The sequence below is a fragment of the Rattus norvegicus genome, chromosome 10, assembly GCF_021556685.1.
Source record: "Rattus norvegicus strain SHRSP/BbbUtx chromosome 10, alternate assembly SHRSP_T2T, whole genome shotgun sequence".
NCBI lineage: Eukaryota > Metazoa > Chordata > Mammalia > Rodentia > Muridae > Rattus > Rattus norvegicus.
In genome coordinates this window covers 30311380-30455558 of record NC_141543.1, presented here as the reverse complement: position 1 = coordinate 30455558, position 144179 = coordinate 30311380, and the positions used below count along the sequence as shown (strand labels likewise).

At 37.7% G+C, this 144179-nt stretch overlaps 1 long non-coding RNA gene and 1 pseudogene across 1 annotated transcript; one reads left to right on the top strand and one right to left on the bottom strand.

The window, feature by feature from the left end:
- The first annotated feature begins 50313 nt into the window (after positions 1–50313).
- Snu13-ps1 (small nuclear ribonucleoprotein 13, pseudogene 1) lies at positions 50314–50690 on the top strand (annotated as a pseudogene).
- Positions 50691–52330: 1640 nt separating this feature from the next.
- LOC102547722 (uncharacterized) lies at positions 52331–75787 on the bottom strand. The gene is made up of 4 exons (XR_015632380.1): positions 75566–75787; positions 74684–74718; positions 70867–70927; positions 52331–52561 (listed from the first exon to the last, which is right to left on the bottom strand). It is a non-coding gene; the product is annotated as an uncharacterized LOC102547722 (long non-coding RNA).
- Between the last annotated feature and the right edge of the window lie 68392 nt (positions 75788–144179).

The window sequence follows — 144179 nt, the reverse complement described above, 5'->3', positions numbered from 1 at the left end:
TTGTAAAGAAAAAAAATAAAAACTATATTGTTAGAGTATCAAAATGTCATCCCTAACAAAAGAAACTGACCAAATTAATGCAAAGAAATGACTGGCTCTGGTGGAAAATGTGAATGATTTCATGGCTTTTGATGCCCTGTAGCCAATTTTAGTTGTTAGCATGCCTTGAATTAGTCCACCATACTTTACCATGGTAAGATTCTTTTTAGTTTGTATTATTTTACTCCATCACCAGTGGCTTTAACGAAGCTCTTTCCCACCCAATGGGTGTTAAACTTCTTCCCTATACTACACTTTGTGATGTGTTCCAGTGACAGAATCCTTGTTTTGCAAGCAAGGTGTCCTGAAGAAAGAGAAATAGACTTGTAACTAACTGCACCTATTTCTATTTTAATAGCTTTAGTAGACTGGAAACAATTGAATAAATATTTACAAGAGCTATAGGCAGAAATGGCAACTAAAGAGGATGGGGAATTACCAGGGCCCACCACTCCCAGTGTGTTGATAGGAAGTTAATGATCTCTAAGAGAGTTATTTTTTTTTTCATTGCTGTAGACACTGTGTAATGAGTAGCGTTAGATGTACTGGGCAGTTTGTTTGCTATTTCATATTTTTTTGTTGTTGTTGAAAATAGATTCTTTTCTCTCTCTCTACTCCTCCCAACTGCCCTCAGCTCTCTTCTAGATTCACTCCTCCTTGTTTACTCTTCAGAAGAGAGAAGACCTCCAAAAGAGGACAGCCGAGCAGGATAAGACAAGAATCAATAAGACAAGGCAAAAAGCTCTCCTATTGAGATTGCACAAGGCAACCCAGTCAGAGGAAAGTAGTCTTAACAAAGGCAAAAGAGTCAGAGACTAAGTTTTATGTCACCTTGTCATAAGGTAGGGTCATATGGGAAGAAGGTATCAAATACCTCCATAGGACTGGTTTGTAGGCAAATCCATAGGGCATCTCCTAGCCGGGTGATTGTAATGGAGGAACCTGGGCTATGGTAAGTGGTGACACCACTAGGCAAGTGCTCCAAGGGTACATTGAAAAAAAGGAAAATAAAATGACCTGGACAAGCTAGGAGGATATAAACAGCAGGCAGCACTCCTCCATGGCCTCTGGGTTAGCAACTGATCCCAGGTTCTTGACCTACAGAATTTTCTGCCCTGACTTTCCTCAGTGGCGGACTGAACTGTGAGAGTGTAAGCTAAAAGAAACTCTTTTCTCCCTAAGTTGATTTTAGTCATGTTGTTTGTCTCAGCAACTGAAACTAACTAAAACCAGTGCCAACTTCACCGGATCAAGAATCTCTTGCAAGAAACACCTTCAGGGACACCTGAAAGAGATCATTCAGCCTGTATCCGTACCTGTAAGGGATTGTCTTGACAAGGTTAATTGATAAGAGATGATGACTTATTTTAGCTATGCGGAAAACTATTTCCTTGGTGGAGACCCTGCACTATACAAAATGGAGAGAGTGAGTTGAGTGTAGGCTTAGATTTTTCAAAACCTTTTTTTAGTAAGTGTACTTAAATGCTTTAACATCCCATCTAGCTCATCACATACCAGAAGTAATGGAAAGAAAAAGTTAATGGGGCAAAGGAAGATGTGGACCTATTTAGAAATAATTCTTTGTAGATTATCCAATCTGCATTGTCAGGATATATGCAGTTCAGTACATGGGAATCAGTAGCAGTAGCTTGATCCACCCACAAACACCAATCATGAGTCAGCAAAGGCAATTTTATCCAGAAGAAACCTCAAGGCTCTGCCAATCTCCCTGAGTCCATGGAAGTGACAAGAAGCCACTGGACTATCACCAGAAGTTCTTCCATTCATTTCTCTCAGTGAAGTCTTGACAAACAATGACCAGCAAAAAGTAACAAGGGGAATCAATACCACACAGCTTTGTCCACGGTCTGAATGGTTATATACATACCCTTTCCAAACATCATGTGTTCTCTCAAACATCTGGTCTAGCAAAACTCACATGCATTTTTCCAGTATGCTTCCAGAAAAACACCAGGTGTCTGTCCTCAGCAAAACAACCTCCCATGTGTCTGCTTCAGCAGAAAAATCCTTTCATAAGGCAGTTCCCAGAAAAAAAATCACATTGTACAACCAAGTCTCCAAAGAAACCAGAAATTGCCACTAATTTCAGCTAAGCACTATCATTCATTGCTTTCTGCCTCCTGACTCTTGGAGCAGTGTGAGCAAATGCTTTATGCTTTGACTACATTGACTTCCTTACTATGCTGGACCGTAGTTTGAAGTACAAGACAAAGTAAAGCCATCTTCCCTTGAGTTGGTACAGAAAAATATCTGAGACACTTGGGTAAAGAGAGTATACTATTATAAATGATCCCTCACTTATGATCTTGTAGGAAACTCTGAAAAAAGACAATGGGTCAGCAAACACAATAAGGCAAGAAAACAAGTACAGAAAACAGGAATGGGAAATAACTGGCAAGTGAAAAAGAACCAATGGAAAAGGAAGGGAAATAAGTAAGAGGCTAATAGGGTGAAAACACATTATATGCATGCTTGAAAATGTTATAGAGAAGCTCATTTTATGTGTAATTAATACATGTGGATAAAAAATGAATAAAGATAAATAATCCTGGAGGAAATGAGTTTAACAAACTGTAAGAAGAAAACCTCAAGAACTAACAGTCTAACATGCAGAGAGACAGGGTAATAAAAATGTGCAAGCACGAAGTATAGAAGAATGAGAATGAGCCTGTGTTTAATTAGAATTTAGTGAGCGTGCAAAAGAGGGAATGAGGAAGGGGAAATATTTCATGAGATAATAGTTGATTATTTTCCAGATTTGTTCAAATGCAAGGGTCTTCAATTTCCACTAGCAGTAAATTCCAGATAGGCAAATATAAATAATTCACACAGTGAACTAATTTGCTTCTCTGCCAGTTTGAAAGAGTTTTTATCATCCACCTTTACCATGCCTCTCCAGCTGCGTTTCCTATTAGCAATAAAACACACATGGAGTTCTTATTGTACAAATCTCCTTACTGTTTCACCTGTGTCACGCTTAGTCACTGCTGCAAGTTGACTTCATAATGTGACATGCTTTTCATTGAGCTTGTCAAAATTGTACTCATCAAGTCTTACCTTGTTCCCAAACGCCCCTTTGATTAGTCTACCTTATTTTATTCTGTTTTCTCCCTTGCAGTTGGATGATCATAATATGACACAAGTCATTCATTCAAGATATCATTAAGTCTTCTGTTGAATAACTAAGTACTAGGCCTAGAAATGAATAAAGACCAACTTTTGTCTTTAGTAATATTAATATACACAAAATGGCAACAAAAGTAATTATAGTACAGATATGTGTGAACTGAACACATACCAGGGTAGGGTAGAAGTAAACAGATATGAGGGCCAGTGCATATTTCCTAGCAATAAGTTCCATATACATGTACCTGAGCAACAAGTAGAAATCAGTTCATCATAACTATAGCAATATGGAGAAGACCACAGCAGAGAGATTCAGACACTGAGAGGCTTTAGCATAGATGGGATTTTTGGGCCTCAAGGGTGGATACAGTTGTACTGTACAGTGAAAGGCAAGGAAAGAAGGAGAAATCTAAAACAAACAGTAACAACAATATAAAGGGTAGGAGGGATATGGATCTAAATGACAGCAAGAGGCATGTCAATAAATTAGAAATAGAACTGTGTCCTAAATGTACTGAAGAGATTTTGAGGGATTTGATAGACAGAGGCTAAACTGCCAGGCATTAAAAAACACACCTGTTTCTCACCAGGAAGGGAAATTAACTTTGAGGTCTATAATTGTCTAGAGATGAAGTCTTTAGACTAAAGGTAGTAGTGACAGATGCTACACGGTATCCAGGGCAAATTTGCTACCTGCCTGTAACTGTTAATTATGCTTTTGTGATGGTTAAATATCAATTTTTCCAGCTATAGCATAATATACGTAAAAGAAAAGGCCATGCCTCATTTTTGCTGCCATTGTTTCCCCTTCTAACAAATGTTTCTTGTATAAGTAGGCAGTAATCATATAGGATACAAGAAACCAAACCAAGTTTAGTCCTTATACTCACTGCTCTCTCAGAAAAATCTTGTATCCTAGGAATCATAATATTGTCAATTGGGACAAAAATAGAAATATAAGACCAAGGTAGCTTTTAGACATGTCATGGATTATAGGTTGGCAAGAACAGCTTTCTGGGGAATGGATTTTGTTCTTTCATTTTGGTTTGTTTTTTCTTTCTTCCTTCCTTTCTTTCCTTTCTTCCTTCCTTCCTCCCTCCCTCCCTTCCTTCCTTCCTTCCTTCCTGTCTGACTGCCTGCCTTTCTTTATTTCTGTCTTTCTTTTATCTGTCTTTTTGTCTTTCTATCTTGCTTTTTATTTATTTAATTATTTGAGAACCACAGGCATTATACATTGATCACATCCATTCCTGACTCCTCCCTCTCTTTCCAACTCTATTCCCCACCTTCTCATCTCCAAACTTTTGTCCTCTTTTAATTTTTTAAATAACCCATTGAATTAAATTTGTGATGCCCGTATACTCACGAATGTGGCACCATACATTGGGGAATGTTTGACCTGCCTGGAGCCATAGTACTGAATAAAACTGACTTCTCTAACCCAGATGCCATTGGCTCTTCATGGTTTTTCAGTTAGGGGTGGGGTTGGTGAAGATCTCTACCTACTGTTAAAATGGGAACTGGCCTGCTCTTGTGTGAATCTTTTATAGACCACAGGTGCTGCACGTTCATGGATGCAGTGGTCCTGCCATGTTGAGAAGATAATGTTTCATCTCATCCTCTCCAACTCCCTGGATTTTATATTCTTTCATCCCGTCTTCTGTCATAATCCTTGAGGCATCAGGGGCAGGTGGCAATAAACATGTATTCCCATTTGTGACTGAGCACTTCATAGTCACTTATTTTCTGGATTTACTTTCTTATCAGTCGTGAGTTTCTGCACTGACAAGTTTCTACTGTAGAAAGAAATTTTTCTGATGAATCCTCATAGCTGAAATAATCTTCTGATAGAGATCTGTATTTGGAGGGCATTTGAAATGCTATCCACTCAGCAAAATCAAAATAATAGAATGATCCCTCAGGCCAGTGTGCTCCCCATCAATGGATTCTTGGACATGTCTTTCCTAAGATAAAGTAGACATTAAATGAACCAGAAATCTATAGTTAAGGAGATAACATTAAGTTATCAACTATTGCATCTCCTTGCAAGTATCTTGTCACAGTTGACATTATTTTAGCCAGCTATTAATAACTTCTTCCCCCAAAGCTCGCATACACCTTCTGCTACTGTGAGAGTTAACTTGCAGAGAGGAAGCTTTCTGGTTGGTAACATCATGATTTCTCCAGGTCTCATGATTAAAGTCTGTGGTGTATTAAAAAACAGCCTTGCCATACAATTTTCTTGGGCAACCAAGAAAAACGACTATAGCCTATATAGGTTTGGTAGTCTCAAAGACACTCTTGATCAACAACTCAAAGTGATCTATGTATATCTGGTCAATTTAATTTGGCAACGTGTGGCTTCTGCAAACTTTCAAGTTATCACTAAAAAGGACTTAGAAATTTTCTATTTCTATCTTTGGAAGGAAATATTTGATTATTGAAAGTTTTTTTTTTTACTTACTCACTTTACATCCTATTCACTGCTGCCTCCCAGTCACCCCTCCCACAATCCTTTACCCTCCCCATCCCCTTCTCCTCTGAGCAAATTCCCTCTCCCTTGATATCTCCCCACCCTGGTATATCAAGTTTCTATGTGACTAGGCACATCTTCTCCCACTGAGGCCAGACAAGGCAGCCCAGCTAGAACAACATATCTTGTACATAGGCAGTAGGTTTTGGGATAGCCCCCAACTCCAGTTGTTTAGGACCTACGTGAAGATCAAGGTGCTCATTTGCTATATATGTGGGAGGAGCCCTAGGTCCAGCCTGTTTATTCTATTTTATTGGTGGTTCACTCTCTGTGAGCCCTAAGGGTCCAGGTGAGTTGACAGTTGGTCTTCTTGTATGTGGAATTCCTATCTTCTTTGAGGCCCAAAATCCTATTCTTCCATAATTATCCCCCGACTCTGTCCACTCTTTGGCTGTGGGTATCTGCATCTGTCTGAGTCAGCTGCTCTCAGAGGTGGAGCCTCTCAGAGGACGACCATGCTAGGCTCCTGTCTGCAAGCATAATAGAGTGTCATTAATAGTGCCAGAGATTAGTGCTTACCCATGGGATAGGTCTCAAGTTGGACTCGTTATTGGTTAAAATTTGCCAAAGTCTCTACTCCATCTCTTATCACTGTGTTTCTTGTAGACAGGATGAATTTCGAGTCTAACGTTTTGTAGGTGGGTTGGTGTCCTAGTGCTCCCCTGAGGTTCCTGCCTGGCTACAGGAGGTGGCCTCTTAAGGTTCCATATCCACCAATGCTATAAATCACACTTATGGTCATCCCCATTGATTCTTGGGTGCCTTCCTTATCTCAGGTCTCTGTCTTGTCCTGCAAATGCCCCTGCCCTATCTCTCCAATCCAGTCAATGGAGGCCTATGTCCAGCCTGTGTATGCTCTTTGGTTAGTGGTTGAGCCTCTGAGAGACACAAGGATGCAAGTTATTTGACTCTGTTGATCTTCCTGTGAAATTCCTATCACCTTCGGGGTCCAAAATCCTTCTATCCATCCATAAAATCCCCAAGCTCCATCCACTGTTTGCCTGTGGATATCTGCCCCAAAGAACATACACAGGCTGGACCTAGGCCACTCCCATTGATTTTTGGGTGACTTCGTTATCCTAGGTCTCTGTCTCATCCTGCAGATGACCCCCACCTCCCCAACCCAGTCAGTGAAAGCTTTAAGTGTGATTATGTGGGTGTCTGAGACTTCCATACTTGAAGTGTCAGGGTAGGAATAAGAACGGGGATGTGACATAGACTTCTCAAATAGCCTTCAAGTGGTCAGTAAGTGTCTTCAAAATGGAGACAAAGAATAAATCATGAGTCATGGCAATAATCTGCTCATTAGGGGATGGAATCAATGTTGGTGAGAAATTGATAGTTCATGACCATTTAGAATAGAGTAATTGAAGTTAACAAAGTTGTCTGTAGTCCAGCAAACTCCTAGATGATGTTGGAAGTCTTTTTTATCCTATGAGAAATTTTGGGAACAATGTAAATAACCAGTTACCACAAGCATGTCTCTTTCCCAAATAAATAATATGAGTTTCAGAGAATATTTAGTATATTCCGTTATGTTAAAAGGACGAGCATTTTAAATGGGAAAACCTGAGCATATCTTTGAAGGAACATCCTGCGGACATTTAATGAAGTTATTTTTTATTGTTACAGATAAAAAGACATCACTATATTAAAATAATTTCTCACATTTTATAAAGTGGTTAACATAGTCCCCGCGAAGCAAAAAATATACACTGAATTTTTAGTTTTTAATTGGATATTTTTTTTTTGGGTTCTTTTATTCGGAGCTGGGGACCGAACCCAGGGCCTTGCGCTTCCTAGGTAAGCGCTCTAACCACTGAGCTAAATCCCCAGCCCCTTAATTGGATATTTTTAAAAATAAAATTAAATGCAGTCTACACTTTATTGTATATAAAATTTTATGAGAATTTAAAAATGTGATAATTGTTTTATTATTATAAACCGGGTATTAAGGTTTGATATACCAGAAGGTATTTTATTTAGTATTATATATGTTCAGTATTAAAGTGACTATTTTCTGGGACAAAATACTTATGAAATAAGTTGGGGCTGAATAATATTATTTGTAATAGTGAAAACTTAAAGTGGAGTATTGTTGCCTGGATGTCTCCCCATGGGTTGGTTACTCATCCTGCTTTCTTATACCAACCACTCATTAGTGTAGGGGCTTGCACTAACCCCCAGTGAACTTGGCCTTTCTATATCAATCATTTATTTTAAAAAATGTCATACAGATTTGTCTACAGGAAATTTGGTAGAAGGATTTTATCAGTTGACCTACCTCTTCTCATTCAACTCCAACTTGTGTCCAGTTAAAAAACTCATCAACACTATGACAATACTTTATATATTGTATACTTGAAAATAGCATAGAACAGACTCTAAGCATTCTTGCTTGAAAGAGTCAAGTGAAGTTATGCACAAGTTAGTTAGATAAATGTGTTGTATGGAAAATTAATAGGGGAATACTGGAAATTTAAAGACTGGAGTGAGGAAGGGGTGTTAGCTATGGAGATAGGAGGATCTAGGAAGTAGTTAACCAGCCTTGGTTAGGAGGCTCCAGTGGTTGCCAAAACTGTGCCGACTGTTGCTATTATTGTTAGTTGATCACCATAATTATTGGTCCATTGATGAAGGCCTGACTACGTGGTCATGGGATAAAGAGCAATTAGTCTTGAACTGAATGAAACTTGAAACTTCATTCAGGCTACATAGCTACATAGTGCTACATGTTTCTATGCATTCTGCTTGTGGAGGGAAGACATCCATCACATTACACAACACTTAGTGTGTAAACTATAATAATGACCTGCTAGGTCAGATATGGCATAAGCTTCACTAGAAAGATAACTTTTATGAGGATAACCAACCATTTTATGATTGGATTTGAGGCCTGTACCAGAGTGAAGACTTTATAACTTGTACTGTAAACATAGTCAAATGCCCATGGTTATGAAGGTCCTTCTTACTGGGGAGGAATCTCCTGTTACTTGGTAAAATATCCCATGTTGTGAGACTGTCTTCTAAATATTTGTGTTTATATCTATGGATCTTCGTTGTCTTAACATTAGTAAGCAAAGCTTCTTTTACCAATTGACAACAGTTAACGTAAAACCCATCACTGTTCAAAGAGCTAAGAACACTTGTCCTTTGAGTTTCAAACAGAAGTAGGACATCTGTAGTACTCTCTTCTTCACAAGCTTTGGGGAACATCATGGAAAAGAGTCCAGATAGAATGTTAAGAACAAAAATTAATAGAAAAGGTGAAGGAATTCTTTTTTCTCCCTGGACATGAGATAGTTGTTGTGTTTATAGAATCACAGGTCACCTCATGACCTGTATCAGATCAAGTCAACAAAACTTAAGAATAAACAGTGGAAGAGTTCATGATGCTCTAATTCTAACTGGGGAGTTATTGCAAGCTCACGGCTGCTGGGAGCAGGTTACTTAGGACACTGTGGCAAAGAGAAAGATGAGATTCATATGAATCGTATGAAGGGGAGTAAGGAAAATCTTGGTACAGTCTCCTTGTCAGTAAACTAGACAGAAGCTAAATAACTACATCATCTCCAAAACATTTCACTTCATCAGCAACTGTGAATACAGCTGTTTTTTTCCTTCCGTGCTTGTATTGAGGAAAATAAAAATCATGCTACGATATTTCTGTAAGTCTCATCTTATACCAGTACCTAAGAGTATATATTTCTCTTCAATACCTTATTAATGCTTCATTTTTTATGTCATGGAACAATGTACATGGGGAATATTTTTGTTTTGCTCATTGTGGCTTTAAGAAGGCCAAAGTGTTGAAAGTAAAGAAGCTGGTAAAGTTATAAGGGAGGCAAATGGATTTATGGTGACACCGAACTCGATAGTCTTTTGTGAGTAAAAATATGCAAACATACATCGGCAAAACTATTAACTAAACTATTTAACTTTTAAAGTAAAATTTTCTTTTATCCAATGAATTTGTGTGACTATTATAATAATAACAATAAAAGGTTTTTTTTAGATTTTTAATTAATTTATTATTCACATATATGGAATGGAATTACTTTACTCCTCAAAAATTTTACAAGTGTTTTTTGACTCCTAAAAACTTTTCTGAGTATTTTTTTTTGATCTGTTTCTCTAATAATGGATATCTAGACATTTTTGGAGATTTGCTGTTGTTGACATGGGGATCAGCCTTTCTCTAAGTCTCTTTGGTTGTTTAGTGTCTATCTTTACCTTTTGTTTATTTAGATATTGTAATTGTCTTTATTTGTTAATTGTCTATGTTTGTTTTATTCATGAATCTCCATGAAGCTTGATGTTAGTGTTTTCAGCATTCTGAGCTACTGAGCTGCATGCACATTGATAACGTATGTAAGTGTGGTTCCACAATAATCGTCCTAATAATTTCTCAGTTCCTAAATAGAGAGTGCATTTTTTATCACTATATTTATTACATTGAATATTCCAGTCATTACAGAAAAGTTATGTGATTGGGAGAAAAGACTATATGTTACTTAAAAGAAGTAAATCTATTTTTTTAATTATTACATGTTTCTGTCCCCGCAAGTGCATAATGTGTGTACCCAAGTGTATCTAGAGGTCAGAGGACAACTTTAGGGAATTGTTTCTTTTCTTTTACCTTTAATTCTAGAGATTGAAGTCAGGTCTTCTGCTTTGCTTGGCAAGGGTTTTTAATTGTTAAGTCATCTGGACAATCCAAAAGGTTAGCACTTAGGAATACTTTACTAATTTGCATTTAGTGGTAAGTAATCATTTTAGAAGTCGATCTCTTGGATCTTTGTATTTATTTATATATTCATCTGTATCTCCATATATGTCAGTCACATTTATCCTAGTTCTATTTAACTTCGCTTTCGGTAGTTTCATAAAATACTATTAGCTCATTGTTATAATTAAAATCCATTGTTTGTTCTCTTGTTAGTTCTGAGTTTGATAACTTTTTCTCCAATGCGTGGCAATACGCTTCGTTAGTCAATGCTTGCATATTTGTGGTTTAAGATTAAAGTGGGATTCACCTGTTCTCTAAAGAGTTCTCAAGTCATTTGTTTAATAAATCACTCTTGTCATCACTTTGTTCTTTGCTGGTGTAACTGGTGTGAACACAAGTCCACTTGGCATGTCTATGAAGACTTTTTTTTTGTTTTATTGGTTTTTTTGTTTGTTTGTTTGCTTATTTTTTTCAGAGAGATTTTACTGAAAATTGAAGGTTTACCTGGTATGTAGGTAGCCCTATCCCATGGCTGAAGTCAGGCCTGACTAAAAATAAGGGGGCAGGCTGGGCTTTAAGGCTGTAGGTGAATTAATCTGCCACTTCCCACTCCTGATACTCCTCCTTTCCCCACCAGATGGATCACATTTACCAATGGTGGGCAAGGGAATCCTTCTTTCTTTAAATTGTGGTTGCCAGGATTTGTCCCAGCCATGAGACTGTAAATCCTGTTCTCATCCTACACGTAATGTATTACCTTTGTTCTGTTTGACATTTACTTTATGATTCCCATGCCATTTACACAGTTTTAAGCAATTAATACCTTTTTTTAAACAGAGTTTTAATGTTCATTCAAGTTTCCTCCCTGCCTTATATTCTTTTATGTCTGCGCAAATTTATTTACTGACTTTGTACAGTGGATCCTCTGAGGAGCATCCAAAGCTACAGATCTCTTCTTAAGAGGAATTATGTTCAAATGTTTTTCCAAGTCCTTTCCCCTCTTGTCTGCTTTTGTGTGCTTCCAGCTTCAAGTCTTGGTGGCACGACAAATGCAAAGTATTCAGAACCAAATTCAATACTCTCAACTGTCCTCAGTTCCAATAACCCATGAATGATAATACTCCTTTATAACAATACATATGTAAAACACCTAGAACCTGACTTTTTCCTGCAAGTATAAGCATTTTTATGCTGATGGTAATACTGTTTTGAGATTTATGGCTAAAGAGTCCATATTCAGTCTGCCCGGATTCTTTAGCTCCTTCCTTTAGATTCTATGGAGTCATTCTCATTTTGTAAACTGCTCAATGACAGAAGAGAAGAATAGCGACTCCTTCTCAAAATAGTGGTAGTGTAGTAAGCTGATCACCCAGACTTTTGTGGTTGATTTCTGTACCTCACTATTATTTAGTCTTTTAAGCCATTGCCTCACTTTGGAAATGTGTTGTAGACTCACTGGACCTTGGGTTATGATAGTATGTGGTTTGTTAAGAGTGTGATTTCCAGTGTAATATACTGGCCTTCAAAGATATGTCCAGGGCCTTCATTTTGTATGATTCAATAAATAAAATGTAATGATATCTTCTAAAGAGTCTCCTGTACTTAACAAGCTTTGAAAAATAGAAAGCGTGATCCTTCATAATTGAATACCAAGGGGAATGCTTGGATGAAATAGTCTTCTCTTATTTAATAAGCAATAACTACAGACAACTTCAGTCAGTGTATTTTTTTGTTATATGTTCATGCTCACTTTACGTTTTTAATATGTAAGATATATATCAAGGACATAATATATTAGACAACTACACACTCTTCAATTTCTTAACTTTTAAGATACATAATTGCTCCACTATGAAGACTTAAATGGGGATTGTCACTTTTGTAATTAATTCTTTTTGTTTCATCCTTCCTACTAATTGAAAATAGGCTTTCAATATAGAATGCTTTGAAATTGGATGAAGAGACAGAATTGGAAATGAACTTAATTAACTACAAACTGTCCAAATCAATCAGAGTTTGACAGTGCCTCGGTAACACACAGAGTTCATAATTTACTTGAAATCTGCTGTAATGCATATGCCCATAAATTGCTCAGAAGCCATGCTCACTGTGCACAAAATTTAGTGCCAGGCCACGTGATGCTGCTCTGGGAGAAAATTGTTCTTTCAGCACATAAGACTATTTGGAAAGATGCAGTTTACATTTTCATTTAAGCAACTAATGAACTTCTGAAAATAAATGTGTTGCTTTTGGCCCCAATTGAATTTGTCATAGAAATTTAGAAAAAGAAAAACGTTTATATTTCTAAGTGCTCCAGTATTATGAGGGACATGTGTGTTGAGAGTTGTCTGATTAGTTACAAAGTGGCAGAAGGTCAGTCTTGGGATAAGTAAAAAAAAAAAACTTTAAGTTTCATAGATAAAACGATTTGGGTCATGAAACCTTATGACCCCTCCATCTATTATGAACACATATTTTAAATATTAACTTAATCTGAGTTATTGGTACGTTATAAGTTATTTTATCATTTGATTTTTAAGAAATGTATGTCTTAGTTACAAGGGAACATTTAATCTATATTTTAAAAAATCTTTCTCTTTAATGATGAGATTAATTGGTACAGGTGTTCCAGTAGAACAGCCCGAGTGTACTGGACCCAATTTGTCAAGAGACTGAAGAAAGTCAGGCAGACAGACCCAGACTTGCACACAGTGCAGTTCATCTGAACTCTTGCTGACAGAGGTGTTGTCCTTAGTGTTAGCGATTCTACTTTAATCCCTGTGATCTAGCTCAGAAGAGGTAGCATTAAGGAGAAACTTGATGGATTTCTAGCTAGAATGCACATGATTTATCTAATGCATATATTAGAGTCACACACGTGCCTCCAGTAAAAATCCTCTTGTAAAACTCCATATACTCCTTTAATAATTTTGTCTACAGATCGCATGAAAAGAATGCAAGGAAATCTGACTTTTCCTCTGAAGCAATATTTGTGTGATTTCCAATGAACACAACAGTCATGACAACTTTACATGTATTTGTTTTGATTCTGTAATTCACAATCTAAAGTCAATAGTCTGTAATTTGTAAGTACTTAAGAAATGTGAAAAGTTACCTACCAACTTACTTTACTTACATAACTTAAAATTTACTTAGAAGAGAAGGTAATGTATATTATATACATTTAATATTCAAACCATAGAATCTTACTGTTATGTAGTAGTTTCTTCAGAAGTTAAAACCTTACATCTTAAAAGAAAGACTGTAAAGACATAAGTGTTAAAGGGGTGAATGAAACACGGATATATTATAAAGGGGAAGCTTATTTTTGATGCAGGATGCTAAAAGTGAAGTAAATTTTATAAGATGTTCCATGTGGAGTTGAAACATGTCCTTTTCAGAGAAGCTCATAAAGCTCAGAACTAAACAACTCAAAACCTTAGGAAGTTACAGAAATTGAGCAGATTCTCTATGCTCCCCTTCCCAAATGTATAAAATTTATAGCAAGTACTGCTAATAGATACCTTTAGAAAAGCTGAGCTGCCTGGAAGAAACTCAGACAAGCTGAGGCACATAGAAGACACAAAGACCACCAAAGCTTGGTGGAAATGGCTTGGATCATTGGACTCAACTTAAAGAACATCTTACAGTCTTTTGAGTTACCTCCAAGTTGAACAGTAAACTCAAATTTCTGGCTTTCAGGAGATCTTACCTGTTCTGGACTGAGCTCTTGTGATACAGTTGATTTCAATTCCTTACTGCTTCTGTAAGTAGCCCCTCATGAATATTCCTATAAGTAACCAGAATAAGGCTCATAGATTGACCAAGTTGGACTTTGATGTGTTAGCTGTGTTCTCTATCGTCTGTTGTTTCCTTAGTTGAGATGAGTAGAAGTTCATTCATTTTTCTTAAGGAAGAGTGTTATACAATGCCTACCAAATTATTGTTTTCTTTTTCATTCTCATGCAAGAGATGCTGCAGCTTTTCAATGAACTATGCCAAACTTTCAAACACAAACAATTGGTCAATATATATAGTGCCTGATAATTTCAACTTTTGGGAACAGTAATTTCCAGGTTTTGGGGAGGTTCACCAAAAACTTATAAAGATTTATAATGACTTAGATGAATGATTTCTCAACTAGGGCCATCAATACAGTATGCCTAGCCATGTGAAAACAATGGACTTTTAGGGAAGGAAACTATGATAAAGGGTAGGTGATGTATAAAAGATAGAAGTCAGTGTACAAAAGCTAAGTGAGAGAATGGCAGCACAGCAGAGAATTTTATCAACATACCGATACAGATGAGCATGGTTCCAGATAATAATTGGACTGAACAAGGGGACCCCAGGAGGAGTTAGAGAAAAGACTGAAGGAGCAGAAGGGGTTTGCAACATAAGAACAACAATATGAACAAATCAGACCTTCCCCCCCAGAGCTCCCAGGAACTAAACCACCTACCAACGAGTACATATGGAGAGACCCATGACTCAAGCCATGTACATAGCAGAAGATGGCCTTGCTGGACATCAATGGGAGGAAAAGTCCTTGGTCCTGTGAAGGCTTGTTTCCCCAGTGGAGATAATGCTGGGCGGTCATTGAGGTTGGAGTGGGTGGAGTGGGAGCATCCTCACAGAAGCAAGGGGAAGGCGGAGGGCTATGGGAGAGGGAGGAAAGGAGATAACATTTAAAATGTAAATACAGCCTGCAACAGGAGCTGTACCCAAATCCCTTTGAAGAGAGAGCTGGACTATCAGAACTTCAGACAATCCTGAGAGCTCAGAGGAAACAATTACTTCTGTTCACATTCCTGGCCCAAGAGGAACCTGCCTAGTGCCCTCTGGCCACAGAAACCTAGGAACAGTCAGAGGCAGGACTTCTAATTTTTGCCTGTGCCCAGAGCTGTCACTAGGCCAAAGCCAGTCACTAGGAGTGCTGATACACCTGAGAGCAGATGCAAGACAAACACTTCTGCTCCAAGTGACCTGAATTCAGGCCTCAGGACACACAAACCAAGGAGCAGTCTGGGACAGGACCCTTCCAGTTTCTTCCTGATCCCAGAGATGGCCCGGTTCCACAGCTCTCTGTACCCAGATTCAGCGGAAAGAAAACAGGTCTACAGGAGTGCTGACACACAGGAGGCTCAAACCACTGTCAGAGACAGCAAGATAAGCTAACACCAGAGACAACTTAATGGTGAGAGGTAAGCAGAGGAACCTAAGCAACAGAAACCAAGACTACTTGGCATCATCAGATCCAAGTTCTCCCACCAAAGCAAATACTAGATATCCAAACACACCAGAAAAGCAAGATTTGGATTTAAAATCACATCTCATGTTGATGATAGAGGACTTTGAGAAAGACATAAATAACTCCCTTAAAGAAATACAGGACAACACAGTTAAACAAGTAGAAGACCTTAAAGAGGAAACATAAAAATCCCTTAAAGAATTACAGGAAAACACAACCAAACAGGTGAAGGAATTGAAAAAAAAATCCAGGATCTAAAAATGGAGATAAAAACAATAAAGAAATCACAAAGAAAGACTACCCTGGAGATAAAAAACCCAGGGAAGAGATCAGGAGTCATAGACACAAGCATCAACAACAGAATACAAGAATAGAAGACATAAATAATCTAGGGGCAGAAGATACCATAGAAAATATTGACACAGTCATAAAAAATTGTAAAACACAAAAAGCTTCTAACCCAAAACATTGAGGAAATCCAGGACACAATGAGATGATCAAACCTAAGGATAATAGGTATAGAAGAGAGTGAAGACTCCCAACTTAAAGGGCCAGTAAATATCTTCAACAAAATTATAGAAGGAAATTTCCTTTAACCTAAAGAAAGAGATGCCCATAAACATACAAGAAGCCTATAGAACTCCAAATAGATTGGACCAGAAAAGAAATTCCTCCCATAACATAATAGAAAAACAGCAAATGCATAAAACAAAGAAAGAATATTAAAAGCAGTAAAAGAAAAATGTCAAGTAACATATAAAGGCAGACCTGTCAGAATTATACCAGATTGCTTACCAGAGACTATGAAAGCCAGAGGATCCTGGGCAGATGTCATAGATGCCCTAAGAGAACACAAATGTCAGCCCATAGTACTACATCCAGCAAAATTCTCAATTACCGCAGATAGAGAAACCAAGATATTCCATGACAAAACCAAGTTTGAATAACAGGTTTCCACAAATCCAACCCCACAAAGGATAATAGATGGAAAACTCCAACACAAGGAGGGAAACTACACCCTCAAAAAAGCAAGAAAGTAATCTCCTTTCAAGGAAACTAAAAGAGAGATACACAAATAATTGCACCTTTAACAAAAAAAAAAAAAACAGGAAACAATAATCACAGTTCCTTATTATTTCTTAACATCAATAGACTCAATTCCCCAATAAAAAGACATAGACTAACAGACTGGACACCTAAAGACCCAGTATTTTACTGCATACAGGAAACACACCTCAATGACAAAGACAGACACTACTTCAGAATAAAAGTCTAGAAAAAAATTCCCAAGCAAATGGTCGAAGAAATAAGCTGGAGTAGCAATTCTAATATCAAATAAAATTGATTTTCAACTAAAAGCCCTCAAGAAAGATAAGGAAGTTCACTTCATATTCATCAAAGGAAAAATCCACCTAGATGAACTCTCAATCCTAAATATCTATGCTCCAAATGCAAGGGTACTTACATTCATAAAAGAAACCTTACTAAAGCTCAAAGCACACATTGCATCTCATACAATAATATGAGGAGACTTCAACATTCCACACTCATCAATGGAAAGATCATGGGAACAGAAACTAAACAGAGACACAGAGAAACTAACAGAAGTCATAAACCAAATGGACTTTACAGATATGTATAAAACATTTCATCCTAAAACAAAATAATATAACTTCTTCTCAGCATCTCATGATACCTTCTCAAAAATTGACCATGTAGTCAGTCACAAAACAAGCTTCAACAGATACAAGAATTGAAATAATCCCATGCATGCTATCAGATCACCACAGACTAAGCCTGTGGGTCTTCAATAACAATAACAACAGAAAACCCACATATACATGGAAGTTGAACAACGCTCCACTCAATGATAACTTGATCAGGGAAGAAATAAAGAAAGAAATTAAAGACTTTAGAATTTAATGAAAATGAAGGCCCAACATATACAAATTTATGGGACACAACGAAAGCAGTGCTAAGAGGAAAACTCATAGCTCTGAGTGCCTCCAAAAAGAAACAGGAGAGAGCATAAATTGACAGCTTAACAGCGCACCTAAAAGCTCTAGAACAAAAAGAAGCAAATACACCCAAGAGGAGTAGAAGGCAGGAAATAATCAAACTCAGAGTTGAAATTAACCAAGTAGAAACAAAAAGGACCATAGAAAGAATCAAATAAACCAGAAGCTGGTTCCTTGAGAAAGTCAACAAAATAGATAAACCCTTAGCCAGAGTAACCAGAGGGCACAGAGGGTATCCAAATTAACAAAATCATAAATGAAAAGGGAGACATAATAACAGAATCAAAAGATCATCAGATCCTATTACAGATTCCTATACTCAATAAAACTGGAAAATCTGGATGAAATGAACACTTTTCTAGACAAATACCAGGTACCAAAGTTAAATCAGAATCAGGTAAACCATCTAAACAGTCCCATAACTCCTAAAGAAATAGAAGCCGTTATTAAACCTCCCAAACAAAAAGAACCCAGGACCAGATGGGAATTACTGGACAATTCTATTAGATCTTCATAGAAGACCTAATGCCAATACTATCTTAACTATTCAATAAAAAAGAAACGGAAGGAACACTACCCACCCATTTCCAACTATGAAGTCACAATTATGCTTATACCTAAACAACACAAAGACCCAAGAAAGACAGAGAACTTCAGCCCAATTTCTCTTGTGAATATCAATACAAAAAACTCAATTTAATTCTTGCAAACCAAATCTAAGAACACATCAAAACCATCATTCATCATATTCCTGACTTCATCCCAGAATTCAGGGACAGTACAATATATGGAAATCCAATAACATATTACACTATGTAAATAAGCTCAAAGAAAAGACCACATGATCATCTCATTAAATGCTGAGAAAATATTGGACAATATTCAACACCCTTTATGTTAAAAGTCTTGGAAAGATCAGGACATCAGGGTGCATTACCTAAACATTGTAAAAGCAATATATAGCAACCGGTAGCCAACATCAAACTAAATGGAGAGAAAATTGATGTAATCCCACTAAAACCAGGAACTAGACAAGGCTGCCCCCCTCTCTCCCTACCTATTCAGTATGCTACAGGAAATCCTAGCCAGAACAATCAGACAACAAAAGGATATCAAAGGAATACAAGTTTGAAAGGAAGAAGTCAAAATATCACTATTTGCAGATGATATGATAGTATACTTACATGACAACAAAATAGTTCCACCAGAGAACTAGTAAGCCTGAAAACAATTTGAGCAAAGTTGCTGGATATAAAATTAACCCAAACAAATCAGCAGCCTTCCTCTACTCAAAGGATAAACAGGGTAAGAAAGAAATTAGGGAATGACACTCTTCAAAATAGTCACAAATAAAATAAAATACCTTGGTGTGAGTCTACAAGCAAGTGAAAGATACGTATGACATATCTTTCAAGAACTTCAAGTCTCTGAAGAAAGAAATTGAAGATATCAGAAGAGGGAAAGAACTCCCATGCTCATAGATTGGCAGGATTAATATAGTCAAAATGGCCATTTACCAAAAGTAATCTACAGATTCAATGCAATCCCCATCAAAATCCCAATTCAATTCTTCATAGAGTTAGAAAGAGCAATTTGAAAATTCATTTGGAATAACAAAAACCAAGATAGCAACAATTATACTCAACAATAAAAGAACTTCTGGAGAATCACCATCCCTGACCTCAAGTTGTACTAGAGCAATAGTGATAAAAACTGTTTGGTATTGGGACATAGACAGGCAGGTAGAGCAATGAAATAGAATTAAGACCCAGAAAAGAACCTACACACCTATGGTCACTTGATCTTTGCCAAAAGCTAAAACTATCTAGTGGGAAAAAGACAGCATTTTCAACATATAGTGCTGGTTGAACTGGAGTTCAGCATGTAGAGGAATGCAAATCAATCCATTCTAATCACCCCGTACAAAACTCAAGTCCAAGTGGATCAAGGACCTCTCCATAAAACCAGATACATTTAACCTAATAGAACACAATATCGGAAAGAGCCTTGAACACATGGGCACTGGGGAAAATTTCCTGAACAGAACATCAATGGCCTACGCTCTAAGATCAAGAATCAACAAATGGGACCTCATAAAATTGCAAAGCTACAATAAGGCAAAGGACACTGTCACTAGGACAAAACAGCAAACAACAGATTGAGAAAAGATGTTTACCAATCCTACATCCGACAGAGGGCTAATATCTAATATATACAAAGAACTTAAGAAGTTAGACTCCATAGAGTCAAATAGCCCTATTAAATTATGGGGTACAAAGCTAGACAAAGAATTCTCAGCAGAGGAAAATTGAATGGCTGAGAAGTACCTAAAGAAATGTTCAATATCCTTAGTTATCAGGGATATATAATTCAAAAACAATGCTGATGTTCCCACTCACACCAGTCAGAAAGATTAAGATAAAAAACTCAGGTGACAACAGATGTTGGTGAGGATGTGGAGAAAGAGGGACACTCCTCCATTGTTGGTTCCATTGCAAGCTGGTACAACCACTCTGGAAATCAGTCTGGAGTTTTCTCAGAAAATTGGACATAGTGCTACCTGAGGACCCATCTATACCACTCCTGGGGATATACCTAAATGATGCTCAATACATAACAAGGACTCATGCACCACTGTGTTCATAGCAGCCTTATTTATAATAGCCAGAAGCTGGAAAGAACCCAGATGCCCTTCAACAGAGGAATGGATTCAGGAAATGTGATGGAGTACTACTCAGATATCAAAAACAATGACTTCATGAAATTCATAGGCAAATGGATGGAGCTAAAAAATACCCTGAGGGACGTAACCCAATCACAAAAACAAAACAAAACAAAACAAAACAAAACAAAACAAAACAAAAACAAAGAAAAAACCACACGCAGAGTATGCACTCACTGATAAGTGGATATTAGCCCCAAAGCTCAAATTACCCAAGATACAATCCACAGACCACATGAAGCTGAAGAAGGACGACCAAAGTGCAGATGCTTCAATTTTTCTTAAAAGGGAGAACAAAAGTATTCATAGGAGGAGATATTGAGATAAAGAGAGCAGAGACTGAAGGGATGACCATTCAGTTTCTGCCCCACCTGGGGATCCAGCCAATATATGTATGTATGTATGTATGTATGTATGTATGTATGTATGTATGTATGTGTATATATGTATGTGTGTGTGTGAATATATATATATTCACACACACACACACACACACACACACACACACACACACACACACAGTCACCAAAACTAGAAAATTTGATGAAGCCAAGAAATGCATGCTGACAGGAGCCTGATATAGTTGTCTCCTGTCTGTGTCAGCCAGAGCATGACAAATACAGAGGCGAATGCTAGCAGCAAACAATTGAACTGAGAATGGGGGTCCCCATTGGAGGAGTTAGAGAAAGAATTGAAGGAACTGAAGGGGCTTGCAACTCCATCAGAACAATAACAACCAACCAGAGCTCCCAGGGATTAAACCACTACCTAAAGAGTACACATGGAGAGACCCATGGCTCTAGCTGCATATGTAGCAAAGGATGGCCTTTTTGGGAACCAATGGGAGGAGAAGCCCTTGATCCTGCCAAGGCTGGAAAGCCCCAGTGTAAGGGAATGTCAAGGTGTGGAGGCAGGAGGGTGTGGGTGGTTGGGTAGGGGGAACATCCTCATAGAAGAAGTTTAAAGAGAGATGGGATAGGGGGCTTGTGGACGGGGAACTGGGAAAAGCAATAACATTTGAAATATTAATAAAGAATATTGAATAAAAAGTCATAATAAAAATTCAATAAAATGTAAGTACATAAAATATCCAAGAAAAGTAAAATTAAAAAATAATAAATAGACTTTCTAGTTAACATGCCATTCCCTCAAAATTTTAGCATATATTTCTGAACATTTCCTTTCTGAACTTATAATCTATTAATATTTAGGAACAAAGATAAAGCACACACATTTATTTCATTCTTTTCAAATGGGATATTCATTATTAGCTCTATTTTCAACATCTAATTGTAATAAAAGCATTCGAATGTGTGCCTAGAAAGTCATTATAATTCCCTGTTGAATTATAATATTGAATGCTGCTTGAACTGAACTGAAACTTAGGAATGGAATTTTGCCTTAAAAAAAAAGAAAATGAATGTAAATTAATGTAACTGTCCAGATCCAGCCATAAAATGTATTTGAATTTAGACTTTTGTTCACAACACAACTATACAAAATTCTTTTTTCACAGAGTTCTGTTTATGAAGAGTTGAAATATAAGCATGAATCAAATAAAAATATTATCAGCAAATTAATTGAGTAATCACCCTCATATAGAATTTATATCTGAGTGACAAAAGCATGTCTAGCTGTATGTAACTAAATAAGTTTGGAGTCGTATGTATTAGTAAAAAAAACTATAGCACAGAAATCATGAACAATGGGATTGACTACAATTAGAATACCAAACTTGAAAATATAAATTGATATTTTATAAATATATAGGCTGCCAACGCAAATTGATAACTAAATACATTTAGATATCTGCACACTTTCTAAAATGCTGTGAATGCGACATCCTGGGTGTCTTGGCCATGTCTAACAGTCTGATTTCATGTCATGGACAGGTGTGTGGGGTAGGGGGAGAGGAAAAATGAAGGCAGCAGCAGCTTCAGCCCTCAAGCTTTCAAACTGTTTACTTTGTGTCCCTTTTATTCCTTACCAGTTACTATGGTCAGAGAAGTCATATTCTGATGGTTAAAAATATTAAAGTTCATTTTGGAGATGGATTTGATGTCGGTCCCAGCCATTATACAAGTTCAGAGTGAAGTAAGTATGCTTCTCAAAATAAAAATCAAACAATGACCCCCTCAAAAAAAACCCACCAAAATTTCCAACAGTCTTCTCTGTGTATTAAAACACAGACTATCAAAAATAACTTATCTCCACTTTGAGATGACTCAAAAAGTGAATGGCCCATAATTAAAATATATACATTGTATCAAACTATATACTGTTTTTATATGAATAGGAAATAGGATTTGAATGGCAATTAAAAACAGAAGGGAATAAGTCCTAACAGAGAATGATAACACCATATTATAATAACTTTAAGTTCCCTTTACCTCTCTAAGCAAGTGTTCTAGGGGAAAAAAGTTTTATATATAATTTTATAGAGATCATTCAAAAATATTTTATTGGTTGTTGTTACAACTACCTAAAATATGTTTTAGAAAAAAATACCTGTGGTGACAGAAAATATTGCCATGGTGATAATCTTGGTTGTGATCACTTGGGTTCTAGCAAACATTTTATTTACTTCTGATATACAACTTAAAATTTCCCCAAATCTTCTAGCTTAGATTACAGTGAGAAGAACACATCCTCTTTAAAGAAGAGAAAAAAATGCCTTGACTAATATTTTATCTGCCAAGAAGTGCTTGGAGTTTATAAGCTGAAACTACTTTTCAAGTGCAACCTCAAAGACATGTTTAAGAGACAGTTCTGAGTTCCCGAACATGATAAATTGCCTGGGCTGGGAGAGATTTTAATGAGACAAGGATTTTACACTGGGAGGAAAAGCTTGCAATGTGTCTTCAGAATTTTCATGTGTAGGTAATCCTTCCCTAAATATGACCACAACACAACCATAACTTGAAGACTATCTGACCAACAACAGGTATATCATCAAGAATCATGTCATGGTATAATTTTTGTCTGTATTTTGTTTATATTTACTCACTTTTGCAACTCTCAGCTGCTCGTTCAGCTCAGTACAAAGTAAAATAAGGAGGCAAACTAATTTCATCCTTTGCTGAGGTGATTAAGTGAAGCAGTGCAAGTCATAAGTTATCCATCCCACTTTGATGAGAATTGGGAATCTATGAACATTATTAGATTAAGTAAGTAGGGCTTATTTCAATAGTCTAATAGAAGCAACTCAATTCTACATATTTTTTAGATATTACACCATTAACAATTAAATAGCCAAATTATGGTGTTTCACCCCTGTGCTAGCAGATCTCAAAGTTCGAAAAAGTGTGAGATCCTTCATCTTTTTTTTTTCCACCAAAAGCACCATCAAGTGTAGCCTTTATGGGTCATTATTTAGTAACCGTTGGAAATAGAACCTTACATATAAAAATCAGATAATAGAGAGCCCATAGAAAATGAAAAGCCATCACCAAATTATACTCCTGAAATAACATGCTGTCTTCCAAAGCTGACACCTTCCACACTGAATCTCATTTCCAGAAAGAGAACACCTCCTTCATTACCAAGCCTTTGAGTTAGTGAGGCTATGTCTTCTCATTTCTTTGTACACATTTTATATCCCCCAACAGTTAGAACACCGTGCAAAAGTTCTTTTGTTGGGTTCTTAATCATTCTGTTTTAAAATGGCGAATTTGCTGGCCAAGCAGGTTTTGTAGAGTTCTCTCCTGACACGATAAACTAATTGGATGTTTTAAATTTTAAATGAGAAATTATTAGCATGGTAATCAGGTGAAATTGTGAGTAGCTCATACCTATACAAGCACCTAATGTGTCATGCTTCTGGGAAAGATGTGAACAATTAAGGTTTAAACCTTGACACTAAAGAGGTTTAGATTGCAAGGCTGTGCTTAAGAAATCTCAAAGCATTATAAAAAGATAGGTTTCTGGAAAGACTATCCATGAAATGAGAGACTTTTCACATATCTTGGCCAGAGGTCAAACAGCAGTGTTCCAAGATAGTAAATTTACCATGTTTGGTGAGGTGTGGGAAATGAGTTATAAATCTCTATTGCATTCAATTGAGTAATTTCAGTAGAAAACACATGAATTTCACAGAGGTGAAAGCTAAATTACCTTTCAACTAAATCATTGTAGACAGCCTATTGAAAAGGAGGTTTATTCTCTCTCTCTCTCTCTCTCTCTCTCTCTCTCTCTCTCTCTGTCTGTCTTTCTTTCATTCACTCTCTATCTCCCTGACCCTTTTCCCTCTCCCCAGTGTGGTGTGTGTGTGTGTGAGTGTGTGTGTGTGCGTGTGTGTGTGTGTGTGCGCGTGTGTGTGTGTATGTATGTATGTATGTATATTTGATTTTTTCATTTTAGAACTTGTGGGGTTGTGGAGAGACACGTAGTAAGTTAAGAGCACTTGGTGGTCTTGCAGAGGACCTGAGTTTCAGTCCCAGCACCCGCACGGAGGCATACGACTGTCTAAAACTCCATTTCCAGGGCTTCTGATTTCTTTCTGGCCTCCCAGGCCTTGCATGCAAGCTGAAGATGCCTAATCTAAGCAGAACACTCACATGCATTGGAAGAAAATAAATAAATCTTAATTTGAATATTCATGTATCCTTTGTGTTTTTCTTAGAATTGGGTCATGAAACTGTTAAGCTAATCAATTAATAAATTTGTGACAGTGCACTCAATAAATAATGTTATTTATGCCATATGTGTTTGTACAAGCCAAAATAATTTTGAACATAAAAGTAAAACAAACATGAGAAAATAAAGACAATGCATGAAAATGTAGTCTGAATTTTCTATTAGAATATTCTCCTTGAGACCACAGGGAAATCAAAAGCCTTGCACCAGCTTTTATGCATATCAGACTTCAAAGAGCGGTATTTTTTTTTATTTGAAAGAAAATAAGATTGGATGAGGAAGGTGTGTTTTAAGCAAGGAATCAATAAAAGGAAGTTGCCTAAGAAGATGGGGAAGAGAGAGAGAAAAAAACTCTCTCTTGCTGGGACTCAAACTCAGGTCCTCTGCAACCTTGGTAACCTGGAGTGGAGGCTGCTCGTTACTATTTGTTGGGGTGCTGGTATCATAAACGGTGATCTTCCACTGCAGAGAGATAGTTTCAAAAATTATTATGAATTCACATGAATTTTTGTGAATTAGAACCCCAGTTTTAAAACAATAGCTCAATTCTTGTTATGTGTTTTCTGAATATGTGTTGCTTAAGATTGGCATCCATGAAATAAAAATGGCATCAATATTGTGGAGAATCCCAATCGAATCAATACATTAAAAGCAAAATGAGACTATATGACAGTTGGGAGTTATTGAAGTTAAAATTACTGACATAAGGAGAAAATAATTTATATGCTAGCGGCATGGTGGGTGAGGTAAAATTTTAAAAATTGTGTTTCCACATGAAGCCCAAGAAGAGGGATGACCAAAGTGTGGATGCTTCAGACCTTCTGGGCAGTACCATCTATGGGCAGGTGGTAGCTGCTGGGCAGTAACCTGAAAGGAATCCAGTAAGGAGTCTTCCTCTAGGGTTCTACCTACCAGGTTCCTGCCTTGTGTTTCTGCACTGACTTCCCTCAATCAAAGCCTGTGACTGAAATGGGTAAGAAGAAATACACTGTTTCATTCTCAAATTGTTCTTGGTCAGAATGCTTTACCGTGGGAACATAGAAAATCAAACTGGAATGTGTGTGTGTGTGTGTGTGTGTGTGTGTGTGTGTGTGTGTGTGTATGTGTGTGTGTGTGTGTGTGTGTGTGTGTGTGTATGTGTGTGTGTGTGTGCCTGTGTGTGTGTCTGTATGAATGTGTCTGGAAGCCCAGACTCACTGTGACTACTCAACAAGACAAAAGAATATTGCATTAGCCTGTTGCTAGCCTGTCAGAAGATTGGAATTGACATTGTACATAGAGATTCTACTGAAGGGCTTTTGTGCCATTACAAGATAGCATAGTAAGTCAGTACTGCCCAAAACACTATGTACATATATAGACTTACGCACAATTATGCATGATGGGACACATGCAGACACAGATTTGCATATGAACATTGATAAGATCTATAAGGTTTCTAAGGCCTATAGCATGACAGTAAGACACCCAGTGCAACAGTTACATGTTAATAAAACTATGCAATCAGTTATGAGAATTGGGAATATCTTAGAAGTGTTAATCCCTGACTTTGTCCAGTAATAATACAGAGATTGACATTTAGTCCTGACCTTACAAGACTTAATTAAATTTCCTAGGCACATTTCTTGTTTACAAAGTGAGTTGAAGAGTATACGGAGTTGCTGGGAAGATTTCCCTTCCCACCATGAATCCTGTCTCTATGGCTTAAGTCCCTTGAAGATTTCGGATCTTGACGTGCTCCCCCATGGAATTCAAGCATATTTTGCTATGTGAAGTTGAACCCTAGGCTAACAGCTTGGCTATCAGTCCCTTCGTATTAACTGTCAGCCTGCAGGGGAAGAAAAGATTGGTTGGTGCTCGGCAGTGGATCTGATATTGAATGCTACACTGTAAACACAGAAGCACAACTCTGCTAGTAGCTCTCACGTTGAAGAGTATTTTCCCCCAAAGGTTATTATACCTAATTAAAAATGCATGCTACAGATAAGAAAATATTAAAAAAAAGTTATTGACCTAAGTTGCACAACACGAGCAGATCATATATCTTAAGTCTTTACCACCTTCCAAGTTGGAAATCTGTCATTTAAGATAGCTTTACTTTTAAAGTGGGCTCATAATGTGGAATAATATTTGCAAAGTGAGTTTCAATCTTTTCTGAGTCTTCATGCCTCTTTAGAATTGACTTTCTTCTTTCTCCCACCAAGAACTGTTTAGAAGCATGTAAGAACAATGACATAGATGGAATTCCTCAATGTTTGTATCTGATCTAAGGAGACAGATAGATAGATAGATAGATAGATAGATAGATAGATAGATAGATAGATAGATAGATAGATGATAGATAGATAGATAGATACATAGATACAAAGATACATAGATACATAGATACATAGATACATAGATACATAGATACATAGATACATAGATACATCCAGACAGGCAGAGTGTGTGCTTGGTTTTTTGGGGGTTGTAATTGTAACTGACATTATTTTAGCTGCATACTTTATGTACCACGGAAGACTATGTAAAATTTATACTTACAAATGGCATTATGGGAGAAGAGTGCTCCAAGAGCTAAAGCTTAAAGAACATCTTTGTGGGATTCATTTAATGTGTTGATCTGCGAAACCATTTTATAAGCGCTTTCTTTAAGGCTTATAGCTAGGCATTTCATTATATGACACCATTATGTAACAAGGTCTTTCTGAAATGCTTATGATTAAATCTCTTTGTACAGAGAACCAAAAAGAAAAAAAATCTTATAGAAAACTTTATTTCTAAGCCCCTGGGTTACTCCAGGGTTCTAAAGCGTTGTTTAGAGTTGATTGTGTTGAGAGAGGCAAGTAGAGCTATTCTAAATGGATTTGCTGGATTTAACCTGCTTCACCAAATACAGGGTGGCTTTTGATAATAACCAAGCCTTCAAAAGTGAGTCTTTTTGAAAAGATTTGAGATTTTGAAAATGTACATGCTTGGTGAAACTCTCAAAGCATATCAGGAGATGAGGTTAACAAAGTCTATTCAAGTGGGCTGCTGTGATGCCTCTGCCTTTCTAAGAGGATTGTCCTCATAAGACCCACAAAGGACATGGTCTTGGTTGTTATTAGTTTTGTATTTACAGGCAATGTCTGTACACCACATACATATACTTAAGATGCTTTAACATATATATATGCTTTATATATATATATGCTTTATATATATAAGATGCTTTAACATATATATAAGATGCTTTAACATTTATATATATAATATATATTATATATATATGCAACTCTTGGGGCACTAAAGAATCAGTACACACTATTTTACAAGGTACAGATTTCCTGACCATGGTGAGCACTGGACAAATTAATGTTTGATGAATGGAGCCTCTAATTTACTTGGCAACATTTGATGGTAGCAGGTTCTAAGCACCATGTGTCACATGAAGTGGGTGGCAGGAGGGTGGTATTTAGTTGCAGAGGCACAAATATGAATAATGGAACTGAAGAATCTATAATAAGTTACTGCAGGTGGCCACCTCCGAGGAAGACAGTTCTGTGTAAAAACATTCCCAATTAATGACAGATTAGGGGAAAAAAAGGTAGAGAAAAAATTTCTTTGGCACATCTAACATCCCAAGTCACCAAGGCTATAAAAATCTTGAGTATTTTAATATGCATTATGAATGTTAATTTTGTCTAATACCCTTAAAGTAATTTAACGTGGTTTTTTTTCTGAATAAGGAATTTACATGCTATGTAAGGTGTTCTTCCATACTTTGAAGGTTAATTCGTTTTGGGCCAGGTTCTTATCCAGAGGCAGCATTCACTTCCATGGAATGTGAGGCAAAGATAAGTCCAAATTGCTAGCGAGTTAAGCATAGGAGAATGCTTGAGGAGTGATCACATTTATGCCTTTGATAAAATAGAGTTATAATGTGTTTTCCATGGTTAGCAGTTGAAGTTGTGGAAAGTGTATAAGGTTATATATAGTATCCAATATATACGTTGGTTAACACCCAAATAAATAGTGTCTCCCTGGGTAAAACCCACGGGTGCCATTCATCTTTTGGAATGGAAGAAACACAGGTAAAACGAGGCTGATAAATTACTTATATATGGCCATGGGAACTGCGGATCCTCTGTGTAAGCAAGAGGAACCCGGGTTTCTGATCAACTATCTGCATTATTGCCCATGTTCGGATGAGTAAATCAACATGCAAGTCACTTTTTAGTCTATAGCTAGCTTCTTAAGCTTGAATCTGGCGAATGGATACCACCGTTATAGATCCTTATGAAGCAGGGGCATTTCATTAGTAAGGGGAGGCATTTGAACAATAGTTCTCAAACCTCTGAAAAGTCAATCTGGTCTTTCTTTTCTTTTCTTTTCTTTTCTTTTCTTTTCTTTTCTTTTCTTTTCTCTTCTTTTCTTTTCTTTTCTCTTCTTTTCCTTTCTTCTCTTTTAAAAAATACTTTTTATTGGTAATTTGTGAGTTTCACATCATACACCCCTGTCTGGCTCATCTCCCTACCCCTTTGTCCTTGTAACATTTTCCCCAGATAAAACACACACTCACAAACAATAACAACAACAAAAACAAACCCTAGAAAACATCTCATCATGGAAACTATGTCACAGTGTGTCCCACAGTTTATCCCTCTCTCCACAAATCTCTTTCTAATGTTCGTTGCAACAAATCTGGTTCGAGATCTTTGGCTTCTGTCATACCACCAATATTCGATCCTCATAGGGACTCCTTGAGGTGATGGTGTCCCTGCCTCATGTTATGGAGGTCCTGCAGCTTTGGAAGAGCTGGAATGCCCTTTCATGCATCCTAATCATTGAAAGACGATACCGATTTTGTAGTGGGTCAGTTCAGAACTGTGGATCTGGGCTGGGGTAGTAGTTGAGCTGATCAGCCCTTATCCGGACGAACAGGGAGAGCTCTTCAATACTGCTCCACCTAGGCTACCCATTGCTGCCATAGGCATGTGACAGGGTCAGCTCTCCTATGTTCATTCCCCTGAAGGCAGCTCACCCACGCCCACACCTCCACAGAACCGGCTGTACTGTGCTGGTGCTCCCCAGTCAAGGTGCAGGGCCCATGCTGCACCTCTGAGGGGCTGGGCCAGCTCTCTCCCTATCATATCCTTTGAGATGGCTCACCCATGCCTTCTTTATTAGCAGCAGCCCTACAGTGTTGCCTAGGCAAGGTGCAGGACCCTCTGTCTTGAGTGCTACAGTAAGGGGATGGCAACTCTCCCATTCTCACAACACCAGATTCAGCTCTCCCTGCTACATCTACCTCACACCAGATAAGTGGTGGAGCAACGTCACATGCTCTTGCTCTCTGAGAAAGCTTGCTTGTACCTTCTCCACAAGGGCCAGCTCTAATCTGTTGCCCATATGAGGTCAAAGGCCTGATTCCCCAAGTGCTGTAGCCTATGAGGAGCATGGCCAGCTAACTTGCTCTCATGAAACCAGGGCAAGGTTCCCAACTGTTGCAGGTGACACATCATTCTCACACTCCCACCACCTCATAGCAAACAAGTGGCAGGGCCAGCTCTTCTGTGGTCTTGCCTCCAGGCTGGCTCACCCACTCCCCTTTGACTACTCCCCTTTGTACTTCCCCACGTGAAGTACAGATTTCCTCTCCTGAAAGTTGCAGCCAGCTTACCTCAGGATTCTGGTGTTACTTCTCCTGATCGCCTCAGTAACAATAACAAAGGGCAAGTGTATAGACAGGGATCCCCCTCCCTTCTACTCCCTACCCAGACTGTGGGCAGGGGTGCTGTGGGTCCAGGTCTTCCTCTGTCCTTGGGGTTGGCTCACCTGCTACTCCATGACTAGTGCCAACACTACTATGTTGATCAAGTGAGGTCAAGAGTAGGGCACCAGAGGGGAATGGGGGTCGCTCTCCCCGAGTGCTGCAGCTGGTGAGCAGCAGAGCTAACTTTCCTGAGATCACGACCCTGTGACAGCTTTCCAAATTGCTGGAGGTGGCAAGGAGTGGTGCTAGGGGCAGAGGTGGTGGCATTACCTCTGCTCCTGTGGCACCCGCTGCACATGAGTGGTGGAGTCAGCTTTCCTAGACTCATGCCTCAGGGTTACTCACTCCCATTTCTGCCAACAGGGCCAGCTCCATTGTGCTGTCCAGACAAGGCACAGGGCCTACTCTCCCTACTGCTGCTGCCCCTGAGAGATACGGCCTCCTGTTTTGCTTGTTACTCAGTCATTTTCTAGGTTTTAAAAAAGTCTTATGACAAAAGAAAGAAAAAGAAAACAATGTTCACCAATGCTTTTTCACTTCTCATGATGACTTTGGCACAGATAGAACAAACACAGCACACAGGGTTGTGGAAATCCCATAGTCTCAGGGGCTTTGTCTTGTTTAGAAGAAGGGCGTCTGGGAACCAGAGCTTGTCACTACATCTCCAGCCAGATTCTGTGCCAACCCAACACTTCCGCCACTGTGTTACCCTGACACTTTCAGAGACAAACTTGCATTATGGACAGTTCAGAAATAGTCACTGAAACTCATTAGATCGACAAGTAATTTCCCCAGCAAGATTTACATTGGTTCATTGTCCTCACACTCCTTAAATGGGAAGGAAGATCAACTCCCAAACCAAGACTCATCGGACCCTCCTTTCCACATGTGCTCTGACATCAGTCTTCCATCAGTCCACACTGCTATGGAAAACTTCTCTTAGAATTATTATAAGGTCTGTTATAAAAGGGTCCTTTGAAGTGGGTCAAAGTTCAACCCTCCAACTATCCTATTAAAAGCACAAGAAAAATAGTTCTAAGCCAGCGTGACTCCATCCTTTTCTGTATCAAATACTCAGGGATGCTGGGATCCTCAGTGAATTCACATTCTCCCTTGAGGGCCGATGTTGAAGCTTCACACTTTGTTGCACATGGAAATCTTCCCCAAACTGGATTTTGGTCACCTCTAAATATCACGGTTTTTAGGTGTGTGTGTGTGTGTGTGTGTGTGTGAGTGTGTGTGTGTGTGTGTGTTTGGTCCCTTTATCTTGGCTGACTCCATTTTTATTTCCCCTCTCTCTGCCCCTTTCCCAACAATACTCTGGTTCCATTCTTCTGACAGGTGAACCACCCACACCTTTTTTTCTTTATCATTAAACAACATTTAATTGACTAATTTTACAGTGATTTGACAAGCTATTACAGAAAAAAAGTTGTATCTTCACTGAAGTAAATTGCTTTTGCAAGTGAAATTTCACTGAGCAAGGTGTTAAATGCATTATGCACACCACATTCTAAGTGTAAAATTTGTTTCTTCTCTTTTCTTACGACACCATCTTGCAGAGGATGCTGGCAAGTGTGTTTTTGGCTTTTTTGGGGGGGTTCTTCCTTTTTTTTTAAAGGACTCCAACATCCCTGAGGACATTCTTATTTTCGTCAGTTCCACTTCTTTATGCAGTTGACCTTTCAATAACACCTATTATAGAGCATTTCCTCAAAATGAATTTCATTAAGAAAATATGTGTTTAAAGATGTGCTGCTTGTGTTTATGTTGGGCCCTTCACTAAAGATTTCTAAGAACAGCTGAATTTTGTCTTTTATTTTCAGCCTCAGACTGCTACTTCTATGTCATGACTTAAACAATAGTGTGCTTTTTTCATATTTAAATGATTTTCTTTCACTAAATATTTATACATGAAGATTTTTTCTTAAAAAGATACTCGTATTTCTATTTTTGATGTGATTTTATCAGGTTTTCATCTGAAGTAATGGATGGTGGCATTCTGACTCTCATTTAATAATGATGATCGAAATATATAGTTTATTACATTACTCATGAGCTTGTGGAGTCCCTTTCATGTACTCAACAGTGTACACAGAGTAAGGATGTTTTATTAGCACCACCCTTACTCTGAATAGAAATGAATGAAATTAAAGGCCTAAGAATAAACAACAAAGGCTAAATTTCCTCTTCCTATAATAGGACTGAATTGAACTTTTGGAACGGAGGCTGCTATTAAAAGTTCCGTGAACTGACCAAACAGAAATATTTGGCCACACTATGACATGTCTACACTTGTGAGTTAAAGAAAAACTGATGACATTAATCATGTCCGTCCTATGCACCTTATCTAGAACTGGATTAAAAAAATGGTGCACGTGGAGGTGGATCTTATTAACTTGAGTGGGTATGAAATGTATTCTTTCCTCTATGATCTTCTTTGGCAAGAAAGCCAAGTTGAAGGAGGGGATGGAGAGAACCTCAGCTTTAGAAACAAGTACTTCTCTTTTAGACATCATAATGTCAATACCCACTTGGTGTTGCACACCACCTCCTGGAACTCCAGCTTCTAGGTATCAGACACTGACTTCTAAGAGCATAGTGAAACACACATGGCACAGACAGAAACACACGCACACAAATAAATATGAAATTAATCTTTTTTAAGAAGTCATGTTCAAACGAGAACTTTAGAATGCATACCTGCAAAATATTTTAAATAACTATCCCAAATAGAAGTTATGAATATTAATACTCAAGGTGCTAAGTGTTTGGAAATGTTATGTGCTTTCCCTGGGTAGTAGCTAGTGTTGCTTTGCTTTTCCTCACAGGGCTTTATTTCAGGACACTGCTTTCCATTTCTTGAGTGTCTGTTATCAGGAGACACAATCGAGATCTCTACTGCAATTGAGAGAGGGTAAAACGAAACAAAACAAAACAAAACACAAGAGTCTTTTATGTCCTTCTAATTCACTAGCCCTAAACCCAACACCTTGAAAATATCTTTTTCACAGCGAGGGATTAATGCTAGCAATCAAAACCCACCAGTGGATGTGTCAAACACAATCAAGGCTGGCATTTGCGTTACCCTAGCATCAATATGATACTTCTGTTGTCCTAGAAAACTTAAACCGTCGTTGCAATCATCAATACTGGTGTTTTTGCTTTATTTAAGAAATTGATTCCTTTAATATCACAGAATGGAAAAATAAACTTCTTGGGGATCAATAGAGCACTACTCTCTCCTGGGCGTCCCCTCCCCTACCACCCGATAAATGCTCTTGATAAGTGCTAGCTTTGACTGCTTGCCTAGCTGACAGATTCTGCATGTAACATTCGAGCAGCTGCCGCTGTAGTGCTTGTCCCTCTGAAATGTCCTGTTTCCTTTCTCATCAGCACGGAAATAGCCTGGGTTTGCAATTACGGATCATAACATAAAATTATTTTAATAGGAATTAATAGAGAACATAAGCCAGTGGGTGATAGGAAGCTCTCCGGATAACATTCATACTTTGAAAGAAGCCAGGATTCTTGGTAGAAGTGGTTACCAAAGCCAAAAAAGATGAACACTGTCTCCAATAACTCAGAACCACTAAAGACGACACAATAAGAAGAAAAGCTACACATTTAAACTGAACTATTGCTTCTTACCTGTTGTATGATGTGACCTTGTACTCTTATGAGTTCTAGCTTCTGCAAGTTAATATAAAGCACATATTTGGAATAGGAGCAACTAGTATATAAATGATATCAACACGTGCTGGGTTTATTTTCAATTATCGACCTATTTTTTATCATTTTTCATCTGTCTTTTCCCACATAGCTCAATTTCACGGGATCCAAAATTGTGAAAAATAAATGCTCCTAATCAAATGAGTTAGAAAATTTGTATTCACTGACTGAGAGGGCGAAGCAATAAACAATTTAAAAGGTCACCATGGAGGAAAATCACAGCATAAGGGTCCAGGTACAATTCTTTCTCTCGTCTAACAGTGGGTAGCCATTTTGAACTGCAAAGTTTAAAAATGAAATACAATAATAATTATTTCAAGACAGTGAAAATGCTGTAAGAAAGGAAAGATTTTGGGTCGAGCGAGGAGCCATGATTCATTTCTGCATATTGTTCTTCTAGAGCTGAGATTTTTATGTGAAAAGATTTATACTGACTATAGAGCTTGGCTCATACATTCCGGATGTGTCATATGAATGCCTACTCCTTGCATGCACAGAGCCCTACATTTGACATATATCATTTTATTTGATTTCCATATGTCCAAGAACTGAGCATTGGGACTGTACACTTGAATTATATGGAGACAAAAGTTTGAAGAAAGTGATAATGTCTACAGAACCAGACAGGATTCAAGTCAGGGAGACGGCCAAGTCCTTTGTGCATTTTTCCTATTGTCAATGCTCTACCTGATATAGCAAAATAAATGATTAAGTAAATAAATCAATTAGTAAGTAACTAAGTAAATGAAATGTATAGGTGAACAGGGAGATGACATAATTAAAAGTGTGGACGTGGCAAGTCACATGACTTCAAATGAGTTAGGAAACAAGATGAAAGACATTTAGGATCATAGGAAGGTGTTTGCTTTTAACCGTAAAGGAAAACATTACGGTTTTGAAGTGGTGGGATGTTACAATAAAATTAGTCACTATTAGTCAATGCCAATAGTTTAATATATCTTTTTTAATGAATATTGTTATTGATGAGAAATCTCTCTCTCTCTCTCTGTGTGTGTGTGTGTGTGTGTGTGTGTGTGTGTGTGTGTGTGTTGGTGAGAGAGGGCACAGTACATTAGAAGTTAAACATGAGTGCCACTATGGAGAAGAGAGCCATATCACAAGCATTTTTGAATAATGTTCTGACTAACGTTGGCAACATTGGGAGTACAGAAGGGGTAGATTGCGTATGTGAAAGGAAATGTTAGGAAGAAGGAAACACTGAATATACCTTGAGCATGGCAACATCATTTCCACTCCATCTCAAATAGCAAGCAGAGCTCCAGAGGTCAGTGGGAGGTTTGCCATTTACCTTTCCCAGTTGCCCCATATATCAAAGCCCCTGGTGCTACTCTTATTTTGAATTTGGGAGCATCCTAACACTTCCTTCCAGGAGTCTCCTGTGCACTAATCCCGTGCAGGATCTCTACAACTTGGCCCTCAGAAAGGTCTCTGTTTGTTTGTAAAACGTATCTCACCTCAGCAAATCAGGGAAAAGAAGGTGAAGAGGGCTGGGTTTTCCCAGTGGCTCTCTGGAAGCATTGTAATATGCAGACCAGCTGGCTGGGGGAGAGGAACCGCATTATTCTAATATGGAGAACTTATTCTAATGAGCTGCATTCTCTAAAATCAGAATTGCTGATGTTGGCAGGAAATAAATTTAACTCCCCCGCACAAATAGATACAAAGCGGAATTCTCTGATCCATTTCATTTTCCACAAGGTAATCAAGATTCATAAAACTCCGCTTTAGGATCAGGGCACCAGGGAGTCAATGTCCTTGAGGGAAACACAATCTTCTAATGAGAATTGCATTTCAATGGGGTTAATCGCACAGGATCTGATAAATGGACACAGTGGAATTGAATCTTATTTTATTTGGCTTCGTTGTCCTTTCTGCCACACATTCCATTCAATACCAAGGTAATGGAATATTTAAAATGTGCATTGTGTTGCTTCTGGGACAGAAGCAAGAGTGGAGCCCTCAGTCGAAGAAACAGGAGAACAGGTTGATGGCACATTATCTTCTATGGTTATCGGTGTCTTCAAAATCTTGCTAACTTCTTCAGTCTTTCCCTGTATTGTTCCAAATCATGTCAAGCCTCTTTTGCAGTCTTCTATCTGAGTTCTTTTTACTGTTCCCAACCTGCTTCTGTCTCCACTGCGTTATCCCTAATAAACACCCACACAGCAACCTATTAAGGAGGGCTTTCAGGCTAGGAGGTAGGGGACTGGGAATGATGATAACATGTGCTTTAAAATTGCTTATTTTAAAACATATCATCCTACCTGTCCTGATGTAATTCATACCAAATCCAGAGTGCATGTCTGAAACAAAGAGCACTCAGGACCCCTGGGCCCAGATTCACGCTGAATTGAAAGTCAAGATTGATGGCCTCATATAATAAGTCTGAAACTTGGCATCAACTAAAGACAAAAATTGCATCACTGAAATAAAAATAATTAATGAGCCATGAGAAAGTTTACCCTTCCATCTAGGAAAGAAATTCTGTTCAAGGTTTCAACTCTTATCTCCCGAGTGTCATAGGCGTCTGACTCTGACTCTGAGGACACCAGTGCTTACCTCTATGGTCAGACAAACACAAGAAAATGATAGAGGGAAACTTCTTGTGAGGTAAAAGAATAATGGTAGTTTGGCAGGCCCAAAAGGAAATATGGAGGTGAATTATGAAAGACAGAATACATTAATTAAATATTGGGTGTTGGAAATGTAATTTACGTTAGTTTGATATTTAAAGAATCGATCTGGTGAGGCGGTTGTGTTTGTCAATGTGTTTGGAATGGTTCCCTCATTTACTCTCAAATGTAAATAGCAGAAGCCACTCAAGGGGAGGTGCCATTTTATTGAGAGGAAACTGCAAAATCCATTCTGTGGTCTGCAACTTCCTTCAAGAGTGAGTCTCAGTTAGTGTACATAAAACCCCCAGCAGTGATGACTGACTTGGTGTGAGATTCACCTTAGACATTAGTAGTTTTATTGTAGAAAGTAAATATTATTAATTCTTTGAGAGTTCCATACACTGTATTTTTTTTTAGGTAGCATCTAACTATGTAGCCTATGGTAGCCTCAAATTTAGTACTGGGATTAAAAGCCTACGCCACTGTGATGGTTGGTTTTCTGTCGTCATAGGACAGACTAGAGACACTTGGAAAGGAGGACTCTCAACTGAGAAATTTCTTTGATCCTATTGGCCCATTTACATGATGATTATTGTGCAAGGGCCTAGCTCATAAGGGCTGTGCCCCTACTGGGCAGATGGGCTTTGGTTGTTTAAGAAAGGTAGCTGAGCAATCCAGGGCAAGCAAGCCAGTAAGCAGCGTGGTCTCCCATTTAGTTTCTGCTTCCAGATGTCTTGATTGAGTTAATGTCCTGACTTCTCTTGGTCGATAGATGTGATGTAGAATTATAAGACAGATAAACCCTTTCTTTCCCAGAGTGGTTTTGGGTTATGGTCTTTTTCTCTGCAATTTAAAACAAGCTAAAACATTGACCATACCTGGCTAACAGCATTTTCTTTAAACACTCCCATACATTGTATTCAAGACATTTCAGTTGTTACAATAGGTCTCCTCGATTTCTGGCTCGTTTCCTTCTTTATATTGAGAATATGATGTGTTTACATAACATATATTATTCCCTTTCTTCTCTAAACCCCATTGTTGTCTTTCAAACCTAATGCCTCTTTATGTTTAATTAATTATTACTACATGCATTTTCCTATATACAACCTCCTCAGTCTGTTTCATGTTACTTGTACACTACCAGGACTGACCATTTCGGTATTGGATTAGTAGCTTATGAGTTCCCAGGTTATTCAGCTGGGCGATACTGGTGTCTCTACTAAAAATCTTGTCTTTCTCTTTACTTTCCTGCTATCTACCCATGCTATGTCCTCACATCCAGATTCCTCTATTCGATTATGTTTCATTTCTACATAATAATTTTATTTAGTTGGCTTGTTTGGAATGTTTTGTCATTGACGACTCCATCCTTACAATCTTTAATTTTGTGCAGAGGGTTGTGACAGGCCCACTTAAATATGACCTCTTCTAACAGGATATTGCATGCCTATCTAATCTAAGAACACAAATCATTTGCATTAATTTTCATCCCTTCAAAATGTATTTGTTTGTTTGTTTGGCATGGATTAGAAATCCTCATACATTCCTTTTTTATTATTCTTTTCTGGTTTCCAACAATACAATAACAGCCACTCAGAAAGGCCACTTTATGTATTTCCTGATTCATTTGTGTGTCTAGAACTATGCCCGGTACATGACAATATTTTCTAAGTATTCAGTACATGAACGAGGCAGTGACTGAATGGGATGTCAACTGAAGAAAAACCAAGCATGGGAAAAATCTATCTTGACCATGAATTATTGGTCATTAATTCATAATGTTTGCCTTACATTATAGAATAAATTTGATCTCCTTCCTTCTTAACAGTATTTTTCTCCCCTCGAGCTTTCTTTCAAGTTTCTCAAGACAGTAACTGAAAAAGGCTTTGGATCAAAGAATATGCAGCCCATGTGCCAATGACCAAAACAATTTTCTATCAGAAAATCCAATCACAGCTTCTTTAATCAGGACATAAATCTTTCAGACACACATCACAGACTATACCACATCAGACCAGGGCTGCCATTTCATTTTTACTTTTTGCTATCCCCCCATCCATTTTGCAATTACAACCTATCAGTGGAAGAGGAACAGCCCTGACTAGCAGAGAGAAAGCAATACCCTGAAAAAGCAGTTTTAAACATGATGAACTTGGTACTTTTAGTTTATCTCAGTCTGCAATTTCAACTCTCATGGGACACGATGAAATGGAATCAGGCAGTGCCGGTCAATACTCTGAATTTCTGGTGTAAAGGGGACGGTAGAAAATAAACATTAGCACCCAGAGGTTGTCTTTGCTCTTCTTTTTCCAGCAAGACCCTCATTTCTCCCAAGATCATGGGCTTTAAGAATGATGATGACTGTATATTATATTGTAGGTATTTTTTTGAATAACCCAGAAAGAGCATTAAACAAGAGGCTGAGTTTCCTCTGATCAAACATTTCATCAATTTCATAACCTGTCAGAGAATGCCTGTACGGGAGATGGCTGTTATTGTCCAGAGACATAGTCAAGACAACAAAACAAAGCACGAAGGGAAGCATGATTTGATAGCATCTCTTAGAACAAATTAGCGCACGTTTGTTTGTTATGAGGATTTTTACAGGAAATGTCTAGTTTTCATTTTGTACTACCTTTTGAAAATTTAATACTTGAGGATAGACAGAAGACATGAAAGCTGAAGTAGAAAATAAAGTGAAATATATCAAAATAGATCATTTATATCAAACTTCAGGCATATAATATACATATATGCATATAATATATACTAGAATATGCATAGATGGATATATATATACATATATATATTTATACAGAAAGAGAAAGAGCTAAATAGATATATAGATATAGATATTGATGTAGATATGACTGTAGAAAGTGTTTTATTTGGGTATTTGTTGAAGTAATAACATGTTTTAGGTCTCACGCTTTTTTCACATTCCTGGAATAACCCCACTTGTCTATGCTACATAAACCATTTTCTATGCTGCTGGATTTGGTTTGCTAGTATTTTGTTTAGCATCTTTGCACCTATATTCATAAAAGTTTCTGGCCTGTACAAAAAATAAATAAAATAAAATGGGTTAACAAATTTACAAAATATTGCACTTGGTACCATTAAGGCAGTAAACGTGAGTGTTCTGCTGTCAATGCTCAATCAAAGTCACCTAGCCAAACTTCATTATATAAAGCATTTCTGATGAACAAAGGAGGCTCATATAAAAATAAACAACAATGCTAATTCAAGTCTTATAGAATATAATTGCATTTATAAGTAGCTTAATATACTTATTGGACACATGAAAATCAGTATCATCAGGTTGAAATTCCTAAATTCAATGACAACTTGAAGAGATCTAATAGGCCATGTCCTGGTGAGATGGTTTAGAGGACAATGGTACCAACTGTCACACCTTTACCCAATTCCCAAGCATAAAAGTGTATTAAAAATGCTTATCTAGAGTTATGCTATGCCAAGCCATTTCTGAGGTTCTATATATTTGTGTTACCTAATCATCGCAAAAATTCTTTAAAGTTGCATGGTATGTATTTAGCACATTAAGATCACTAAATTCATAACAGCAGTTGATAAGTGTGGCCTTATTCTAGTCCTTATGCCAAATTTCCTACATATCAATTCTCTATGAGGCCCATACACTTGATAGAGTATGGACAGACTTTATTGTTCATTAATTTAATGAAACAAAATTAAGTGAGAAGTTTAATATTCTAGGTTGAAATGCTCCTAACGCAGATTGTCTCTGATCTCTACAGTAGTCTCAGCTACCTAGGCAGTCTCTAGTTTTCAGGAAAATGTCAGCTATGCTTATATCTTGATTTTTATACCAGCAACATGTTTTTTAAGAGTTATGAGGTTTCACTTTATATGTATGAGTACTTTGCATGTATGTCTATGTACCATTTGCATGCCTGGTGCCTGTATTGTGCAGAGAAGATAATTGAGTCTCCTGGTTCTGGATTACAGAAGGTTGTGAATGTTCAGGCTGGCACTGGGAGCTGTCACCTCTCCAGCTCCTGACAGATTGTTTTACCTTTCCCTTCCTCCCTCTCCTTTCTTTTGTCCTCCATTTCCCCTTTTGACCAGGTATCACTCTGTAATCCAGGCTAGCCTCACACTCACCTCACCATCTTCCTATTGTAAGTCCTCAGATTGTAAATGTGAGGAACCATGCCCGGCTTCATGAAAACAAGAGCTAGGGATCCTGGAGGATTACCTGGCTAGAAGGCAGACACTTTACATGTATTGCTTATACTGCATTAAAAATTCCCAAGAAAAAATGTAGACAGTAAAGCATGTAGTAAATTGTGATCAAATGTGAGGTACGTTTCTGAGATAGAGTAAAAATCTCAAGACTACAGAGAGGTAGCCACAATATTCAAAAGATAGATAGTAATTAGCTCATAGCAAAATAGTTATTTTATGGTAAAAATCTACAGACCACAAAAGACTGAAACAAGCTTTGGGCAAGTGCATGAGTTAGAGATGGATATTGGTATAATCTATGAATTAACATTAAGGTCTTGCCATCGTGATTACTGAAAAGATACTGTCTGAAGCAGACAGTCCTGTAATACTGAAAACTTATATTTAGTATCCTGGAAGAAAGCCATATGTTGCACAGGTTTACACCCACACATGAACTTATCTGTGCTGTCGTTAGAATGATCAATACATCTGACAGAGATACATGTGCCAATTTTTCCCAATCAATGAAAAGAGGAACAATTGTGCTCGTAAATCAACAATCAAAATTTCCTTCTCTCCTTAAGCCCATAATCATTATTTTTAAAAACAATTCTTAATCCTTTCTGGCCAATTAATGTTGTCTTCAGTTTTGTCAATAGGTGGGTAAACATTGATAAATGCTACTAGCATGAAATGGAAAACCTTACAAGCTATCTTTGGATTCTATATTCTAGACAAAAATCTGCAGGAAGATATCAAAGCCAATTCAGGTTTTGATTCATCAAAACCCATACATTCAGTTCATTGCTAGTTCCCTGTCAGTATTTAACCAGCTTCTTATGTTAAGTGCTGATATTGGACTAATTCCTTTACCTTTTCTGTGTGTACCTCTAAGTCTCTCTATGTGTGTCTCTGTGTCTCTTTTCCGGTCTGCCCCAACTCTATGTGTGTGTGGGGGGATGGGTGGGTGTGTGTGATACCCAATGGACAGAAGCAAATATGATTTAATCAATTGTTTTTCCTCAAGTTTTTGTATACTTATAAATCTATAGCAATTTTTATTGGATGTCTGTTGGACTAAACTCGTATTTAAATCATACGGACAGCGTGTAAGGAAGAGTTAATGAAGTAATGGGTTACATTTACATTTAAAACTGCATTTGACTGCAAAGCTTCTGTAAGGCAAAGGACACTGTGCTTAGGACAAAACGGCAACCAACAGATTGGGAAAAGATCTTTACCAATCCTACAACAGATAGAGGCCTTATATCCAAAATATACAAAGAACTCAAGAAGTTAGACCGCAGGGAGACAAATAACCCTATTAAAAATGGGGTTCAGAGACCCGGTGAGAGAGAGACCCAACCGCCTGGTCAGGTGGGCACTCCTGAGGCTGCAGAGCGGAAGAGACCACCAACACTGCTCACCCCTGCCCACATCCCTGGCCCAGGAGGAAAATGTATAAGGCCTCTGGGCTCCCGTGGGGGAGGGCCCAGGAGCGGCAGGACACCTGCCTGAGACACCACCAGAACCTGAAAGAAACAGACCGGATAAACAGTTCTATGCACCCAAATCCCGTGGGAGGGAGAGCTAAACCTTCAGAGAGGCAGACAAGCCTGGGAAACCAGAAGAGACTGCTCCCTGCACACACATCTCGGACGCCAGAGGAAAAAGCCAAAGACCATCTGGAACCCTGGTGCACTGAAGCTCCCGGAAGGGGTGGCACAGGTCTTCCTGGTTGCTGCCGCTGCAGAGAGCCCCTGGGCAGCACCCCACAAGCAAACTTGAGCCACGGGACCACAGGTAAGACCAAATTTTCTGCTGCAAGAAAGCTGCCTGGTGAACTCAAGACACAGGCCCACAGGAACAGCTGAAGACCTGTAGAGAGGAAAAACTACACGCCCGAAAGCAGAACACTCTGTCCCCATAACTGACTGAAAGAGAGGAAAACAGGTCTACAGCACTCCTGACACACAGGCTTATAGGACAGTCTAGCCACTGTCAGAAATAGCAGAACAAAGTAACACTAGAGATAATCTGATGGCAAGAGGCAAGCGCAGGAACCCAAGCAACAGAAACCAAGACTACATGGCACCATCGGAGCCCAATTCTCCCACCAAAACAAACATGGAATATCCAAACACACCAGAAAGGCAAGATCTAGTTTCAAAATCATATTTGATCATGATGCTGGAGGACTTCAAGAAAGACATGAACACACTTAGGGAAACACAGGAAAACATTAATAAACAAGTAGAAGCCTACAGAGAGGAATCGCAAAAATCCCTGAAAGAATTCCAGGAAAACACAATCAAACAGTTGAAGGAATTAAAAATGGAAATAGAAGCAATCAAGAAAGAACACATGGAAACAACCCTGGATATAGAAAACCAAAAGAAGAGACAAGGAGCTGTAGATACAAGCTTCACAAACAGAATACAAGAGATGGAAGAGAGAATCTCAGGAGCAGAAGATTCCATAGAAATCATTGACTCAACTGTCAAAGATAATGTAAAGCGGAAAAAGCTACTGGTCCAAAACATACAGGAAATCCAGGACTCAATGAGAAGATCAAACCTAAGGATAATAGGTATAGAAGAGAGTGAAGACTCCCAGCTCAAAGGACCAGTAAATATCTTCAACAAAATCATAGAAGAAAACTTCCCTAACCTAAAAAAAGAGATACCCATAGACATACAAGAAGCCTACAGAACTCCAAATAGATTGGACCAGAAAAGAAACACCTCCCGTCACATAATTGTCAAAACACCAAACGCACAAAATAAAGAAAGAATATTAAAAGCAGTAAGGGAAAAAGGTCAAGTAACATATAAAGGGAGACCTATCAGAATCACACCAGACTTCTCGCCAGAAACTATGAAGGCCAGAAGATCCTGGACTGATGTCATACAGACCCTAAGAGAACACAAATGCCAGCCCAGGTTACTGTATCCAGCAAAACTCTCAATTAACATAGATGGAAAAACCAAGATATTCCATGACAAAACCAAATTTACACAATATCATTCTACAAATCCAGCACTACAAAGGATAATAAATGGTAAAGCCCAACATAAGGAGGCAAGCTATACCCTAGAAGAAGCAAGAAACTAATCGTCTTGGCAACAAAACAAAGAGAATGAAAGCACACAAACATAACCTCCCATCCAAATATGAATATAAAGGGAAACAATAATCACTATTCCTTAATATCTCTCAATATCAATGGCCTCAACTCCCCAATAAAAAGACATAGATTAACAAACTGGATACGCAACGAGGACCCTGCATTCTGCTGCCTACAGGAAACACACCTCAGAGACAAAGACAGACACTACCTCAGAGTGAAAGGCTGGAAAACCACTTTCCAAGAAAATGGTCAGAAGAAGCAAGCTGGAGTAGCCATTCTAATATCAAATAAAATCAATTTCCAACTAAAAGTCAACAAAAAAGATAAGGAAGGACACTTCATATTCATCAAAGGAAAAATCCACCAAGATGAACTCTCAATCCTAAATATCTATGCCCCAAATACAAGGGCACCTACATACGTAAAAGAAACCTTACTAAAGCTCAAAACACACATTGCACCTCACACAATAATAGTGGGAGATTTCAACACCCCACTCTCATCAATGGACAGATCATGGAAACAGAAATTAAACAGTGATGTCGACAGACTAAGAGAAGTCATGAGCCAAATGGACTTAACGGATATTTATAGAACATTCTATCCTAAAGCAAAAGGATATACCTTCTTCTCAGCTCCTCATGGTACTTTCTCCAAAATTGACCATATAATTGGTCAAAAAACGGGCCTCAACAGGTACAGAAAGATAGAAATAATCCCATGCGTGCTATCGGACCACCACGGCCTAAAACTGATCTTCAATAACAATAAGGGAAGAATGCCCACATATACGTGGAAATTGAACAATGCTCTACTCAATGATAACCTGGTCAAGGAAGAAATAAAGAAAGAAATTAAAAACTTTTAAGAATTTAATGAAAATGAAGATGCAACATACTCAAACTTATGGGACACAATGAAAGCTGTGCTAAGAGGAAAACTCATAGCGCTGAGTGCCTGCAGAAAGAAACAGGAAAGAGCATATGTCAGCAGCTTGACAGCACACCTAAAAGCTCTAGAACAAAAAGAAGCAAATACACCCAGGAGGAGTAGAAGGCAGGAAATAATCAAACTCAGAGCTGAAATCAACCAAGTAGAAACAAAAAGGACCATAGAAAGAATCAACAGAACCAAAAGTTGGTTCTTTGAGAAAATCAACAAGATAGATAGATAAACCCTTAGCCAGACTAACGAGAGGAGACAGAGAGTGCGTCCAAATTAACAAAATCAGAAATGAAAAGGGAGACATAACTACAGATTCAGAGGAAATTCAAAAAATCATCAGATCTTACTATAAAAACCTATATTCAACAAAACTTGAAAATCTTCAGGAAATGGACAATTTCCTAGACAGATACCAGGTATCGAAGTTAAATCAGGAACAGATAAACCAGTTAAACAACCCCATAACTCCTAAGGAAATAGAAGCAGTCATTAAAGGTCTCCCAACCAAAAAGAGCCCAGGTCCAGACGGGTTTAGTGCAGAATTCTATCAAACCTTCATAGAAGACCTCATACCAATATTATCCAAATTATTCCACAAAATTGAAACAGATGGAGCCCTACCGAATTCCTTCTACGAAGCCACAATTACTCTTATACCTAAACCACACAAAGACACAACAAAGAAAGAGAACTTCAGACCAATTTCCCTTATGAATATCGACGCAAAAATACTCAATAAAATTCTGGCAAACCGAATTCAAGAGCACATCAAAACAATCATCCACCATGATCAAGTAGGCTTCATCCCAGGCATGCAGGGATGGTTTAATATACGGAAAACCATCAACGTGATCCATTATATAAACAAACTGAAAGAACAGAACCACATGATCATTTCATTAGATGCTGAGAAAGCATTTGACAAAATTCAACACCCCTTCATTATAAAAGTCCTGGAAAGAATAGAAATTCAAGGCCCATACCTAAACATAGTAAAAGCCATATACAGCAAACCAGCTGCTAACATTAAACTAAATGGAGAGAAACTTGAAGCAATCCCACTAAAATCAGGCACTAGACAAGGCTGCCCACTCTCTCCTTACTTATTCAATATAGTTCTTGAAGTTCTAGCCAGAGCAATCAGACAACAAAAGGAGATCAAAGGGATACAGATCGGAAAAGAAGAGGTCAAAATATCACTATTTGCAGATGACATGATAGTATATTTATGTGATCCCAAAAGTTCCACCAGAGAACTACTAAAGCTGATAAACAACTTCAGCAAAGTGGCTGGGTATAAAATTAACTCAAATAAATCAGTTGCCTTCCTCTATACAAAAGAGAAACAAGCCGAGAAAGAAATTAGGGAAACGACACCCTTCATAATAGACCCAAATAATATAAAGTACCTCGGTGTGACTTTAACCAAGCAAGTAAAAGATCTGTACAATAAGAACTTCAAGACACTGAGGAAAGAAATTGAAGAAGACCTCAGAAGATGGAAAGATCTCCCATGCTCATGGATTGGCTGGATTAATATAGTAAAAATGGCCATTTTACCAAAAGCAATCTACAGATTCAATGCAATCCCCATTAAATACCAATCCAATTCTTCAAAGAGTTAGACAGAACAATTTGCAAATTCATCTGGAATAACAAAAAACCCAGGATAGCTAAAGCTATCCTCAACAATAAAAGGACTTCAGGGGGAATCACTATCCCTGAACTCAAGCAGTATTACAGAGCAATAGTGATAAAAACTGCATGGTATTGGTACAGAGACACACAGATAGACCAATGGAATAGAATTGAAGACCCAGAAATGAACCCACACACCTATGGTCACTTGATTTTTGACAAAGGAGCCAAAACCATCCAATGGAAAAAAGATAGCATTTTCAGCAAATGGTGCTGGTTCAACTGGAGGTCAACATGTAGAAGAATGCATATCGATCCATGCTTATATCACCCTGTACAAAGCTTAAGTCCAAGTGGATCAAGGACCTCCACATCAAACCAGACACACTCAAACTAATAGAAGAAAAACTAGGGAAGCATCTGGAACACATGGGCACTGGAAAAAATTTCCTGAACAAAACACCAATGGCTTATGCTCTAAGATCAAGAATCGACAAATGGGATCTCATAAAACTGCAAAGCTTCTGTAAGGCAAAGGACACTGTGGTTAGGACAAAACGGCAACCAACAGATTGGGAAAAGATCTTTACCAATCCTACAACAGATAGAGGCCTTATATCCAAAATATACAAAGAACTCAAGAAGTTAGACCGCAGGGAAACAAATAACCCTATTAAAAAATGGGGTTCAGAGCTAAACAAAGAATTCACAGCTGAGGAATGCCGAATGGCTGAGAAACACCTAAAGAAATGTTCAACATCTTTAGTCATAAGGGAAATGCAAATCAAAACAACCCTGAGATTTCACCTCACACCAGTGCGATTGGCTAAGATCAAAAACTCAGGTGACAGCAGATGCTGGCGAGGATGTGGAGAAAGAGGAACACTCCTCCATTGTTGGTGGGATTGCAGACTGGTAAAACCATTCTGGAAATCAGTCTGGAGGTTCCTCAGAAAATTGGACATTGAATTGCCTGAGGATCCAGCTATACCTCTCTTGGGCATATACCCAAAAGATGCCTCAACATATAAAAGAGATACGTGCTCCACTATGTTCATCGCAGCCTTATTTATAATAGCCAGAAAATGGAAAGAACCCAGATGCCCTTCAACAGAGGAATGGATACAGAAAATGTGGTACATCTACACAATGGAATATTACTCAGCTATCAAAAACTACGAGTTTATGAAATTCGTAGGCAAATGGTTGGAACTGGAAAATATCATCCTGAGTGAGCTAACCCAATCACAGAAAGACATACATGGTATGCACTCATTGATAAGTGGCTATTAGCCCAAATGCTTGAATTACCCTAGATCCCTAGAACAAACGAAACTCAAGACGGATGATCAAAATGTGAATGCTTCACTCCTTCTTTAAATGAGGAAAAAGAATACCCTTGGCAGGGAAGGGAGAGGCAAAGATTAAAACAGAGACTTAAGGAACACCCATTCAGAGCCTGCCCCACATGTGGCCCATACATATACAGCCACCCAATTAGACAAGATGGATGAAGCAAAGAAGTGCAGACCGACAGGAACCGGATGTAGATCTCTTCTGAGAGACACAGCCAGAATACAGCAAATACGGAGGCGAATGCCAGCAGCAAACCACTGAACTGAGAATAGGACCCCTGTGTAAGGAATCAGAGAAAGAACTGGAAGAGCTTGAAGGGGCTCGAGACCCCAAAAGTACAACAATGTCAAGCAACCAGAGCTTCCAGGGACTAAGCCACTACCTAAATACTATACATGGACTGACCCTGGACTCTGACCCCATAGGTAGCAATGAATATTCTAGTAAGATCACCAGTGGAAGGGGAAGCCCTGGGTCCTGCTAAGACTGAACCCCCAGTGAACTAGACTGTTGGGGGGAGGGCGGCAATGGGGGGAGGGTGGGGAGTGGAACACCCATAAGGAAGGGGAGGGGGGATAGGGATGTTTGCCTGGAAACCGGGAAAGGGAATAACACTTGAAATGTATATAAGAAATTCTCAAGTTAATAAAAAGAAATGTTGTCCGTCATAAGCATTGCCTTGGTCATGGTGTGCCTATACTACAATGGAAACCCTAACTAAGACAGAATTTTTTTGTTTCAACATTTTCCATTCTTCTCAGTGTTCCATTGCCTCCTGGCTCCTTTTCCAGCTGCTCCTGCCACTAGACAGCTGGCGAGACTGAGCTCATGAGCTTAAGTCTTCGTCTTCTGTCCAAACATCACTGTCATTTCATGTGCACTTATACTTTCCATATGAATCAAAAAACAAACACAATTTTCTTTATCTCCTCTCTCGTTTCATTCTGACATACAAGCCCCAGAACCTCAAGCTTAAACACACTGACAGTGACTTAATCTGCCAAACCCAAACATCTTTTTGTGCCTGACCTTTCTTCTCTGGTTCAGGTTTGCATCACGGCCTAACTCTAGGATCATTTTGCTACCATTATTGTACTTCTTTGAATTCAAGGTGTTTCCTTGAACTGGGCTTCTCTTTGGGGTTCCACACATTCACATTTCCTGGATATTTGCCTCGTTCCTGTCTTCCTCATGGTGTGCTGTCTTCCCAGTTGTATGTGGAAATAAATAATGAACACATCTTTCCCCTCAAACCTTTTGACTCCATCTTCTACTGAACTTGTGTCTTCCCTGCTTTCTCAGTATTCTCCCAGTAACAACATATGCGCCATCTTTTAACTTTTCATAAATTAGGCCCCAATAGCCAATAGATTTTCTTATGCCTAAATCATCCTCTTAAATCTGTAATCCTTAGTCACTGTAGCCCAAGATCATATCCTTCACAGACCTTTGAGCATTTCTTTCATTATTTCCAAATGAAGAACGAATCACTAATTGTGTGATATTATAGTGAGTGGATAATTTTTATTTAGTGTTAAAGTTACAGTTCTACTATGTGATAGCCAGGCAGGGCTTGGTTTCTTTAAGGGTTTTGAACATCTAGATTTACTGGGAGTATAATTATCTGATAAATATCTTGTACTTACTGTCGGAAGTTCCTATACGTTAAGGAAAGTAAAATGTTGCTGGACATAATGAGATTTCAGAGCATTGCAACTCAAGAATCGCCCTTTTCTAAGAAAAAAAAAGTGTGCTTATAGTACAATTTTTGCGGTACGGCGTTTGAGTTTGTGTGAGGCGGGCTGTTGTTGAGGTGCAGTGGTGTCAGTCCAGCCATGATGGAGACTGATGTGAATCCAAGGCCTATCCCCTCGGAAATGTCCACTTCACCAAGAAGCTGCTGGACCTGGCTCAGCAGTCCTGTAACAGCTTCAGAAAGGAGCCAGTGAAACCACCAAAACCCTCAACAGAGGCAACTCTGAGTTCAATGTGACGTCAGCGGATGCTGCGCCCTTGGAGAGCATCTTGCACTTCCCTCTGCTGTGTGAAGACAAGAGTTCCCTACGTATTTGTGCGCTCCAAGCAGGCTTTAGCATGGGCTTGTGGAGTGTCCAGGGCTGTCATCAACTATTCGGTAACCATCAAAGAAGGGTCTCAACTAAAGCAGCAGATCCGGTCCATTCAGCGGTCTATTGAAAGGCTCTTGGTGTAGGCTATGGCCTCTGCCCTTTCCTGACTACTCCTGCCCTGTTTGTGTGCTGTATTGTCTGATGGGATATACTATTTTCAGCCAGTTTCTATTACATTTATACTACATCTGGTTTTTGTATCTTTTGTCTTATTTTTGTCTTAACAGGGTTGTGTTTCACCGTCTCCTCATTCTCTTCTACCATTTTTTTCGTCTTCCCTTAAAAAGATAAGTGAATGATAGCTAAGACAGGTGAAAGGCAGAATATCACAATAACCTTAACAAGAGGAAGAACCAGGAGAAATTTAAGCCAGGGATAGTGTATACTCCCATCTGCAAATTCCCTCCACTGTTCAGGGCAGGATGACAGTAACACTGGTCCCTTGTGCCTTTGATATAAGATCTCCATGTTACCATGACTGAGGAACATTTTTTGGATAACAGTCCCTCCTACTCCTTATCATTTGAAGAAATTTGATAACGTTAGGCCTATGTCCTGGTGTCATTTATTAATGTCCTGGTGTCATTTATTAATGTCCTGTGTGTTTTTGATGAATGTAGCCTTAAATTCTCCCGTATCTGAGGCAGTAACAGCTCAAAGGGTTTCTGGGGAAATCGTGGCTATTTGGAACTTAGAACAGAGGTAGCGCTAGGAGGAACCATCCTCTCCTTGGTAAACGGGGATTTCTTGTGGAGCCCTTGAACAGCCTGTTCCTCCCACAGCACGGGTCAGGTGTGTTCTCTGTCACATGAAGAAAGTGATAACATGTTCAATAGTGAGCATCCTAATAAATATGCTCACATTTCATTTAAAAAGACAATTTTTTCAATGACTATTTATGTGTGAGTGTGGGGTGAAGACACATTATTTTAAATTTCTTAATTTACTTTTATAATTTTCACATTATAGGTGTGATATAATGTAAGGCATGTGCTTAGTGTTGCATTGATACTACTGTTTGTCAAGGTAGTGGTTTTTTTTTGAGAAATAATGTTTCGAAATATAAGGTATGTAGATAAATGGTTAGATAGAAAAGTCTATAAAGTAAGAAAATTGGAATGATGCTTAATATAGTTACAGATATTAACTCTGATCTTCTATGAACTCATTAGATTTCTTTGTATAATACTGACTACGTGCTTTCGGTTAGATAATGCACAGGTCAGGTTCTGATCCTAATGTTAATCACCCTGGCAGTCTTCTTTAGTTTAGTAATCTACAATAAATGCCTTTTCATTCATTGCTTTAATTGCCAGAATTTTTTTTTGAAAAAAAAAAGCATTAGTTCTAGAGTTTGTGGAACTTCAACTCATAGCATCTTAGCGAGGAAATTATCATCATGTGAGGAAAGAAGTAGGAGGCTGCCCCCTCCCCAGATCCACACTGTCAGTGGTAGATCAAAGGCCAACCAACATTCTTGACCACACTATTCCAAGTAAGTTCGCATATATTTTTATTTTACAAAGAATCCATATCTTTGTTCCTGTGTAAAATATATCTATTAATTATGTTGGCACCATGATGCAGAAGTCTTTTTAATGGAAAGCTGTTTTGATGATGGAAGATTTTAACACTTAGGTCTCACTCTATAAGTAACGGATAATTTTTTTTATCAGCTACTGCCTTATCTTATCCTAAGCTTGTCAGTAGGGTTGAATATGGAATACTTTTAAAAGTTTAATCTTTATTTCAGGTCATTATATCTTGAATAATATTTAAATGGAATTTAGGATTTAAAAAGATGCAAACGGAGATTTCACCTCAGTGGGCCAACTCCCCTCATCAACTACTTTCGTCAGTTTTTTTTTTTCATTTTCTCTCTCCGGAAACTAGAACCGAATCTCCATTATTTGCAAATCTATTGCAGTTCACAATGTGCATCTCAAGTCAGAAGCTAAAAAAGAAAAAAAGAGATACTCTTACCATTAATAATACTTTTTATAGCATGTCACATATCATAGTATTTCTATAAGAATGGGTGTGCTATTCATTTCCCATACAATAAGTATGATTGCATAAGACATCAACAATAGTAAATATGAATTTGTGAACAACCAAACACTTGTATTCCACTGCTATTAACTGGGATGCAAGTTTTTACTGTCTGGATCACAGTGTTCTGACTTCTTTTAAAAGCAGAGATCTGGATCCTGTAATGTAACAAGTTTGTGAACAAATGATTTCGTTTCCATGTTGAGTTTCGGAATTCAAAAGAAGACAAATACATCCTATCTGAGGAGAGTGATAAACATAAATATCCTTCTTGCTTTGAGCAGATGCAAATATTCTTGTCTTCATAGGGGTCAAGACCTTGGCATTGCCCCATTGTCTGTCTCTGTACCTGGGCAGACCCATGAGCATACTGATCTTGCAGAGATCATTCAGGTCAGTGTGGGAGGGGAGGTGGGAGCACATCTGCTGTGTGGAAGCAAACCAGAAAAGGACCAGATGGCCGGAGTAATGAGGGTGAAGAGCAGAAAGGAAAATTCCCCAAAGATGTACCAATGGCATTACTGCATCTGCCCGAAGACAGGAAGAGAGAAAAGGGAGCAGCATGGGTTCCGGACATCTGATTGAGCTGCACAGTCAGGCACTAGTCTGTGGGACTGCATTAGTGCTGCTTAGGAAGCAGGGAGTGAATGAACAGGAAGCTCAGCCTGGGCATTTTGTCGGATTTCTTTTTGAAACCAGATCTTCATCTTTGGGAACCACAAATGTTTGCCAGCCACTAATAGGCTTCTGTTTTTAACCACCATACACTCTGGAATGAGCAATTAAAATCAATATCTAAATGTTTTGTTACCAACGACAAGAACAAATATATGCCTTCCCCAAAACCTTTTACCTTAAAGAAGAAATGAGTGGCTTTATCACTAGAAACATAAGATAAAACATTTATGTTCTAAGGATAATAATTAAATAATTGATTTTTTTGCATCATTTACTTTATGGAATTGACAGGTTGTTTTACATACAAAAATTCACTGTACAAATGCCAGTGAGATTTTTCTACAAAACCTTTTAATACAAGATTTTGTGCTGCTTTAATTTCATGCAAGTCCATGAGAAGAACAACAATATCAGCCAACTAGACTCCCCAGAGCTTCCAGGGACTAAACCATCATTCCAAGAGTCCACATGGATGGACCCATGGCTTGTTCCACATATGTAGCAGAATGGCCTTGTCGGGCAACAATGGGAGGAGAGGCTCTTGATCAAGGCTTGATGCCCCAATGTAGGAGAATATCAGGGTGGGGAGATGGGAGTGAGAGTGTGGGGAGGTGAGGGAGCACACTCATAGAAGCAGGGGGGATGGGATAGCAGGTTTCTCCAGGAGAAACAGGGAAAGTGAAAAACATTTAAAAAGTAAAAAATACCCAATAAAAGAAAAAAATGTCTTTTCTTGATTTTCCATTGTCTAAGAAAGTGGCTAATATTGAAAGGACATTTTTTTGGTGAATGATATAAAATGTTTGAACTTTTATTTTAGAGGTGAATTCATGAAAGAAGGGAGGAATTTTGTGAGAAGTGAAGGTAGGGAAGGCATAAGCTAAAGCTATGGGGATATAAAGATGATGGTATTTACTTTTTACTTTTACTGAGTTTGATAGAGATGCATATAAAGTACTATTTTACCTTGGAGGAATATGCTTATAAAGAAGATTTACACCAGAATGCATTATTTCAGGATCTACTTAAATCAGAAATGATCAAATTGATTGAGAGCTGGAGTAAGAGTGACAAATCTCAGCCTGTTCCTTGATCTATGCAAGGAAATGACGTCATCGCTGGCATGATCATAGAGACATGTACACCCACTCACAAATACGAGCATCAGTTGCTATGAGGTTTTCATGCCAAATTAGCTTTCAATTATTTAAAGACATTTGAATCTTAATATGTCAGCCCTGAGATATTATTCTCTTGTGTTCATCTGTAATGCTGCATTAGGATCTCCTTAACTTTAATATTAAAATGCTTACAACTCGCCTTTGACAGAGAGTACAACATGAAATATTTTTTTTTGGTACCAAATTTTTCTGATTCCATGGTGAAGAAGTATGCAATTGATGAACTTTATTGCTGCCTTCCAGTTTTTTCAGTTACTTCATCGCTATATAGGATACCATGGTTCAAGTTCTGAGTGATAACTAAGTAAAAACTTATATTGAACCAAATTGTATAATTGATCCAGAACAAGAGATATTAATACTTGTTAAATATACAAGTTCTTCCTAATCAGAGAGCCAGTTTTTAATAAGTCACTCATGATGAGCTATTAGTGTAAAAGATTGTTCCTGGCATAGTTTTAATACCACAATGATCCTGATAGGAGAATCCTATAATCACATGCATTCTATGCATATCCAGAGCAATTAAGTAACTTTCTTGGGCTCATGTAGCTAGGAAGTCACACAGCTGGCCTGAAGCAAGGCAATCTGTCTTGGGAGCCATAATTTAACCTCTCAGTGATTTGCCTTCAATTGCGTACAGTCTGGGTCCTTAGAAAATACTATGTTAGTGCTCTGCATAGTTTTCTTCTCCTGGATCATATTTACCAACAATAATCTTGAAAGTTATACCAGAATGAATACATGTGCCCAGTCAACATTATAATCATAGTCATACAAATGGCTCATACAATGAAGGAGTAAGCATGGCTTCAAGTACACATAAAGGCTGATTCTTAAACAGAAACACTGTAATTGACAATGTAAGACACTTTAATAGCCTGCCATAGAAACAGAAACATAGGCATGAAGTTGGCTGTCTCTATGGGAAAAATAATTTCAGAAAAAACATAATGTACCGTCTTAGCTATGGCAGATTGAGCAGAGATAGTCAACTAACATTCAATTTCAAATGCTTTGTGCAATAAATTAAGTTTTGAGTTACTTACTTTGATCCTTAAGGGAAGGTATAACGAGGCAAAAAGAGTAAGAAAAGTACAAAGAGTTGGAGGGAGGAGGATGATGGTGGTGGTGGCGGCAGCAGCAGCGGCAATGATGATGATGATGATATAAAAGAAAAAAAAAGACTGAAGAGCTTGTAAAAAATACGAAGTCTATATCTCAATATTGAGCTATTTGCATGGTAGCACGACCCTCCCCTGAACATGCGTGATTGCTCTATAAAAGTGACTCTCACAGGAGAATTCTCTGAACAGAGACCCACCACTTTGTAGGTTGTTGTTAGAGATTCAAACTTTTCAGAATCTTCTCCAACGGCACTGAATCAGGAACTCTGCAGCTATAATCTGATTGTAAAATCCCTTCACAGAATCATAATATATGGGGTTGGAGAGATGGCTCAGTGGTTAAGAGCACAGACCGCTCTTCCAGAGGCCCTGAGTTCAATTCCCAGCAACCACATGGTGGCTCACAACCATCTGTAATGGAATCTGATGCCCTCTTCTGGTGCGTCTGAAGACAGTGACTATGTACTCATACACATAAAAAAAAATAAAAGTAATTATAAAAAAAGTCATAATATATGCTCAGGGTAGAGAACCTCTCATGTGAACCTTAGCAAAAGTCTACTGACCTCTTAACCTTGAGTAAGTGGAAATTAAGACCTGTTTTCATGTTCAGCAGTTGTCATAATGTAATATGTAAAATGAAAATTGAGGACTTCAGCTAGAATTATAAAAAGAGTAATTATATTGATTAAACATTAGCCAAGAAACTATTTCTTCAGTCTAGGAACAAGTTCAAGAACAGATGGGATTCACATTTGAGAAGGTGCTTCTCATGCTTGGCTTAGTCCTCATGCAACTTAATAGCTGTAGAGTCATCAGACTTGTTAAACGGATTGGCAAGCGTATTTTGAAGTGACCTCACAAAGACCATTTACTGCGGACTTTAGGATCCCAGCTATAGTCGAAGGAATCTGTTGGGAGGATTTCTGGTGAACATCATTTATACATAGTGTATGGTTTTGGGAACATAGGCTATTCTTTGATAGGCTTCAGGGATGGAAAGCATCGTCACTGAACCTACAGATAACTGTTGACTTGGGATTTTTAGAAATTTTACAACAGGGCAAGAGCAATGAAAATTTAGTAGAAGCCATAGTTTGGATTCTAAGTTCTGATCTTATCCCGGGAGAGTAATATCTAGTGCTATCTTATGGTCCTGGGGAGCTTATATTAGATGTTCTTATGTCCTCATGTGTTTATCACGACATGATTTTATTATAAACTGGTGGCCAGATTTATCTGTGCTGATAAAGGTCTGGAAGAAAATCAGGAATATATGAGAACCAGCAAGCAATAGGATGGTGATTTAGGCGGGAAAGCATGTCATGTTCAGACATAGACTCTAGATAAACTACTCATAAACTATGCTATCGTCTTTCTGTAACAGTTTCTGATTTTCATCTAAAAGACCAATAAGAAATTCCACTTCTATTGACCTCTGTTTCCTCTTATTCTGTGAGTCCCTGGAAGAACTATATATCTCAGCCACATCTTTCACTCTGGAGTCTAGACAGCCCACTCTTGTCTAGACGAGAAGATCAGCCTGTTTCCCAGTGACAGTTTTTGTTTGGAGACTCAAAGGGATTTAAGTGCAATCCAATTATCCTTATGGACTTAAGAGACAAGGCCCAGAATTTTATTTTAGCAATCAGTGTGATCAGTGCTTTTCTTTTTCCTGATGAATAGGAGCCGTGAGTATAATGTCTGGAGTTCCCTTTCAATCCTGGCATTTTAAAGAGATAGTGTATTTTAGGGCAGAGATGGCAAATGAAGTCACACATATTGATAAAACACACTTCAGTGGCTATTAAATACTTAACCCAAACTATGACTGAAGTTACAGACTCTACCAACATATATTAGCATAGCAAATAAAGACATTAACTGTTATTTTTTAGATTTATTTTATGTGTAGGAATATTTTTGTCTGCATGTATGTATGAATTGAACATGCGTATTTGGCCTAAAAAGGTCAGAAGGGGATGGATGATGGTTTCCCCCAAAATAGAGTCCCAGATTTCTGTGAGCCAACATGATAATTCTGGAAATTGAAACATGATTATCTGCAAGAGAACCAGTGATGTTAACCACTAAACCAGCCCTATGGGTCCAAAGTTCTTGATTTTTAAAGCCAGTTCAATTCTTATTCTCCTATATCTGAGAACAAAAGATTCTTAACTAACAGAGGGGTAATTCCGTACATCAAGAAATAAGCCATAAATAAAATCATTGGTAGGTTGATTGAGAAAACATTCAATGTTGGGTGCCAAAAATTATGAGGAAAAAGCTGTCCTGCTCAAGTAGGCATGGGAATGTCTGGCTTTAGGATTTTGAGCACAACAATCCATATGTGCCCATTAAAGATTCTTGTATAATAGAGTGTGGTTACATGCCCTACTGTTGAACTCAGTGGGAAATACACTGTCCCAGCTCTGCAGTATTCGAAATTAAAAGCAGTACTCTCCAAAGAATCAGTAAGAAGTATCGATCCTGAGGGAGATCAATACTTGGTACTTTATTCCCCAAACTAAGAGGCATAACTGTGAAAAATGAATCTTAGTGTTCATAATTGTAAAGAAACAGCTACACTCCTTCTCATGGCCCTTGGCTTTCACTTTTTTTAGGGTTCTGCAATGGCTTCTTTCACCCTACAGTTCTTTACCCATCAGCCATCTTCGGCCCTCAGGTCAACCACTGACAGGCATAACTCCCTTGGGAGCTCGTGCCCACCCCCAGGGAAGTGAAAAGACATCGAAGATAATTTTTAAAGAGGATATCTTGAGGGTCTGTTCTGTTCACCTCCCAGAGAACCCCACCATATGAAAACAATAACTTGCAGGGCGGTCCATACCAATCAGGCTATTTTCTTTTCTGTATTTCATTCACCTCTTGAGATTACCTCCCAAACTAAATCCTCGCACTTAAATTATTTCTTAGTTTTTCATCTGACTTAGTGCCAATGACAGAAATCAAAAGGAATTATGTATAAAAACTAGAAGAATGCATAAACACAATATGAAAAAAACAGCAAAGTGTCTGTGAAAGAAAATCCTATGAACAATATAACATACATTGAGGAGTTATGAAACTGGTCCAAACATAGGCAAACTCTGAAATTGAAAACTTCTCCTTTCAGGAACTGCGGGGAGAGATCACATAATATCCAACCAAACATTATAGTAAGCATGGCTCTGCTCTTTCCAACAAAGCACTCAAAAGGTATCAAGCCTTACACGGTTCTAAAGCTTACCCTCTGGAGTTAATGAGTAGATTCTCATGTAGTGTTACTGACCAAAGAAATATGCCCATTCAGAAAGTCAAGTAGCAGGGTTTTTTTTTTCCCATAGACAAATGATGCTCACTGTTTTCAGTAGACAATAGTGGAAGAGTTATAATAAACTTAGGAGAACTTCCTTCAGAAATAACGAAGAACTGTCAAGACGCTCAGCCTTAAGCTTAATAACATATGAGCCATAACGTGTTTCTGTGTTTCCAGTAACGAGTACTGGCGGCAATTATCTGCAGAAAGAGCTAAAAACAACAGGGGCTGTTGAATTCCTACATTCTAGGAAGTAGGAAAGAAAATCCCAGAGGATCCCTGCCCCAGAGATACTTATACTTAGAGCAAACAGAGATTTGAATGCCCCTTTCCAGGAAAAAAAGGTTCACCCTGCATGTAACAACGGGGTGGTAATAGAGCAGAAAATGGGCAGAAGAAAGGGCATCAGGCAGAAACATGTTGCCCATAGGATATAATAATCTTTATCCAGCAACAGGACATTAATCAGTCCAGTGTTCCCTGCCCTTCAACACTTTGTTAATATTTTACTTTAATTTCAAAATAAGGACAAATATCATATCCTATGTCTGCTGAACTAAAGAACCAAGCATAATAAAATCTATTTTAGCGGCCAATGACCATCATACTTTCCACTTCATAATCCTATTATGTTCATTTTCTTTGTTCCCTGCTCTCTCTTTAGGTTGGCACATTGATTTGAAATTCAATGAAAATCTCATTAAAAATATTTTTGGAGGCGGTCCAGAGCACAGGAAGGAAAGAATGACCTGCGGGTAGTCTAGAGTGCACTGGATTTGAGGCAGCTCCATGGCTACATTTTCTCAACCCAGCTGCCCCGATCCATTGTTTGTGTGCAGCATTATTCCTTGGATCTGGAGGACACATCGGTTTCCTAAAAGACAATAGAGAATCTAAAGCTCCTAGGTTGCTACAGGACAATTTTCTTTAGTGATCAGCAATAAATGCCCAAAACTTTCCTCGTGGTTGACTCTGACCCCAGAGTGGTTATAGGCAAAGTGCCAAGTTGAAATCCTGTTTCCTCTCAGTGCCAGCATGGGAAACACAGTGTGTGTCTAATAGGTTGATTGAATTAGCTTCGTTCCATAGCAAGCAATGTGTGTACATATGATAAAAATGATGAAAGAACTTCTGTCTAAGTTGGAAGTAAATATTCAGAATCATATTTTACTGAATTCATATAGACTCCACTGGGGAAAGAATAACTTTATTTTTTCCACTTTCATAAACTGCATTGTTGCAGTGTTACTAGCTCCTTCCAACAACCACAACACACACAGATTTCCACACTAAACTCTTCAGGCTTAAGATGGGATTGCATTGAATCGTAGGAGGAAAAATAGATGTTTACTGAAAAGAAGTTACAAAAAAGTCAACTATTGTATTTTTTTTCTTTTCACTTAAGTACTTGAGGCATGGGGCATTGTAAGAAACCAAAGTCAATTCATCATGATTAAATTTATACTCTCCAAACCGGATCAATTAATACTTATGGAGTAAGTATTGTCATTTGTTCAAACATTTGGGTTATTTTTATTTTATAAATGGAGACGAGAAGTCAGAAAATGCAGTGTTGCTTAACTACTACCCTCTGTGAGAACTTAAAGTCTGTGCCCTCAGAGAGGTAACATGACCCCTGGCCCCACGAAGAGTGCATTTGCAGACCAACACATTGACATTCACATGACGTTTCAACTGTATTTGAAAACTGTGATGAAGGAATAAATATGCAGATTTTGAGAAACAATACTTTGAGTGGGCAGAAGTTAACATTCTTATGTTAATTCTGAGCCTAAGACAGAAGAGATCAGAATTCTATCTGGAGATAACTTTTTAAAAAAAATGATTATTTTATTCATTTACATTTCAAATGTTGCCCTTCCTGGTCTCCCCTCCACAAATCCCCATCCCAGCTGCCCTCCTAATTGCCTAGAACAGGGTGCTCTGTCATTCCCCTACCCACCCACCCCACCACTCCCATCTCATCCCTCTAGCATCCCCCTATGTCAGAGCATCAAGCTTCCACAAAAGCAAGGGCCTATTCTCCCATTGATGCCAGATAAGGCCATCTTCTGCTACATATCCAGCTGGAGCCATGGGTCACTCCATGGGCTCTTTGATTGGTTGTTTAGTCCCTGAGAGTTCTACATGGTCTGTTTAGTTGATATTGTTCTTCCCATGGGGTAGTAATCCCCTTCAGCTCCTTTAGTCTTTCCCATAACTTTTCCATTGGGGTCCCTGTGCTCAATGCAATGGTTGGCTGTGAGTATCTGCATCTGTATTAGGCAGAGCCTCTCAGAGGACATCTATACCAGGCTCCTGTCAGCAAGCACTTATTGGCATCAGCAATAGTTTCTGAGTTTGTTGTCTTCATATGGGATGGTTCCCTTGATAGGGAAGTCTCTGGATGGTCTTTCCTTCAGTCTCTGCTCCATTTTTTTCCCTATGTTTCCTTTAGACAGGGACAGTTCTGGGTTAGAAAGGCTTAGTGTTTAGTGTTCCTTGTCTAACCAACATTTAGGGTTTTCAAAGATTAAAGATTGGAATCTTAGTTATCCCATCAATGGTACAGGTATATTTTCAAAGAATTCTACATTCTGCACAATGTATTGAGTAGAATGGAGGAAACATCTTTAGAAGTTATGGTCTTGTAGGTTGATGTCATTATGCAGGTGAAGGCATACAGTAAAATAGGTGAAGGCAGACAAGTTAAGTCAAGGCTATGAATGGACAGCAAAAAAATAAGGCAGGGACAAAGCTTTTGTAAGACAGGAGAGAAGGGGAAGAAGAGAAGAATCTAGATGGAGAAGGGGAAGGGTGACCCAGATCTGGTGGTCTTGGATTGCCAAAATAGCTGTGATGGATTTCTGTAGGCAAATTTATCTTACCTCGGTAGGCGGTTTATATCTTTATTGTAAATTTATTGTGTAAGTTTATTGTGTGGATGTTTTGTGGATTGAGAATTTAACACATAAATCAGTTTATTGAGCCTTGATTTTACCAAGTAATTGGGAATTTATACATTAACTACCAGGGGGCGGTTGCTGGGAGTGTAGGCAGAATCTGTGTCAGGAAGCCTCAATAGGCTAGCCGCTACTGGACTTATAGAACCCTGATTTTACTGGGTAGCTGGAACCAGAGAGTTCGTGGCTAGCAGAAAGATAATCTGAGATAAATTGGCACTAGATCCAATGGCCCGTTGAAGTTGGCAGGGTACACATGGGAAACAGTTCTGCCCCTTTTTTATTTTTACTGCAGCATGGTCCCCCTTGTTAATTTCAATATTCTTTTTTCTCCTTTTGGTAGAAATCTAGGTGAAAATAACTTCACACAATGTATCCTGCTGAATGTTGGTGTTTAATTAAGCAGAATGACATAGATCCTCAGAGACATTCATGATAGGTTTAGCCTTAGCCTTCCTCTACCCTTTGCATATCTGATTTACTTCCTCACCACAAATCAGATTAGTCTATTTTCACAGCTTTAATACTTCTTTTAGTCCATAATATTTTAATACAAAATACACCATCCCATGTTCTGCGTAAACAAATATTAAGTATTCTATGTATAATAGATGACATTTGTTTTCTCCTATCCTCTAAGAGAGGATGGCAGATCACGATCTTCAAGATGTCTACATGATCCTTTCCTTAAGTGAACAAAATAAATTTCCTGAGCAGGCTCTCACCATGATTGGTTCTTTTTTTGCCATTTAATGGACACATAGTGACTTACCTTACTTACTATAATTGCTCTTGCGTTTCTTCCTATTCCATAGCTCTCATTTCTCACAAGCTTATTCTTATCTCGCTGACTTCCAATCAGATAAAGCATTATTACATTCAGTCTTGTTTACTGCTATTTTCAAGTTATTTCAGACTTTGTTTTTTCCCTGTAGGCCTTAGGAAATGCTATAACTTTATATTTATTCGATTCACATGTGTGTTTTTATTTTATGAATGAGGAAATTGATATAGTGAGAAATTAGTAAAATACCCCTAGGTCATGTTTTAGTAAGAATTAAAGCTTAAGTACTTATTTTACTTCTGAAGACCTCATATACCTCTGTTGGGCAGAATCAGATGAGTTATCTAAAGTTACATGATTTCTACGGCAGACACAATGCTCCCTGGTTGGCTTGGCCATGTGACTCCTCTCAGTGAAAGTCTTTACTTTCCATTGCCACATTCTGATACCCCAGTTGATTGAAGCTTCTATTTTAAAGAGAGTTGCAGCTTTTATTTTAAAGGAAAGGAGATCTAGAGCTTTGAGAGTAGTGACTAAAATCTAAATAAAAACTTAAAACATAATAAAATCATTTTTGCTTATACATAACTGGCCAAATCAATTTATACTTTACAATATGAAAAGACAAAGATATCCCATTTGGATTCTTGAGTTAGTTGTCAGCACAGCAGATAAGAGCAGCCTTATCTCTGGGGACACTCTGGTGTTTTTTATTGTAGTTTTAATAGGCCTGGCTCCCATAGATTCCTGTGCTTTAATGCTTGGCCATAGGAAGTGGCACTATTAGGAGGTGTAGCCTTGTTGGAGGAGGTGTGGTCTTGTTAGAAGAAGTGTGTCACAATGGACTCAGCTTTAAGATTTAAAATGCTCAAGCTACAGCCAGTGTAAAACACATCCAATCTTCTCATTGCTGCCTTCCGATTAAGATGTTGAATTCTTGGCTTCTTCAGCATCATGTAGGACTGCACACTGCCATGCTTCCTGCCATGATGTTAATGAACTAAACTTCTGAAACTGTAAACCCACCCCAATTAAGTGATTTCCCTTATAAAAGTTGATTTGGCCATGGTGTCTTTTCACAGGAATGAAACCCTAAGACAGTTATCTGACATTTATCATCATCATACTTATTCTTGATGTGATAAAATTCGTTATGAAGACATTGCAAAGACAAGAGGGTTCCCATGTATAGTTTAACTTCCTTAGTGGCTAGGCAAGCTTCTTTTATTTTTTAAATCTATCCAGCCAAAGGTATTTTGTTTTATGTATGACAGGCAAATAAATATTTTTCTTATGAAAACATTTAACCATTGTTTCTTTCCTGTTTCCCAAGTGGGTTTCCTACTAGACATATTTCTCTATGCTTCTTTGCATAAGAGTGTAGTTAGATTCTGTTACAAGTAAAAAAAAAATCAATTTTAGACATAGCACCTACTAATATTCTGAATAATATGCTTGGGATAGTTAAGTATCTTACTATTAAATATAAGGGTATGTGTGCTATCCCACAAAATATGTAGAGTATTAATTTAAATACATGTGTTAATCACACAGTAAAAGGTGTGAAGAAACCATAAGAAATTATGCATAGCATACTAAGGAAATACAATGACCTCTTCCCTAGAAGATGCTTCAACTCAGATTTCTTAGCACCTAGGTTAAAATCTGCTTAGTGATAATAGGATAAGTACTTCACTAATGTGATTCTGAATGAGCAATTTTCATATTAATGGCTTTCTCACTGTATTAATGAAAACACAATTTGCCACCATAATGGGGACATCACTTAAATTAGATCAAAATTGCTAACATGAACATGGCTGTTAATAAGGCAAAACTATTGTATATGCTAATGGGTCTTCTATTGTACTAACAATGTTCTTATATTCGAAAATTTGTATGGCATTAGAAAGGACAGACCTGTGTTATTGATGGCTTAATAACGCCACTTCTTGTATTTGCAAACCCTTGCTATTACAGTAACATTGTATAGGTCTGCCAGCACCTATGAAGAAATGAAATGGGAAAATGTGCTATAAACTAGGAGTAAGCATGATTGTTAAATGTCAAATAAGATATTTCTTATTCTGGTAATTTTATCATCAAGGATTTGGATAGCTCATGATAATTGAAGAAAAATAAAATAGTAAACAAAGAAGACAACCTAAAGGTTAGATTGCTAAGCATGTGATGTCACACAACTCTAGATACCTATTAAATCGCAGAGGGTTTCATAACAAAATACTGCATACTGTATGGGTTAAAAGCAGGTGTTTGTTCCCTTGAAGGTCAGAGGTTCGTTTATTGAATGCCTGGTGCCCAGCTAGTGGTGTTCTTGAGAGGTAATTGGATCATAAAAGCTCTGACATAATTGATGGATTAATCTGTTGATGGATTTCGGATTGGGTAAGTTATTGGAAGTTGATGGAGACCATGAAGGTTGAGTTTGATTTCAAGATGTGGGCCACACCTGTCATGTTCCTGGCTTTTTCTTTTTTTTTTATTGATTTTTTATTTACATTTCAAATGTTATCCTCTTTCCCGGCTTCCCATCCATAACCCCCCTATCCTATCCCGCCTCCTTCCGTCTCTGTATACTAGAAATCCTATGACAAACACCATTGCTCTTATGTCCATTTCTCTCTCTGCCATAATGTTTTTTTGCCCTATCTTGTCCAAAAGCAACAGACATATGGATCACGGTCAGAACCCTTAAAGTTCGAGTCAAAACAAGTATTTCTTTTACACTATTTTGACCAAAGATTTGTCCCAGTGACATGAATTAACACAAAATATGTTTATGAAACATTTCTGTGTGAAGTTTAAAACACATATAATTAGTAAATTCATAGTAGCCTAAAGATTGTAGTTTCTATTATATATAAAAATAAGGTTGCTAGTATTAAATATTTTATTGACTGGTGTGTGTGTGTGTGTGCGACAAAGTATTACTGAAAATTACTCTAGATTGTATGTATGTATGTATGTATGTATGTATGTATGTATGTATGTATGTATGTAGATAGCAAAGAAACTAAAAAGGATATTTAGTGAGAGGTTGTTTTTGCCCTAGAAAATAATTTTGTATGTACTAAATAATTTTTAAAAGCTCCAGAATATTATCATTAGAGAAAGAATACATGGCTCACCACTACCAGCTGTAATGGGTTGTACATTTTGCCAATAGGTAATGCCTGGTATCTCTGTGCAGACAGCCTGATGGAGTTGCCAAAGAAACATCTTTTCCATTCCAGAGAGGCTGCTATACATAGACGTAGTTGAAGTTCATTCACACTGTCAGTAGAACAAATACGTATGTATATATGTATGTATGTATGCATGCATGTATGTATGTATGTATTCATTTATGTATAGATACATTTTTATTGGACTTTTTAATTTGCATTGCAAATGTTATCCCCTTTCCCGGTTCCTGTCCATAAACCCCCTCCCCCTCCCCAACCATCCACCTACCCCTTCCCACCTCCCTGCCCTGACATTCTCCTCACTGAGGCATCAAACCTTATCAAGACCAATGGCTTCTCCTCCCTTTGATGCCCAACAAGGCCCTCCTCTGCTACATATGCAGCTGGAGCCATGGATCTGTCCACGCTGTACTCTTTGGATGGAGGTTTAGTCCCTGGGAGCTCTGGTTGGTTGGTATTGTTGTTCTTACAGGGTTGCAAACCCCTTCATCTCATTCAATCTTTTCTCTAACTCCTCCAATGGGGCCCTCATTCTCAGTTCAATGGTTTGCTGCTAGCATTCACCTCTGTATTTGTCATACTCTGGCAGAGCCTCACAGGAGACAGATGTATCAGGCTCCTGTCAGAATGTACTTCTTGGCATCAGCAATATTGTGCGGGTTTACTGACTGTATATATGTGGGTTGGATCCCCAGGTCGGGCAATCTCTGGATGGCCTTTCCTTCAGTCTCTGCTCCAAACTTTGTCTCTGTATTTCCTCCTATGAATATTCTTAACTTCCCTTCTAAGAAGGTCTGAAGCACCTGCACTTTGGTCAACCTTCTTCTTGGTCTGTAGATTGTATCTTGGGTAATCCGAGTTTTTGGATCAATATTCACCTATCAGTGAGTGCATACCATGTGTGTGGATTTTTGTTTTCGTTTTTGTTTTTGTTTTGTTTTGTGTTGGTGATTGGGTTACCTCACTCAGGATGATATTTTCTAGTCCATCCATTTACCTATGAAGTTCACCAAATCAATGTTTTTAACTGCTAAGTAGTACTCCATTGTGTACATGTACCACATTTTCATGAAATCACTATGTTCTGTTATAGTTATAGGACCATGGGAGTCAGTGACATACATGTAATATGTTTGACCCACACACTCATGTCTTTGAATGTTTGTCATTCAGAGAGTGATACTATTAGGAGGTGTGTCCTTGTTCACATAAAAGTGGCCTTGCTGGAGGAAGTGTATTACTGTGGGCTTGGAGACACTTCTCCTTGCTGTCTGGAAACAGTCTGCTCATAGCCATTTCTTTGGATGAAGATGTAGAACTCTCAGCTCCTCCAGCTCCATGCCTGGCTGGATGCTGATGTACATCTCACATGACGACAATGGACTGAACCTCAGAACTTGTAAGCCAGTCCCAATTAAACGTTATCCTTTATATGAGTTGGCTTGGTCATGCTGTCTCTTCAGAGCAATGGAAACGCTAACTAAGACATCCCTCATTTATTCATTATTTTATTTACCACAGTGTTACAAAAATATTAAATGGAAAATTCTAAAAGTAAATAGCCCCTAACTGTCACACTGTTCTAAGTTGCATGATAAAATATCTTTGACATCTTGGTCTATCTATCTTGGAACATGAATCTTCCCATTATCTGGAATATCTACATTGTCTTAACATCTGTCTTGATGATCAGATTGGCATCATAGTATTTCAACATTTATGTTCAAGTAGCCTTATTTTATTAAATAAATAGTGGCATAAAAGCAGCACCAACTAGGTCACAAAACAACATTCAACTATCCAAGGATCCTCTGTGTACTTATTTTTTTAATCTTTTAAACTTGATAAAAAACCAAAAATGTACCATTTCATGTCAGAATGACAGGGTGAATGGTTAAAAAAACAAACAAACCAAAAAAACAAAACAAAACAAAACAAAACAAAACAAAACAAAAAGCTGAGGTCTGAGATACATCTCATGATTTTAAAAATAAACTGAAAAAAATGTTGTTTTAGCTCTATTTCTTGTAGTGTATAATCACTATTAAATAAAGTAAGAACACCTTTTACTAGTACTTGTCTTCATTTCAGTGTGTTTTTATTTTAAAAACTTGGGTATTTGTAATAATCAAAGATATAGATAACAGTAGGGTGTCAAGAGATGAGAGCTTCAGGTAATTCATAAATTGAAAGAACATGTCACAGCCATCCTTTGTCTAGATTTTTATTTAACTGACTGTGTGTGTGGGAGGGCAGTATTTGAATTTGGAAATGCCTCTGTCAGATTATGCATGGAGTAGCCTGAGGGTAATTGCAATTTTGGTTCTCCGTCTCTGTCTCTCTATCTCTGCCTCGTGAATTTATGGGATCAGTTTTAACTATCAGACTTGAAATCGAGCACCCAAGCCTTGCTGAGCCATATGTCTGAGGAACACTGCTCCTTAGTGTTTATTTTTACATAGATAATATATCTCTGGCTGATTTGTAACTTCCTATGTAATCAATGATGGCTTTATAATCTGAACCTCCTGACTCCACCTCCTAAGGTCACAATAAATTGTTTATAAATATAGGTAAAATACACTTTAAGAATATTTGAAATTGGGGTTGGGGATTTAGCTCAGTGGTAGAGCGCTTGCCTAGGAAGCGCAAGGCCCTGGGTTCTGTCCCCAGCTCCGGAAAAAAAAAAAAAAAAAAAAAAGAACCAAGAATATTTGAAATTATAATTGCGTATAAAGAGCTTGCATTCATCATTTGAAACATTTTTAATATTCTAAAGATTTATTTTATTTTTGATCATGTGAATGTGTATGGATGTTCATCCATCAATATGGGTATCTATGAAAGCTAGAGGCCATGAATTTCTCAGGAGCAAGTGTCATAGACAATTGTGAGCTGCCTTACATGGGTGGTCAGAACTGAGTCTCTTCCTCTCTAAGAACAGCCAGATCTTTTAAACACTGATCAATCTCTCCAGCCCATCATTTTTGACTTTTAAACCAAATTTTGCTATTAATATCTATAGATAATCATTTTAGTGCTTTCTTAGTTCAAAGGAAAGATCTTGGTTATTTACTTGATTCAGTAACTTGTACCAACTTATATAAACCACTTCTAGCTTGAGAAAACTGAATGCAATCTGTTTAATTGTGAAGTGATATAATGTAGCATAATCCTCAAAGCATGCATTTGAATATAGTGCATATATATTTGCATAGTAATGAATCCACAAAATAAAGGATATGGAATTAGGTGAAAGCTAAAAATGAAATAAGATATTGCCAGCACGAAAACATGTGGCTGCATCACATTAAATTTAAATGGAAACTTCCTTTGAAATTCATTCCAAATGCATTTTTGTACTTAAGGAAAATAGTATTGGGGGAAAATATTCTCTAATCTTAGGGTGTGACAGATTGCATTATATTGCATATTATAGTCTTGACTGGAATAAAAATCAATAAATGTCCCAAATAATAATGCTTTTCATTAGTAAAGTTTGTTGTTTTATAAGGCATTTTTTTCTCAAGGAAAACAAAAGAAATGCATCTACGGAACATTTATTCTTAGAAACTGCCACCGTTTTCTTACAAGCATTACTTTATTTAATCTTCGCAACAAGATTTATCTTATCTCTGTATGATAAAACAATCCTCGAATCTTAGATGAGAAAAACCAGACACAAGGAGATTAAATAACTTTCTAAAGTTGCACATCTAGTAATTGCAGAGTGATGGGTTTAATCTTGACAATGTCACCCCAGAACCACAACTCAAATTATCAAAGCGTGTTGACTCTATGCTGTATTCCTAGTCTGCCTTGATCCTCAGAAAAGGCTTGTAACACTGTAGCTTGCATCATAATAAATTCATTGATTTAGACCACCTCTCCTATCACACTACCAGTAAATAGTACATGCCTCTTATGGTGCCAAGGTTTGGGGTACAGACTTTGGCTAAAATAGAAAATCCTATCAGCAAAGGAAAACTTCCCCTCCTTGGAACTCTGTGCATAGGGGCATCTCTACAAAAGCACCATTTGTGGTCTTGAACTTTAAGTATTGTATTCTACTTAAATTATACTTGCATTATAGTGTGAATAATTCAGAATTTTAGTCCAATTTGTCATATGCAGAAACCTTACATGTTAGGGGTTGGAGAGATGGCTCAGTTATTAAGGGACCTTTGTGCTGCTTCAGAGAACTCGTCCAGTCCCCAGTGCTTACAACCAAGTTTCTCAGAACTGTCAATAAATACAGCTCCAGGAGATCTGATGTCTTCATCTGACCTCCACACACATTGACATACCTATAGTATACACTCCCAATATCAATACATGTACATATAGGTAATAAAAGTAAATCTATAAAAAATCTTACATTTTATGAGAAGGTGCAATAACAGGGGGCTTTATATTATTGAATGGCAGCTAAGCCTTAATGGGTTAGGAAATTCATTTCTCTGTGTGTCAATACATACCTTTGCTTTCTACCCATCAGACTTTCAGAAAAATTAATTAACAAATCTTGAGAAGCTAAAGCAATGTATCTATGTGTATCATCGTTAGCCATGTTGGCTTCTTGTATCTTTTTAAACATCATTGATGTGCCCATCATTCCATTCACTCAGCAAATAATTATTAACCTACTGTGTGACAGCAAGATTTTAGAAATTACATTAGTGGCAGTACATGATATAGAGGACTCCGTCTCTGCAGAACTTATACTTTAATGAAATTATGAAGTCTATAAACCACCAAAAAATTCATAGTACATAGCAGCAAAAAGGAATAGATACTAAAGAGAGAGATAATGCAAAAGGATGACATATAATAACAGAAAATGCCAGTTCATTCCCATTGCTGTAAAATAACTTATGAACCACTCTATCATGAATTACACCTAGTTATCACTATAGATTTTGTATGGAGATGAAAGATTTCACACTTACTTTGGATTTTCTGCTCAGAACCTCATGAGTGGAACCTCACGTTTTGATAAGATTTTGATATCTTATGAAAGATAAACAAATTGTTGTGAGTAGAACTCAGGATACTTGATTATTCAAAGAGAGAAAGAAACGGAATGGGTTCTATTGCTTATGATATCTGCAAACCTTACATGATGAAAATTCCTCTATCTTTATTTAGTAATGCACTATTTTTGTCATGTATTCTGGGTTAGGAAGAGGTCAAAGCCTCCATATGTGTTCAAGGGGGACCATGATATAGAGTGTTACTGAACCACAGTGATTATAAACAGCCTGATTCCTTGGTGCAAAATTCTTGATACCGAGGCTTCTGTTGTATATGTAAAGTGGCCGTGCAGCCAGTTTGTTGTATAAGAGTGAGGGCCATAGAAGACAGAAAGAAAAGTACTCATGGCTTTTGTGAAGACTTGAAATTTTATTGCAATGGAAGCATGAAGCCATTTGATACATCTTAGTAGATCTTCAACTCGACCTATCTTGCCATGGCAGGAATAGCATTCTGGTTGCTCAAGTGGAATAAATTATAGGAGTCATGGAGGGGAGCAAGGGGTCCATTATAAGCTATAGGCATGACCACGTTAGCAGTAGGTGATGAAAATACCTGTGTATCATGTATTTGAAGACAAAAGGAGATTTCCAGAATGATTTTGTGTGAGGATAACGTGAAACTATCAGAGATGATATCAATATTTTTGATATTTAGTTATTATTTATGTGGGTGTTTTGTATGAATGTATGTATTGGCACCATATGTATGGTTTCCGTTGAGGCCAGAAGAAACCATCAAAACTCCTGGAACTAGAATTAATCTAAATTGTGAGCTACTTATGTGGCTTCTTGGAACCAGAGTCCTTTTCAAGAACAGAAAGTCTTTAAGACCTGAGGAATCTTCCCAGTCCCTGATATGAAGATATTTGCATATAACCTTTTCCCAAAAGTTCTACATAACTTTACCTATGTGTTGTAGTATGTAGGTATCAAATGATGTATGTATAAAATTATTTATTGTAGCACATTTTAAATTAAGACAATATTGCTTCATTCTTTATGTCTATAGAAATGTTCAGTTCCTTTCTTATCAGCACCAAAATTCCTTAATTTTAGTGGGATACATATTGTAATTAAGGAAGAGGAAAGAGTAGTTTATGATATTGATAATCACTTAGTACTGCACTTGAAACAGACTTTGTTGTCATTTCCCAAGTGTCAAATTTCTGTTACCATTTAACATTTCACTGTCTTTAGTCCTCATGTGTCTTGTGCTCTTTAGTTTGTTCTCAGGTTTTCCTCGTACTTCTGCATGAAATGGTGTGGGTTGTTTCAGGTTCCCTTCTCATGATTATCTGTGGACAAGGTGTTGGGAAGCAAGACTACAAAGGAAAACATTTTTTTGCTTGTTTGTTTGTTTTGTTTTGCTTTGTTTTAACAAATCACAATATATTAGTCCTATAGTATAATCACTTATATTAATATCATCACCGTGTGAAGTTAGATTTTACTGAATTATTACAGAATAAAGCTTTATTTCTTTCTCATTCTGAATTGTTCAGAATCTTGTACAGTTTATATTGCCTAGGGGTAATGTGCTAGCATCCTCCATTTCTTCTCTCATTTGCATTTGTCGGGATTCAGTGGTATTTATTTCCTATGTGTTCTTTATTTTATATACCAAGCATATCTTCCACTTTATGATTCAGTACTGCTTGTTATTTTAGTTAGTCACACTGTCATAACCTGGCAAGGCACTGATACTTTGGATTTAATTATGTGTTTCCCTGGCATGAACCCAACTTCTTTGTTGACAATTTTACTTTTGGGACATTAAAAAAATGTTTCAAGGTCATCCCAAATGTTAACATGTCTTATCTCTAGAATAATTCATTTTTCAAGGGCCACTGGCCCTTTTCATCATGGAGTAATATTAGACATGGGATCTCTGTTATTGTTTATTCTGATAGTTACACTGTGCTTTAAAATAGATAGACATGTTTATGCAATCTCCATGTCCAATCACAAAGTTAATTAAGTTCAGCATGATAAATCTTTCAAGGCACCTTGAAGGTAGTAAGTACTGTGTAAACATGAAGGGAATTTGAGATTTAGTAGTATTAATCTATGAAAATAAAGCAATATATTAGTAGAACACTATCGTGTGTGGATGAATGTTGAAACATATAAGAAAAAAGTGAAGAAAATTATGTCTACAAAAAGAATCCTATGTGACAAATATGATATTCCAACAATACCATAAAAGAAAAACATGATAACTATATCTATATAGTGAAACAAAAGGGGAATTTTTTATTACATATAGTTTTCTATATACTTTGAAATTAAAATTACTATCCATTCTGTGCTATAATATCAATATAAGACTTATTTTTGGCATGGTTCTACATTTCCAAACACATAAACATGTTTATGATTAATGAGAAAAGACAAAGTTATATTCTAACATATGACAATTATATTACTACAATTAGAATACTTTTTATGGTATGGGCTACTTGAATTTATTTTGATGATTATCTAAGTCTTTCTATATCACATCATCTTTGCAGTTAGACTGATTTAAATGTCTTCTGTAGAATAGGTGGTCTTTTATTTAACACTAGGAGGAAATGTGGTCTTTTAAAAATTATTTTATTTGCACTCCAGTCGTTGCCCTCTTCTCCCAGAAATGTGATTTTTTTAATGAAAAAATTATTCTATTAACATATGTCCTGGCTAGTTTTTATGCCAACTTGACACAAACTAGAATCATGCTGGAGTAGTGATCTTCAATTAGGAAAAATGCTTTTATAAGATCTAGCCTTGAGATAGACCTATGGAGTATTTTCTTAATTAGTGATTGATGAGAGCGGGAACAGCGTATTGTCAGTGTTATTACCAAGGGTCTGGTGGTGATCCTAGCTTCTATTTAAAAAAAAAACAAGATGAACAGGCCATGAGAAAAGAGTCAGTAAGCAACATCCCTTCAAAGTCTCTGAGGTATCAGCTCCTGTCTCTAGCTTCCCACCTTGTATGATTTCCTGCTTTCACTTCCCACAATGGACGGTGATTCAGGAAATCACAGTAAGCCTAAACCCTTTCCTCTCCAAGTTGCTTTTGTTCATGGTGTTTCAACACAGCAACAGTAACCAAAAAACACCCTGTTCACTGTCTAGAAGGGCTCTGTCCTGAAATAAAATATTAGAGAAATAACGAAGACAGAGACCTAAAGGTCATGGAGGTATGATTGGATAGCACAGCAGCAGAGAAAGAAAGATAGATTATTCACACGCGTTCTGTTGTTGGTGGGGTGGAGCTTGGGAGTGGCGGCCAAATGTATTCTAAGAAGCATCTCAGGTGCTGGAAACAGGTGTGAATGTTTTAGTGACAGAAACAAGCAACCTTCTAAAATGTATTTCAATGAATGACAGCCAAGAATAGAAATTTAAAAAGGTAAGAGACGGTAGTGTTCTTTGCCTGAAATGTGTCTGCATAACGCACTGAGCTTCTAGAACACTGTCACCTAATTCAGAGTGGTATCAGTTGGTACTCATGAGTGTTTGGTTCCTTGAGCTCACCTTATACCGCATGGTGATTTATCTGGTCACTGGACTGGGCACTCAAGGAAATGTTAAATCCCAAGTTCTCTGGATATGTGAGATTTCTTATTAGCACCACAAGATTTAGCTCGTGATCCAGAGTAATCCCTAAGTTATACTTAAAGACAAAAATGTCAAATGGAGGGACTCTCTCACACAGTTTCAAACATGAGCATGAGGAGACGTACCTGGGAATATATCCATTGATGAGGTACCAACCAAGCTGTGTCATCATTAGCAACAGCCACAAAACAGGACAAGAATAAAAAACAAACGTAGGAGTAAGATAAAAGAATAGAACGTCAGTCCAAGCCACTCCAGACATAAATTCCTAGCATGCCTACAACTCAACAACCAACTTAAACAAATGAATGTAAGCATGGTTGAGAGGGGCTTAAACACTTATGCACCACAGATTAGTTTCTGGAATGTTTATATGCTTCAATGTAACAGAAGTACAAGTTACAGTTTATTGATATAAACTTCTTTCAGATCTCTGTTTATCCTAAATCAAAAGGAAAAAGGAAGACCTGAAATCCTGACATTGATATGAAGTCTATATCAGGTTGCAATAATAAAAAGGGAAATGGATATAGCTAAAGAGAAAATTAGTCAAAGAAGGAGGAGAGGTATAAAAAAGAGGAATCTGAAATGTGCAAGAAAGGTCACAGGAACTATGGTTTTTTTTTTTTTCAAGAATGTATAGAAAAGTCATAGAAACTGTATAAAAATGTTCTGAAAAGTAGTCACATGTTACTATCCATTATTTTGAGGTTTATTTTCTCTTTTAGGATAAGTAGAAAAATCAATAATATTTATCATAACAGTCGCTAACATTTATAGCTGCACTTACTGTGTGAGAGGCTTATTTGGAATAGCTTCATTAATTGTTCAACTTACAAATGTCTTTGTGGGACTAAGTGTTACTACTTTATTTTACAAGAGAAGAAGCTTCAGCTTCTGTTGGAGTAGGCTGCCCTATCCACCTCTATTCCACACTGTGCTTCCCATCCCTCACTCCTCTAGACGGAAAGAACTTTCTGGTATCCTGACATGCAATCAGCTCTTACTTGGCTTCTGTGTTCTAATTCCAGATCACATGTTCTTTCCCATCTGCAGCTGATGAGAGTTTCCTAGTACTGATGATATACAGCCCGGGCCATGAATATACTATTTTAATTTTAGATTCTTACAGATGAAGATTGCATCTGAACTATTTCTCTGCCAGTTCTAATTTCCAGGTCCCATCACAGCCTGATTTCAGCTCAGGTTCAGTATGTAAGCCATTGTCCATTGTGATGTCATCATCTTACCTCTGTCACTATTGTGATAATGTAGATATTCCAAACACAGACTCCTCTCAGGTGTAATATATTCTCTCTGTCTTTCGTGCTTGCAAATTCTTTCATCTCCTTATTTGACCCTGGCTTCCTGTTAGCTAATTTCTATTTTTGCTTCTTTCCTGGTTATCTCTGTCTAGAATTCCTTTGTTTTTATCTCTTGTGAGCTAAACCTTATTCCCCTAATATTTATGGTCTATGTTCTTTCTTCTTTTTCCTAAGAACCTGGGAATAAACTTTTTTTTAAGAATTGGATTCTTGAAGATATGACTAAACAATTTGTTAAATCATACTGAAATAGGAAGGGTCCCTGCTCCAGTGTGACCTATGTCCTTGTAGAAAGGATTTATGTCACTCACCACATTTTGTAGATATCTGAGTATATTACTCCTAGAAACAAAATACCTGACCATCAGCAGAGAGGTCTGCCTTGATGACACCTAGTTTTCAGATATTGATTGTTTTAGGGAAGTCACTCACTGGACATTTGTTTAAACCATTCCAGGCTCGCACATGATGGTATTTGGGGTAATTTTTTTATTAATCTAATATATTGCCCAATGGTAATATTGGTTAAGAATGAAGAACAATCATGAGTATGTTGAATATGGAGCACAAAGTAAGGGTTTGCAACATTTACAATTTCAATTACTCTACAGCTCCAGACATAGACAATAGACACTATTGCTGTGACAAATTTGTGGAAAAATAAGGCTTTGTAACATTTAATTCACTTGTCTGATCCTTCTGGTGCCAGAGATTTTAGACCTAAATCACCTTAACTTTGGTATAGAGGCTCGATCAGTGATGCTTAAACGTTTAGACGAATGAACCATTTCCTTGAATAACACATTACTGCCTCAACACTTCTACATTTACCAACATTGAACTAGTTCTTTTGAGCACAGTTCAACAAAGAGTTCTTCAGTCGCTCTAACCTGAATTCTGGTACCATTCTTTAATAATTATGTGTAGGCTCAGCTAATAGATAAGGATATTATGGACAACCAGGACCAAACCAAACCGACAGAGTGCTGCCATGGTGGGTGGGGTGGGGTAGGGGTATCTTTCCAAATTATATCTCTGAGTCTGTTCTACAGCAATGCCTTTCCGATCAAGGATCATGGCTGTTTCTTCATAGATTTTATAGTGCTGGAAAGAAAAGAGGTTCTATGTGGAAAACTGGGGAGACTGTCATTGGAACAGTGCTTATTGCCTCTGGAAAACTGTTGGGATGATTTGTTCCAAAAGGCTCTTTGCAGGCATAATTGCCTTTTTCTTTCATATACAACTCTCAAAATCTGATCCAATATCCATCATGCATCTCTAGTTGATCAATATTTATCTTGCAAACCTCAGGAAAAAGTGTTTATTCCATCAAGAAATTTCCTTGAAAAGTAGAAATATTTTTCCCAAAATAGATTTAATTCCAATAATATTTTTTTTGTTTTATACAAATAACATTTCTTTAAAGAAATGTTCTGCTATATGTCATGAGAATGTATGAAAAGGTGTCATAAATTTTTCTTTAGGAGGTCATTACTTGCTATATATTTTTATATTTACACAGAAAGAAAGACTCAAAATTCTGGTCGGAATATGGATTTCTGTATACAAATGTGTTAAATTCTATAGGTACTCTAATTTGAACATCAAGTACCATAAATATTATTTACAAAAGAAACCCAATTTACATTTCATTTATTTAAAATTTCTCTAAGAAAACTTTCTTTTTAAATATAAGAGCTGTGACTCCTATGTACTCCCTACATTCATTTTTAAGCCAACGGAAAATATATTTCCTCCTGATGTTAAGAAACCCTCAAAGTTAATTACTGGAGATAGTTGGATTATTTTTTTTGCTTATCTTTATTCTAGAGGGACTATACACTATTTGCATGTAGCCATGTAGGGTGAATTCACTTCCGACACAGTCAATTATATAAGTCTATCAACAGCTATTTTATTATGGGAACAATAGAGACAGAAGGCTCCGACTCTCTGATGAATGTAGATTAGACAGAGGTCACCCTGACATACATAATTAGTTTTAGAATGTTAAATTAATAGGTAGTGTGCCCCTAAGGCAACCATACATTTAGGCTGAAGCTGCAGGATCTGGAGCCCAGCCCTCGTATGCTGTTGTCAGTGCTGACATGGCTTAACGCACTGCCTGTGAAGTGACATAAGGTATTATGGAAAAGCTAAATGGCTGTAAAAACAAAATTTGCATAATACTATGGTCAGACTACACATATTTCCCTTCAGAAACATTTGTACAACTCAATTATTATGCAAATTCTTAACAGGGTGTTGGCTAAACAGATACATCTTGGAGTGCCTTAAATAGATCTTTTAACAAGAATTCAATAAGCAATCAATGGCAATATTTGGAATGATATTAAATTTCTGGTTTGGATTGCTATAAATATTAGCTTAAGAGTAGGAAGGTGAAATGAAAGTCATTTTCCATTAATAAATGCTTTCCTACCTATATGTAGTCAAAAAATAGTAATATCTAGGCAGAGCTCACTCACATGGAGGGACTAAAAATCATATGCCAACTTTCCTATGCTGCAATCACTGGGTCATTCAAATCTTGCACTATTGTGGTTGTTAACATGCTTGAGCAAATAAAATTATTTTTTCACAGAACAGATTTAAAGTTATTTAGATATGTTCAAGGAGGTGACTTCAAGTAATCTAGAGACGTATCTGAAGTTTAATTTGTGGTTTATGTCGCACTATATTTTATCAATAATATAAATTTATTTTCTTTGAGTTTTGCATTAATTATGTGATTGGCTGTAAGCCCTGTTCTTTATCTTTCTATGAACTTTAATATATACAGCACACCAGAAAGGTTGAGTTTATTGCCACATTTTGTTGATGAAGTAAATGAGAGCTACTGCTTAAGAATCCTTTGTCGTATGCACAACTAGGTAATGCCAAAGCAAGGAATGCTTGAAAATGAAAAGCCATATTCTAATGGTTTTATATCAATCACATATATAGCAGATAATATATGATAGTTAATATATGCAACCTATGCAAATGATTAATCTAGGCATCTCCTATTTAGGTTTAAATGATTGTCCAGTATATTCATTATTTCATCACCAATTTAAAACTGCTCAGAGAATTTTGGGAGATATTTTGGTATCTATTTCTACAGTCTCAGGAGATTTTACTTCCTCAACATCATATGGTCACCGTACAAACACTTGCTTTGTATCTACACTTGAGTTTAATGTTATCACAACATGGATGCCAGTGGATACTCACCCTGTAAAAGCTTCAGCACTTTTAAGGTTGCTATATTAGGCTAGGGTTTATAGAATTTAAAATTACCTCACTGTATAATTTACAGAACAGCTAATGGAATTAGTGTTATGATTGATCTGAATGTGTAGACAAATGATACCAAGAAGTCCAGACCCAGGTAAATTAGAAGTTGGTTCCATTGTTCACTTATGAAAACAAAATCCCTGGTGACTTAAATCTGTCTAATCTGGTATTCTCTGTATCTTTGGCCCTATTTACTCATGTTAGCAAGGTGTCAGTATCAGTGCTGGGTACCACAGAAAGATACCATCATATCTTTTGTTCATTAAATCATTTGGCAAGATGCTAAATATGGATCACTTATAAAACAATAAAATCACTTCAGCAGTCTTAGTTTTTATTCATCTGTATTTGGGTTAATGGAATAAGCATGTACCAGATTTAGAAAAAGAATTGAGAAAGAACTAGCTATAACTTTCAACCTCTGTATATGAGGAAAAAAATTTTACCTACCAAAAAAGTGTGCATGGTGTGTGATGGAGGCAATAGTCATCCAACAGACAAATATTGGTGTTCTGCAGCATCATATTTCAAAATTTTTCCTTATGTAAATACACAATCTACATAAATCATACATTCAACAACAAAGTGAGCTATTTGATAAGATATAGGTTTTGAAATCCTAGCCAGGTAAAAGGGCTCAATTTCACCAACAGATTCCCCTCCAGGATATAAGAAAACGAAGGCAAAATCTAAACATTACTTCCTTAGCAATAATAAAATGTTCCTGTTCTTAAGTGACAACAGAAAATGAATTATTTATTTTGGAGTTATTGTTTTGATGGAATATAAATATCCAAAACAGAAATATTTTCAGAAGAATAAAGATGAGGAGTCCATGGTGATGGTATAATCTTGTAAAATACTTTATCTAGCATCAAATGATTGATACATTGTAGAATTAATTTTTCTATACTATACTTGATCTTAATTGAATTGTTCTAAAAATATAATACTTCAATTCTACTAATTTTTAATTTTTATTTTTTGTTTGTTAAGGTTTAAACTAATTCTTAATTCTCCAATATCTTACTTTCGCACATCATGCAAAATATCCCTAGTAAAACATCATTTTTAGCAAAGAGCAATATTTTTTCTTTCTTTTGGAAAACAGATATTTAGGGATAATTATACCTGTATACCAGTGAATATTCTGTATTTGGTTTGTAATGCATGCATGCCCCTGTACCATTTGGTGACATCCAACAAAAGCAAACAAACAAAAAACAAAAGCAAAAAACAAAAACACTATTTTGAGAGCTGTAGAGGCGGCTCAACTCTTAAGGGCATTTGCTATACTTGCAGAGAACTCATGTTCATTCCCAGCACATAGAACAGGTGGCTCACAGTTGCCAGTGTATGTGGCAGGCACTGCATTCATGTGCACAAACCTGCCAAGGACATATATACAGATAGTTAAAAATAAAGAAATACTTTCTACAATTTTTTGTCAAAAGCTAACTACCAGGTAAGTTGACTAGTTAGAATCTGATTCCTGTGTTATGCTATAAAGGAGAGGAATAAGAAAAGACAGAGAAAGGGAAGTGGGTAGTGTGGAGCTCCACCCAGCAGCTGACAGAAACAGATGCAGAGACTTATAGCCAAACATTAGACAGAGCTCAGGGATCTTGTGGAAGAGTTGGGAGGATTGAGGAACCCAGAGGGGATAGAAACCCCAGAGGAAGACCAATAGTCAACTAACCTGGATCATTAAAGTTTCCCAGAGACTGAACCACTAACCAAAGAGCAGACACAGGCTGGACCTAGACCCCTCACACATATGTAGCTATGTGCAGCTTGGTCTTCATGTGTGACCCCAACAACTGGAGCTTCAGCTGTTCCTGATTCTGTTGCCTGCCTGTCAATCTTGTTTCCCCAACTGGATGCCTTGTTTGACCCCACTGGGAGAAGATATGCTAGTCCTGCAATGAGTTGATATACAAGGGTGGGTTGGTAAGGATAGGTGCTCCCCCTTCGCTGAGGAAAGGGGGAGGTGTTTGGGAGAGGAACCCTGTGAAGGGGGAGCTGGGAGGAGAGGGGAGGTTACAATGTGGACATAAAATGAATAAATGGTTGACGGTTAAAAAAAGTGTATTTCAAACAAAACAGGGACATTCAGACAACTGAAAAAGCAAAGAGAAACAAGAGTGACTTGATAAAAAGGATTGGCATTCACTGCCCAAGGCACATCACCAACTAGTAGATGGAATAGAAGCAGAAGTCTCATTCAAGAGGTAGACCAGATGGCCCTGTGTCAAGGACCAGCCTTGACTTGGAGAGCAGGTCTTGTGGAAGGGATATTTGGGAGTTGTAGAAGAAACAACTGGAAGTCAATCATAGGTACAAGCTGCTAGCTTTGTTTTCTGCTTGAGGTGGCTCTCCAGTCAGCTGTATAGATAGCTCAGCTTTTGCACAACAAAGTCCAGTTTTTTATTTGTATGTCAATCATTTCCCTCGGTTCCCTTTTGTTTACCCCAGAAGTCAGCATTTTATGACCTTAGCTCTTCAATTTTAGAAAAAGACAGGAAGTACTTTTTTTCAACAGGAATTCATTTGCTATGTTGAAAAAATGAATTCCTGACTTTGTAAGCACAACATGGGATCCTATCCTGAGATTATCATTCCCACGATGCCTAGATCTCAATTTGCTCTGTGTCAGGCTAAACTTGAACTCAAAAATCTGCCTGCCCGTGTATCATTCTTATAAGCTGGCTCATTAGTGCATCTGCCTTTGTTCTTTTTTTTTTCTCTTTTTCTTTTTTTTTCAGAGCTGGGGACCGAACCCAGGGCCTTGCGCTTGCTAGGCAAGTGCTCTAACACTGAGCTAAATCCCCAACCCCTGCCTTTGTTCTTTTAGGTCCATGAAAGCCCTCATAAAATTTATATTGCATCCTTATATTTGCATAGTTGACAAATAATACACTTTTGAACTCATGTTTTCAGAGTTCTTTCCCATAGCCTTAAGGGTTATCCTGAAGGTCATAGCATTTACCATTTTGCTGAGGAACATATTCTCATGATGTTTTTAATTATCATGAAGTCATTAACCTTAATAGGGAGAACATGACAATATGCACATTATTTTACAAATAAGCTTTTAGCTTAGCAACTATCAACACTCATGGAGGCCCACACACTGCTAGCTTTGCCTCAGAAGCGGGAACCTTGTCATGCTGTCCCTTTTGCATGGCAGGATTTAGCATCCTGGTCAGAGAACAATATTCCTACACATAAGACATGACTGCAGTTCTTACGACTATCAGCGCAGTTGCATGCTTCGGTGAATAATGACTGACTCTTTCAGAGAATTAAACCAGCAGTGCTAATGAGTATCATTCTGCCTCTTTCTATGATTCAGAAGGCTCAAAGTGGAATTAATGCTTAAAAATGAGGTACACTATGCATGTAAGATCAAGGCTCAATTAGAAATCAGTGATCCACATCAACTGCTACAGCCTAAGGTGATAGACATCAATGGGAGGCAGCTGTGGGTAACAGTCCATACAGTATGCTGATTAAATTGAAAGTGCAACAAGCAGGCTGCTCTTAGACATTAATATGATAGAGAGAAGGGAATATATCATTTTGTGCAATAAGATGATATTCTACTATACAAATAGATCAATCAGTGCTTTATTCAGTCACCATCAGAGAGGCTTTCTCTGGTAGCAGATGAGAATAGATACAGGGACCCACATCTAGCTACACATTACATGAAGAGAACATTGAAATTGGAGTTCTTCATCAAATTCTTCCCTGTCATAGCTCAGAGCTCAGGGAATTCCATGGAAAGACAAAAACCAGAGGGCATGGAGGTCACTCAGAGAACAAGGTCCTCTGAATCAACTCATATGGACTCAAAGAAACTGAAGAATTAAGCACAGGGACTGCATGGGTCTATACCATAGCCTCAGTATGTAAGTTATAACTATTAGCTTAGTATTTTTATAAGAACTTCTGACTATGAGAATGAATGTGTCTTTGAATCTTGTGCCTGCTCTTGTGACACTGTTCCTCATGTTAAGATGCTTATAGCATGCCTATAATATGTACTTATTTTCAGTAATATTTTTATAGCATATATATGAAATCATTTACATAGGTTCACATACTTGAATTCCCATTTCACAGTGTTATATGGTAACATTTATGTGGTTGAACCTTGATGGAAGTGCTACGACTTGGAGGAAGGGTTTCAGAATTTATATCCTTGCAACAGGCTGTGTTCTCTTTCTGTTTACCTTTTGCCGTGAGAGATGTGATCTCGGCTCTTGGCCCTGGGCATCTGCTGACATGCTTTCTTCCTTTAATATGGACTCTCCCTCTACAACCATAAGTTTGAATAAAATCTTTCCACAAGTTACCTTGGTAGTAATGTTTTATGACAGCAGCAGAAAAGTATCTAATACAGACGCTGAGGAAGGAGCCAAATTGTAAGAATCTGTCTCAAAAAACGACAACAAATTTAAATGAAACAAAATCTAATAATGCAAGGGGTGGAGTTGCAAAACATATAGCTATTGCAATTCAGATTAAATGTTACTGCACATCGATATATTATTTTGGCATAATACAGAGAAATACACAGAAGAAAAATTATATAACTTGGATATTCTTCCAAGAGGCATAGGAGTATTTAATAGAACTGTTACAAATCAGTGTAAACAGAGAACCCATTGATTGCCATTGGAAATTATAAGATAATAGCTACATTTTATATAATTGTACAATACTACTTCATTTTACAAAAATATTATGATCAAAATTTTAGTATTATTTGGCTCACACATGACTTACATTTCCCCGGTGTTACTTTTTGTGGTTTGTTATTGTGACATACTCTGGTTGAGTTTTTCTCATGCTCGAGTATACAGTGTAACTGCTAAAATATTTTTGGTTCCCTCGTTAGTGAGGTTTAGGTCCTCTCGATCCTCAGAGACCCAGGGTACATGGTGTAGAGAGTCAGGCACAGGGTGGTCTCTGTCCTACTTTCTTTGCTCACTTGTGCAGACTCCAGGTCTCATGCCCAATGTGTCTGTATTTCCATAAGCCCTTATCAACTGCAGGCCTTTTGCTAAATTGCTTTCTGTGATTATGAAACGATGTTTTGCCTTTTCCAATATAAAGTCATTAACACTGAATATCTTCTCCAACAACATGTTTTCTTCCAGCATCCATTAATTTCAGCTGTACCAAATCCCTTCACCCAACTCTGTAAAGATCACTAATGTAGAAAATGTACTGAGAAGTCAACTTCAAACACATTAGGTCTTCTTTTGCCAGCTCTGCAGACATCTGAGTTTTGTTTTAATGTATCTCTTATCACAAGGTGTCACCCTTTTATAAAGACAGTCTAGAGAATATCTGACCCTGTTCATCGTTTTCATAGATCCAAGTGGGCTCACAACTGGTGCTCCATGCCTCTTTGGAAAGCCTTCTCTTTCTCCATTACTGCATCATGTGTTGCAGAAACATTTGAAATTGTCTAGTAAATTTAAAAGTTTACAACCTGCAGCTGTGTTTTGTTCCCAAATGCTTTGAAAGAAATTGTGAGCAAGTTCAAACCACAAAGAGTAATTCTTATGACTACTAATAAAATGCACCTATTATTCCATAGGAAATCACCCAATTGAGGGTTCTCTTTTTCCTGCTCATAACTGAGCTCATTTTCCATTTCACAGTTTCAAGAAACAAATGGAAACTCTCACAGAGCTTGGTTTTTTTCCCTCTTCTTTTTCTAAAATCTACATGTTACTAAGGTCTTCATCAAACTCAGTAGGCTGATGACAGGCAGAAAGAAATGGCAGACGTTTAAATGATCCAAATTATAATTGGTAATTAGCTTCTAGATTATTTCTGTCTTTTTCAGTTGGAAGACAGTTTTTACAGTTATGTAATTACCAGAAAGAAACATAAATATCCTATTTGGAAGTAATTTCCATGTGCAGTATAATATTCAGGAATAAAAACCGCGCACTTCCCATATACAATAGAAATACAAATTTAAAACATTTTAATGATTTTGAAAAGAAACTTCCATTCAAAAGTTAGATTCTTATGAATAAGGGTCTTTACATTTCTGCCATCAGAATGTATCATTGGAAATGTTATTGCTCATTTGATTAGAATATTTCCTTGCTAGCAAATGTTTTCCTTTCCTCTCCATTATTTTATCTATTACACATATTTTATTTTAAAACCAATTTATTGCAATGCTCATCAAGTCTAGCCATATTTCCCAGAGAGCTCTTGAGAATTAATTATGTAGGTCTAATTTTTCTACTCTACTAATCTTTATATCTTTGGCTTATGGAAAGGAAGCCCATCATTGATTGACATGTACAGGTAATTCTACTGAAACTAAGTCCTGATATGGTTCCTAGTGTTTAAGTTCTGTCTTTACAGTGGAACTCTTGGTTGTGAATCTCAGAATGTAAAACAGACAGAGGTATTTATAGATTACCTCATTTTGCTTCTATATTTCATTCATGAGAGAGGAGTTACATCTATATGAAAAGTTAAGATACAAGCTCCAGGGATAATTCATGAAAACAATTGTATTTCTAATTACTCTTGCAATGGGCCTGTCTTGGCAAACACTTTTGCCTTCTTACTTTGTTATCAGGGAACATTTGAAACATAAATTCAAGCTATTAATTTTTAATTTGAAAAGTTTGAAAATCATTCAAGATTCCATCGGGTTCCGAGTAATTTAATATAGTCTAATAATTGAGTATATTCATTTTTCATGTGATTTGATATTATAGGATTCTTGTTAAAATACAGAGAAAGACAGCACAGTCCTATCCCACATCCTATTGTGGTTGGGATGGAAGGTCAGTACAATGATGTTTTAAAAAGTTATAGATTGGGTTTGATTATTGGAATCTGGTTTTCTCCATTAAGCATTTGAATCCACTGCAATTGGTTTACTTCATACTGAATCCATTTGGTTCATGTAATCCACTTATTTTCCAGTATTAAATCAACTTATTTATTATAACTAATTACTGAATCACTGAACAGTATCTACATAATTTTGTTTTTCTTTCTCTTGACTAAAATATGCCTTAGATTTTATTTTAATAAGATAAACAGCTTTCAGTTTAATATACAGTTCTGGACATAAAAATGTATATTGGGAGAAAGATTGTTTCAAGTGGACCTGAACACAACTGCGAGGTACACAGGACTTGGTTAAAAGTGAGCACCATATACTCATTAGTTACCCAAAATATACCTTAGTGCTTTCAGGATGCTTCTTTAATTTCTTTAATTCAAATAATTACTATATTTTATTCCTTCACAACAAAATCCAGATGGAAATAAATTTTATAATTTAGGATAGAAGTTGTGTATATACTACTCAACCATTCATGTCAGCTCAATGAAAATGGAAAAGTTTTGTTCATGTTACTGAAATTAAAAAAATATTTAAGAGATGATATGACCCATATTAAAAGTTAATCAATAGTTTTAACATGCATTAGAACTCTTTCTTTGGACTGTCTGATATATACAAACTGCTCAGTCATTCATAGAGTGATGTATGTAGAATTCCCACACATTAAAATGGCTATTATTCTTAGTCAAAACTTTATTCAAGTTTGTTTCCTATAACAAATCTCAGAGAAGGGATTTTTAACTTCCTGTGCTCTTTGTTGTCACCTCCTCAGGTGCCAATACCAATTACATGATAGTAGAAAACCAAACACAGAGATATCAAAGGTCTAATGGTTTTTGTCTCCTTTGTTCCTATTGTCATGGCTCCTTAAATCATGCTTTCTACAGGATATGATAAAACATGAGTATCCGTTCCTTTAGTGAAAGTGGGGGGGGTGGTGTTACTAGCCCAGAAGAACTTGTGCCCCTCCTGTTCCTACATCGAGTTCACTTTATGATTGAGGATGCAAGCATTTTTCCAATCCTTAGATTGATTTTCTTAGAGCTATTTTTCCAATGCCAGAGCAGAAGTGGTCTTAGAGCAGTGGATTTATGTTTCCGTAATGAATATGGGTTAGTTCACAATCTCATCCAAGTACATGTTCATATCATCTTTATGACCCACATAATACATCATGGAGCTATGGGATGGAAGGAAACTAATTAACCTTTAATGAGATGAGGGCTCTGTAGGATAGTTGGCACTATGAAACGGCTGGAATTCCCAGAGTGGGACATTCACCTGGGCACCATGCCACTGCAGATCCACTATCTGTTTGGAACCAGATTTCCTTTTCAATATCTACTAAATTTGTCAAGAAAACCAAAGAAAAGTAAGTCACAGCTTTACTTGAGGGCAGCTGATGCAACTGCATTAATATAATGCATAGATATTTTAAAAAGTGAAACTTCTAACACAGCTGTCCTCATTGTAGAGGACATTATACAATTTGTCAGCTCATCACATGTCATTCTGCTTTAAAAACTTTAACCACGCAGGTATGAAATTAAATGAATACTCTCAAACCAAACAGTGGCATTAACATGTTCACCATCATTACAAAGGAGCATGGCACATTTTTCAATGCAGTTTGATTCATATTAAATTTCAATTGAAGATAAAGGTTCAGTTAGTTGATCTCTACCCAGTTTCCAGGATTCACATAATATCTGAAAATTACAGAAACAGGATTAGTTGTCTGACAACTGTGCAAAAGAATAATGCACACAAAGTGTTTGTTAATGTTCTGAAAGTTGAGAGAGAAATCTCTTTGGGATTGTTTGACCTTCAATCTTATCATGTGAGCTGACAGTCTGGGAAGAAAATACAGAGCCAGTAAAACATCTTTCTCTTTGTATTGATCTTTCCATTGAATCTGGACAAGCATTTTTATCCAGTGGCACATTAATGTGGTAAACACTTTAGGCATTTATCTGGAAGAAAGTAATGATGTCATCCAGGCTTCTGTACAGTCACCTAGTTCAATTTTCTACATGTAAAAGGCAGAACTCCATTTTCTTCTCTATGCTCATACAGGTTGAATATATTGCAGTTGGCTACTTTCCTTCCTTTGTATATTATATTGAAATAAGACCAATTCTCCATTGTCTTTTTGAAATGCTTACACATTACATATGGCAGTGTTAAGATGATTAAGGCTTTATTTTATATTTTATTGACATAAAATATTACTATTATGTTACAACTAGCAAAGCAGGCTTTTAAGGCAGATTTCCTTTTGACATTTGTTAATTACAGTGCCTTCTGGCTTATTTTTATGGGCTATAAGGCTAATAGTTTTTTCGTCCCCACAATGTTTCATGATAAACATTACCTTTCCCAAGCTCTGTTTAGCTGAGTGGAATAATGTGACAGGGTTTCGCGAGAATCCCAGTGAAAACTACGGTAACACATTTAAACTATCTGCATGAATCTTTAATGGATTGTGGAATTACAATCGTAGGATGAAATAGATCTTTGGTTCAAAAAAGAACCAGAAAAATTCAGAGGCATTTCTCACACCATCAGTGTAGCACATACACATAGAAGTTTTCCCTTTTAGTAAAATATACAATAAATAAAAGACAATGGAAAATATGATGCTTCATTTTCTTAAGAATATTTTTGGAAATTCATGGACAGAAGGACTTACTCATGCTATGTATGAAAACAGAGCTATTCAAATAATATATTTATTTTGATTATTGATAGAGGATATATGCTCTGAAATTTGAATTTCCTGTTCAGTAAAATCAGAATCATGTATAAAGAGTTCTGGATAACCATCTCATCTAGTGCTTCTCAGGTTTCGGAATTAACATCAATGAAAGTGTATAATTCTAGAAATGATTTGTTGGAGTCCATATATAGAAAAACAGTGAATCTGGGTAAGACATACAGACCTGCTTTGTGAGGAATAAGCAACCAGTTACTTCTGAAACAAGAATACAGCATAGTTGAAAAGCAATGCTAGAGTCCTCATCATTATAAAAGATAACTTTACATGATGGGATATATTTTCATCTGTTAAAAAATGAAATTATAATGAATAATCATAATTAGAGATAATCATCCTGAGTCCAGGAACTCAGACCACAAAATGCAAGTATTGCATACTTTTTCACATAAATGGATGTTAACTTTTAAGATTTTGTTATGTAAGCTACAATATCTAAATAACTACAGAAGTTAGGCACCTAGTAAGAGATCAGGGTCAGTAGAGAGAGAAGTGATCTTCCATGGAAGTGGAAATTGAATATAGGAGTCGAAAGGTAAAGAGGAAAATAGAGTAAGAAGACTAAATGGAGAGGGAAACTGGAGGTCAGCATATCGGAGGGAATGAGGGAGGACGACTAACATGAAAGACCACTTAGAAAACCTGTACAGAAGCCTGGTATGTAGATGCTTCCTGGGATATATATATACATACATGAAGGGAATGTAAATGAAGTCACAACATAATGGAGGAGACAAATCTCTGACTAGACATTCAAAAGCACCAAGGAAAACTTCTATTGCCAAGAACAGAAGGCAAATCTTGCACCCTAAAGGGATGGTGGCACAGGAAGTGATGACTTATAATCCTCCTTGGTGTTAGCTTGTAGTACAACACCCTTGTTTAGATTAATCTTGATGATTCCTGCTGGAGGACACCACCCCTTTCATGGGTGCATTTCATATAAATTGCATGGCATTTTTAGACAGAAAGGATGACATTTCCTTTTGTATTCTCTGACATGGTGCATTGCAATATTGCTTACAAATAGGTCTTCAAAACCGACAACAATTTAAAGTAATATATTAGACTAATTGTAGGCTTAGATTTTTGAAATCTACTTTTAGTGAGGCTTCTCAAATGCTCTGATCTCTTTTCTAGCTGACTGTTCAAAAATAGGGGGCAAAGATGGGAAATAGGACATGTGGAAGTGGACCTTTTTAGATGTAGTTCTTTGGGGACGATTCTAGTCTCCATTGTCAGAATACTGACAGTCCAGTTCAGTAGTGCCAAGATACCAAACACAAATCAGCAGCTATGGCACAATCCAGCAGAAACAGCCAGGCCCTCACCAAATCTGAACAAGTCAGCAGGAGTGACTAGAACCAGCCAGGATGTCAGGAAGAGTTCTTGGTCATGGCTCTGTCAGTGAAGTGAATGTCAGCAAAGGCATGAGACATATGAAGTGTTGCACAGTTAGCTATGCAAGAGCCTGGTCACTGTCCTACTTGTTGTCTGTCAAAACACTGCACGTCCTCCCACAGGTCTTGCCTTGGCAAGAAACATGTAAGTCTGCCTCAGCAAACGCCACATGAGTCTGTCTTAGAAAGATACCACCTCAGTCTGTATCAAATGACACAAGAAACTCCACTTTACTATATTTAAAGGTACCCTCCACACACCCTAATCTTTTGTTTTCTCTTAATTATTTCCTCAAGGACCCTCTGGAAGTTTTGTTGCATACCCCTATTCCTAGACCTTAAATAAGGTTAGAGAGCAATCGAATATTACTACTTAGGGTATTGTTATCATTATAATGATTTTTTGTTTTGGGAAAAAGCAGAGACTGTAAGTTTGGTCACTGGGAGCATAATTGCTGGTATAACATAAGCATCCAAAAGATGTCTCTGTATAAAGTAAAATCATAAGAAATAAAAGCTACATGAAAATCACCTTGAAATAATAATGTGTATGTATGTGTATTATATAATCAACTAAGAAATAGTACATAATTTGTATAGGTATAAAATATTTCTAATATCACTTTAATATAAGTTGAGTATTGAGGAAATAATGAATATATGATTTCACAACAAACTGATAAATAGGTAACATATTTTTATTTTATTTTTATTTTTTATTAGATATATTTCTTTACTTACATATCAAATGTTATTCCCTTTCCCAGTTTCCTGTCCATAAGTCTTCTCCCCCTCCCCCATACAGGTGTTCCCCCATCCATCCCCATTACCCTCCCCCCCCTTTCTTCTGCACTAGGGGTCCAACCTTGGCAGGACCAAGGGGCTCCCCTTCCACTGGTGCCCCAATAAGGCTATTCTTTGCTACATATGCAGTTGGAGCCCTGGGTCAGTCCATGTATAGTCTTTTGGTAGTGATTTAGTCCCTGGAAGCTCTGATTGGTTGGCATTGTTGTTCTTATCGGGTTGCAAGCTCCTTCAGTTCTTCCAATCCTTCCTCTAATTCCAACCAAGGGAATCCTGTTCTCACATCAGTGGTTTGCTGCTAGCATTGATCTCTGTATTGGACATGCTCTGGATGTGTCTCTCAGGAGAGCTCTATATCTGGTCCCTTTCAGCATGCACTTTTTAACTTCATCAATATTATCTAGTTTTGGTGGCTGTATATATATTGACCACATGTGGGTCAGGCTCTGAATGGCCATTCCTTCGGTCTCTTCTCTAAACTTTGCTTCCATATCCTCTCCTATGGATATTTTTTCCCCTTTTATAACGGAAGCATCCACATTTTGGTCATCCTTCTTCTTGAGCTTCCTGTGTCTGTGGATTGCATCTTGGGTAATCAAGCTTTTGGGCTAATATCCACTTATCAATAAGTGCATACCATGTGTGTTTTTCTGTAATTGGGTTACCTCTCTCAGGATGATATTTTCTAGTTCATTCCATTTGCCTATGAATTTCATGAAGACATTGTTTTCGATAGCTGAGTAGTACACCATTGTGTAGATGTACCACATTTTCTGTATCCATTCCTCTGTTGAAAGGCATCAGGGTTCTTTCCAGCTTCTGGCTATTATAAATAAGGCTGTTATGAACCTAGTGGAGCATGTGTCTTTGTTGTATGTTGGAGCATCTTTTGGGTATATGCCCAAGAGAGGTATAGCTGGGTCCTCAGGTAGTTCAATGTCCAATTTTCTGAGGAACCTCCAGACTGATTTCCAGAATGGTTGTACCAGTCTGCAATCCCACCAACAATGGAGGAGTGTTTGTCTTTCTCCACGTCCTCGCCAGCATCTGCTGTCACCTGAGTTTTCTATCTTAGCCATTCTCACTGGTGTGAGGTGGAATCTCAGGGTTGTTTTCCTTTGCATTTCCCTGATGACTAAGGATGTTGAACAATTCTTTAGATATTTTTTGTCCGTTTGATAATCCTCAGCTGAGAATGTTTTGTTTAGCTCTGTACTCCATTTCTTTGATAGTGTTATTTGGCTCTCTGGAGTCTAACGTCTTGAGTATATTTTGGATATTAGCCTTTTTCTATCAGATAATATATTTTTTAAATCACAATTTTATCAAATTTAGTTCGGTATGTTCCAGCATCTCTTTGTTATTTTGAGTTATTTATATATTTTATTTCCTCAATGGTCTCAAATTCACGTTTTTGAGGTAGTTTGATACTCTGACATGTCACTTTTGTGTATAAAAGAAGACTTAAACTTTATCTCCTGTTTAAATGTAGCACAGTTCTATGACCAACAGTTTTCCTTTTTTTTTTTTTAATCACAATAACTCCCCAATGTTCAGGCTTTCTTTCTAAGATTCTATGAGAACTAGATTTGTAGGTTCCATATCTTATTTAGCATCAGTAGCTGTCACACCTCATTCCAATATCTTTCAGTCTCATCGCTAATGAGAAGATTTTATTATTTTGATATTCTTTCCATCTACACTTTGCCTGTTAACTCTGTTAATTTTTTTGTTTTGATTAGCAGAAGATTCATAACCTGAAGCACTCCCAAACTTCTGTTTTTGTTCTTGTACTTTCATGACCCTTGCCTATTAAAGTGTCTTAAGTTTTGTTCTTTTCTTCTAAGATTTCAATCTATTTTGAGTTTTCATTTGTATTTTTTTCTATAATGGTATCTGATATAATTTTCCAGGCATGCGAACATGCAATTTTCTCCATACTATTCACTGAAGACTCTTCTTCCCAATATGCCTTCTAAACACTGTGGATGAAAATCAACTTATTTCTGTTTTCTATTCTGTTTCATTGGCTTGAATATGTTTTCTGTCAATATCACACTCTTTTCATGATTATTGCTTTGTAGTACATTACGAAGCCAGTCAATATGTCCTTCTTTGATCTTGGTTCAAATGTACTCTGCCAACAAGAGGATTTTTAAGGGTTTGCGTACAATTTTAGGAGTTTGTGAAGAATATAACTGACATTTTGATGGATATTGCATTGAATTTTAGTCTTCTTAATTAGTATGAACATTTTACCATTATTTCAATTCATTGTCACAGATATTTTTCAACTGTGTATATTCTGTTTAGTTTCTCCCTTCGTGTATTCATTAATATCATTACTATTTTCATTTTTTACTGTGACTAAATTTTACTTATTTTTCCTTCTCTCATACAATACATCCCTGCCACCTTCTTTTCCACACCTCCACTTCTCCCAGTTTTCCCCATACTTCCCTCCTCCCCGGACCCATCCTTCCCCTGTTGTCCTTCAGAAAACATCAGTCCTTCCAGAGATATTAGCCTAACAGCACAGCAGTTACAATAAGAGTGGGCACAAACTCTCATATCAAGACTGGACAAGGCAGCCCAGTAGGATAAGAGGGTTACAAGAATAGAATACCTATCCCCACTGTTAGAAATCCTACAAGAACAGCAAGCTACACAGCTATGCTATATGAAGTAGTCCTAGCACAGATCCTTGCAGACTCTGTGATTACCTCTTCAGTTTCCACGAGTTCCTGTGAGCTTTGCTTAGTTAATTTTATGGCTATGTTCTAGAGTCTTCTACCTCTTTGGCCCATATAATCCTTCTTCTCCCTCTTCCTTGGGGTTTCCTGAGATCTGCCTCGTGTTTGGCTCTGGATCTTTACATCTGCTATCATCAGTTGCTGGATGGAGCCTCTGTGATGATGATTTTGCCAGGCACTGATCTATGAGCACAGTAGAATATTGTTAGGAATCATTCCATTGATTTATTTCTTTTAATGACAAATTGTGTTTTTTTTTCTAAGTCTCTTTTGTGCTCCTGTAAGTAGAATTGATTTTCTTTATTTCAAATGACTTAATATTGGAATAAATATATACTGCTAATTTTAGAATGTTTGCTTGGTGTCCTGTATCTGTATTCAATTTGTTTATTAAATTCAATGATGTTGGGTCAAATTTGTACAGATTAATCTATATAAGATTACATTTTCTTCTGTAATGACTTGTCTTTATATTTTCTCGTTGGTAAGCCACCTTCTCCCTTGCCTGAATGCTCAGGCAGGACCTCTAATATTAGATTTAATTAGCTCTGGTAACGTGGACCTGATTGCTTTTTCTCAAACATAAAAGAATTTCATTTTTCATATATCAGAGTAATGCTAACTGTGGATATATATATATGTGTGTGTGTGTGTGTGTGTGTGTGTGTGTGTGTGTGTGTGTTTCTTTTTCCATAACTTATTAAGATCTTGAAAGGTTATTTGCTTTATCAAATGTCTCCTTCATATCTACTGAGATGATCAAGTTTTCTTCACATTTTTATGTACTATATCCTATTTATTGGTTTGTTTGAGAAGAATCACCTTCACAATCCTGAGAGGAATCACAATTATCACAATACAGTCTTTCTTGTGTTTGAGTTGTACTTATTAATATTTTTGAGAATTTTGTGCATATATTTATTATGAATATTGGCCACATGCATTTATCAATTAGGATTGTATTCATCTTGTGCTTGTTGACCATCTGGATGACCTGCATTCAATCTGTCAGGTAAACACACTAGAAACAGCTTGCTAAGGCTGTTCTTTGATTTCCACATAAGTGATGTTTTCAGAAATACATACACAACACACAAGAGGAAAACAATATTATTGCATGCAAAAAGCAATAAAAAAAACTTCCAAAAGCTCTTCAGTACTCTAGAAGAAATATTTATCAAGATGTAATATTTAACAAGGGGTTTTTTTTCCACTCATTTCTTTCAGTTGGAATGATTGGATGGATTCCTCCATCCATTATTCCTGACTTGGACGTAGAAATCCCCAAGTTAATATAAGTTTAACTGCCAGGCTCAAGAGCCTGAGCCATGGGAGTCCAAGCTGACTTCTTTGTCTTCCTTTGGCACAGTCCTCAAGTTTACACATAATGGTACTCACAAATCAGACACTTCAGTGTTTCTTGACAACAATAGCCTTTATCCTGCATTTGAGTTTCTGCTCTCGAGGCTCTCTCTAGCCAATACCCATTGATAGTACTGATGCTTAAGTCTCTTTCCAAACATGCTGTCTCCTCTTTACGTGTCAGTTAGAAATTGTTTCTCCATTGTTTTAGACACTTTCCCAATGTGCATTTTATGTTCCTAATCATACAATGTATTTACTATTCTTTCATTCTACAATAATTAAGTACCTTATTCTCTTCAAAAGACATTTTCTACGCAAGTCTAACAAGTTATAAGCAGGTACTTGGAAGTAGGGAACGAGCTTAACTCATCTTTTATGTCCTTAAGTATCTGTCCAGGAATGGCTATAACAAACAGTCAATAACATGCCATGAGTTTCATCTGTGTATGGCATAGTACACCCAATTTTAAACAATTTTTATGCAGGTATGATTAGAAAATTGTACATAGTTGACAGATGTGGTTTGACAAGTTGTAACTGGAGATGAAGCCATGGTAGGCAGAAAGCAATAGGAGCCATAGAACTAAATTCATAACCAAGATAATTAAATATTACCTTGTACTCTTCTAAGTTTTCTTATTTACCTTTAAAATCTCTTTCATGCTGATCACCTTTATCCCAGTCTTCAGCAAGCAGAGGGAAGCTAATCTATTTTGTTAATGTAGTTTTTATTCATCAGATGTACTTGTGCTCTCAGAGTTTTACTATTGAATAAACTCCATTTTTTTCTAGCTCTTTCTGAACTCTGAATGGATGTTTCAACTCAGTAGTTGTTCTGAAACAATCTCCTCTCCAAGCTGACTGATTCAATATGGTTTCTCTCAGCTTCTCAATGAATTGCTCTGCTTGGCCTCAAACTACCTCTGGCAATCTGTTCTACTCTTCCGGTTCTTTTTCATTTCTCTCTCTCTCTCTCTCTCTCTCTCTCTCTCTCTCTCTCTCTCTCTCTCTCTCCCTCTCTCTCTCTCTCCCTCTCTCTCTCCCTCCCTCTCTCTCTCTCTCTCTCTCTCTCTCTCTCTCTCTCTCTCTCTCTCTCTCTCTCTCTCTCTCTGCTCTTAAGTTGCCTCTTTCCTGTCTGTTCTCATAAGAGTTGTGTACATCCTATCTTTGATTCATTCTGTCAAATCATTCTCTAATTTGTCACTTTGGCTGCCCCTCAATTAGACATCACTTTCAAACTTGGCTACTTCCTTCTACTATTAACCTTACTTTTATTGTTTAAGATTAAGGCATATACTAAAGGAATGTCTATATTGCAGTCAGAGGGATTAAAGGTGCATCATTTCAGCCAGACGACATAGACCTGGAGGGTTTTTGGGTATCATCCCTTGTCAGAGCACCCATGTTACTGGACTGAAATTCCTTTACTTGTTTGAAATTCCTGTATGAGTTTGAACATAGCCTGATTTAATGACGAACCCTCTATATAGTGAGACTCTGAATCAGATGCACAAGTAAATAAAAATGTAAAAGCAACAAAATAAAAAAAAAATCTTTCTGTCTCAAAACACACACACAAAAGCTTGATCTGCTTTGTTTTGTTGTGTATTAAGATGTTTTCTAGAATTATCTGTAAAAGGAATCTCACAGGACATCATGTGTTTGATTTTGTTCACAGGAAATGATGATACTGAGATTGGAACATGTTGCTCATCATAGATAGGCATCTCCATTATTTTCATATTATCAATGTTACAAATAAAAATTTTTATGAATATTCATGTGTGAGTTTTTGCATCAAGAAATGTTTTAGTTTTCTGGGTCACATCATAGCTCCTCTGTAGGTAACTGCTGTGGAGACATGGGTATTGTAGTGATTTATATTTTCAAATTTCTCAGAGCAGTTTTTTGTTCCTTCATCTCCTAACATATATATGGTTAATCCACTCTGGGGAGACTCTTCATGTTGATGCCCAATAGTACTTCATTGCACTTTTAATCTCTATTTTCCCAGAGATAAATAATATTCATCATTTCTTCTGTGTGTATTTGTTCATGTAATTATGTGCTATGTACTGGATTTTAACAGTTCATGCACACATAAGCCCACAGAGGTGCTGTTAATTAAATATTAATTGTCTGACCAAATATGATTGAGAGTCCATTACTAAGGTACATGCACCTAGAATTGGGAAAGTTATTTAGTATATTGAGTGACTAAATATGTAAAATGTCATCAAAAAAAAGCTGGGGGTTTTATTCCTTTCCTCATAAGTCTCTGATAGCAGATATTTAATTTGTAGTGGAGGTGAGAGAGCAAAAGGTAGGGGAGAAAAGAAGGAGTGCGGAAGAAGAGAGGTTTGCTTTTTAAGTATAATTTCAATTGTTTATGAGACCCAACTATTTTTGACCTGAGACATTACAGGCAAGTTAATTTTCTTCTTGACATGAGTTAAGGCCAGTTGTTTATAATAATTTGCTACCAAAGGTAACAAGAAATTCTTACTTAATTCATTACCTACCTCTGCTCAATTGAGGTAGGTTTTAAGGGTTGAATAATAATTTTCAGGTAATTCAAATATTTATTCTTCAGCTAGGTGCCATATTTAGCAAGTATAATTGCACTGTGTATAAATAGTTCATACTTCATTGTTTTCATTTGCAGCTCATAATAATAACCTATGTATATAGTGTTTTCAGTGGATTAATGGTTAGTTGGGGTTAATGGTCCTCAGCTATGCCATGGGCCATCAACTCTTCTCACTTGGCCATCAATCCCCAGGAAATGTCTTGTACTTCAATCATTATGGCTTAATTAGGTCATTAAGAAGCTGCTGGTTAATTGCCACATTAGAGGCATCCGGTATAGGCAGGTGGTTACAAAGACCAGGAGAATAATGGCAATCACAAAATGAAAAATATTAATCTGTGTATGGAGGTGTGTGTAACAGATAGTAATTAGAAAAGGCATGTTGAGCTTCTATGTCTTTACATAATAATTTCCAAGGTATTTCATTTGATTCAAACTATTTATAAGAGGAATATAATCATATTAATAATTGGTCAGGGAAATTGTGTTTCACATTTTACAAAGAATACTTAACTCGGGATTTCCCACCTGGACAATATAGTAGACCTAAATTAGAAAAGTTTCAACCATCATCAACCACCTCCCCAATCTGAGTTAAATGTTTCCTTTCCTTAGACTCAAACGTCTTACTTGTCTATTGTGGAATGTACTAAAATTTGTAGTGACTTGGGGTGTCTTACACAAGTTAATAGCTGGAACAATAAGATAAGAGTATGTCAATTTCACGTAAGTTAATTAAATTATACTTTTTAAATTCCTCTTTTTTTCTTACCCTCTGAGAACATAATATCAGGAATTCACAGAGTATCAATATTGGAGTCATAATCTTTGCTATAAATCCTTCAGATATTTAAACAGAGTACAAGTTCGGCTATCCATATGAACATTTTTACATTCATGGAAAGGAAATGATTTGATGCTGTTGCATAACAAGCAGAGCGCTGTGGTAATCTTCCTGACTATTAAGGAAGCTGAGATTGTGGCAAACTTTTTTCAAAAGAATATTCTACACAAGTCGCTGTGTCAAATATTTAGCAATGCAATCATATTGATTCTGACAAAATATCTGCAACATATATAAATAAATGCTCTTCAACTTCCTTCTTGAAGAGATTGCAGTAAACAGAAAGCTATCAGTATGAGTTTATGACAAGACTTTGAAGTGATAGGAAATAGGCCAGCATTTGTTTTCCAGAACACAAATGTAATTAAAGAATAATGTTCAATGTCACTACTATTTGAGGGAAAAAGTACCTAAATTTAAGTAAATAAATAGTTAATAACAAAGTATAAAAATTGTGTCAAAGGTTTATTCATTAAATTAGTATAAAGAATCTATCACATAGCATTACAAAGATTACACACTGATTTTTCTTTTTTATTTATATGTACATATTTTATTTATTTAAATTCTAGCCAATACCCCACTTCACAGTTTCCACTCCAACTATTCCTCATCCTGCTCCTCCTCCACCTTGCCTCTGAGAGGGTGCTCCCCCCACAACAGGCCTTCCACTTCCCTGGGGCCTAAAGTCTCTCTGAGGATTAGGCGAATCTTTTCCCACTGAGACCAGACCAGACAGACCTCTGTCATATATATGTTGAGAGCCTTGGACTAGTCCCTGTATTCTACCTGGTTGGTGGGTCAGTCTTAGGGAACTACCTGAGTCCATGTTAGTTGAGACTGCTGGTCTTCATATCTGGTTACTCTCCCCTTCAGCTTCTTCAAACCTTCCCCTAATTCAGCCATAGTGGTCCCTGACTTCAGCCCAATAGTTGGGTGTAAGTATCTGAGTATGTCTCAGTCAGCTGCTGGTAGAGCCTCTCAGAGTACAGCTATGTTAGATTCCTGTCTTCAGCCTCTTCCCCATTTTTGTCTCTGCAGTTCTTTTAGACAAAAACAGTCTGGCTAGTGTATGTTGCTTTGTTGGTAGCTCAATGTCTGAGATATATCAGGGGCCTAGGTTAGTTGAGACTGCTGGTCTACCTATGGGGATGACCTCCTCCTTAGCTTTGTCCAGCCTTTCCCTAATTCATTCACAGGGGTCCTTGACTTCAGTCCATTGGTTGAGTGTAAGAATCTGCATCTGACAAAATCAGCTGTTTCTTGTGGCTCTCAGACATGCCATCAGTAATGGTTTCAGGCCTTGGAGCCTTCCCTTGAGATAGATCTGAAGTTGGGCAAGTCACTGGACCACTTTTTCCTCAGTCTCTTCTCCATTTTTTCCCATCAGTTGTTTTAGACAGGAAAAATTCTGGGCCAGAATTTTTGACTATGGGATGCCAACCCTATCCTTCCACTTGATGTTTTGTCCCTCTCCCGGAGGTGGACTCTACCCTCCCTTTGAGTCCTAGGAGTCCATCACCTCCCAGGTCTCTGGTACTTTCTAGAAGATCTCTGCACCTCCCACCCAGAGAGGATGCACATTTCCATACATTCTGCTGGCAATCAAGACTTTTCTCCCTTTTCCCCTTCCTCCCCACACCTAATCATGTTCCACTTTCCCTGCCTCCCCTCTTTCACCCAGGCCCTCCCTCCCTCTTCCCCTGCCCCCCGACCCCATGACTGCTTTCTTGTCTCTCCAAAGTGGGATTGAGGCATCATTACTTTGGCCCCTCAGCTTGTTAAATTTCTTGAGTTGTATGGAATGTATCATGGATAGTCTGTACTTTTTGTTTTGGCTAATATCCACTTATTAATGAGTATATACCATGCGTGTCCTTTTAGGTCTGAGATACCTCACTCAGGATGATAGTTTCTAGTTCCATTCATTTGCCTGTGAAGTTCATGAAGTCATTGTTTTTCATAGTCAAGTAGTATTCCAATGTGTATATGAACCACATTTTCTGCATCCATTCCTCTGTTGAGGAACATCTGGGCTCTTTCCAGCTTCTGGCTATTATAAATAAGGCTACTACGAATATTGTGGACAATGTGTCCTTGTTTTCTGTTGGAGCATCTTTTCTGTATTGGCCAGGAGTGGTATAGCTGGGTCCTCAGGTAGAACTATGTCTAATTTTCTGAGAAACTTCCAGACAGATTTCCAGAGTGATTATACCAGCTTGCAATCCCACCAACAGTGGAGGAGTGTTCCTCTTTCTGCACATCCTTGCCAGGATCTGCTATTACCTGTGCTTTTGAACTTAGCTATTCTCACTGGTGTGAGGTGTAATCTTTATTTATCTCTGTACCCCGTTTTTAGTAGGTTTATTTGGTTCTCTGGAGTCTAGCTTCCTTAGCTCTTTCTATATTTTGGATGTTAGCCCTCTATTGGATGTGAGGTTAGGGAAGATTTTTTCCCCAATCTGTAGGTTGCCAGTTTGTCTTACTGACTATGTCCTTTGTCTTACATAAGCTTTACAGTTTTATGAGGTCACATTTATTAACTCTTGATCTCAGAGCCTGAGCCATTTGTGTTCTGTTAGGAAATTTCCCCCTGTAGCAATGATTTTGAGGCTCTTTCCCACTTTCACTTCTATTAGATTTAGTGTACCTGGTTTGATCTCAGACCCAAAGGGATATGCATTATATGTATTCACTAATAAGTGGATATTAGGCAAAAAATACAGAATAGCTAGGACACAATCCACAGAACTCAGGAAGATTAACAAGCCAGGGTCCCAGGTGAGGATGCTTCAATCCCACTTGAGATAGAGAAAGGCAGTCATGGGGATTGGGAGCGAGCAGAGGGAAGGAGGGACCTGGGTGGGTGATGGGAAAGGGAGGGGAAGGGGAAACATGATCAGGTATGGAGGACGTACAGGACTGAAGTCTTGAGGGCCAGCAGAAATAATGGAAACATGCAACCTCAGGAGGTAGGAAGTGGGAGGACCCTCTAGAATGTAATAGAGACCTGGGAGGTGAGAGACTCTCAGGACTCAAAGGGAAGGACCTTGGATGAATGTACAATGGAGAGGGGGAACTTGTAGAGTCTCCTCCAGTGAAGAGACAGTACATCAAGTGGAGGGATGGGGTTGCCAAGCCATCATCAAAAGCTCTGATCCAGAATTGTTCCTCTCTGAAGGAATGGCAGGGACAAAAATGGAGGAGAGCATGAGAGAAAGGAGGTCCAGTGACAGACCTGAATTGGGATCAGGCTCAAGGGGAGGCCCCAGGGTCTGATATGTTACTGATACTATGATGTGCTTGCAGACAGGAGCTATACTAGGCTCCATAAGCAGCTGAAAGAGTCAGATACAGATACTAGCATCCAACCAATGGATGGAAACTGGGGATCCCTGTGGATGAATTGGGGGAATACTGGGAGAAGCTAAGGAGGACGGTCACCACATGGGAATACCAGCAGTCTCAACTGACCTGGACCCCAGAGATCTCTCAGACACTGAGCCCTGAACCAGGCAGCAGGCACAAGCTAATAGAAGGCCCCTGACTGCTTGTTCTGGCCTCAGTGAGAGAAGATGCACCTAACCTTGGAGAGACTTGAGGCCCCACGTAGTGGCGAGGTCTGGTGAGGTGGGAGTGGTATGGTGTGGACATCCTCTTGGAGTTGGGATGAGGGGTGTAGGGAGCTGCAACGTGCCGTCCCTCAAAAATGGCGCTGGTTTCCCGCCTTCCACCCTCCCAATGGTGAGCGCTCCTTGTAGTAAACAAGTCCTTATTTGGCTATGCCTGCCTGGCCTGCTAGCTTCCACATAGTGACAGCCTATCTGCATGACCCACGTGGCTTGCTAGGATTGGCCAGCACTAGCTATTTAAGTGTAGTGCGGGGTTCCCTGGGGTCAGAAGATTGTATCAAGGTTCCTGAAGAAGATCTTCGCTGGTCGTGTCTTCCTTACTGGTCGAGGTTGGGCGCGACAGTGGGGGAAAGAAAGTATGGGATGCGCAGCAGTCGGGTGGCAGACCAGGAAGGGGATGAAGACTGGACTGTAAAAACAGTATTAAAGAAAAGAAAAAGAAATGGAGAGTTGGAATAAGACTCTAAAGTATAAAAAACAGGACCAAAGCAGGCAGTCCAGACCTGGAATTTACTGCAATACAGAGAGTTCTTAATATCAACACTAAATGAAATGCAAAATAGAACCTGCCTTCATAGAAATCCACGTTACTCCTGTGATATGATCATGATTATATTTTTCAAGTTCGCAGTCATGCTTAAGAATCAGGAATCAGAGATGAAATGGATAGTGAAGAAGGCAGAGCCCAGTATAGAACTGTGAGAATTAATTATATGAGCTGTAGAGAACGAGCTATATACAGTGATTCTCAACCTTCCTAATGCTACAACCCTTTACTACAGTTCTTCATACTGTGGTGAGCCCAAACATAAATTTATTTTGTTGCTACTTCACTACTGTAATTTTGCTACTTTTATGAATCATAATGTAAACCATTTGATATGCAGAATATCTGATATGCAACTAAAAAGGCTTATGACCCACAGGTTGAATGTTACTTTTCTATTGTGTGCTTTTCTTGGAGACTACCCAGTTTCTTATAGTTCACCCTCTTGCAAGCACAAATGCCCATTCCTTGATACTTACAGTGCTTGCAAGAATGAGACTGCCAGCTTTCTGCTGGGGATCACAACCCAAGGCTCTCCTGCATGCAATCTTACATTGCCCACCTCCATGCCCAGAGCCATTGATTAAGGGGAATTCCCAGCTCTCATTATTAACATGTGATGGAGCACAGGCAGCTTTATGTTCAATTTATCAACTATGTGATTTTTTTTTATTCTTTAGTGTGTGTATATGACACAATCATATTTACCTTTTTGAATGACCAATGTGTTTATTGTCATAAATGTATCTTTATCTGTCAATCTTTTTTGCCAAATTAAGTGAAATCTGTAATAGCAGCTAATGCCCATTATTTAAAAGACGGCTAATTTTAGTTTTCCACGACCCTTTACTACCTCCATTTTGGTTCCAGATAGTCACTCTGCTTTTCAAAATGACCCTCTGGCTAAGACTGACCTAGCTCCATTGAGAAACTGCTAATTGTGGAAACTCTGAATGGATCCAGACTAAAATTGTTTTTGACAGACAGATTTTTTTTCTTCCAAAGGAAGTATAACCAGTAAAACTTCAAAGCTGGGTTGGAGAGATAGATTTCTCTGTACTGGCTGCTATTTCAGAGGACATTGTTTTGATTCCCAACACCCAAATGGCAATTGAAAACTGCCTATGACAGGACAAGGGGTCTGGCATACTCTTGTACTCCCGTGGATATCATGTAAATACATTATGTGTATGTGTATATATCTATATCTATATCTATATCTATATCCATATCCATATCCATATCCATATCCATATCTATATCTATATCTATATCTATATCTATATCTATATGCTTATATGTCTGTATATAATTATGTATGTATATAATATGTAGACAATATATATGTGTATACATCATACATATATCCATTATATACATATATTCTTATATATGTACTTATATATACATGTAGACATATAATCAAAAAAGTCATGTATCTCAGAATATTGGTAAGAAAACAGAAACAACTGTCCACTTTCAGAAATGGTGGAATTCAGTTCATTAATGAAGGAATGCTAGAAATCCAAATTCTAGGAATTGTTGAATGGCCAGAGTTCATGGGTGTAGGATAGGGAAAGAGGAAACAAGAAAGCTGGAAAAATAAACAGAGGAGAGTGTTGCCAGACCCAGAAGTGTTGTTTCTATTGGTTACACAAGCTGCTTCTCATTGAGGGACATTTGATGTTTTACATTTTCTGCAGCATAGTCACGAGACCTAGAGCTTAATAAATGACAGTCTCATGTTACACATAATGGCCTGTAGTATATGCTTCGAAAAGAATGGATAGAAAAATTGACAGACAAAAAACAAAAATCCAGGCTCCAAATGTCCCAGGTCTGCAAATGGTCATTGGCAGCTGTCTATCCCAGATGAAATTTACAAATAAGTCATATTCCACGTGTCTAATAGTCTGCAGCAAAGCACACCTGAGATTTTAAAGAAATATGCTCTTAGAAGAATAGCAAACACATAATGCTCTGTCTTATATGTCTTCTGTTCTCAAGAGTTTGCTCCTGGTGGTTGGGGATTTAGCTCAGTGGTAGAGCGCTTGCCTAGGAAGAGCAAGGCCCTGGGTTCGGTCCCCAGCTCCGGAAAAAAAAAAAAGAACCAAAAAAAAAAAAAAAAGAGTTTGCTCCTATACATAATGAATGTGAATTTTCCCTAATCAGATTGGTTCACTCACTAAAAATAAAACTCAGGTTATGCAAAAATCTGTTTGTATCCGGCATCTTTAGTTAAACTCCAGCTACTACTCCTCAACTGAAAATTTTAAGCTCTTCTAATGCCCTGTGTTTTGTAACAGCATGGCGAACAACAAAGATTAAAGCTGAGAAGAAGAACCAGAGTTTCTATTTTATCAGAAACCAGAGGCTTTGAAACTCTTGATGTTACTCTATGAATTATAATACAGCTAAAACAAATAGTAAATTTAGACAACAATGGACCGGTTCATTTTCAGTGGTAAATTTTTATTCAACTATTGCTTCTATGATTTCAATTATACCAGATCCAATGTTATCAGAAAACAATAAAATAATAAAATAAAATAAAATAAGCATTTCTAAAAACCAATAGTTCATAAATTCTAAGTGGTATTCTTTAATGATCTGAGTAACATGAAGACCGCTTCCACTCACCCCAGGATATGGAATATCTTTTGGTCCAGTGTGCCTGCATTGACTGTGCACTACTTACTTATCAGTACTTAGAAACTGTCTTTGTTATTACTGTTTCAGAACTGCATTATTTGTGTGCAGGGCATAGCACTGTAAAATCCTTAAACGTTTCCACGCATACAAGAAAATCTTTTCTAAGAGCTTTTGTTCGTAGTTGAAGCCTTTGCTTAGTCCTGAAGTGGTTGATGATATATCAATCTTTCCTTCAAGCAGGAGCTACTCACTGTGCTTCTCAGTGAAGTTCACCAGAGACAATTTTGTTCTCCCTCCATTGGACAGCTGACAACTGTCTAGACATAGTTTTATTTGTTTCCAAAAACCTTCTCAAAACAAACATATCAGGTAGAATCCAGGGATGGCTTTGGAATTCCATGTACAGGATATTTTCTTTTTTAGCTAAACACATAAAGTGATCAAGATCAACATGTCCACAGAGCAGCACTTAAAATACTCCATGTGAGCTATGATATTTGATGTCACGTTATAAAAGTGGGGAAAACCAGACATTAAAGCATGTTGCCTTCATGGTGTTTTTATTTCGTTTGGGAGGAACTCATTAGTGAACTAGTTAAGATTATTGGCTTTAATTATAAACTATGGTTTCCTTGTGAGAGAATAATGGGAAAAAATTGACCCAGTCAGGAAAAATCAGTAAATATTTTTCTAAAGAAATGAATGGTAAAGGTATAAATTAACTAGAATATTTAAATAATGAAATTCTTCTCTATCTGTTTATTATGCTAATAATCACATATATTGTTAAATTTGTTCTGAAATGCTTTCTTCAAATAGGTTAATAATAGTAATAATAATAATAACAATACATAAAAAAGGTTAATATGATCTTGATTGATTTGTGACTTTTCATTTTAAATTTAGCATGTGGCAAGGGAGAAAGAAGTTTTAGATGTAGTCTGTCTTGTTTTGTTCATGGTAGGGGACTTGTAAACCTAACAACACTATAAAATAAATTAAATATATATTTATGTATATGTATGACATCTATATATAAGATCTCCTTGACAGATATTTTGCATAATCCCTTACTTATTACTCTCATTTCCTGAGCTCATAAAATGTTCATAAACTATTATGTAATACATAAAATGTTCATACATATGTGTTATATATTACTGTGTTCTTAACATAAAATCAATTTCTTGGTGAGAACATTTTAGCTCAACTTTTATTTTCCATAGCTTTCTGTTTCTTCTACTGCCTTGGTTGTCCATTTTCTTACATATCTTCTGCCATGTATTGCTCTTTCTTGGCTGACATACACTTAAGCTATGTAAGGAGCTTTTTTGCATGCACATATACTCTTAATTTTTGACAGAGATCTTATCCATGTCTGTGCTTCTCACCTTCTCCTTAATATGGTGTTGGAAATACAAAGATGATGGTAGAGTCTTATAAAGTATATAATCAGCTAAGTATTTTGGTAGCTCAAAATGCATTTATGCATAACCCAAGCAATTAACTGCTATTGATTGTATTCATATGGTTTTAGAGGATTAAAGTCAATCACCTTCAGGACGTTTTGATTTCCTAAAACCCATCTTATTGACCAAAGTCTCAAAATCAATTAATTAAAATCAAAAGGGGTTTCCTCTCATTCCTCAGATGGGGTCGTCTCTGTCAATTAACTTCACATTTTCCCAATCACCAAAGCTCTTACTTCTAGGCAGTCATCATTTCTTACGGTCCAATCTTTACCAGAGGTCTAGGGATTGCCTGTGTGATCAACCATGGTCTTCTCCTCATTGTAGCTCCCCAGCCATGCTCATCTCAAAATTATCCATAATTCATTTCTCATACTGCTGACATAGTAATCGATTATTTCTGAAATACTACACCAACTTCAGTACTGGCTTCCCCAGAGACCTCTCTTTTCGAGCACACTAAGGTACAATGTGTAAAATAATGCATTCTATCTAGGCCACTATATAAATATTATCCACGAAATTTTTTTAATTCCTCTTCTTTATTGGATAGTTTTATTTATTTCCATTTCAAATGTTATCTACTTTCCTGGTTCCCCCTAAACAAACCCCCCTGCTTCTGTGAGGGTGCTCCCCCACCCACCCACCCACTTCCACCTCATTGTCCTGGCATTCCCCTACATTGGGGCATTCAGCCTTCACAGGACCAAGGGCCTCTCCTCCCATCGATGCCAGATAAGGCCATCCTCTGCTACATATGCAGCTGGAGCCATGGGTCCCTCCATGCGTACTCTTTAGTTGGTGGGAACTCTGGGGCATCTGATTGACTGATATTGTTTTTCTTTCTGTATGGTTGCAAACCTCTTCAGCTCCTTCAGTCCTTTCCATAACTCCTCCATTGTGGTCAACATGCTCAGTCTAATGGTTGACTTTGAGCAACCTCGTCTGTTTTTGTCAGGCTCTCAGGAGACAGCTGTATCAGGCTCCTGTCAGTAAGCACTTCTTGGCATCAGCAACAGTGTCTGAGTTTGGTGTCTATTTAAGGCATGGATGGGGGGTGCGGAGGGGGCAGTCTCTGGATGGCCTTTCCTTCCAAACTTTATCCCTGTATTTTCTTTAAAAAGGAACAATTCTAGGTTACAAATTTGGAGGTGAGGGGGTGGCCCCATCCCCCAACCGGGGCCTTACCTAACTTCTGGATATGGTCGCTACAAGTTCTCTTTCCCCTTTGTTTGGTATTTCAGCTAATGACATCCCGGTTGGGTCCTGGGGGCCTTTTCCTTTCCTGGCTTCTGGAACTTTCTGGTGGCTACCCCCAGTTCCTTATCCCCCATTGCTACACACCTATGCTCAATTTCCTGACCCTCTGTACATCATTCCTGTCTCCTCCCATACCTGATCCTGCCTTCCTCTGCTTCCCTTCCTCTCTTCCTCCCAAGTCCCTCCTACCCTCTACTTCCTGTGTAAGTTTTAAGAAAGACTGAAATATCCTTGAAATCGTAAAACCATTACGCGTTTAACTTTCACTCAACATTTTTTTTCCCAGAGAACTCCTAAAGATTCTTTAAGAAATTTCAATTCTTTAAAATTATTCTCATTTTAGAGTACATTACATGTATCATTTAGAATAATGGTTCTCAACCTGTGAGTCATAACTCAATTGGGGGTTTAATGATGCTTTCATAGGAGTCTCCTAAGACTATGAGAAAATGCTGATTTTCCATTACTATATCTAACAGTAGCAAAATGGTTATGAAGTATCAACAAAATAATTTCATCAGTGATATTCACCACAACATGAAGAACTATATTCAGAGAAGGATGAGAACTACTGCCTATAGATTAATGTTATAGTATTAATTCTTCCATGTTATCTTCAATTCATATTTCTGAAATTAGTGTGTAAGATATTGTGGTAGCTCTTGGATGTCTCTACAATTATTTTGAAAAGGATATTCTTTTTTATTAGTAACCTAATGGTCAAGCACTAGTGAACTTAATGTATACATTTTATAATTATGCTAATGATACTCATTATTAATGATATTCAAAGGAAAAGTATTGTCACTTTAAGAGAAATTGAAACAAATTTAAACGTCTTAATATTTCCCTAGACAATCTCAATTAGGCATGATTTTAGGTTTCTTTCTTCTTCAGAGGAATAGACTTTTGAATAAATAGAATTGAAAATAAACCAATGATTTCTTTTTATAAATCAAAAACAATTATTCAATTACATTCAATAGGAGCGAACAGACATGTTTTAAATTGTCTATGTATAGATTCTATCCTTCATATCCTGATACATAGCTGAATTACATCATATGAGCTTTAACAACAACTACTAGAGTATTAAACACTTGAATCCAATATAATTTGAGTCCACTCTTCATTAAGCACCTAAGCATCCAGAAGTAAGAACTTAACTTTATTGATATAAACCAATGATTAAAAACTTTAAAAATATCTAACTAACCTTAAAAATATATACTTGGAGACTGGGCTGCCGTTTTCCTCATTGATCATGTAGAAAAACATTCCACATACTGAAAATAATAGTTAGTTTGCAACTCTTAGACATAAAAATAGTTTTCAGAAAAGACAGTATTACAAAGATACCTAAATTGGTTGATATGACATGGAACAGAGAGAGGCACTAATGCCTGCTTCCCCCCCCCTCCAAACTCTTCTCTTTGACAACAATCATCAAATTATTGTCATTTTTTGGGCTACTCTGCCAATGCAGTTCTTCACTTTAGTTCAACAAAATGAAAGCTGACACTCATCTCTGTGACACTGATTAGATGAAATCAATATGGTAGTGGAACTATTACTGATTGTAGGGCAACAAAATATCAAATGTATACCTAAACTTAAGGGAATCCTTGAACTCTAAAAACAATAAATTACTGGGAACATTCTGAGAACATTTTAAAGATGCAAACTTTTGAAATAATGGATACATCAACCATGAAAATTTACCTGCCATTATAATATTTTCAAGTTTAAATATGGTAAATGGAAAGTTAGCTATGATTCCAAATGTCACATTAATGTTTATTCATAAATTCAGCAATATGGTCTTTTGACTATCAAAATAGCAAAAATTGAAAAGAAATTAGAAAATAAATGGAAAATCTTAATAACAGATGAGTTGGTTGATAGTTTAGAGTATTAGTCTTCATCATTTGATACTTTAGTGATATTAAATTATGCTCTTTGTTGTTTTTCCTAACACTTGGCATTTTAGATCTTTATTCATAATCTATTTTTTGTGTCTTTATAGAAAATCCCAATATGCCTTCATTGATGCATAAATAGGCCACTAAATACTAACTTTAATGCTGATATTAGCATCTTACAATAGTTCAATTCAAACAAAGATAATATAGATACTATTGCATTATTGAAATCACTGTAGCACGCACGGTGTAAGCAGTACTTCAGAAAATACATAATTTGTCTATGACGTATCTTCACTGTCATCTAATTTTTATCTGTAATTGAGGGCACAACTAGTCACTTTCTGAAAGTTTACCTCCTTTTTATGCAAATCACTCTATGGTCACAGAACTGTGAACAATTAAAGTATAGAAAAGTTATGTGTTTCATCTGTGTATTCTCAGCACTGTGTCTGACCACAGGCGGGTAATGAATGCGTTAATGCTGGCTGAAAGATATTATACACATGCTGTTACTTTAAAAGGTAATTGGGAACCAAAATGTTGTCATAGGGTAATGAATTTACAAAATTAAATCGATTGCTGCAGTTTCTCTCTCTCTCTCTCTCTCTCTCTCTCTCTCTCTCTCTCTCTCTCTCTCTCTCTGTGTGTGTGTGTGTGTGTGTGTGTGTGTGTGTGTGTGTGTGTGTGTGTGTTTATGTTTTAGGTAACTTTTTTTCTGGTTTCCAACTATGTGATGCTATTCTAGACATGAAAATCCTCTATTTTATATCCCTATTTTAATAAGTTTATGGCAGTAGTGACAACGAATGACCTGTGTTTTGATTTGATTATTAAAATATTGTGTTAGTGAAGGCTATGCACAAGGATCTAGTTGCACAGTTGTTTGTAATTAAATTAGTTATAATTGAGGGCACAGAAGTCACTCAAAATATAATTGTCGAATAGAAGTATCAGTTTGATAAAATCCTGCTTAATAACAATAATATATGTATATTACATAAAGGATACTTAACTACATGCAAATGCTTTTAGCTAAGAGGCCTGTGACAAGATTGAATGCATAGTATGATTTCATATAGGTGTAACTAAACATGGTGATACATCACATATAATCAGAAGACAAAATATTGTTGTTTCAAGGACATTCCCTTGGAGTAATGAACACATATACTATTATTTTGCGCCCTTGACTCTATATGATTCTGTATAATGATTCTGTAATTAGCTTGTTATATTTTTAAGTGTTAGCTCAATATGAGAAAGATGACTGGGTTTTGAAAAGGGTTTATTTTATGTGAGTATACAATTTACAAAAAGATATTTTGTACCATTTTTATAGTCACTTTCTATTTGGCTTGTGCACCCCACTGGTTAGCATCTCTTCATCAACTGTCATAAAGTGGTGCCCTTCTTAGGGACACAGCAAAAAGTTCATGTGGAAATGCAGTAAGTCAGCCAACCTCTCTACTTTGTTCCATTTTTGTTAGAAGTTAAAAGACACTCCAATGTATAAGGCACCATCGCTATCCTCAAAGATTCACATTTGAGAAGGAAAAAAAAGAGACATTTCTCAAAAGTATACAAGAAATCGAACAAAGAATCATTTAAGAGTTTGCATCTTACTTGCGACACTGAGGAATTTCTAAATGTTTGCCAAGAAAATCCTAAAATGCATAGCCTATCAAGGAAACTCAAAAACCATCAGGGGCCTACCATGAAGCATCCACTATCCTGACATATGCAATCTACTTTTTCAGGATAATTATAAATAAATAAAACACACTCGGTTCTGTTGGCTTTTTTAACGCTTCTGTAGCACTACTTCTCTTAAAACCACAGCCATGCTTATTAATGGATTATTCTCAAGCATGACTATATCAATTAGAGAAGCAAATTGGAAAAAAAACAGGATATAAATCAATCCTTTTTCAACGACAACAGGGAACTAGAAGAAACATTGTAGAACCCCCAAAAGCATAAGCAGCTTGCCTCTAGGAAACCAATGTAACATGAACGGAGCATGAGTAACTGCTTGCTTTAGATTTTCCTTTCCATAAGTTACACAGATAAATATGAGTAGAAAAATTCAATAATAAAAATCGGAGAATGGAAGGTGTTTGTTGCCTTATAGTAAATAATTCTTCGTATAGAATAGATTTGTGTAGTTCATCAAATTTATAATGACTTTGATTACTCAATATATATTCTTATTAACTTCAAGTGACTAAGTATACACAGTTAATAGCCATTTCAAAATTAGAAAAGATGGACTATTTTCTTATAAAACCATAAGTTTTAAGAGCCAATGAGAATTCAACAATACGTTGTCAGATAGTGGTATGTTTTAATGATTCCTTTTCCCTCTAATCATTCTTATTTAAAAATACTAGTAAAATTCTATATCCTGGTTGTATAATTGGAAATTGTCCAGTTGGATCAGGACCAAAGCTACCTCAGTGTTGTAGCCATCACCCAGAGTATTGCTGGCCTTCATTCAGTGTTAAATATTAATACCCATAAAAGCTTTCGTAAGCAAAGCTAGTTGAACAGGGCGACATAGCAATCACTCACTCCAACACCAACAGCTTCACCCACTTCAGGAAAGATCATTCACAACCAATGACCTAGACTTCTTTGTCCTATCACAGCTGATCCTTCTGGAGTTATCTGTGCTTGTAAGGTCTATTGCAAAGAAGGATATGATCTAAAAACCTTTCAGAAAATAATCTGACACCCTCCCATGTTAAATACTGGAAGTGCTAGAGTTTAACGTTTGGTTTTAGACACAAAGCTGTAACCTGTTTTAAATAGTGTCCTGGCCTTTTGGATGTGTACCAATTCCCCCACTACTGTCAGACAGCAAAGGGATAGGTCAACTGTGACGGCAGGAAAACTTACAGATAAAATTGAAATTCTTCAGAGTTCATCACAGCTTGCTTCGTACATATTCCATGGCTCCCCTACAAAACATACAGGGTACTTCCCTCACCCCAAAATTGGCAAAATCATGACTATCATGTCTCTAGCCAAAAGGCTATGGACTCCTTTTTGGAATCCATTAAAAAGTGAGTAGGTTTTTACAGACTGAATGCTTAGATGCTCTTTACGACAAACATTAAGCCAGATCTAATATTACATTCACACAAGTCTCAATTTATATAATAGAAAATGAGCATTCGTTTCAGTAATTATAATGTATTTTCTCTACTTTTCCCTTACTTTTTTCTATGATATTTTCTATTATGCTTCACCAGGATCTCCTTCACAAGGATGGATCAGAATCCCTGGACTAATTATGGTTCGGTATCTGTCCTTCACTCACGTTAACTCCACATGCCAATAACTTGCTTTTTAAATGCTAAATTCATTGCGGTGTTTGCTATGGAATTGGTTACAGATAGTAAGAAAGCTTAATGTGACCAAAAAACCCTAGCTGTGAAATCCTTCGTGGGCTAATTAAAGAATGCTGCAGGGACGTAAAGATTATAGCAATTGATCCATTGATTCAGGTTTTAGTGATCAACAGATATCAAGGAGGTGTAGTCCTTCATAGGAAATATTCCTACATAAAAGGAAACCTGGCCTTTACTAAACATGACAAATATAAATGATAAAAAAGTCGAACTAGCAGCTGCATAGCATTTCATATATATACATACATATGTGTATATGTATGTATATATATGATTTAGTTGTTCCTGAAGATCAGCTATTTCACATCAAGAGCACTGTTTCAATGGCTGTCTCACACACTGACTATCCAGCTGTATCTTATTTATGGAAATGGTCACATTTAAATCATTGTCCCTGGAGTATGGGAAACTGGCACAGCAATCTAGGTCCCCTCCTTTGTGCAGCTCCACATGCTGTTATGGGCTATGGGCAGCTGCTGTGCAGAGACCAAGCAGGCAGCATAGAAAGAGAAGGTGGTCTCTCTACCATCTGGTGATCAAAGATCCTTGGGGGACTCGTATTAGGTCAGCATCTCCTGTATCACCGTGTGACAGGAACTTGGCTGAACATGCCTTTTCCATTTCTCTCAGCGCTCTGGAGGCAGCAAGTAGGGTGTGTGGTTGTGTCCCTAGGTATGCATATTTGGCCTTTTCAATCCATTCTCAGCAGAGCAGCCAGAGTCATCTTTATAAAACATAAATCTCATCACTAGCGTTCTGAGTCAATGTACTTAGACAAAATCCAAACTCCTTTGGTTATGGCTCTACCTAATCTGTCTTCTTCCCAATTTCTTCTTCATCCTTTCCTTCCCCCCACAATTCCTATCCAATTGTTCATTTTACTCTAATGATACTTCTGAGCTCCTTCCTATATCTCAAAGAACCCCAAAACTTTCCACTTTTGATATTTTGGAATCCTTTCACTTTCCTGTGTGTGGAATGTACTTCTTTAGTGTTTGATATTTTTTTTTCCTTCACCTCAGCTCTAATGTCACAGAGTGATCTATGACTGCACAGCTTCAAGTGTCCTCCTCTAGGTGGTTCCACTATTGTATTTTCTTATGTGCTTATATTAACTGTAATTAGTTTGTATTTTAGTAATGGGAGATGTTATTTTCTCAAGTACTGTCGCTGGAATGAACCTTCTGGAAGGTGGTGAATATTACTAAACCTTTCCTCCAACCACCTTTTATTTGTTCATTTGATGAGCTGCTTCAATTTCATTAAAAATAAACAGAATGTTTGTGTTTTTACAAATGTCATATGTTTGAGTTCTAATTCCAAATATAATGTTCTTCAGAAATAGCTTGAGGCTTTGGGAACCTTCTTCAGCACCACTGTGACCTTCTAAAAGAGAGTTTCAAGGAAGCTTATCTGCATTTCATCACAAGAAGACACAGTAAAGGGAGCCCTGCTTATGTCCAGGAATCTGGCCCTCTCCAGCCTCCTGATGCCTTGGTTTCAGACATTTTAGACATCAGAGTGACAAAAAAAAATTGCGTGACTTGGAATCTTCCTTGTCTGTGGTATTTTTAATTCTGTTGTATGGTTTTAATTTTTATTAATTTTTAGAGCAGTCCAAATAAACATATCAATTCCTGATACTCATGGTGATTCATTTCCTATTTACTGCTAGATGACTGAAATATTGAGTATAAACTAATTTATTTCAAGTCCTACTTTCAAGGGAAGAATAGTATATCAACTGATTTTTTTTAATTTTTATAGTTTCATTTCATTTTATAACATCTATAGCCTTTAAATTTGGAAGGAAAATATTGTCATGGGCTTGTGTATTTGTTATATGCGCATTAATTTAGCTGAATCACAATGCATGGAACTCCATGAAAATAAAGATAAAAAATATAAAGTAGTAAATGGCTAAGTTTTCTGTTAAATTAGCTTCTGCATGAGGCCAAGACTGAAAGCTGTCTATTTAACAACATGGACTGATTTTAATCTATAACTTGAATATTTTATTATCAATACAATAACACCAGACGAAATATGTGAAAATGCATAAATCCATTAAAGATTTATTTACTATATTGATAAAATGAACGTCGGGAGATAACTCAGGAAGTAAAGCAACCTATTTCCAAGCCTGATAATGTGAGTTCTATCTTTAGAACCTACATGCTAGAAAGAAAGCACTAATTCCCAAATATATATGACATCTATATACACAGTAACACACACAGTAACACACACACACACATACACACACACACACGCGCGCGCACAGAGTGAGGGTGAGAGAGAAAGAACAACATTTTATGTAAAAAGCAAACCATAACACAAAGACATCTTATCAAATAAAGAACAAAATTTGCAAATACTCCATTGTGGGTTGTGACCACTTTGGGGGTCAACTGACCCTGTTACAGGGGTCACATATCAGAAATCCTGCATATCAGATATTTGTATTATGATTCATAACCATATCAAAATTACAGTTATGAAGTAGTAATGGAAATAATATTATGATTGTGGATCACTATAACATGAAGAACTGTATTAAAGGGTTGTAGCATTAGGAAGGTTGAGAAACCTAGTATAGTAAACTTAGTGTAGTGTTTTCACAAGGTCTTAACTGTCTGTAATTTTTTAAAATGTTATATGAGGTATCCAAAGAGAGATGAAATTAATACTTCCAAACCACAAGCTGAATACGTGTAGCTTAGTAAAATTGTGTGTAAATGAGCATAAGAGCTGTGTTCACTGCTAAGGGAATATAGTACAACATCAGAGAATGACTAATTTATTGTTGCCATCTATTCAATTATAAAATGTATATTGTTTCATAGTTGTATTGATTATAATAACAAAAATATCATTTGTCTATAATTTAATGTATTATGTTATTATAAGTGGGAATGAGAAAATTTCCCTAAGGGAGGAGATGGTTGAAAGTTCTCTGCCAGTAAATATTTATTTTACTATATTATGTTATGAAGTCTCCGATTTTTTAGAAACTTTTTTTAAGGATGATCTTTATAAATAAATCATTGTTAGAAATAAAGTAAGACCAAAAGAAAGAATATGGGAAGATCAAGATTCTTATAAAACGTGTCAGAACGTTAGGAAAAATAGCTAGAAGCAGGATACTACAGGAATTAACAGTACATTTTCTAACTGAGGGTGAGGGTGCAGGTCTTTAATCCTAACCCCTGAGAGGCAGAAGCACGTTTGTCTCTGTGACTGGAGCAAGTAGTCTTCATGTTGAAATCCAGGGTAGCTAGAGCCACATAATAAGACCTTATAATTTTTTTAAAATTAAACGTAAATTAAAATGGCTATTACACAGAGAATAAACCTAGAGTTGCTTTGTTTTTAAATGGTGGACCAAATATTCTTTATTCTTGTACAAAGTAGACATTTCAAAAAAGAAAATCTATCTGAACTAGGTGCTCTTCAGAAATCAACTCGTCCTAAGATTAGTGAGAACACAACAAAATTTGCCAAAGTATTTTAAGATGTGGAAAATACGTATTGAAAACTCTGAAGGGCATTATTCATGGGGAAAATGGACGAAAAAAAGATCAGTGTGTTAGTGGTATAACATAGACTGGTCACACCGTCTTTGCTGTGTTAGGGTTCTCTAAGAATATTTCTCTCTCTCTCTCCATCTCTCTCTCTCTCTCTCTCTCTCTCTCTCTATATATATATATATATATATATATATATATATATATATATGTAGATAGATAAATTGATAGATAGATAGATAGATAGATAGATAGATAGATAGATAGATAGATAGATAGATATCCCCTGGTTGGGGGATGGGGCCACCCACTTTTCTCAAAAATTTAACCCAGAATTGCTCCTGTCTAAGGGAAATACGGGGCCAAAATGTGGAACGGAGACTGAAGGAAAGGCCATCCAGAGACTGCCCCACCTGGGAATCCATTCCATTGACAGACACCAAATCTAGACATTATCGTTTATGCCAAGAAGTGCTTGCTAACAGGAGCCTGATATGGATGTCTTCTGAGAGGTCTGCCAGAGTCTAATCCATACAGATGAGGATGTTCGCACCTTACCATCAGACAGAGCACAGGTACTCCAATGGAGGAGTTAGAAAAAGGACTGAAGGAGATGAAGGGGTTTGCAACCTCACAGGAAGAACAACAATATCAACAACCAGAACCTCCACCTACCTCCAGAGCTCCAAGTGTCTAAACCACGAACCAAAGAGTACACATGGAGGGACCCATCGCTCCAGTGGCATAGAGGATGGCATTGTTTGGCATCAATAGGAGGAGAAGCCTTTGGTCCTGTGAAGGCTCAATTCCAAGGCGGTGAGGTGGGTGGGGGTAGGTGGAAAGGTGAGCATCCTCACAGAAGCAGGGGAAGGGGAGGTGGGGGAGGGGGGACCTGGCAAGGGGATAACATTTGAAATGTAAATACATAAACTATCCAATAAAAAACAAAAAATGCTACATTTAAGGAACAACTTTACATGGGTAATTATTTTTTTGTGATCTTAGCAGTGCATAACATATTTTTGACAAGGTCTTAAATTTTTCTTGGAAGCTTTGACTTTATGGGTCTAACTCCATAAAGTAACATCACCAGAATATTAAAAAGGCATTAATCGATACACAGTTTCTCTTTTGTTTGTTTTCATTCATGTAACTGATAACAGAGTCATTTGTTTTAGCTAACTAAGAGGAATTTTCTGTGGAAATCTTTTTAATAACAAATAAAAGACAACCAGAGAATAGCAACATCATAATAAAAATATTAAACTTCCTGTCACTTTGCAACTTTTTTAATCTTTTAGAATTTAGATAAAATTTTCTGCCTGAATGACAGTTCCTACATAATCCCTCCAGATTCTAGGAGCTTTGCACATTATCAGTTCAGCATTTATTAGAACATAAGCACATGCACTGTAGACACAAATCCTAAATGCCTTTAATTAAAAAGAAGGGAGCCTTTTGGGGGATATTCATGCATTTCCTAGATTCTACCAAAATTAGTTGAAAAAATAATATAATAAAGTCTCACTTAATATACATTCTTCTGTGTTCCTCTCTACATAAACAAACATTTGTATCCAGAATATTTATCTTACTTGCAGTCACTTATTTTGCTAAGTAAAAAAAAAAAAGACATATATTATCTGGAATAAGATGAGGTGCACAGGGCATGAGTAAGTATTTCTTAATTTCTTGGTCATCTACTGAGAAAAGCAAGTTTAAAATCCATTTGACTATAATAGAAGCAGTAAAGGGGTAGAAATTATCGAAGTTATTAATGAATCATTTTAGGAACGAAAAAATGCTTATTCCTCAGAAAAGCATGGGGTTGTTAGTGTGGAAAGTCTCTGCTAACAAAAAAAGTCAGAGGCATTATTATGTAATGTTGGTATTGATTGGATTTAGGATTTGAGTGTTAGAGAAGGGTACTGAATAGAATGGTCTGAGCCTGGGAAATCAATTGCATGTTCACCGCTGAGCTGGATTTGCCTATATCTGAAGCAGAGGCCCTTACCTGTGTAGGATGTGCTTTAAATAGCATACTAAGGTTTCTGAAGTTAGCCCTGAGCAGTAGGGTAGTGGGAGTCTCTAGTATAAATATTTTTCCTTCTTGTGCACACCACTTAAAAGTTTCCTGAGACCTCATAAACAGAGGGCCGTGACAAAAAGCTAATGAAGTATGAAATAGAAAATTACATATATGTGTTTTACAATTAAATAATCATACATGTATTATAAATTCATATATATTTTCTTTACAAAATTGTCTATGCAGTTACCCTCATTTCAATGAAGTGATCACTCTACCACTGGTCCACAGCACGCAACAGGAAATTGGGGTGGGGATGGTTCTCAAACATCTTCATCCTAGAAGAAGGAAATATATATATATATATATATATATATATATATATATATATATATACTAATATAATGCCAAAATGTGAACATTATGTACTATATTAAATACAACAGTAAAATAATATTATATTACATCTGATTCTATAACACTATATAAATACCTGTATTTTCTTGGGAGATTTCTGCTTGTTTGTTTAACTGTATATATGTTCTGCATAGGAAGGACATCCTCTAGTGAATATAGGCATTTTCTGGTATGTGCAGTTTGTAGAGGAATTTTAATCCAGTCACGTGGATGTTCTGGCAAGGGATCACATCCACAGACATCCTAGCCATGATCCAACTGAGAAGCATACTTTAGTAAATACTTGGAATTCCAAGCAATGAAGTGAATTTTGGTTTGTAGAAGGATGCTGCCATCTTTAGAAGTGATGGCTATAAGGGAAATGCAAATCAAAACAACCCTGAGATTTCACCTCACACCGGTGAGAACGGCTAAGATCAAAACCTCAGGTAACAGCAAATGCTGGCAAGGATGCAGAGAAAGAGGAACACTCCTCCATTGTTGGTGGGATTGCAGACTGGTACAACCATTCTGGAAATCAGTCTGGAGGTTCCTCAGAAAATTGGACATTGCACTACCTGAGGATCCAGCTATATCACTCTTGGGCATATACCCAAAAGATGCTCCAACATATAAAAAAGACACGTGCTCCACTATGTTCATAGCAGCCTTATTTATAATAGCCAGAAGCTGGAAAGAACCCAGATGCCCTTCAACAGAGGAATGGATACAGAAAATGTGGTACATCTCACAATGGAGTATTACTCAGCTATCAAAAACAATGACTTTATGAAATTCGTAGGCACATGGTTGGAACTGGAAAATATCATCCTGAGTGAGGTAACCCAATCACAGAAAAACACACATGGTATGCACTCATTGATAAGTGGCTATTAGCCCAAATGCTTAAATTACCCTAGATGCACAGAACACATGAAACTCAAGATGGATGACCAAAATGCGAATGCTTCACTCCTTCTTTAAAAGGGGAACAAGAATACCCTTGACAGGGAATATAGAGGCAAAGACTAAAATAGAGGCAGAAGGAACACCCATTCAGAGCCTGCCCCACATGTGGCCCATACATATACAGCCACCCAATTAGACAAGATGGATGAAGCAAAGAAGTGCAGGCCGACAGGAGCCGGATGTAGATCGCTCCTGAGAGACACAGCCAGAATACAGCAAACACAGAGGCGAATGCCAGCAGCAAACCACTGAACTGAGAACGGGACCCCCGTTGAAGGAATCAGAGAAAGGACAGGAAGAGCTTGAAGGGACTCAAGACCCCTTATGAACAACAATGCCAAGCAACCAGAGCTTCCAGGGACTAAGCCACTACCTAAAGACTATACATGGACTGACCCTGGACTCTGACCTCATAGGTAGCAATGAATATCCTAGTAAGAGCACCAGTGGGAGGGGAAGCCCTTGGTCCTGCTAAGACTGAACCCCCAGTGAACGTGATTGTTGGGGGCAGGGTGGTAATGGGGGGAGGATGGGGAGGGGAACACCCATAAAGAAGGGGATGGGGAGGGGTTAGGGGATGTTTGCCCGGAAACCGGGAAAGGGAATAATATTCGAAATGTAAATAAGAAATACTCAAGTTAATAAAAAAAAATAATAAAAATTTAAAAAAAGAAGTGATGACTAAGTGAGGAGCAGATAAGGTGATGAATGAGAGAAGGACTTGACAGAATGAGTCACTATAGGAAATGCCCAACTCACAAGAACAGCACAGGAAAGAGAAGACTTAAAGTAGCACACAGAAAGTCTCTCTCTCTCTCTTTCTCTCTCTCTCTCTCTCTCTCTCTCTCTCTCTCACACACACACACACACACACACACTCATGCACACACACACACAAGTACATACACACAGAGAGACACAGAGAGAGATAGAAAGAGACAGAGACAGAAGAGGCAGTTTTACTTCAACAGTTTATAGAGATAGGTTACAGGGGAAGACAGAATGGGCCAGAGAATGGCCAGGAGCCAGAAGATTAGGACAGATTGACAGAGTGGCTTTGAGGTGACACAGAGCAACTCAAGGAGAAGCTGAGAGAAGCCAGCTTGAATCAGGCAGTTTTGACCAGAACAGCTAAGTTGAACCAGCCAGAAAGAGTTCAGAAAGAGCTGGAAAAAGTTTGCATATTCAGCAGTAAGCCTCCAAGAACACAATTACATCTAAGGAAATAAAAGCTACTTTTATGTCAGGTAAATATATATTTGCATGTGTGTAGAGGACAAAGCACACCTTTGATGTAGTTCCTGCCATCTCTGATCTGAGTCGCTTTTAAGTAGGCTAGGCTGACTAGCCAGTAATTCCTAGATCTCTGCCTCCCCAAATTTGGGATTACAAATACGTGTCCCCTTGCCCTGCTCTTTCGTATGGTTTCTGGGAATCAAACTTAGTTTCCTATGTTGTCCACAAAACAAACACTTTACTGAGTGAACTAGCATGCCAGTCCAGATTGTTATCTTTTGGAAAGCAAAACAATGACTAGACCATTCTTTATACCCTCCTAGTATGACATTTCTTCTTTGTCCACACATTATTCATGGTTTTCATTTACTTAAGGAGACAAAAAGTCCCCAAAATTCTCTACCCCAGTATTCAAAGTTCTCCAGCTGTTCATGCTCAACCTTGTGACAAACACTTCTCTGGCCCTCTAACAATACACCTATCTTGCTTTTTCATAGAAATTCTTATTCTCTCTCCATTCTTAAGGTGACCTTCACCACATTTTTATCTATTTAAACCATTCATGCCCTCCAAATGGGCAGAGTAAATGCCACATCAGTGAATTCTTTCAATATATATCTAGAGATACTTTCCTCATGCTTCTGAACTTCTAGCAGACAATATCTATGTCTGCCTTTCTATACAATCATCACTATTTTGATTTGTTGTTTACTTATTTGCGTGATTGATCACGAAATTTTCTAAATAAAGTGAGTACATGATTGACCTTTATAACCTTCAAAATTTTGTGCATAGTATGGCAAGACTGTAGCAGTATACGTTCTTGGTATATCAATAACATTAATGTTTGCTAATAACAACATTTTATAGTGAAAAACACAAGGTTAATGACTTCATATGCTCTTAGGAAATATTAAAGTTCACAAAGTTTCCTTGAATATAAATCTTCCACATCTGTGCCCTTCTGCATCCTCACTAAGTAGTTTTTAGAATGCTCAAAACAAGGAATAAATGTTTCTGTCATTCAAAGAGAATACCATCACCCGCTTCGTGGCTCCATGATCACTCAAACTCTAAATGTTTTCATTTGTTGAGGAGAATTGGAAAAGCCATTTATGTCTTTAAGAAAAGATCATCAGTTTCTAAGGGCATTCACCTGCACAAAGCCAGAGAAGGGGGAGGGAATGCAGCTCACTGCTATTGAAGCTGAGGAAAAATGCTTCCAGCCCTCATTCACTTCCTCAGTCTGTAAGGAAATATTCTGGTCAGACAATCAGAAAAGAAACCAGGAGAAACTGCTCCAGCTTCTGCTGCACCGTGCTTTAAATTCAAAGCTTCCATTTCATGGGCTGCTGCTGTTAAGAAGAGAGCTAGGGGAGCTGGACTTATTTATTTCTATAATTAAAGAGATACCCAGTCATTGCAATATAATGCCCTTCTCTGTGACTGACAGCCTCTATGATTGGATGTTAGCAATAGACCACATAGAAGACGAAGTCAGGTAATCTTCAGGATATTTTCTTTTTCCTTTCCTCTCTCGGAGATGCCTCAAATTGACACTAATTTGATAGTCTCAAGTCCCAGAGCCCCTTGGATACTGAGAATCGAATGTAAAGAAATTCTCCTCTGTGTCAGTCAGAAACTTTCTTTTTGGGGGGTTACAAAAGGCAATTGACAGGAAAAGAGATCTGCTCACTGCTCAACAGAGATGAATTTACAAACTAGATTGACTGATATCTGCTAGGAACTTTTTATTTATTTATTTTCTAATTGTGAAACCTACCTGGATAAAGATGATAGGACTTCATGGGAAGATAGAAACCTTTAGATGTCACTGTCAAAGTCAAATGGATCAATCAAGCAACTGGTTTTAAAATAAAGCTGGATTTTGGTAGATGTGTTTTATCCACATTCAACAGAGAACAGAGGAATAAAGAGTGCGGATGGATAACTCTCTCCAAAGTTTATATTATAATTGCCTAGGACTTCCTAAAAATAAAAAAGGATTCTCAACCCTTTACCCTTGAAACACTATAAATGAAGAATTCAGTGACTCAAAATAAAGAAAGCAAAATACAAAACCCATACTCTGCTTAAAAAACAAAAGGTAGAATGTCAGAGCAAGTTCCTAATTTGTGGTACTAATGGGGAATGGTATTGCCATCCAGGAAGTATATGTGGACTTTAGGTGCCTTGGAAAGATCAGAGTCATCCACAGTAGTAGATCAGATGTGGGAGGCTTCAACACATCCACTTCACCCTACTTGAATGGATCTCTCACAGCATCAGTACCTGAACTTGGTTTTGTGTTGCCTCGCAATCCAAGTGTGCATCTGTCTCTTTCTGGAATTATCCCACTTGTTACACTTTAGGAGTTTGTATTTGAATTAAGGGGTTACCTCCTCACCCAGAGAGAAAAATCAAAGTAGAAACATTACCAATTATGCATTCTACAGCCTACAAACTGGTTTACTCAAAATATAAGTTTTTCAAGTACCAGAAAATTTGAAGCCAAGATAAATGTAATAGGTTATCACTAAGATAAATTTCCAATCAATTTGCTAGTAGGTAGGCAGTTGCCTTTAAAGATCAAATCTGAACCAAATATTCTTGAGAATATAAGAAACCATGTGTGGGGGTTCAGTATATGACCTTTAGCACCCAACAAACTTCATGATTTTAATTATTCAGTGAACTAATAATTCTCTCACACTTCCAGTGGGCCATGTGATTAGGCCTGAGCACTGTGCTTGTGAATGGACTAATGTTCCTATCATCAAAGTCCAACCGTTATAGCAAAAATGAACTTCTTATAAAAGTGAGTCTGCCCTCTGTTACTCTGTTCTCTTAACTGTTCTGCCTTCCTATATTGCCTTGAGATGAATTATCACAGTGGCCCCACAAATATGAACACTAACATCTTGATCTGAGGATCCTCAGCCTCTTGAACTATTAGACATGCATCTTATTTTATAAATTCCCCTGTATATGGGGTTCTGTTATACCAATGCAGAAATGATATGCACAGTAAGGGAAACGAATATGCAAAACCATTCTGTTCTCTAGGCTTTATGTCCCAGATGTTATACAAAGCTCAGATGATCCAAACTGGCTTGGTCTCAGAAAACAGCATGAACACTGCATTTCTATTCTACTTGACTAAAAGTGGGAATATCTTTAACTAACAAAAGTTATTTGTACATTCCTAAAAACAAAACAAAGCAAGTTTAGCTCTCATCGTGGCACCTTTTCATCTGTGACCTTTGATTTCTGATGCGTTCTATATATTATGAATCACCCAGAATTCCCCTGACACTCCTTTTTTTGTTTGTTTTTTTAATTTTTTTATTTTATTTTATTTTTTAACTTGAGTATTTCTTATTTACATTTCGAGTGTTATTCCCTTTCCCGGTTTACGGGCCAACATCCCCCTAATCCCTCCCCCTCCCCTTCCTTATGGGTGTTCCCTTCCCCATCCTCCCCCCATTGCTGCCCTCCCCCCAACAATCACGTTCACTGGGGGTTCAGTCTTAGCAGGACCCAGGGCTTGCCCTTACACTGATGATCTTATTAGGATATTCAATGCTACCTATGAGGTCAGAGTCCAGGGTCAGTCCATGTATAGTCTTTAGGTAGTGGCTTATTCCTGGAAGCTCTGGTTGCTTGGCATTGTTGTACATATGGGGTCTCGAGCCCCTTCAAGCTCTTCCAGTTCTTTCTCTGATTCCTTCAACGGGGGACCTATTCTCAGTTCAGTGGTTTGCTGCTGGCATTCGCCTCTGTATTTGCTGTATTCTGGCTGTGTCTCTCAGGAGCGATCTACATCCGGCTCCTGTCGGCCTGCACTTCTTTGCTTCATCCATCTTGTCTAGTTGGGTGGCTGTATATGTATGGGCCACATGTGGGGCAGGCTCTGAATGGTCGTTCCTTCTGTCTCTGTTTTAATCTATGCCTCTCTATTCCCTGCCAAGGGTATTCTTGTTCCCCTTTTAAAGAAGGAGTGAAGCATTCACCTTTTGATCATCCGTCTTGAGTTTCATGTGTTCTAGGCATCTAGGGTAATTCAAGCATTTGGGCTAATAGCCACTTATCAATGAGTGCATACCATGTGTGTTTCTCTGTGATTGGGTTAGCTCACTCAGGATGATATTTTACAGTTCCAACCATTTGCCTACGAATTTCATAAAGTCATTGTTTTTGAGAGCTGAGTAATATTCCATTGTGTAGATGTATCACATTTTCTGTATCCATTCCTCTGTTGAAGGGCATCTGGGTTCTTTCCAGCTTCTGGTTATTATAAATAAGGCTGCTATGAACATAGTGGAGCATGTGTCTTTTTTATATGTTGGGGCATCTTTTGGGTATATGCCCAAGAGAGGTATAGCTGGATCCTCGGCTTGAGGAGGGAAAATGCACAAAGACTTCTTAATTCCCTAAGAGCTTAAACACTTCTATTGTCTGTTGTAGAAAAGACTTTGTTGAGTTGGTAATATGTATGGCTCAATCATTGCAGGTACTGCTGGGCTTTCAGAGGATCACATCTTCATTCCCAGGATTCATTTCAAATATCTCACAACCACCTGAATTTCCGACTACAGAAGATCTGATCCTCTCCCTTTCTGATATTAGTGGGCAAATACACACACACACACACACACACACACACACACACACACACACACAAGAGAGAGAGAAAGAGACATGGAGAGACAGAGAGACAGTGACACAGATACACAGAGGTAGAGAGAGAAATAAGAAAGCGGTTGAGAGAGAGAGAGAGAGAAAAAAAGGAGAGGAGAGGGGATGGGAAGAGCAGAGAGGAGCGCAGAGAAGAGGAGAGGAGAGGACAGAGGTTAATTTATCCTAAGATTATATCTCCTCATAGATAGGAAAAAGATGTTAAAAGAATTGAAATGATGTCCTTGCATCTTCCAGATGTGTCAATAGGCATCTTTCATAGGGATGATTCATGCCCCTCACTCATTTATTCAACACATGTTTATTGAACTTTTATGCCACACAAAGAAATGCAAAGACAGTCATAGTCCAGAGAATAATGACAGTTATTCTAGGTCAAATTCCCATTTGTAGGACACAAAATGTGTGCTAGCGACTATGAAACAGGTGATGAAGAAGGACTTGTTCCCCTGTTCTACAAGGCAGCTACTATGTATATTTATTGTTTTTAAGTTATTTATAGTAAGCTCAGTTTGCACAAATATTTTCAAAAGTAAAACAAATTAATATAAACAATAGCACCATAAGAAATCAAAGTAGTGGTGAGGGAGGGGGGGACATGGGTAAGAAAGTAGAAGAACATGATCAGGTATTGGGTGAGGTGAACAGGTCTGAAGCCCTGAGGCCCAGCAAAAAGAATGGAAATAGGAAACTTCTGGAGGTGTGAAGTTAGGAGGACCCTCCAGAATGTACCAGACACCAGGGATGTGAGAGACTTTCAGGACTCAAAGGGAGGAACCTTAGATGCAATGTCCTATAGTGGATAGAGGGAATTTGTAGAGCCCACCTCCAGTAGAAAGAAAAGGCATCAAGTGAGGGATGGGGTTGCCATCCCACAGTCAAAAACTCTGACCCATAATTATTCCTGTCTGAAAGAACTGCAGGGACAAAAATGGAGAAGAGCCTGAGCAAAAGGAGGTCCAGCTAGCGGCCCAAATTGGGATTCAGCTCAAGGGGAGGCTCCAAGGCCTGACACTGTTACCGAGACTATGGAATGCTCACAAAAAGAGCCCTATCAGGACTGCCCTCCAAAAGACCCATCAAGCAGCTGAAAAGGTCTGATGCAGATATTTACACTCAACCAATGGACAGAAGCTGGTGACCCCTGTGGTTGAATTAGGGAAACATTAGAAGAAGCTGAGGAGGAGGACAACCCTGTAGGAGGACCAGCAGTCTCAGCTAACCTGGACCTCCAAGATCTCCCAGACACTGAGCCACCAACCAGGCAACATACACCAGCTGATTTGAATGTTCCCACACATATACAGCAGAGGACTGCCAGGTTTGGACTCAGTCAGAGAAGATGCACCTAACCCTCAGAAGACTTGAAGCTCCAGGGAATGGGGTAAGGTGGGGAGGTTGGAAGGGTAGAGATTGGGGGAGAAAGTATGGAATGTGGAGCAGGTAAGGAGTAGACTGGGAAGGGGATACAATATGAACTGTAGAAAACGACAAAGAAAAAATAAAAAATGGAATTATAATGTAATATAAAATTTCTTATTATTATACCCTTTACTTGAAAACTATTCCTGTGCTCTGTTGCCACACCTTAGAAGACATTTTTGTTAAGTTTATGTCTAATGAACATTAGCTAACTCTTAATTGTTAGCTACATTTTTTTTTATTAACTTGAGTATTTCTTATATACATTTCGAGTGTTATTCCCTTTCCCGGTTTCCGGGCAAACATCCCCCTCCCCCCTCCCCTTCCTTATGGGTGTTCCCCTCCCAACCCTCCCCCCATTGCCGCCCTCCCCCCATAGACTAGTTCACTGGGGGTTCAGTCTTAGCAGGACCCAGGGCTTCCCCTTCCACTGGTGCTCTTACTAGGATATTCATTGCTACCTATGGGGTCAGAGTCCAGGGTCAGTCCATGTATAGTCTTTAGGTAGTGGCTTAGTCCCTGGAAGCTCTGGTTGCTTGGCATTGTTGTACTTTTGGGGTCTCGAGCCCCTTCAAGCTCTTCCAGTTCTTTCTCTGATTCCTTCAATAGGGGACCTATTCTCAGTTCAGTGGTTTGCTGCTGGCATTCGCCTCTATATTTGCTGTATTCTGGCTGTGTCTCTCAGGAGCAATCTACATCCGGCTCCTGTCGGTCTGCACTTCTTTGCTTCATCCATCTTGTCTAATTGGGTGGCTGTATATGTATGGGCCACATGTGGGGCAGGCTCTGAATGGGTGTTCGTTCAGTCTCTGTTTTAATCTTTGCCTCTCCCTTCCCTGCCAAGGGTATTCTTTTTCCTCATTTAAAGAAGGAGTGAAGCATTCACATTTTGATCATCCGTCTTGAGTTTCGTTTGTTCTAGGGATCTAGGGTAATTCAAGCATTTGGGCTAATAGCCACTTATCAATGAGTGCATACCATGTATGTCTTTCTGTGATTGGGTTAGCTCACTCAGGATGATATTTTCCAGTTCCAACCATTTGCCTACGAATTTCATAAACTCGTTGTTTTTGATAGCTGAGTAATATTCCATTGTGTAGATGTACCACATTTTCTGTATCCATTCCTCTGTTGAAGGGCATCTGGGTTCTTTCCATTTTCTGGCTATTATAAATAAGGCTGCGATGAACATAGTGGAGCACGTGTCTCTTTTATATGTTGAGGCATCTTTTGGGTATATGCCCAAGAGAGGTATAGCTGGATCCTCAGGCAGTTCAATGTCCAATTTTCTGAGGAACCTCCAGACTGATTTCCAGAATGGTTTTACCAGTCTGCAATCCCACCAACAATGGAGGAGTGTTCCTCTTTCTCCACATCCTCGCCAGCATCTGCTGTCACCTGAGTTTTTGATCTTAGCCAATCGCACTGGTGTGAGGTGAAATCTCAGGGTTGTTTTGATTTGCATTTCCCTTATGACTAAAGATGTTGAACATTTCTTTAGGTGTTTCTCAGCCATTCGGCATTCCTCAGCTGTGAATTCTTTGTTTAGCTCTGAACCCCATTTTTTAATAGGGTTATTTGTTTCCCTGCGGTCTAACTTCTTGAGTTCTTTGTATATTTTGGATATAAGGCCTCTATCTGTTGTAGGATTGGTAAAGATCTTTTCCCAATCTGTTGGTTGCCGTTTTGTCCTAACCACAGTGTCCTTTGCCTTACAGAAGCTTTGCAGTTTTATGAGATCCCATTTGTCCATTCTTGATCTTAGAGCATAAGCCATTGGTGTTTTGTTCAGGAAATTTTTTCCAGTGCCCATGTGTTCCAGATGCTTCCCTAGTTTTTCTTCTATTAGTTTGAGTGTGTCTGGTTTGATGTGGAGGTCCTTGATCCACTTGGACTTAAGCTTTGTACAGGGTGATAAGCATGGATCGATCTGCATTCTTCTACATGTTGCCCTCCAGTTGAACCAGCACCATTTGCTGAAAATGCTATCTTTTTTCCATTGGATGGTTTTGGCTCCTTTGTCAAAAATCAAGTGACCATAGGTGTGTGGGTTCATTTCTGGGTCTTCAATTCTATTCCATTGGTCTATCTGTCTGTCTCTGTACCAATACCATGCAGTTTTTATCACTATTGCTCTGTAATACTGCTTGAGTTCAGGGATAGTGATTCCCCCTGAAGTCCTTTTATTGTTGAGGATAGCTTTAGCTATCCTGGGTTTTTTGTTATTCCAGATGAATTTGCAAATTGTTCTGTCTAACTCTTTGAAGAATTGGATTGGTATTTTGATGGGGATTGCATTGAATCTGTAGATTGCTTTTGGTAAAATGGCCATTTTTACTATATTAATCCTGCCAATCCATGAGCATGGGAGATCTTTCCATCTTCTGAGGTCTTCTTCAATTTCTTTCCTCAGTGTCTTGAAGTTCTTATTGTACAGATTTTTTACTTGCTTGGTTAAAGTCACACCGAGGTACTTTATATTATTTGGGTCTATTATGAAGGGTGTCGTTTCCCTAATTTCTTTCTCGGCTTGTTTCTCTTTTGTATAGAGGAAGGCAACTGATTTATTTGAGTTAATTTTATACCCAGCCACTTTGCTGAAGTTGTTTATCAGCTTTAGTAGTTCTCTGGTGGAACTTTTGGGATCACTTAAATATACTATCATGTCATCTGCAAATAGTGATATTTTGACCTCTTCTTTTCCGATCTGTATCCCCTTGATCTCCTTTTGTTGTCTGATTGCTCTGGCTAGAACTTCAAGAACTATATTGAATAAGTAGGGAGAGAGTGGGCAGCCTTGTCTAGTCCCTGATTTTAGTGGGATTGCTTCAAGTTTCTCTCCATTTAGTTTAATGTTAGCAACTGGTTTGCTGTATATGGCTTTTACTATGTTTAGGTATGGGCCTTGAATTCCTATTCTTTCCAGGACTTTTATCATGAAGGGGTGTTGAATTTTGTCAAATGCTTTCTCAGCATCTAATGAAATGATCATGTGGTTCTGTTCTTTCAGTTTGTTTATATAATGGATCACGTTGATGGTTTTCTGTATATTAAACCATCCCTGCATGCCTGGGATGAAGCCTACTTGATCATGATGGATGATTGTTTTGATGTGCTCTTGAATTCGGTTTGCCAGAATTTTATTGAGTATTTTTGCGTCGATATTCATAAGGGAAATTGGTCTGAAGTTCTCTTTCTTTGTTGTGTCTTTGTGTGGTTTAGGTATAAGAGTAATTGTGGCTTCGTAGAAGGAATTCGGTAGGGCTCCATCTGTTTCAATTTTGTGGAATAGTTTGGATAATATTGGTATGAGGTCTTCTATGAAGGTTTGATAGAATTCTGCACTAAACCCGTCTGGACCTGGGCTCTTTTTGGTTGGGAGACCTTTAATGACTGCTTCTATTTCCTTAGGAGTTATGGGGTTGTTTAACTGGTTTATCTGTTCCTGATTTAACTTCGATACCTGGTATCTGTCTAGGAAATTGTCCATTTCCTGTAGATTTTCAAATTTTGTTGAATATAGGTTTTTATAGTAAGATCTGATGATTTTTTGAATTTCCTCCGAATCTGTAGTTATGTCTCCCTTTTCATTTCTGATTTTGTTAATTTGGACACACTCTCTGTGTCCTCTCGTTAGTCTGGCTAAGGGTTTATCTATCTTGTTGATTTTCTCAAAGAACCAACTTTTGGTTCTGTTGATTCTTTCTATGGTCCTTTTTGTTTCTACTTGGTTGATTTCAGCTCTGAGTTTGATTATTTCCTGCCTTCTACTCCTCCTGGGTGTATTTGCTTCTTTTTGTTCTAGAGCTTTTAGGTGTGCTGTCAAGCTGCTGACATATGCTCTTTCCTGTTTCTTTCTGCAGGCACTCAGCGATATGAGTTTTCCTCTTAGCACAGCTTTCATTGTGTCCCATAAGTTTGAGTATGTTGTATCTTCATTTTCATTAAATTCTAAAAAGTTTTTAATTTCTTTCTTTATTTCTTCCTTGACCAGGTTATCATTGAGTAGAGCATTGTTCAATTTCCACGTATATGTGGGCATTCTTCCCTTATTGTTATTGAAGACCAGTTTTAGGCCGTGGTGGTCCGATAGCACGCATGGGATTATTTCTATCTTTCTGTACCTGTTGAGGCCCGTTTTTTGACCAATTATATGGTCAATTTTGGAGAAAGTACCATGAGGAGCTGAGAAGAAGGTATATCCTTTTGCTTTAGGATAGAATATTCTATAAATATCCGTTAAGTCCATTTGGCTCATGACTTCTCTTAGTCTGTCTACATCACTGTTTAATTTCTGTTTCCATGATCTGTCCATTGATGAGAGTGGGGTGTTGAAATCTCCCACTATTATTGTGTGAGGTGCAATGTGTGTTTTGAGCTTTAGTAAGGTTTCTTTTACATATGTAGGTGCCCTTGTATTTGGGGCATAGATATTTAGGATTGAGAGTTCATCTTGTTTGATTTTTCCTTTGATGAATATGAAGTGTCCTTCCTTATCTTTTTTGATGACTTTTAGTTGGAAATTGATTTTATTTGATATTAGAATGGCTACTCCAGCTTGCTTCTTCTGACCATTTGCTTGGAAAGTTGTTTTCCAGCCTTTCACTCTGGGGTAGTGTCTGTCTTTGTCTCTGAGGTGTGTTTCCTGTAGGCAGCAGAATGCAGGGTCCTCGTTGCGTATCCAGTTTGTTAATCTATGTCTTTTTATTGGGGAGTTGAGGCCATTGATATTGAGAGATATTAAGGAATAGTGATTATTGCTTCCCGTTATATTCATATTTGGATGTGAGGTTATGTTTGTGTGCTTTCATTCTCTTTGTTTTGTTGCCAAGACGATTAGTTTCTTGCTTCTTCTAGGGTATAGCTTGCCTCCTTATGTTGGGCTTTACCATTTATTATCCTTTGTAGTGCTGGATTTGTAGAAAGATATTGTGTAAATTTGGTTTTGTCATGGAATACCTTGGTTTCTCCATCAATGTTAATTGAGAGTTTTGCTGGATACAGTAACCTGGGCTGGCATTTGTGTTCTCTTAGTGTCTGTATGACATCAGTCCAGGATCTTCTGGCCTTCATAGTTTCTGGCGAGAAGTCTGGTGTGATTCTGATAGGTCTCCCTTTATATGTTACTTGACCTTTTTCCCTTACTGCTTTTAATATTCTTTCTTTATTTTGTGCGTTTGGTGTTTTGACAATTATGTGACGGGAGGTGTTTCTTTTCTGGTCCAATCTATTTGGAGTTCTGTAGGCTTCTTGTATGTCTATGGGTATCTCTTTTTTTAGGTTAGGGAAGTTTTCTTCTATGATTTTGTTGAAGATATTTACTGGTCCTTTGAGCTGGGAGTCTTCACTCTCTTCTATACCTATTATCCTTAGGTTTGATCTTCTCATTGAGTCCTGGATTTCCTGTATGTTTTGGACCAGTAGCTTTTTCCGCTTTACATTATCTTTGACAGTTGAGTCAATGATTTCTATGGAATCTTCTGCTCCTGAGATTCTCTCTTCCATCTCTTGTATTCTGTTGGTGAAGCTTGTATCTACAGCTCCTTGTCTCTTCTTTTGGTTTTCTATATCCAGGGTTGTTTCCATCTGTTCTTTCTTGATTGCTTCCATTTCCATTTTTAATTCCTTCAACTGTTTGATTGTGTTTTCCTGGAATTCTTTCAGGGATTTTTGCGATTCCTCTCTGTAGGCTTTTACTTGTTTATTAATGTTTTCCTGTGCTTCCCTAAGTGTGTTCATGTCTTTCTTGAAGTCCTCCAGCATCATGATCAAATATGATTTTGAAACTAGATCTTGCTTTTCTGGTGTGTTTGGATATTCCATGTTTGTTTTGGTGGGAGAATTGGGCTCCGATGATGGCATGTAGTCTTGGTTTCTGTTGCTTGGGTTCCTGCGCTTGCCTCTCGCCATCAGATTATCTCTAGTGTTACTTTGTTCTGCTGTTTCTGACAGTGGCTAGACTGTCCTATAAGCCTGTGTGTCAGGAGTGCTGTAGACCTGTTTTCCTCTCTTTCAGTCAGTTATGGGGAAAGAGTGTTCTGCTTTCGGGCGTGTGGTTTTTCCTCTCTACAGGTCTTCAGCTGTTCCTGTGGGCCTGTGTCTTGAGTTCACCAGGCAGCTTTCTTGCAGCAGAAAAGTTGGTCTTACCTGTGGTCCCGAGGCTCAAGTTCGCTCCTGGGGTGCTGCCCACGGGCTCTCTGCAGCGGCAGCAACCAGGAAGACCTGTGCCGCCCCTTCCGGGAGCTTCAGTGCACCAGGGTTCCAGATGGTCTTTGGCTTTTTCCTCTGGCGTCCGAGATGTGTGTGCAGGGAGCAGTCTCTTCTGGTTTCCCAGGCTTGTCCGCCTCTCTGAAGGTTTAGCTCTCCCTCCCACGGGATTTGGGTGCAGAGAACTGTTTATCCGGTCTGTTTCCTTCAGGGTCCAGCGTGGTCCTGCCGCTCCTGGGCCCTCCCCCACGGGATCCCAGAGGCCTTATACAGTTTCCTCTTGGGCCAGGGATGTGGGCAGGGGTGAGCAGTGTTGGTGGTCTCTTCCGCTCTGCAGCCTCAGGAGTGCCCACCTGACCAGGCGGTTGGGTTTCTCTCTCACGGGGTCTCTGTTAGCTACATTTTAATGTAGTAATTTTTTCTCAATAAAGCCAACCGAGAGGGTGTTTTTCCAGTTTTTAATGTGTTTTGTCTGGTGTTGCTCTAAGTTAAAGAAATTTCTTATAGGATACAATTTCTCACTTAATAAGATCGGACCAAATGAGACTGAGCTGCGACACTTTTTAACGAAGAAAAAAAAATTGGTAGTCGAAAGCCTTTAAGAAGTTTACATTTCATAATGTCCTCAAATTTTATCCCTCTGGTCATTACAATGAAGTAAAATTAGGGCTTTTACAAGGAAAAGAGTAGATGCACTTTTCTGCAGCATCATTGGGTGATTCTTGGATGCTCATCAGGAATCAACCAGAAGAAGGCCAACAACAAGAAGCCTGAAAGGTTATGGAGAAGGGAAAGTGTGGCAGACAGTTCATACTCTGGCCTTTGAAGAGAAGCAAACACAGCTGAGGTAAAAATGCAGAGTTCAAGTACGTGAGGAGACAGAAGTAGACCAGTGCTTACAGACACAACACAGCAGTGAAAAGTTCCGAGGTCTGAGTGTTAAGTCGTAAGCAAGTTTTGTCAAGGTCACAGAGCATCTTATAAAATCCTGTTAGGAAGCTTGGAGAATGCCTGACAAAAAGCAACCCATGAATTCTTTTAAAACCAGCTCCTCGACAGGCCACCCATGCTCCTGAGAGGTCACTGAACTCCAGTGAGGAGGATGAAGAGCCTGGGGAATGAATAAAACAATTCGTACAGATACTGAAAAGAGACCTTTAAGGAGGCTAACGGTTGCCACAATATCTAGAAAATAGAGGTTAGTAATTACAAGGAGAAAGAAATAGGACATGTTTCTAGAGGAATGCTAGATTGCTATTAAGGTTAAATTTCATCTTTCAAAAATGCCTGAAAAAGTCTGAAACACACTCATATTATGGTCTCACATAAGTTTTTCTTTATTCATTTCCTAATTGCAAGATGTATAAACTTTATGTAAAATAAACAGAAAATTAACTTCGCCTGAATAGAATCAAGAGATAGGAGTTGGCTGGGATGGAGGGAAAAGCACTATCATGTGCAAAATTTTATCTTATTCTTGCCTATACATGTATTCATCCCTTGTGTGTAAATCTGTTGGATTTATTATGGAATAATTTAGATCTGGTAAAAATGAATCCACTTTGAAGTATCAATGTTAATAAATGCATACACATTCAACTAATATGAAAATAAAGATATAAAGTATTTCCATTACCATAAAATATTCTTTCCCTTTATAGTCAATTTCATGTCCATCCTATGTCCCAGACAGCCATTGATCTACTTTCTGCCGATATAAATTAGTTTAATTTATTATGGAATTCTTTAGAAATAGAAACGTGCACCTCAGACTTGATTTGACTATGTTAACCCAGCGTTATGACTCATCCACACCATTGCCTTGTGTTCTCAAAAAGTGTTCTAATGTGGGCATGTGCCGCATAGTACAGTTTGCACTCCTGTTTATAAGCGCTATGGTTGTTTGCAATTTCTGATATTATGAATCAAAACACCCATGTGCCATTCTCCTGGTAGACATGTGCTATCAGTCTGTTGTGCTTAATTTGTTTCTTTCTGAAATTGCTCAGTTATGTATTTGGTCTCCATTCAACTTTATTTTTTAAGAAAAACTGTGAAATTGCTCTCTAAAATTATTGTCCCATTTCCAATTTCCATCAGCTATTACATAATAGTTCATGTGCTCTGTAACCTTGCTAACATCTGGTGCTATGTTTTGAAATGTTGACTCCACTCTTGGGTGCGCAGTGATAGCTCATTTTAGATGCAGTTTGAATCCCATAGATGTTTTAAATTTTTGAGACATTTTAGATGCATTCCTTAATCGTTTCTGCATTTTTGTCAAGTGTGAGAACAAAAATAATCCTTGTTATTTGTATTTTGAAAAGGTGGAAGAATCTACTCTCTATATATGTGTGTATATTATGTATATCCATATATAGAGAATCTATTATTACATACATATATAGACACACGGTTCTTCAGACATATAGATTGTATTTTTGCCTTATATTTTGCTTGGCTTTCTATTTTGAACAATGTCTTTCAAAAAGGAAGAACATTGGTTCTGTTAAATCTCTCGTTATTAATTTTTCTTTTTATGATTAATACTTTTGGGGTTTCTATCTTTTAAAAAAATCTCAGACTCATGCTGGTTTTCATGAACACTTCTTCAAAGATCCTCATTTTTTCAATTTAGGGTTGGTAGATATTTTAGGCTAATTTTCACATGTGGAATGGCTGTGGAGGCTGATTTACCCTTACTTATTAGAAGACAGTGACAGCAGCATTGCTTGTTGACAGCATGCCTAGTTTTTGAATTACTTTGGAAACTGTCACAAGACCCATCCTATTAAGAATAGTCTCAGAAGTTCAAATTTTTTTTAACATTTAGAAAAGCATTGTAACCCATTATACCATTAGAATATAATTATTCAATAATTTCATTTGTCCAGAATAGCCAGTTCCAAAATTTCAAACTTATTTGAGGAAAAAAAAACTTTCAAAAGGTAGAAATGCCAAAGAATTTCTTCAGACTGTTAAACTATTATACTTGACATCATACTTAATGGACTGGTTATAATAGTTTTGATATAGAATCCTCATGGTTATCTATGCACATAATAATGCCATTTGGGAATAAAGATACATACATTAATCCTTTCGAATTTGCATAGCCATTCTTCTTATTGCCTCATTACACTTGCTGAAAACTCGAATATAATGCTGATTACAAGTAGTTAAGAGACCTCCTTGTCTGTTTCCTAGTCTTAAAGTGGAGCTAATATGGTTGGCACATGTGCTTTTCTGAGATGAATCTCAGTTGTGGTTTCTTCTTGTTTTTATATTGGTGAATTCAGTTCATCAGTATTTTCCTAAGATCCTTTTTCTACACTTATCAATGATGTTTATGTAATTTCTCCCATGTTTCTCTGGTTTAAGGTGACATAATAACTCTCTCCTTATACAGTGTGTGTGTGTGTGTATGTGTGTGTGTATATGTGTGTGTGTGTGTGTGTGTGTGTGTGTGTGTGTGTGTGTGTATGACATTTTAGGTTGTTTTCTTTTTTTTTTTTTCTTTTTTTCGGATCTGGGGACCGAACCCAGGGCCTTGCGCTTGCTAGGCAAGCGCTCTACCGCTGAGCTAAATCCCCAAACGTGTATGACATTTTAAATGCTGTTATCATTATTAGTATCAGAATTTTGCAGTCTTCCCTTTTGAGGGATAGAGTTTGATTTAGCTGATGGACACAAATTTAAGGTAGTTTGGTTTACTTGAGGCTTGCCTTCCTTCTTGCCCCTTTTTGCCTCTCTCCTTCTTTCCTTGTCTCCATTCCTTTATCCCCTCTATCCTTCATACTTTTGCTCCCTTTGTTTTCTTTTCGTCTGTATTCCAATCTTAGCTATTCTCTGTATTAAGTCTCTGCCTTTGTTTTATGGTTAATGTCTCTCAGATGTTCCTACTTGGCGCTTTCATATCTCCTGGAGCACAATGAGGTCTAGAAACCATTTACTTTTACCTCTCCAACAGCTTTCTGCACACTGTCAATTCATATCTCATTGGTGGCCACAGATACAAGGAACTTACCTTTACAGATCTTTCACAATCAGCCTCCCCATCAGTAATCTGCTTCGGTAACCTACATGCCTCCCTCCCATCATCCTGTCTTCCCTAAAACACTTTTTACGCTTTCTTCTGAGAATTTCTTCAAGCAGAATCTGGATTGGGGTGTTGGACTCTTAGCAGTTAAGAGCATATATTGCTCTTGCAGAGGACCAGAGCTGGAGTCCCAAGCACTAAAGTTGAGCAGCTCACAACTGTTTTTTTTGTAACTCTAGCTCCAAGTGGTACAATGCCTCTCACTTTCTCTGGTACTCACACACTTGTACAATAATTTCCAAACAGATGATGATGATGATAATGACGACGATTGATGATTAATTTTTAAACAAGTCTGGGGTCATTTTGGAAAATATCTTATCCAATTTGCAAACTATTTATTCATTTCTTTATTTGGTTACCTCTGTGTGTGTGCGTGTGTGTGCATGTGTGTGCGTGTGTGTGCGTGTGTGTGTGCATGTGTGTGCAGGTATATGTGTCATGTATAAGTGTAGAAGTATAAAGAAGTTCAGAAAACACCTCAATAGCTTTTTCTCTGTTGTCATCATCAGATCCATGGGCAAGAGTCCCTGACCACTGAGAAATGTTGCCATTCTACATTCTCCCATTTTTGCTCTTTTAGGTACCACACATTTATTAGCCAATTTTGTTTAATTAAGTTTTGTATGTATTTTCTAGCTTTCTTGTGTTTATAAAACAAGGTGGGTAGAACACTAATGGCACATGCCTTTAATGTCTATCAGTATGAGGCCAGCCTGGTCTACAAAGTGATTTCTAGGACAGGCAAGGCTAAACAGAGAAACCCTTTCTCCAAAAACCAAACCAAACAAATAAAAACAGCAAGGTGGATCTAGAATTGGAGCAACATACTCATTAATAGAACTCCATAAATATATTTTGGCGTATAAAATTTTATATCAGATTTCAGAAGGATAAATGCTACTTTTCAATTAATTTAAATTAGAATCTGTGAATTTTCAGATAAAGTCCAATATTTTAAAAATCATTACTCAAGGATAAATACAAAAATTTTATTCCTGGCTTATTAATAGATGATGTTTCCATTACAGATTTAATATTTATTTAAACAGTTTATGTTTAAATATTAAGCTACATAAATGTTTTAATTCTGGTTGTGGGCCAACTGTACCAGTGATTTCTCTGTATGGGAGACACCACACAGCGGGGGACTTTCTAGTTACTAATCTTTGGCAAAAGGTTCAGAGGAAGTAAAGAACTGACTTGACTCAGAGGTTGAGCAGACCAGCCAGCAGTGGGCAGTCCTATACTCAGCAACCAAAACACACAGTAAGCATCCAGTTTTTAAAATGATAAGCAATGAAGGTACTTTCCTTGTAAATTATGCAAACTGGTGAAGTTTCCTTCAAAGGCAATAAAATAAGATTCTTTACCACACATGATATGGAGGACAAATGGTTCTCTTTAGGAGGTAATTTATAGGTTACGTTGATAAAGAACCAGAGTAGACTGATACTAGGATAAAAATAAGTGGATATCAGTCATATAGTGCAGACTATGCATGCTACAAACCACAGAACCAAAGAAGCTAAGTAACAAGAAAGGACGACGAGGGGAATCTCACTTCAATGAGAAATAAATTAGACATCATCAGGGGTGGATGGAAGGAGAGGATTTCACGAGGTAGGGGTGAGGAGGGGGGCTGGAGGGATGAGGTGCAGAGAGGATGGAGGGAGATAGTACTGGAAGAGATAATTGGATTGCAAAGCATCTCTGGCATGAGGTAGAAACCTAGGACAATAGAAACTCTCAGGAATCTATGAGGATGACCCTAGCCAAGACTTCTAGTAATGAGGGATATGGAGCTAGAACCATCCATCTCCTATAACCAGGCAAGACTTTAAGTTGAGGGACAAGGACACCAACCCAGCAATAAAAACTTTGACTCAACTTGTTCTGCCTACAGAGGTACATGGGTTAAAAGATGGAGGAGAATTGGAGGAAGGTATAAGCTTAGATTATTTTTAGGCTGAGATATTTTTAAAACCTACTTTTAATAAGGGATCTAAATAAAGTCTTCAACCTTCATTCTAGTCTGTCATCTAAAGGTAAGGGAAATATGGTAAATAGGACAAAAACATGTGAACCTGTTTAGAAGTAGTTCTTTGGGGGCTATTCCAATCTCTGCTTTTCAGAATATCAGTAGTTCAATTCAGTATTGTCAGGATACCAAACAAATCAACAGCTATGATACAATCCAGTAGAAACAGCCAGGCCTCCACTGAATGGGCACAAGTGAGTGGGAATGGCTAGAACATCCGGTAGAAGTTCTCTGTCATGCCTCTCTTATTGAAGTGAAGATCAGCTTAGATACCATACCAATGAAGTACTGCAAAGCTAGCTATTGAAGCCCCCCCATTGCTATTGAGTTCTACTTATACCCTCTCCAAACATGACATGATTACATATATTTCCAGAGGTCTTGCCTCAGCAAAACACCACTTGAGTCAGCCTCAGCAAGACAAAACCAGAAACTTCCACTTCAGAGAGGGGCCAACCAATGGTTGGCTCAACTTGAGATCCACTCCATTTGAGGGAGCCAATCCCTGACACTATTAATGGTAGTCAACTATACTTGTAGACATGAGTCTAGTATAACTGTCATTATATAGGCTTTGCAAGAAACTGATGGAAACAGATGTAGAGACCCACAGCCAGATGTAATGTGGAGCTTGGATAATCCTGTGGAAGAGGGAGAGGAAGGAGTGAAGGAGACAGAGAAGTCAAACATATCACAAGAAAATGTACAGAATCAACTAACCTCATAGAGACAGAACTTCCAACCAGAGAGCATGGATGGGATGGACTGAGGCCCTCTGTGCATATGTAACAGTTGTACAGCTGGATCTTCATGTGGAACTCCTAAAGAAAGATCCAGGGCTGTCTCCTGATATACTGTTTACCACTTGATCCCTTTCCCCTAACTTGGCTGCCTCTTGTAGCCACAGTAGAAGAAGCACCTAATCTTACTGCCACTTGATATGCCAAGGCTGGTTGATATCCATTGAAGACTTCCTCTTTTTTGAGGACAAGCAGATGAAGCATGGATGTGTGGGAGGAGAAGTGAGTGAGTGAGGAACTTGAAGGAAAGGAAAGGTGGAAAGTAAATAAATGATTAATAATAACACCAATAATAATAAATCAGGTGATGGGTATAATATGAACATACGCTGAAAAGTTGAGCACAATAGGGAGGAGACTAAGATTTTCATTGCCTGCTTTTTAAATACTGGATATTAAAATGATTGTCTTTGTCCTAGTTAACCAAGAAATGGGCCATATAATTATACAAGGAGAAATAAACGACTGCTTCCATAAAGTGGTTGAGTTCGAGGAAAAGCAGGACAATGACAAGCTATATTCTGAGTCTGACACAAAACTTGCAATAATGGTGCCATAGCAGTTAAGGCTGCCTCTTCTGGGACTGCACATGGCTACTGGTGGGCTTTGGGGGAAGTCGAGTCATTGTCTTCATCTGTGTATACGTGGGTGAGCCTACTATACCACCAGGTTCCAGATGCCCAACCTAATGTTACACAGACAATTTGTGGTGGTTTGAATGGGAATGATCCCCTGCCCCCGCTGCCTCCCAACAAGCCTCATATGTTTTTAAATTCTTGGTTCCCAATTAGAATTGGAAGGTGAGACCCTGTTGGAGGAGTAATGTCATTGGAGGCAGGCTTTGAAACTTCAAAAGACTCAAACTGATTCCCAGTGTCTATCTAACTATCTAATGATGGAGGGTCAAGATGTGAGCTCTCAGCTGGTTCTGCACTTTACTGGCATGGACTCTGAAACTTTAAGCTAAATCGAACACCTTTAATGAATTTCCTCATTTATGATGTTTTGTTACAGTAATTAAAAAAAGTAACTAAGACACAGTACCCATCAAAACAAAACAAAACAAAACAAAACAAAACAAAACAATTATGTGTCAACATGATAAAGACTTGTTCAGAAAAGTGGGGTTAACAAACATAGGAGGAAGACTGGAGAAGTTAAGGAATAAGAATAATCAGAATGTATTTTATAGATACGTGAAATTGTCAAAATAATGATAATGATAAAAACATGACACAAAAATGTCAAAGAAAAGGATAATATAAGACTTTAAGGTATGTTAAAGAATGGGCTGGAGACAAGATTCAGTGGATAAAAGGCTTGTTATACTAGAATAAAGACCTTAGTTTAAACCACTGGTACCCATGCAAAAGCCAGGAGATAGTGTTATGCATGTGGTATGCAGAGCAGTGGATAGGGAGAGTAGAGAACACAAAATCTGGGGAGCTCTAGGTTCAGTGGAAAGCTTTGTCTCAGACACTAAGATAGTGTACTGCAATGATTCTCAGCCTCAATGCTGTAACCCTTTAGTACAATTTCTCCTGTTGTGGTCACTCCAACCATAAAATTCATTCCTACTGTTATAACTGTAAATTCGCTATTGTTATGAATAGTAACGTAAGTAGTTGATTTATAGGATATCTAATATGTGAACCTCCTTAGAGATTTGTTTGACTCCCAAAGAGGTTATGATCCCCTGGTTGAGAACCACTGGTGTAGTGGTTTTACTGAGAATGGTCCTCATAGACTTGGATATTAGACGGCTTGTTTGTTAGACTATTTTGAAAGGTGGAACCTTGTTAATAGAGGTGGGGCACAATAGGTGGATTTTGAGATTTCAAAAGCCTATATCAGACTCAGTCTTGCTCCCTTTGACTTTCATCTTAGGTATAGGAGGGCCTTCTGCCATGTTTACCAATATGTTTTTTGTGGGCTAACACTCTGAAACTGGAAGCAAGCCCCCAACTGCTTTCTTTTATAGGTTGGTCATGGTGATTTTCACAGTGATAGAAAAATAAATGCAGTGAATAACAAAGAACGACGACAATTGGAGTCCGACTTAGACAATCATGCACATACAATTACAAAATAAAGTATGTTATGTAAAATTAAAAGGCAGCATCTGACATGTATATAAGCATGTGTTTCAATTCAGAAAGTTGAATGTTCTTTATTCATTATTTTCTCATTGAATCATGAAAAAGCTCTTTTTGGGTTAAATGGTTGGGAGTGATGCCCTTAAACCCATTATTGATGTTAATATTATAGTTAGAGTTAAGTATGACTGGGTTCATGGAAAATCCCCAGCCAGCTGTAGAAGGCTAATCTACTGCTGTGGTCAGGATGCCTAATGATATGACAAACTTGTGACCTTTCTGACATCCTGTTGATGTCAGTCGATTGCTTGACCACAGGAGCAGTGTCCTTGGCCTGCATAAATGTTTCCCACTTCCTCCTCCTTCTGTTACCCCTGCTATGGTAAAAATTCACCCTTGGGAAAAAATAAATTTGTTGCCTTAATCAGACTCTAGTCTTGGCATCCTTCTTTGTGTCTCTTGTCTCCCATTCTCTCCTAGGTGGTCCCCAACCTCCGCCGACTTCCCTGCAGGCTGGGACATTAAACCTTATTATAGAAGTGTCAGATTAAAAGTGCATAACATGAACACATGTTCCTGAAAGTCTCAGTCCTTTAGTGACAGAGCCAACATCTAAAGGTCATCATTATGGGTTGTGCAAATTCTTAACCTGTCCTAGTGTATCTCTACTTCCTTTCTGAAATCCTCTCACTTCAGAGATGATTTTCTCATATATCCTAACACAACTTGTGTGTAGTGACTTTCTCTATTTCTGCCTACCATTGTTATTGCCCTGAATGACTATTTCAAGTACTTATTGTCTTCTTCACACTCAGTGACTATGTAAATCAAACTAGAGACTGATAATGAAAGTCTTTTAATGATGAGAGGAAACAGAAAAAAATTTTTAGGAGCATTTGCCTTTCGCATTACATGTCTGCAGAAACTTTTAGCATAGTCATAATTCAGAGATGAAATACACAAATTGAGCACTAAATATTCCCCTTCTTTTATGTTGTTTTTACCTCAATCTTTTTCTTTCCATTTGCTTTTCTTTCCCTTTAATCCTAATGAATCAAGGTGATCAGCTGATCATCTTTTTTTTTGGTACATTGAGGTGATATTACAAGTGGTACATTACATGACACTTGACTTTTAAGTCTGTG